The 144,179-nt window shown below is 34.5% G+C and overlaps 1 protein-coding gene across 2 annotated transcripts; it reads right to left on the bottom strand.

Annotated features, from left to right (window-relative positions):
• Positions 1–29,849: 29,849 nt before the first annotated feature.
• On the bottom strand, positions 29,850–138,127 carry BMP5 (bone morphogenetic protein 5; the record flags this gene model as incomplete). 2 transcript variants are annotated; one of them, XM_084256936.1, is made up of 7 exons in its annotated part: positions 137,411–138,127; positions 84,928–85,120; positions 67,628–67,776; positions 46,540–46,734; positions 34,675–34,751; positions 33,272–33,382; positions 29,850–29,999 (listed from the first exon to the last, which is right to left on the bottom strand). In XM_084256936.1, exons 1-7 carry the CDS (start codon positions 137,898–137,900, stop codon positions 29,850–29,852), a joined length of 1,365 nt encoding a protein of 454 aa, XP_084113062.1. In that variant the 5' UTR covers positions 137,901–138,127. The 2 variants fall into 2 exon arrangements, with proteins under 2 accessions (XP_084113062.1, XP_084113063.1); XM_084256937.1 differs by lacking the exon at positions 33,272–33,382.
• Positions 138,128–144,179: the final 6,052 nt, after the last annotated feature.

Here is a 144,179-nt window from a genome sequence, read left to right as displayed (position 1 = left end):
CTATTGTAAATAATACAGTCATGAACATGTGTGTGAATATATATTTTCAAGTTAGTGTTTTCATTTTTGTTAGATAAATATCCAAAGTAGAATTGCTGGAACATATGGTAGATCTATTTTCAATTTTTTGAGGCTCCTCCAACTCTTTTCTATAGGGGCTGCACCAATTTACATTCCCGCCTACCATGCACAAGGATTTCCTTTTCTCCACACCTTCGTTAACATTTGTCATTTTTATCTTTTGCTAATAGTCATTCTATTATCTCAGTGATTTGCATCTAGCTTTGATTTGCATTGCCTGGTGATTAGTGATGTTCGGCACTGTTTCATGTACCTGCTGATCATCTGCATGTCTCCTTTGGAAATAGCTTTTCACCATTGTCTATGGTGTTATCTGTGGGCTTGTCACATATGGCCTTTTTCATGCTGAGGTACATTCCCTCTACACTCACTCTACTGAGAGTCAAGTCTTATTTTGTCAACTTATCAAATTTCTTTTTTTTTTAAAGATTTATTTATTTATACAAGCACTGGGTACAGTCAGAAGCGTGGGAGGGTGAGAGAATTCACCAGAGCCAGAGCGGGGAGCAGAGCAGGCAGAAGGACCGAAGTACACTGCTGAGGGGAGCAGCGGGCGGCAGGGGAGGTCTGCGCACCATGTAGGACCCTCTGGTGGCTGGGGAGCAGCCGGGGATTGAACCAGCACTGAAGAGGCTGCGGACAGCTTTGCAACCCAGCACTCAACTGCTGCGCCACCGGGGAGGCCCTCAACTTATCTAATTTCTAAGTGTGTATTTTGTGTATTATATAGCCCTTATTGTTTGCTCGTCCAGTGGTTTATATCATTTGTACATAAGTAAATATACATATATGTTTATGCTAGAATATGTTAACAATAAGAATACATGATTTTTTTCTAATTTTATTTTTTTTATTTTTTTTATATCATTGTTCATTTTTGAACAATATTTGCTTTCTCCCACCCCCTCAGGTGTAGTCCCATAGAGTTTCCTTCCCCAATGCACTGGTGCACCATCACCTCAGTCCCCTGTGCTCTACCCTCCCTCCCTCTGATCCCTCTCCTGCCTCCTCCCCTGCAGTATGTCTCTGATCATCAGTGTAAAAAAATTATAACAGTACAAAACACAACAAAGCAAAAATGGACAATTATAAATTAAGAGTACATGATATTTAAGTCTGGAGAGCAAAGGCCTAACCTTCTTTCTATTATCACATGAAACATTAAGTTTGCATTTTGTAATTATAAATATGTGAGGATCAATATCAGTCATAAATTTAATTATAAAAGTACTAAAGCTCATACCTTTTGTCATATAAATGTCTTCTTATATCAACTTTCTGAGGTAACTGTTTTGAATTTTTTTTTTTTAACGATTGATTTTTATTTATTTATTTGTTTGTTTGTTTATACGTACAAGCACTGGGTACAGTCAGAAGAGCGAGAGGGTGAGAGAGTTCACCAGAGCCAGAGCGGGGAGCAGAGCAGGCAGAAGGACCGAAGTACACTGCTGAGGGGAGCAGCGGGCGGCAGGAGAGGTCTGCGTGCCATGTGGGACCCTCCTCCGGTGGCCGGGGAGCAGCCGGGGATTGAACCGGTGCCACAGAGTCTGCGGGCAGCTTCGCAACCCAGCACTCAACCACTGCGCCACTGGGGAGGCCCTTGAATTTTTTTAATATGCTATTTTTCTCTAGTTTCTAATCACCTGCATAGTTTGCAAACATTTTCACATTTTTCAATATTTGACATCAGCTATTAAATAATTAAATACACTATGCAGTATTTAAGAATGATTACATTTCTAAACAGAAAGGAAATGAACTTAGAAGGCTGAATACTTTCTAATACGTGAACTATGTAATTATGGTTTTATGCCCTTTGTAGTTTCAAGTATTGGAAGTTTTGTCATTCCAAGTATAATGATTGTAAAATCATTATATATTCATGGACATGAAATGTCTTTTCTCTTTTCTCTGGCAAATGCTTTGAGAGTCAGCAGACATACCAGCTATTATATGAACTTTCCTGTCTTCCTCAGCCAGATTCAGACCTTCTTTCTTCTGGTTTCTCTTACTTGCATAACTTTCATTAGATTTTTTAACTTTATGACAATGTATTTTAAGTACTAATGTGTTAGTCTCAAGCAATGAACTCAATTCCTCGAGAACAGAGATTATTTTATGATCCAATAATTACTTTGAATGAATAATCACATGCTCATTATCTCTCACATTAGTATCATGTGATGACAAAAAAGTATTCAAAAGAATATTATAATCTTGAAAGTCTCTATGATAGAGGAGTTCTGCTGTCAAATACTCATGTACACAGGATCATATTATATTTCCTCCCTAGAAATTCAAAATACACGTTAGGCTGTTAAAAGACTGAGAATTCCAACAGTAAATAAATGTGTTTAAATTTCCTTAACTCTATATCCAAAATAAATATTTCAAGTCTTTTTTTTTTCTGAAACACTAATATCTTGCAGAATTGATTTTCAGTACAGTAATAGCCTAAGAGATGATGTTATAAAACATTTCTGTTCTGCATGCAAAATAGGAAATCAAGACGAGATCTGCAAATATACATTTGTAATTCAGTGTGCTGTTTACCACTGAAGAAAATGAATTGTAAATATATTATTTACTATATAGAAATATGTCATTTGTTTATATTAAAAATACATGTTCTAAATTGAGAAATTCTGTTCCATGTGAAATTTTAGAGGGGAAATTTTTTGTAGTTTTGATTTTATCTAAAAATGACTCAAAATAAAAGCTAAATATATGAAAAGGATACTTTAAATCAAAGAACACAGAAATCCATCAAACATATTGTCCTCTCTAGTGTCAGTCTTGAAATTTTCTATATTTAAAATCATAGTGTTAAAAATCTCTAGGGATAGTTCACCCATGACACAAGAAAATCATTCTCATTTTTTTTAATTTTTGATCTCAAAGAGCATTATGAACTTGATAGCCAATTTTACTATTCAAATTTGGATTTTTCTCAGTCCATTTTTCTAAGGAAATTCCATTCTTAGAGAATATATATTTTTGGAATTGAAGTGACACAAAGGGCTTCATTGGATAATTTGAAAGTTTTTAATTGAAATTAGTCATTTAAAATAGAATTTGATACTAAAGATTAGTCTCATTCTTATATTCATTGTCCTGACAAGGATGAATCTATATGAATTTAGCCAAGCATACATTAATTGTCATTTTCTTAACTCTGAAATATTATTTAAAGAAAATAACTTTCTAATGTAATAACTTACATTATGCCATTTATTCCTTCAAAAGTTAACAAAATGGCTCAGTGAAAGATTAAATTTAGAATATATGTGTGGATAGCAACCTGCTTAATGTTCGACATATTTTTAATACCAGAAAATATTATTGGATGTTTTTCACATGGTAATATAATGAGCTTTTCCATTCAATCTTGATCATGTGGTTTATGGGAACAGAAAGGAGGAAATAAACACGAAATCATAAGTGTGAACCACAGTAGTGCTTTGTAACTCCTTATGCTACTGATATGGACCCAGTCCAAGCACATTAATATCTGCAAACTCTTAACTTTTTACACTCATGGTAACCTTCAATATTACAAGGGAGGAAGTAATTTTCTGTACATATTGTTTTGTTCCTTGGTAAGAAAAGTCAAAGGGAATATCTCCATTGCTATTCAAATAAGCATCAGAAATAGAGAGAACATCTTTAATATTGAGGAAATAATTATATATTTTTCCTTCTAAAAGATGAAATTACATGAAATAATACAGGTGTAGCACATGAATGGCTATGAAATCTCTGAGTTCAGTGACAGTACCAGGAACTCTTTTACCTTTAATTATTTGCAACAGGTGGATTCTTTGTAACAGGAAGAGAAGAAAGAGGGAGAAAAAAAGAAGAGATAATACAAGAAAAAATTATTAACTTGTACAGATTTTATGGACTACAAATTCTTTTTTTTTAAAATAAATGTTTGAGAGACCAGGAAACGACTCTAGATTTATTGATTGATTGATTGATTGATTGATCGATTGATTTATACAAGCACTGGGCACAGTCAGAAGTGCAGGAGGGTGAGAGAATTCACCAGAGCCAGAGCAGGGAGAAGAACAGGCAGGACCAAAATACACTGCTGAGGGGAGCAGCGGATGGCAGGAGAGGTCTGTGCGCCATGTGGGACCCTTGCCAGCGGCCAGGGATCTAACAGGCGCTGCAGAGGCTGCGGGCAGCCTCTCAGCCCAGTGCTCAACTGCTGTGCCACCAGGGGAGGCCCCAAATTCATGTTTTTTTTAAAACGGCTTCCATGGCTTTTTCTCCTGTTATTAATAGTATTTTTGTGAATATAATGAATATTCATTCATAAAGAAATAGTGATTAATTATTCATCCATAATAAGGAATGAAATTTTGCCATTTGCTACAACACGGATGGAACTTGTGGGCATTATGCTAAGCAAAATAAGTCATGAGTCCTGCAAAGAGAAAAATGCTACATGATATCACTTATACGTGGAATCAAAAAAAAAATATTGAGTTGATACAGAGTATAAATTGGGGATTACCAGAAGGCTATGTGGGGGAGGTGGCGAGAGAAATGGATAAAGGGGTGGCAAAAAGTACAACTTACATTTATAAATTACTTAAGTTTTAGGAATGGGCAGAGATCAAAAGATAGGAGCAGAGTTGGAACAATATTCAGAAATATCTTGGAGGGGGTCATGACTAAAATGCCTCCTCCACATTCATTTACCACACATCCCTCAATAAGCTTTGCTCTAGCATCAACTCTACTCCTGCTCCTGAATGCTGCTCTGTATGGCAGAGTAGGGTTCTCTACTGATCTTGTAACTAAGCTCTCACCTCCAATATGAAAACAGAGAAAGTAACATTTATCCAATATTAGTTAACAAACATTGTTGGCTTTTCTTTAGTAGTATACATTCCCATACTTAACTGGGGATGTAATATTCAGGCAGCCACAGGGGTTCCATTAGGCAAAAACCAAAAAAATAAAATTTTAAGCTCCTTTCTGGGAAATTTGGGTGCTTGCAACCTTGACTCTAGCTAATCTGAATTTTTCCTACATCCCAAACATTGAAATTTGCTGTCATGATTACAAATGCATCTTTTTCCTAATTTGGGGAGCAAAATAGAATGTATACCCTAAAGCTAAAGTTCTGTCAATAATCCAGTCATCTGTTTACTTGCTTTTAGAAAGTTCTTTTCCATTCTATTTCACTCAGAATTCCGGCAGAAAACAGATGGCCTAAAATGGCATGATTAAGAAAACTTACCAATGAGGGGAGATTTATGGGTTTCTACATGGGATTGAAGGTTTCTACATGGGATGGTAACCACCAGCCTCCTAAAAAAAGGAATAGCAGGGAACCTTACATCACCATACTTGAAGACAAGGGGAAGGAAGTTACCAGAATTCTGGGATGGCTGTGGCTGCAGCTTTAATTTTAGCTGTGACTGTAGGAAAGGGTCACCAGACAGGTGACCTAGAGAAACAACATCACTGCCAAATCACAGCATGGCAGAGAGAGAGAGACAGGAAGAAAAATCAGTCAATCTATCAGTCAGTCAGTCAGTCCTGGCAGTGCCATAAACAGCATTGTGACATTATTAAATAATCTTATATTGATATTTTAAAGTTGCTTAGAGAGTAGATCTTTAATGTTTTCATCACACATACAAAAAATTTTTCAGGGCCTCCCTGGTGGCACAAGGGGTTAAGACACAACCAATTAAGCTATCCACAGCCACTGAAGCACAAGTTCAATCCCCGGCCAGGGAGCTACACACATGGCACAGCACACCTCTCCTGTCTCACCTGCTGCTCCCCTCAGCAGTGTATTTTAGTCATTCTGCCTGTTCTGCTCCCTACTCTGTCTCTGGTGAATCCTCTCACCCCCCACATCTCTGGCCTGTACCCCAGTTCTTGTATACATAAATAAATCTTAAAAAAAATAAAATTTTCAAACTATGTATGATGGATGAAATCTAGAATTATTGTGGAGATCATTTTGCAATAGTTCCTATATTAAATGGCTATGTTGTATACCAGACATTAACATAAGTTATATGTCAATTACACCTCCATTAAGAAAAAATAAAACATCTTTTGCAAAAACATGAATATATAAAATCTAAAGATATTGATACACGTAAGAAATTTGGCCTCTCGGGTGGTGCAGGGGGTTAAGATGCAACCTATAAGACTGTCCGCAGCCACTGCAGCACGAGTTCAATCCCCAGCTGGCTGGGGAGCTACCCACATGGCGCAGCAGACCTCTCCTGACTTGCCTGCTGCTCCCCTCAGCAGTGTATTTCAGTTGATCTGCCTGTTCTGTTCCCCACTCTGTCTCTGGTGAATCCTCTAACGCTCCCCTCCCCACACACACACCTCTGGCCTGCACCATGTGGATAGCTCCCCAGACCAGCCAGCGATTGAACTCGGGCTGCAGTGGCTGTGGACAGCCTCATAGGTTGCATCTTAACCCCTTGCGCCACCAGGGAGGCCCAATATGTTACTTTTTAGATGTGCAATTCAGGTATGTCTTTACTTTGAAATTAACCACCTATCATTAAATTAAAATGCATTTCAATTTGCAGGGATTGAAGATCTAGTATTCTATCTAGATGGTTAATTGGAAGTTTTCTTTAGATTAGGGATTATCAATTCTATTTTCTTTTTCAGTATTGGTTCTCCAGTGGCATTTTTTAGATCCTTTTCCCTCTCTCAATCATAACATCTGCATACCACAAACATGATGTATGTCTATTTTTGTGGTAAGGCGAAATTAAAAAAAAAAAAAAAAGTCAAAGCTAGGGGACTAGAGGACATATCAGAATGCAGAAGCACAGGACCCAGGAAGGAAATAGTTGATAGAAACTAACCAGAGAGGAGCTGTGAATAGGCCTCTGACATTGCATTATTGTCCAAGGGTGTTTTAAAGAATGTATTGAAGGGTGACCTCCAAAAAGAAAGATTAGCAGGTGAAGGAATTTGGATTTATTCTATGCCATTTGATGTTTTCTATCATATTACAATGTGTAATGTTTCTTCTAGTTTTTGCCCATTTAAAGGAGGACAAAACAAAGCACCCCAGAACTTGGTTCCAGTTTTTGCATTTGTATTCATTTTCTATCATTGCCAAAACAAATTACTACAGATTTAGCAGCTTAAAACAACACAAATTTATTATCTCTAAGTTCTGTATATCAGAAATCTCAGTTGGTTTCTCTGAGTTTCACAGTCTGTAATTACTGTCAGCAGGGCAGGCTCTTACTGGGAAGCTTTGGGGAAGATTCTGCTTCCAAGGGTCATTCAGGTTTCTTGAGTTTGTAGGAATGAGGTTTCCATTTCCATGCTGATTATCAGCTGGAGACGGTTTTCAGCTTCTAGAAGCTGACAATACTCCTTGTTTCTTCTTTAACTTCCTCCATCCTCAAAGGTAATCACATCCACAAATGCCTTTTACCTCCTTTACATTTTATCTCCTTTCTCCAGGCTTTCTCTTCTGCTGCATCTCTTTTGTCTGGCTCTTTTTCATTTTCTGCTTTTAAGTGTCCATTGCTTTTTCTATTGCAAAACTATAAAATTAGGCCAAATAAATTCTAGATTTCTTCCTAGATTTATGTCTATAATTAAAATCTCCTGAATTTGACAAAGTGACAATGCTTGAGATGAAACAAATGGCCATAGTTGTTGATGATTGATTTCATCTCATTTGTTCTATTTTAATGAAATGTAATATAACAATAAAATTTCATGTAAATTACTAGCCTATTATATATCTAAATATAATTCATATATTTCAAAAGATAAATATTGGCAGTTAAAAAAATATACTCCACTTCTCCACTCCCTACTACTACAAGCTCTCCAGAGCATGCAGCCCTGCTGTTTATAGCTTTCAGTGCTCAGCTATAGCATTAAACAACACACTTGCACTTCTCCATTTGATGTATAATATACCTGTTAGTTAGTGACTGTAAAAGATGGGAATTTTACTAAAATTGCCCTCAAAAGTGATGCTTCTTGACTTTCAGGGGTAGGTCATAAAAGACAATGCAGCTTTCTCAAGATTCTCTCAGGATGTTCATTCTTGGAATCCAGCCACCTTGCTCTGAAGAAGTCCAGATCACAAGGAGAGGCCAAATGTAGGTGTTCCAGCCAATGGGGCCCCCTAAGGTCCTAGCTGACAGCCAGGATCAACCACAGACATGTGAGAAAACCTTGGAGATGACTCTAATCTCAGCCACCATATGACTGTTTTAGCCACATGAGAGACCCAGAGTAGCCGAGCCAAGTCAATCCCCAGAACCCTAAGAGATAATAATAACATGATTATTGTTGTTTTAAGCTACCATGTTTTGGAACAGCAATAGGTACCTGGAACAGCTATGTCTATATTTTATATTGTTTTATTGTTTCAGCATTCTGATAAGAAATTCAATTATAATTTTGCTTGATTTGATACATGGTTTATTTTATTATATAAAAGATAAAATACAATTGTGAAGCAAAATTAGGAAAGAAGATTAAACCCCCAGAGGAGAAAAATGCATTCCTATATCACTAAGTTCTTGAAACCCAAAGGAAACTATTAAACATCAAGGCCCAATATATTATCTACTAAGGTTTTCAGCTTTCTTTATTTTCATTGTCATAATTAGCTACCACTTTTCTTTTATCTGCATCTTTAAATTTCTTCACCCTGCCCTCTTTTTTGATAATATAAGGTATAGAATCCTAACTTGAAAATATTTTTAGAAAGAAATTGAAGGCATTGCTCTATTGTTTCCCAGTCTCCAATGGTTTCTTTGATTACACAGTCCATACATAATTTATTTATTATGTTTAATGTTCCCTGTAAAAGATTATGGAAATTTTGTCCTTTCATTGCCATTTTGATTCTTCACCAGAAAGCATTAAATTTTTGGGTTTCCTTTGTTATCCCTTTAGGTAATTATGGGCTTTCAATTTGTAGAACTGTTTTACAGTAGCATGACAAAAAATTTTCTTATTATTTGTGGGATTCATTTCTACCAACTTCTTATCTCTGTCCCTCTGCTTTAAACATGTTTTTAAGTGACCTCTAACTCTGTCTTCCATGTCTCTCAGATTCTCTCATTTTGTTTTCATATTTATCTTTAGCTCTGCATTATAAAATGGTTCTTTTTCATGTTATAGACCAATAATTTTATTTTTATTCTGTAGTTCATTCATTATATCTCTTTCAATTTTGAAAATAATATTTATTTCTTGTTAGTCAGTTAGGATGAAGATGGTGGTGTCTGGAATTGAACAAAGGCCAGCTAACCGACACCACATCCTACCACCGCCCCCCCCCCCCACGTCAGGTACAGAAGCTCTGGGTTGATAAAAACCCATGAAAGGGAAAAAAAAAACCCACCATGCCCCAGGCATGATAGCACTTCAAAGACCACTCCCTTGGCAGACAGAAGCTGATAAAGCCTTCGAGAACAAGAAACACCCAGATGGCAATTCCCCTAAATTGAGCATTATCTGGGTAATAAAGTAATTCTCTAAAAAACACCAAAAGCTCTTCCCCACTCAACAGAAGGGCAGAGCAGGGACACAGCCCAGAATGAGAGTGGAGACTCCAGAAAAGCCAGAAGTTCCTTGCTGACAGTGGCAGACCCACATGGATTCTGCCCACCTAGGTCTCTCCCCTGATATACTCTCATTCTGTCTCTAAATAAATTCTGCTTTTGCTTCTACTAAAATGTTCCTTTGAATTCTTTCTAAGCTACAGTCAAAGACCAACCCACCAAAGACAACATCTATAATTTCTGTCGATTTCTAGTTATTTTTGTAGTAATATTTATTAACAGAATATTCTCTCAACTCTCTCTGAACACTTCCAGTATTTCACAAGTGAACTAGCTCCCCAGTGGATTCTCTGCAACATCTGGAGACATCTTTTCCTGTTACAGGCAGGATCCCTTTGATGATCAAGTTAACTACATTTTACTCTAAGGATGATTTACTGTATTTTACAATCATATGGAAATCACTCCTTCCTTCCTCCTTCCTTCTTTCCTTCTCTTCCTTCTTTCTTTATTCCCTCTTCCTGCTTTTCCTCCTTCAACCCCCTTTATCTCATATTTTCTCAATGTCTTCTATAAAGATCTGGAATAATTTCAAACTCATGCTCACTCTAGAATACCTCCCAAACAGGTGTTAGATCCTAGTCTGGAGGTGAATACTACTGCTGCCAGTTATGTCATCCTCATATATGGTACAGGAAGAGGGACAGGGAATAGATCTCTGTAGGTCCAGCTAATACTGAGCATCCATTTAATTAATTTTATGATGATTCTCAGGACCCTTCCCTAGACTTTGTATTGTCACTGATCTTAGAGTTTCTCCTCAATTCCATTAGGATTGATTGCTCTCACTTCTGGAATCTTGGCTTAGATTCTTCTGCTCTGCTTATCCCATTATTTCCATCCCACCTGGTTTTTAGCTTCCAGGATTTGTTTAAACTTTTTGGTACACTGGTAGTTCTATTTCCTGTTTTGCAACACAATTTTGTTTTGATTCTTTACTTAAAATGTTGGTCACAATCATTCCAAGGTAATCATGGGTAAGAGTAGGCATAAACATGTAAACCAGAAGTTTCCTTACATCAATTGCAGATCTTGACTTTAGTATTTCCTATTTTTTATTATCAAATGCCCTCTAATTGGTCATGTTTCCCAGAAGCATATCCTTAGACAAGATTCCTGTGTAAGTAAATTGACAAAATATGGCTAGGGGAAATTAGAATGGGAATAGAAAGTAGGAAGGGTGTAGATTGCCAACTGTGATAAGCAGAATAATGTTCCTCCCACAAAAAAGTCACATATTAATATCCAGAATCTATAAATAAGTTACCTTACATGGCAAAAGGAACCTTACTGCCATGATTAAAGACCTTAAGACTATGTAGGTGAGGCAGAAGTAAACTCCAGGACCCTTAAAGGTGAAAAGGGGAGGCAGGAATGTTAGTATTTGTTTGAAAATGCCACCTCCTGAACTTGAGAATGAAAAAAGAGCCCACAAGCCAAGAAATAAAGACAACTTGTAGAATCTTGAAAAGACAGGAAGCAATTTTCCCTCAGAGCCCCCAGAAAGGTCATAGTCTTGTCAATACTTTATTAGCCTGAAAAAATTAGTTTTGGATTTCTGAATTTCAGTTTGTATAGTTTTAAGCCATTAAGTTTGTGGGAATTTGTTACAGCTGCAATCAGAAACTAATACATCAAATAAAGGTGAAATCTCAGGCAAAATCCTTCTGAAAACATCCTGGACCCACAGGAGTACCCTAGGCTGTAAAAATTGGATCAGAGTGGTCTCCAACTGAGCAAGGGGTCTTAACTTGGGTACTGCCATCCCTACTGATTCATAGGTATAGTTAAATTTAAAGATATTTCTGGTTCTCCGCCCAAGTTGGACAGAACAAAAACCTATGACGAGGGTTGTTGGATAAGCACTAACTGTTCACTTAATTATCTTCACCTAATTTTCCTTTTAAAATGTTGCCATTGTGTGCTCAAGATTTTCAAGAGGTGATGCTTTCTAAACTGTCTATTTTCTAAGTGTAGATCTTCAGCAATTAATTTATTATCTATGGCCCTTAATTCTAGTTCTCTATATAGAAAAGCTATTTTCTGACGAGGATATAGTCAACTTCTACTTCTAAATGCATAAATTTGAACAACGTAGCACATGGGTGGCAGGAAATAACCTTCAAAGAAACTTAAGGGATTTGGTATCTGTCACCTAATGAAAGAGGGTAGAGGCAGTAAAAGTTTATTCTAAGATGGAAATTAAACAGCCTTTAATAGGAAGTGATAGCACCTGATTAAAGGTACTATCTAAGGTAATCACTATTCCTATTCGAGTGCTTTTTGTAGACAAAGATCTGAGGTACTTAAAATCTGGAGGACAGTATAAATGGCAAAGAAACCAAAAATTGAAAGGTGAGCAGTCAATTCTGGATTTGGGAAGTTTACACTAAAAAAACACAAAAAACAAAACAAAACAAACAAAAAAAACAAGTTTAAATACTAAACAAGTAGCTCAAGGCATAAATTCAAAGACAATATTCTGAGGTCTAAATTTTACACTGTACATAATCAATGAAATCCCATTCATTTTTTCATGTTTTCATTTATATTTCAGTGACATCTTTAATACACTATACTACTCAGATAGCTGATATAAATAAATAAGGGATAACACTACACACATAGACACAATCTTTGCCTTCAGAAAATTATACTCTCTTAGTATAGACAGTTACAGAAACATAAATCTAAACTACATATATAATATTTAATACATTAATGATATTATATAAATAGTTTATCCTCATCTGACAAAATCTGATAAGCATATAATTCTGGCCCCTAGATCATTAAACTGACGCAAGAGACACTGTTTGGTTAAATAATTACCCTGAAAATATGGGAAAGTAAAAATATCATAGTTAGGTAACAAATTCCTCCACATCAACAAAACTTTCCTTATTCTACAAAGAAATTTCCATCAGCTTTTCTTACAAAGGTATATTATATATCATCTTCACAACATGAAAAACTATTTCATCAGATCAATCTGGCACTTAAACACAAAGATTTAATCAGCTTTTTATAATTTTACCCATCTTCACTTCTCTCATATTAAGTATGTATGAACCCAGGTAATTGTCTGATAGGAATTCAAAACTGTCACTGAAATAAAATGATAAATTTTGAAATTTATTTTTCATATTGACACTTTATGCAATCTTAGATTTAGAACTGTTAATTTCAAAATAAGGATTCCTTTCACAAAGTAAAACTACATTATAAACTACACTCATTTATGTTCAAACTAAAAAAAAACTCAATGTCTTATATTTTGTATGATTAATTGAAAGTCATATATTTTTAACTATAAGGATTTCCCTTGAAGATATTAAAGTTGAAACCCTAAATCCAAGCCATATATACTTAATTTTCCTGGAGTTGAAATTGTATCTAGCGATTCTGGGTAAAATTGAGGCTTCAGGGTCTAGTAAAATATTTATGAATCAGCTCTATAGTTCTGCCAAATCAGTTATATATATATTGAAATTTAGGTGAGAGAAACTGTGATTAAGTTGATCTCTTTAGTGAGCCAAAAGTTGTGAAAATTTTACATTATTTGTAAAAGAGTCTCATCTAGGGGCCTCCCTGGTACAGCAGGGGGTTAAGATTCAACCTATGAAGCAATTCGCAGCCACTGCAGCACGAGTTTGAATCCTGGCCAGGGAGGTGACCCACGTGGTGCAGCAGACCTCTCTTGACTCGCCCGCTGCTCTCCTCAGCAGTGTATTTCGTCAGTCTGCCTGTTCTTATCCCCGCTCTGTCTCTGGGGAGTTCTCTCACCCTCCCACACATCTGGCCTGTACTCCGGCTCTTGTATAAATAAAATAACTCTAAAAAAAAATCTTCATCTAAATTAAACCACAAACTGAAATACTTTGCAAAAATACAAAGCTCATGAGTTTATCTTTTTTGTTTGCTGAGTAATATTCCATTGTGTATAGGTACCACATCTTCTTGATCCAGTCATCTATTTTGGGGCATTTGGGTTGTTTCCATCGCTTACCTATTGTAAATAGTGCTACTATAAACATAGGGGTGCAGGTGCCCTTTTGAATTAATGTTTCCATGTCCTTTGGGTAAATACCTAAGAGTGGAATTGCTGGATCATATGGAAGCTCCATCTTTAGCAGATTGAGGAATCGCCACACAGCTCTGCATAGTGGTTATAATAATAATAAAGTAAAAATCAAAATCAACAACAACTATAAACCTGAGACACACCAAGATGAAAATGCATACATTGTGCAAAAATGAAAAATGATGTAAAATACATAAAATTTAAAAATTAAAAGAAAAAAATAGCTCATTTATCAGTATTTCATGGCTCCTTTTCTATTGCTTTTAACATCCTCCTCTTCAGCACATACAGCATTTTCCCCCCTGCTAATATAAAGGTTGCTAATACATTTTTTATTGAGATCCCCTTTCATTGGTTTTATATGGCATATAGATTTTAACCATGTATGAATATTTTATTAATGATGCTTCTATTGGAAGTTGTTTATTATTGCTGTTGCTAATGAATTTTGCTATAGAAATACAGACAAAATGCTATTCCCTGGACTTCCATGAAGAACAAGGTAGTCATGGATTCAATATAATATTATAAAGAATAAGTCCTTGAGAATTGAGCCCTGGGCAAGAAAAGTACAGTAAGTGGCTCCAAATGATCCACTTATACAAAAATATCTTCTTTACTGTATAGCTTCTATGATCAGTTACCAAACTAATCTAGTTACATTGTAACTACTTTTTTTCAGCCTCTATTGATACAATTATGTGATATTTCTATTTCTATTTGTTGAAATGGTGAATTACACTGATTTATTTGCATTTGTTGAACCATCCTTGCATCCCTAGATTATATACCACTTAGTCATGATGTGTGAGTCTCTTAATGTATTGCTGGATTTGACCTAACAGTATTTAGTTGACGATTTCTGCATCATATTAATTAAAGATATCAATTGTAGTTTTGTTGTTGTGTGTTGCACCTGTCTAGTTTTGGAATCAGGACAATGGGTTTAGGAGTGTTCCCTCTTATTTGACGATAACTGTAACTATATCTACAAGGTAAGTAATTTGTTGAAACTGAAATATATTACTTGATCAAAGATGACACAATGAAAAATGACACCACACTATGAATATGTAAATATAATAAGAAAGGACAAAAAAAGTGGCACCCAGCAGTATATGATATTTAGTAGCTGTGGCAGAACATGGAAGAGACAAAAGGAATTTCTGGTATCAAGGTCCCTGCAAGCATGTCTAAACTAGAATTGAGGAATCTTAATCTTCCAGATATGTGGGAGAAAAGCAACCAGAAAATTGGTATTGTATTCTATGAAGGAAACACTCAGGAAGATCTATGGGGACCGGAGAAGAGGAATTTAATCTCTCTACTCTGAAAAAAAATCTTGAAGGATATAATGCAGTAAGTACTTTTCTAATGTATTTTAGTCTCCATGATATGCTCCTTAGAAGGTTCCAATTATAAGGGTTTGTAAAATGAATTTTTAATCATATGATCCCATGATAGAATAATTATCTATTTATGTAAGAAATAACTTTGTTATGAGAATATACAAGAACTATAGGCCAACATCTACACAGATTTTCATAAATTATATCAGCAAATAAGAGATACTCAGTATCAGGATCCTTCATCATGTAATTAAATGAAAATATGGTCCTTTTTTTTTTAAATCATCACTAAGCAATTATTTTCTCAACAGAAAATAAGGGGGGTAATTTTTATTATTCTTGAGAAATAACTTCACCATCAGCTTTCTATAGTAACAAATGGAAACTTTCAACAGAAATGCATGTCATGTTAATTGCCACATGAACTGAAAATAAAATATATGATATAGTACTATAAATTTCCTGTCTTAAAAATTAAAGAAAAAGTACTTGTGAAAATAATTCCAATTGTAAGTAAATGCTGTTTGTTTAAGGAATATGATCACAATCATTCCAACTGAAATAAATGTTATCTGTTTAAAAGATATTATTATAGTAATTAAATGTGATTTGATAACCACAATGAAAATTATTTGGTAGGTATAACAAAATTAACTTGGTTTCTTTCTGTTTCCTCATAATGTAATATGAGATGTGATCCTAAAAATATATCTTCAGTTTAATTACCATGAAAAAAATTAAACATATGAGTGATATTGGGCATTTGTATTCATTCTAGAAATAAGCTATATAAAACAGATCTCTGTAATGGTCCAGAACTAACATCTCTGAGAAATTAGAGCATAAAAATGCTCATACTTGGGGCTTTTGTTTTATCAACCAAATGTCTCTTTGTACTGTAAAAGAGAAGAGAATCCTTGGAACAAAATTCTATCTTATGTTGATAGCTTTGTATCAGTAAACTAAATCCACGGTAACATTGTATAACAACCACAAAATATCAGCATCATACAGGAATAAACATTTCTTTATTCCCAACTCTACAGGTATTCTGTGGGTCAGCTAATGTAAACTGGGCTAGACTTGATAGTCTGCTTGATCTTGACTGGACTTAATGTTTCCCTGCATCCATAGCACCAACAGTTTCTTATTCTTTTCCTGTATCAGAACGTTAGTTTAAACATATCCCTATAGTAATGGCAGACGTGCAACAGAAAAGCCCAGTCATGCAAATCCTATCTTCCCACCTTCTACTCGTCAAAGTTGTGTGTTGAACTTCAAAGGAAAGGAGTGGAGAAATGCAATTTATCTTTTTTGGTGAGAGGAAATTCAAAGTCTAATGGCAAAGGGTATGGAATATGGAAAGGTAAAAAACTGGATCTCTTAATACAGTCAATCCTAAACTCCTCTGCCACAGATGGAGTTTGAGTGCACATTTTTCTTCTCTAACCCCACAGGTTGCAAGAGCCATCACGTTTGTATGACGTTTGATTTTAAAAAATGGAATACCATTTTTCCGTTAAATATCCTATCCACACCAGTCACAAATAGTTTTAATATAAGCAAGTCTCTTGTGCTGTAACATGACTCAGAAAACACCTCTTCTAAACTGCCTAATTGAAACATTATTTAGGAAATGTGGTATCTGGGGGTCTTATTTGTTGAAATGTTAATACCAAAGGCCAACACGTAAACATCTTTTTTTTATTTTTATCATTTTTAAATATCTTATAGGAAAAACACCTCTGTATCTAGGAATGTACAAAGATCTCAATTATTATGCTTTCAAAATGTAACTTGGTAATATTTTAGTTACTATATTCAATGCATTTCCATTAATTTATACTCTAGTTCTTATAATGCTACATATTCATCTCACGTGTATTGATGCTTCCTTTAAAATGCAATTCTCTCAGGTCTCCGTGGTGACACAGGGGTTAAGCACAGCACAATGAAGCTGTCTGCAGCCTCTGCAGAATGAGTTTGATCCTGGGCATGCTAGGGAGCTACCCACATGGTTCAGCAGACCTCTCCTGTTTCGCCTGCTGCTCCCATCAGCAGTGTATTTCAGTCAATCCTTCTTTTCTGTTCCCCACTCTGCGTCTGGTGAATCCTCTCACCCCCAGCACCTCTGGCCTGTACCCCAGTTCTTATATACATAAACAAATCTTTAAAAAATAAAATGCAATTTTCAACACTAAACTAAAACTTTTTAAATTGCAACTTTGTCTGAAACACTCCAACAAATTTATGCCTAATGTTTTCTGATATCGTGATCAGTTGTGATTTTCTGTAAGTTTCTCTTCCTACAGCTCATGGCTTCACTTGTTATCTCTTAGTCTAGAATGATGTAAAAAGCTCAGGAAGAAGATATTTCACTAAGTTCCTTTTTCCTTGAGTTAGAATAAGTTCACGCTTTCTAGTTATTACTTCTTCTAATCTAAGGAATGTTGGTCAGAAACATTTTGTAAGTTTCAAATGTATAGAATTATGGTCTGACATCTACATATAAATCATGATCATGACCAAAAGTCCAGTTTCCATATACCATCATACCACTGATACCTATTCTGTTTCTCCTACCCTGGAGCATGCACTCTTGATGAGCGAGCCTTACAGACACCACTGCATACCAGCATGAATGCAATAATAAGACAACAACATTCTCCTAGCTGGATTTCCTGCTTTCAATCCATTCGTATTCTCCAAATTTCGGCTAGGAAAATCTTTACATATCATTTTTTCTTTCTAAATTGTTCTCTTTATTGCATTGCCCCATTTGTTTTCAAAATCTTTTTTATGGGACACTGTAGAATAAGTGAAAAAGTGTCAAGTTTTTCTGCCCTCCCACCATTAGCATTAATGACGGATCCCTATGGTCCTAAACGCATGCCTGATGGCAGGCACCTGGCGTAGGGTGTGGGCATGCACAGGTGGGCACACCTGGGCTGAGATGGGGCTTATAAGGGTGGCGTAATGGGACACCAGCAGAGAAGGAACCAGAAGAGAGAGAACACCAGAGAGCTCAGAAAGAGTGAAGACTTTCCTGGGGTTGGGAGGCCTGCCTGCCTCCCAACACCCCCCTCCTCCACCCTCCGCACTCCTGTCTGCCTGTAGGGTAAGGTAAAAAGCATCAGGCTTTTCTGCCCTCCCGCCATCGGGACAGATGACAGAACCCTGCGATCCTGAATGCATGCCTGATGGCGGGCACCTGGAGTAGGCAGTGGGCATAGGTAGATGGGATTCACCTGGGCTAAGACTGGCTTTTAAGGGGGGGTGTCACAGAGAAGCCAAGAATGCAGAGAAACAGAACAGAAGCCAATAGAACGCCAGAGAGCCCAGATAGAGTAAAGGTCTGTTGTGCTCGCTTCGGCAGCACATATATTAAAAAAAAGAGTGAGGATTTGCTGGGGGCTGGGAGGACTGCCAGCCTCCTGGCCCCCCTAGCACCCCTGCCTGCCGTGTACCCGGAAAATTCCAATAAAAGCCTGCAAAAGCCACCGAGGGCTCCAGGACTCTGACTCCCCCCTTACCCCATCTGCTGGGTCAGAAAACCTGCACTGTGGCCCATTCCTGCCTCTACCCTGCCAGTGTACCTAGGAAAGGCTCAATAAAGGCCTGAGAAAGCCACCGAGGGCTCCAGGACTTTACCCATCTGCTCGCATCATAGATAAACTTCACTGTGTCTTCCTGCCCCTACAGAAACACACATCTGGTGTGACAGAAGGTAAATAATAAAGATTAAAACCTCAGTAATTTCAGCAGTTATTTTCAGTTTGAACAAATTAAGGTATTCATCTACCATTATCTAAACAGTAAGTTCTCCCATCTGTGAAAACCTGAGGAAGGAGGAGTTCAAAATAATCCAATTCCTTGATACAAATGAAGAAATCACTGCACTTCACTCCCACTCCTTGTGGAGAACTACAAGGCCTGGGAAATACCATCTCCAAGTGAACCACCATGTGTTTAAGAAAAAGGAGAGGGGTTTGGGGGAAAAGCAAAATTCTTCCTTCATTTTCTGTATATCATTCCTTTACATGTTTGGCTTTTTTTTTCCACATTTTTTTTTTATTATTATTAACTTCCCAGGAAATCTTTCACCCATTTTCTTCTGACATACAAGTCCCAGTGCTATCTGATGCCTTCCCACACATAGGGTATTGTTCCCAACTTCTGTTATTTAAATCTAGTTTTAATAACTTAATAAACAAACCATTCTCCAGTTATTCCCTTTCTTGCTTCCAGTTTTTTATTCTGTTGGACTGTAATGTATTCTCACCTCAAAAATCCTAAGCCTGGGCCTCCCCGTTGGTGCAGTGGGTTGAGCACAGCGCTGTGAAGCTGTCTGCAGACTCTGCAGTTCGGGTTCAAGTCCCAGCCAGCCAGGGAGATTCCCACATGGCGGGGCAGACCTCTCCTGTCTCCGCCGATGCTCCCCTCAGCAGCGCCTTCGGTCTGTCTGCCTGTTCTGCTCCCCACTCTGTCTCTGGTGAATCCTTTCACCCTCCCGTGCCTCTGGCCTGTACCCCAGCTATTGTATAAATAAAAAAAAAAATCTTAAAAAAAAATCCTAAGCCTATATATTCAAGTTTCTTGTCAAAAATTTCCTCTGCTTTAGAATCTGAATTGATGAATTCAATCAGAATAACCCTCCATTAACATCCTTGACCCTTTACCTATGTTTCTCTGTAATTGCTAATCACTTATTTAATTAAAAAATTTTACTAAGAAAGCTTTCATACATGCAAAGCAATATATAAAAATGAATTTGGGCAGTGCCGTGCTCTCACAAATCTGTCCCTTGCTTCAACAATATTTGCACCAAACAAACCCCAACGTCAGCCACTCTCCCATCTCTTCATTAGCAACTCATGGGACCGACTTCTCCGCCACTTTCTGCACCAGCCACCACCACTTTTTGAGTTTAGTTCCTTATTGCAGGTCAACCAGCAGATTTCTCAAAATTCCCTGAGCGAGGCCAAGGCTGCGGTCCACTGCCCTCCTGTTAGGCCTGTCTGCACGCTGCCCTCACCTACCTCGCCCAGAGCCTTCGGTCCCCTCCGCGAAGTCGTGCCTCCAGAAGAAGGGGCCACTTCATCCATGAGCAGGCCGAGCTACAAAACCCATCCTGCTCTCTCTGCTCCCTCTTCCAGCACGTAGAGAAGCGCCCCTACGTGAGCAGGGCAAAAGCCTGGACGCCATGCACGCCGCGGGACTGGGGGAGGAGGGTGAACCCCGCCCCTTTGCACCTGCGCACCTTGGGTGGTGTCTGCACAAACTCTTCCCTGACTTTCTAGAAGAGCAGGTGAAACTCATCAGGAAGATTGGCTCCAGCTGCTCAAGCTCCACAGGCGGCTGGACTCCAGACTAGGCTGGAATAGTATCTCTTCAAAAGGCATGATTAGCAGTCACTACATCCAGATAGAGGCCTTGGAGGGGCCTCTGTGAAGTCCCTCTAGTTCAGGCGCATGTGCCGGAGGTTTTCTCTCCCTCCACCCTGGAGCCATAGTCGAAGAACAAATGGAAACAAAACAAAAACATTTTTTGTTGTTGCAGTAACACCCTAAATTTGTTCCTGCCTATTTACATTTGTGCTTCTACATGGACTCTGCCCTCGGTCCTATGACTTGCTTTGACTTATGGGACAATAGCAGTTGTGCTACAAGACCCTATAAAAGGGTTTGCATATCAGGCGGTGCTTTCCAACTTCTAGGAATCTTTTGACCACTGATTGTCCTGCTAGAGACTTGTGACCTAACCAGCCCTATCACTTCTAGTTTATAACTAGAAGTGCAATACCCTGCACGAGTGCCAGACCTGTAAACGAGGAAATGGCCGACAGTAGAGCTACAGCAGATGCACAAACTGATTGCAGTTGCAGAAATGAGGCCAAGCAAGATGAGTAGAAAAATAATATCTGAGTCTGGTCCAATTGCTGATGCACAGAATTGTGAGCTAAAACCATTGTAGTAAGAAGATGTGGAGATATCCTTTTACACAACAGAAGCTGATACACAATGTATATACACAATTTTAAAAAATATTTAAATGTAGCCATTTTACTACCAATTATACTAGGAAAATAGCATTACAAATAGCCCCGGGGACTACTTGGGGCTCAAGGGGTTAAGTCTCAGCACTATGAAGCTGACCCACATGGCAGAGCAGATATCTCTTGTGCCCTACCTCCCATCCCCTCGGCAGTGTATCTCAGTGTCTCTGCCTGTTTTGCCCCCGACTCTGTCTCTGGTGAATCCTCTCACCCCCTGCACCTCTGCCCTACACCGCGGCTCTTGTATAAATAAATAAATAAATAAATAAATAAATAAATAAATAAATAAATAAATCTTTAAAAAATAGCACCATCATCAGTTTTGGGGGAATGGCCATTATCTTGAATTCTGAATTTTTTTTCATTATTTGTTACTCTTTAAAACATATACAAACAAGTATTTGCCTAAAAATGTATTGTTTAATTTTATTTTGCAATGTATAAAAGTTATATCATACTGTGTATAATCTTCCACAATGTACTTGGTTTTTTTCAGCGTTGTAAGACTTGGTAAAATAGCAGCTAATTAATTTTCACAGTTATATAATGTGATAAACTTGTTGATTTTCTGTAGATGAACATTTGTGTCATGTCCAGGATTTGGTTGTAAGATACATGATTATTATTTGTTAACATGAACAATTTTGGGGTTTTTTTTTTTTGTTTTTAATATTTTATTTTATATAATTCTTAAATCATTTTTCATCTTTGTACAATGTATGCATTTTCATTTTGGTTATATTCCCCATACAATTGCACCGCCCCCCTTATTTTGATTCTAGTTCTTCCTCTCCCCGCCCCTCCCTAATTCCCCCCCCCCTCAGTGTATCTCTGGTTTATAGTTGCTTCTTGATTTTGATTATTACTTTGCATTGATTAGTCCTTTTCCTGGTCTCTTATTTAGGTTTTCTAAATTCATGCTATGAGTGAGACCATCCGGTATTTTTCTTTTTCTTTCTGACATGAACAATTTTTGTCATGTACCTTTGTGTATTATTTCTTAGTTCAGCTCTCCTAAAGTGTTCCCAAGAGGTGGACTATTACTTACAGAATTATGTTAAATGGTTATATATAAGTAAATATGTAAATGTTAAGATTGTATACTAAATTATTCTATCAATTTGTACTTTCAACAGTATAATAGTCCATATTCTCTCCAACAATCAATATTAAATTTGGGGGAAACTATTTGCCAATCTGGTGTGAAATATTATCTCATTGTAGTCTTTATTTGCCTTTTCATTATTGTGAAATTAAACATTGTTTTTGTATTATTTGGCCATAACCCTCTCCTTTTTTGGGATAAGCCTATTCAAATTTTACTCATTTTTCTATTGGGCTACTCCTATATCTTGTACTTATGTATAGGTTTGTTTCTATCTCCTTGTAGTTAGCATGTGTCTCACATAAAATTAGTAAATAGTAACTCAGTCTTTGTCAAGGTAAGTTACATTCTTTTTGGATAACAGAGAATAACATGTTAATTTATACAACTTTTTGACAAATATTATGACAATTTTTTCTTCATTTTCTTCTTCACAGACAACTTAGAATAAACTGTTTGGTATACTTATTTTAAAACATTGTGCATTTGTCCTTTTGGTCTAATTGTTTGGTGCTTGCCACATCCTTGTGAAGAGATGCTTGAAAGGAAAAGTGAAAAAACAGACTTTTTTAAAATGTTCGTTTTAGTTATACATGCAACAAACTTGGCTAAGCTCTTCTAAATCAACTCCCACAACCTCATCTAGGATACAGCACTCCCTGAGAGAGCAGTTAAAAACTCTGACTAAAAAAACAGATAAAATGCAGAGCATAGTTAAAAGACTTCTTCAGGCTGTTGAGGCAAACCTTTAAAGAGCAATCAGCATAGATAAATTTAAAATCATCCATCTATCCTGTCTTTAATTAATATTAACACATGATGCATGATTTTGCCTAATGATAAATAAAATATCTTAGCCCGATAATAATATTGTTCACCTTCAGAAGAGTTACACTGTTACAACATCCAGAAAATTTGGGACTAACATCTTTGTTGTTGGCTTGTGATGTAAATTCTTGTAAATATAGTATATGCTGTTTTTTTTTTTTAAGAAAACTCTGTTACTAAATAAAAACTAAAGCAAAGATGTTTCAGTTTTAAAAACAGAAAATAGCTGTCATCTCAGCCCAAAATGCATGTGGGTGAGCCAAGGATATTTTAAGAATACACAAAGGAACTTACTTTTGAAAGATTCGCAGGAGGAAAGTAACTTGTCAATGCTGAGAGATAGTGATGACCAAAAATCGACATTTCTATGAAGATTTTTTTCACAATCTTTTCTTGGACAACCATTTTAATATTCAGCAATATTTCAAATCAGAGTTGCTTTCTTTAGGTCCCTCCTGAGCTTTTTATGCTACCATTAAACTTCTTTTTTCAATCTTATCACAGAAATAGAGTTGGTGGATAATAATGTATTACTTTTTGTTTTTTATTAAGAACTCACATTCATAGAACATTTATGTCAATGACATTTTATACAAATGTCAGATATTTAACTTCATTCACATTTTTTTCCCACTGCTATTTTTACTTTCCCAAAGTTCCTTGGACTATTTTAATTTTACAGCAAGCATTATTATAATAAAATTATATGAAGATGCTTTAATAAGCTAATACCTGAACGGTATTTTCTGCAAATCTTACAGGGAGTCCATTGACCTTATGCAATAAACAGAGATAATCTGATCCGTAAAGTCCTATTTCAGACAGGAGCAAAACTAAGTTGATTGTCTTCATGCAATTCCTTGTTTTCCATAGGCAGACCCGGACATGATTAAGCTGTGGTAATAAAAGCTAGAGAAGGATTCTCGTTTACTGCTTGAACCCTGTATCTGCAGTGGTGATCATATCAATTACACGGCTTTAAATGCCATCATATGTTAATGACTTTCAGATTTACATCCCTGGCCAGGATCTTTCCTGTAATCTTAGGGTTCATATTTCTAACCACTTTCTGAATGTATCACTCAGAATATAGCATGTTCGAAATTAAACTCTCAACTCCTTGTAGTAATCTCTCTGGTCTTAAGCTGAAACTCAATAAATAATTCCTCCTTCTTTCCATTTATTAAGGCCATATTAATGGGAATAATCATTCACATACTTTTTTCAAACATCCCATCAGCACTCTACTTTTGAAATATTTCCAAATTCTAATGACTTTTCAGAATTTCTACAGTCCCCACACTAGTCACCATATTCTCTAACACAAGATTATTGCAATATCCCCTCAATTATCATCTCTGTTTCTGCTTTTGCTCTCCCACCCAGTACCTTCCTCACAATGGCCAATATTTTTTTAAAATAGACAAATCTTAACCTCTTTATTAAAAAATTCTGATGCTTTCCATCTCAGAGTAAAATTTCGCCAAAATTCTTAACTTTTAAGACCCTACAGTATCTCACCCATTATCAGCCTGAACTCATAGTCTTCCACTCTCCCCAGTGCTTACTACCATGGCCACATTGGTTTGACAATGTCTCACAAATGCCAGCCACAACCATATGAATCATTTCTTCTGCCTCTATGTTCAATTCTATATCACCACTACATGAATGAGATAACCCTTTCTAATATGGGGGCCTTTTTCTTCCTCCTGTATACTAGGTGTGCTTTAGATTGTGCCCTTTGCATATCCAGGTTAGAATGTCCTAAATATGAAAGATTCCTTAGAGACATTCATTATAAAATAAAGAATTTATTCCCCTCACTATGTCAATTTTAACAGTATCCCTATTACATCCACTGCTTATCTTCTAATAAAATAATAAAGCTACTTTCTATTCATTTCCAAATAATTTACAGAACTTTGAGAATAGTTCTATATTTTCAAGGAATTAACAAATAATTGAATATGATAGGTCTTCATCATAGAACACACAAGGAGAATAAGATTTTCCAAATAACAATTGTAGCTAGCATAATGTGAAGCCTGTCTCAGAAGCAAGAGAGCTTCAGTAGTTTATTAGAGGATTAAGCACATCTGGCTTGGTGTATTTGGTCTTTCTGAAGGAAGTAGCAAATGAGAAGGGCCTCAGGGAATCAATAGAGTATCAGCAAGAAAAATTTAGAGAGGGCATTCCTGGCAAACGGAAAAACTGGTATCAAGGCCAGCAAGCTGCATTAGTGTATTGGGGATACAGAAAGTTATTTAATGTATTTTCACTTAATAATAGTCGTAGGAGGTAATTGTGAGATGAGATTCATTGCACCCATATAGACTATTTCTTTCCCTAAGTAGCACACCTAGGACAGGGTTACTAACATCAACAAGCATTCTCTAGTACAATTTTGTGGACTCCCATGTTTACCACTTTCTTGCTCATAATTTTTGTATATATTTAGCCTTTTGGAGATAATTTTCTTTCTTTCAGAGGTAAAACCTTTACCAATGGCTCTGCTATTGATGGCAAATTTTCATTTGCCAAAAAATATTTTTATTTTGCATTAAATTTTGAAGTAGTTTTGCTGAATAAAGAATTTCAAATAACTTATTTTTCTTGAGAAATTTTCATATAGTACTTAATTACCTTTTGACTGATTTCCAAGTTGAGAAGTCAACTTTGATGGAGAGGTCAGTTGTTACTCCAAAAAGCTCTCCATTTAAGTGGAATACTAAACAGATGCTAGAAATGCCTTTGATTCCCATGTATTTTAAGTTCTAATAGACTTTTTCAACACTTTATCTGTCTTATCACTGCCGCTGGATAATTTCTTCATATATATCTTCCAGCTCTTTACTTTTCTCTTCAGTGACATCTAAGTCATTACTGAAGACATTTAATAAAGTTTGAATTACAGTTTCCTCCCAGAAATTCTAGTGGTTTAAATATTTGATATTCATGTTTTTATACTTTGTCCTTGAAAACACATAAAATATACTTTTTTATATAAGTATGGGTGTAAATGTGATTTGTTGAAGAGAGTAGAAATATATGAAGAATCTTATTGGCCATGTGACTCGAAGATTAGAATTATTCTTTTTTTTTTCTATAGCTAGAAAATGAAAGCATTCCAGCTTTTTAAGTTGGTTCTAAATTATTTCAATACTTACTAGTAGCCTGGTAAAGAATCACTCCTCATACCCCACTAACCCATCAACTTAAGTCCTTTTCCCAGACTGGCTTAGTCTTAGGCTGCTCATACAGTTTCACCTCTCTGATCCTTCTGTTTTTAAGCCGCAAATTTGAGGCTATAGCTGATCTCCCCATTTTCTCCCCATTTGGGATGTACATGGACTTTTTAGGATTGATTTAAGGCTACCTGCCTCCATGAAGTTGAAACTAATAAGCAAAGATTAAGGTGCATGCTTTAAATTTCTCAAATTTCTTTGAAAATTTTAAAGCCTATACATGATTTAGTTTATATGGTCTTTGAAATTCCTATCTTTCAAACAAGCTTTAACAAACATTACAAGACTTTGAAGTAACTTCTGTAGAAACTTTGCTCTTTTTAAATTTCTAATTTGGATGTAGTGTCATTTTTCTGCCTAAATATGAGTAAATACAGGCATTGATAGCCACTTTTCCTACTTTCTCTGGAGTTAAGATTTTAAACAAATTTGATAAAATACAGATGCATAGGTTCATACTTACTTAGCAATGTATCTGCTTTATCAGCAAAGGCATCTTCACTTCTAACTTTAAAAAGTTCCAGACCAAAAAAAAAAGGAGAGAGAAGAAAAACCTGCAAAAGAGAAAGCAGTAAAGCAAGTAATCTGAGATGGAGACTGGATGATTGATTGAGCACCTGACTGAATGGTTCGGAGACAGTTACTTATGTTTGGGAATGAGGATTTCTTATGTCTTGAATGGAACTGCAGCATAAGCTAATTACTCACTCTAAATGTCTTGGGATATGATATTTGCCAGACTGTATAGTAGCCAGTAGACTCTGGCTCAGATTTGATGATGGTGATACAGGGATTATAAAATGACAGTTCTTTAGTTGAGAAAAATATAATTTTGGATTTTCTTTGTTGTATTTTATTTTTTTTCAAGTCAATGTAGACTATTTACAATTGTTGTAGTTTTATTTTTTTAAATTTATCTTTATTTATTTATTTAGATTTATTTATTTATTTATACAAGCACTGGGTACAGTCAGAAGTGCGGGAGGGTGAGAGAATTCACCAGAGCCAGAGCGGGGAGCAGAACAGGCAGAAGGACCGAAGTACACTGCTGAGGGGAGCAGCAGGCGGCAGGAGAGGTCTGCGCGCCATGTGGGACTTTCCTCTGGTGGCCTGGGAGCAGCCGGGGATCGAACCGGCGCCGCAGAGGCCACGGGCAGCTTCACAACCCAGCGCTCAACCGCTGTGCCACTGGGGAGGCCCAATTGCTGTAGTTTTAAATAACTTTCGTATTTGTATACATGTCTTTCTATTTCAAAAAGGATTAGGACCCATTTATAAAACAAAATACATATAAAGAATAATTAAAAACAAACACAAATCAAAAAATCTAATTCATACTTAGTTAAAATGACCTGAGTAACTGAACCTCATGAAAATAGGCCAAATTTTTCTGATTTCTGGTAATAAAAAGCTAGAGCATTGCTAAAATAATACCAATAATTAACTACAGTGGTAATATTGAGAATATAATAGAACATATAAACATACAGGTACTTATAATTTGAGAAAATGAAAACACTAATATCAATCAACTCTTTTCTTAAAAGAGAACAAGATATTTTCCCATCCTAATCATTTTTTTTTACTTTAAAGATGTCTTTATTACTTGAATAGATTAAGAACTTATTTGTGAAAAAAAAATATTTTTGGATTGCTGCTTTGCCCTTTTAATAGAAACTTATATATCCACAACACAAAAACTAGTTTTGGCAATCAAAAACAACATAAAGAATCACGTAACCCACAAACATTTTACATGTGCTATTCTTTATGACATTCTTATAGCTTGTAACCCTTAAATAAAGGACCAAATCAAGAAGCACAGTAGAAACTAGCATCACAAGTTTAATATATTTTAATATATAGAAATACATTTAAACAGCACATTTAAAGAATAATATAATAGACTTCCATTTCTTACTCTTACAATGGTACACCATTAATTCAAAAATATATTACTTAATGTACCCCCCAATATAATTATCAAATTTTCTTCAAGATAAACTGTATTTTAAAACAACATTGCAATATACCTGAATTACAAACCCATAACATTTTTAAGCTATTTCTGATATGTTAACAAGATGATTAATAAACGATATTTTATGAATATTTTACATAATTGTAAAAAAAAAAAAAGCCTAACTGTGGAGCCACCATAAATAGCAAGTTATTCAACTAAATGTCATTCTTCAAAAAGTCAGTGTGTGTTGAAAAAAAAATAAAGCTAAAGCAAGCCTTAGAAGGCAGAGAGAGAAAATAAATTAATTTCAGAGGAAAGAACTCACATGCACATACACACAACAGGACCTTCCCATTTGGAATTATTTGTGCTTGGAGGAAGGTTTACAAAATCCCCTTACAAAATAAGGTTTTCATTGAGCTCGTTCTCAAAGATATGAAAAATGGATTTCAGCTGTTCTTTCGAAATGGCAATTCTGTCATAGCCATTCTGGGATTTTTGGTAATTTCCTCCAGTTTAGTTTCAGTGCTTTTACCCTAAATAAAATCCCTTGCATCACATCAATCAGCAAACTCAGTTATAAAGTAGAGCGAAAGAAAATGGCTCTGTCGGCATCTTTGCTCCAGTATATTTTATGCATGCAGTGACTCTTGTCTATGGGGAGGGAAGTGGAGCACATGTAAATGTTTCTTTATTTTGGATTGTTTTTAAATCTGAAAAAAAATCTGCAGCAGTAGTGTTCTAGATAATAGGCAGACATAATTTACTTGAGGTAAGAAGGTTGTACTACAATTTTGTAGTGTTAACTTGGAAAGTTATGGACACAGGCTCAAGTCTGTCTCCATAGAATTCCTGAAGCTTTGAGCTCTTTGCAAAATCTACAAGCCACAAGCCAAGAAGGAACATGCTCCTACAGTTACACCAATTCTGTTAAAGCAAACAGTTATAACAATGATGTGCAATCTTTCAGTTTCTATGTTCTGCCTACCGTTTATTTATTCAAATCCAGTTCAACATTTCACTTTATCTAATGAAGCAGAAACTCTACAAGAAAAATTGTGTTTATCCAAGCTTTTTTGTTAGGGTTATTATTTCTTTAAGTTTTATTTCTAAATAAATATCCTATCATAGTTTTCATTGGCACAACATACCCAAATGCATTCCGTTTCGTTCAACAGAATTTAACAGTCACAGGAGTTCTAATTTCAGAAAATTATATAAAAATTATACATGAAAAAAAAATTGAAACACAATTGAATTGGACTTTACATATTCCATTGACAGTTTAACGGGGCTATCTATTTATTGTATGATATAGTGACCTATGAAATAGATTTTATTGACAAGGCATCCACAAAAGAGAATATATACCTTTAAATAAATAAATGTGGCTATATACATGATATTGTACATAAAGAGATGAAAAGAGCCAGACTAATTTAAAAGTTCCCCTTTTGTCTGAAAGTATACTTTTTATTGAAGTCATAAACCTTAATACAGATCTTTTCCTTATTGCCATTATTATTTAATATTAGTGGCAGCCACATGAGCGCACTACCATATTTCTGTATTTTTTCAAAATGACATTGGAGCTGTCATCAAAGTATAGCACAGAGATGGCATTTAATTTGGTTGGAGCACAACAAGGCTTTGGGACATGGTCAGGAAACATCAGATGAACCTGGGAAAGAAAAACATGGTTTGCATTTTTAACAAATAAGTAGACATTTTGTCTGCAGTTTTAAAATAATATGCTTGTTTTATCACTCACAATCAGGTACACCCTTAAGCTACCACTTTCTCTTGTTTGTTAAGTAGGATGGCTAGGGTGGGAGGACCAGGCTGGTGGCGAAGGATGTATTCTTGGGCATTCACATCTAAAATCAGCCCAGCAGTCTAATTATGTGTTGGGGCCTTGAAAAATATTCTACCAAGTAAGGAAAATTCCCTCCATGGAGTATTCAGTGGAAATTTTCCCCGGGGGGGAAAGTACATGGCAACTAACATTGGTTAAAATAACTATTTCTATTTACTTCATGAGAAATACAGAAGTTAAAAATGCAAATCAATGGAGCTGCATGATTGGACCGTAGAATGATTTGGATCTAAGAACTTTTAAAGGATAATTAAATAATAAATGGTAAAAGAAATACAAACTCTTAATTTTCCATGGTAAAGACAGTATAAAAATTATAGCAAAATTAACTCCAGGTATAAAGCAATGATTTCAACTCCTCCCTAAGGAATGCTATTCCTATTGGCAGGAGCTTAATATCCTTTTTCATTCTTTCTCCCCTAGACAAATGCACATAAGCAGGCTAAGCTAAATCAGAAGGAAGGAGCCTACATATTTTGTAAACTGAATATTCATCTCCCCCTAAAACCTGAAAAGGTGGTTATACATGCAAAATGAAATGCTTAAGTCAAGGGCTTATACTCATTTTGATCAGCCTGGCAGTCTGCCTACAATTTGCAATAACTGAGCAAGGAGCCAGAATACAGCTTCCCTTTTCCCACCCACCTATCCTGGCCCTTTCCCCAAAGGAGTTTATGGGAAGTCCCACTGATGAGTCCTGGGGGACCTACAAAAAGCAAATACAGCACTTAGAGTTTTGGCTGCACAACGTCCTGGCTGAAATGATATAGGAGCCCTGCTTGTGGACAGAAACAGCAGGAAAAATGAGGTGATCTGACATGGACTTGAAATTTCCTAAGACCTCACAAAACCAAAAGTTGGATAGTTACTACAAATTTCAGATGCAGCTTGTGTCCCTCATCAGCTTTATCTTCCATAACCCACACACACATGATTGATCACCCTGTTTCAATGACCTTGGCAGCATCACGAAGCAGTTGCTCTGAAAAAAAATGGATTGTTCTTGAATGGTTTCTCAAACATATTAGTCACAAACATGCTTTCCTTTAGCAACAAACATGCCTGTCTTTTTGTTTCATGTCTTTCACGGAACACATGTAGAGAGTGCACAATGCCAGTGGGGAAAAACAATCAGACTTCCCATATGCATTGCAAGTTTTGCAATGACTTAAGTCCAACATCCCAGAACAGTGAGGGAAAGAGGATTCTTGTTCCAAGTCCATGTCAGATTTTTTAAAAAAATGTTTATCTTTCAATATTGTCTTCTAGACTATAGTCTTAAAACTAAAAATATGTAATTACATATTTGAAAGAAAAAAATAGAAATGGGAAAAATGGGACAATGTGACAATTATTTTTTTGCAATAATTAAGCACTGTTTAGCCTGATAGGTTAGATACATATCAAATAAAACAAGAGTCTGCCATCTGGGTTATTGAAATGACAGTAAAATTAGGCAAAGAATTTGCTGAGAAGTTAGTGGTATTCTATACAACCCCAAAATGTCTGTAGCTGGATGTTCCTCTATGACCCTACAAAGAGACTGTGGTCATGCTTGTCCCTTCACGGCATGAAACAGCACATGTCTCTGTATGTAATAAACTTTCAAGTCAAAGTGAATTCTTGAAAACAAGGATAGAAAGCTAAATGTTATAGAAATTCTTTTCGCCAGCAAAGACACCAGCAGAACATCAAATTATTCAAATATTCAATCAATTTATACACCATTCCTTATTTAGTAGGAAACTGGGATATTTCCTTTGACTTTTAAAGTTTTAATTAATTGTCGGGGGCGGGAAGTAACCTTTTTAGAGACAACTTCTCACAAATTTAGTCGTTGCTCTTTTTGTTAGTTATAAACCAACCTCACAAAGATTTTTCCCCCACTAATAACTCCTGTGCTGCTGCCATCCACCAAATAACTCTACTCCCATGATTAAGACTTAATCTGAAATAATGTGGTCTTTTCCTTCTCTCCTAGTTACAGATAGCTAAAATATTCATATTAATCTCAAAAGTAGTTAGGAATTATATCACCCAGTTACTGCACCTCCTAGGAACTTCTCACTTAGTCTTCCAAAGCTTGTGCCTCTGCTACATCAATAAGTCACATAACACAAGGCAGGTATGTCAGACTCTCAAGAGGTTTCATGAGCTCATTAGACTTACAGCACCATTTAAGATCCACAAAATCAACACTTCATTATCTTTTTCATAAAAGCAAGCCTAGTTAGGGGCCTCCCTGGTGGCGCAAGGGGTTAAGCATCATCACTATGAAGCTGTCTGCAGCCTCTAAAGAAGAGTTTGATCCCCAGCCAGGGAGCTAAACCACATGGCGCAACAGACCTCTTCTATCTCGCCCGTTGCTCCCCTCAGCAGTGTATTTTGGTCAGTCTGCCTGTTCTGCTCCCCACTCTGTCTCTGGTGAATCCTCTCATCCCTCACACCTCTGGCCTGCATCCCAGTTCTCGTATGCATAAATAAATAAATCTTTAAAAAAAAAAGGCTAGTTTTTAGAGATTAAATCACTGTTAAATTCTTAAGAGTGAAGGGAAGAAATGATGATTAATTTCCTGAAAGATTATCAAAAGAAAGGTGTCAAGAAATAGAAATGTATCTTCAATTCATTCTACATTGAAGAACATTCATAATACCAATGTTATGGAACATTCTTAAATAATTAGAGTAAAAGTGCCTGGATGAAATTCACTACAGCTATTATTCAATGTTTTTGCAATGATTACTAGTGAATTGTTAGGTTCAAAACAGTTCCTAGAAAACTGTATGGTTAGTCATATTGAACAGTGAAGAAATTAGTATGGAATAACCACTTCTTTGGATAACCACAGTTTTCCTAATCCCATCCTCATTCCGGAATCTGGATTATTCTTTAAACCAGCCTATATTTCCTGACTATATTAAATATTATGTTTTTGGCTCTTAAAGTAATAAAGGAGCTTGAAAAGAGAAGATAATGTGCAGATAATAATAGCTCCAGATTGATGCTTTCCTTTAAAATAATTTTATATGATGCTCATATCATAAACCATTTTCAATCCTACAAAAACAAGGCATACCAAAGTCTGAACTATAGCATGGTTGGTGGCATTCATATGGGCATTGAGTGGAAAAGAACATTCTCCATCACAATAAAATGCAGCATATCCTTCTGGTGCTATGATCCAGTCCTAAAATGCACAAAAAATAAAATAAAATAAAATAAAAAAAGAAGAAGAAAGAAAGAAAGAAAAGAAAAAAGTAATATCACCAAAATCAAAACAAAGGAAAATGTTTTTTAAAAAATACTCAAATATATTTTATCTGAATAGATTTGTCTTTTGATCCAACAATTATTCTAGTAGGACAGTTCAAGTTTACAACAAAATATAAATATTTTCACAAGAAGTTGTCTTCTGCAATTTCTCCCAAGAGGTTGTTATGTGAAATATTCATAGTATGCACTAATCCATGTATTCATGAATAAAACCATAATCACAAAATAGCATTCTAAATATTGTTTAAACAGGAAATGATGAACTCTGGAGAGTTCAAGTTAAGCAGAAAGGAAAAGAAGAATAAACTTAATTAGGATAATTCTCATCATTTCTTAAAAACTTACTCCTGGTTTTAGAAGCCTGATGACTTCCTAAAGCTTTATATTTGCTCCTTGTGCTGTTTTTCTTTCTACTTGTATATTAACTTTATAGTCTCACTAGAAGAAATAAATTGGAGCAAACTTCTGAAAACTGTACATGAAAAATTTTAGGAAGCTAAAAACTTGGCACAATAAATAGCTGCCCTGACTTTTTTCCCCCCAAGAAATAAAATCTGGTCCAAATGTAAAATTATTGAACCATTCATGTTGAAAGTTCACGATAAATTGTGTTTGCCATAAAATATTTACACTTTAATATTACTTTTCAAAAAAAATCGTATGTTCTGAGAATTCACTGTAAGGGGATAATGAAATCTAAAAAACATTACTTTAAACTATTACTACATAGAGGCATTCAAAACTATCTGTGTTAAATCCTCCTCTTTGTGAAGTGCATGTAAAATGATTTTTAAGTGCAAGAAAAAAAATGTATTCTGTAAATCTACCTATGAAAGAGACATAGTCAAGGATTTTATTTCCTGGACTGATAATTTGGCACCATAAGGGACACATGGAATTGCTCAAGTTAACCTGAAAATTTGGTATTTAAATCAAATTAAACAGCACCTTTTTTTCACTTTTAAATATCATAGGGTTGTATTTCTTCTACAGCACAGTGGTTGGGTACTGTAAACCTTAACAATTATGTTCCAAAGGTCAAAGGATAATGGAAAAATACAAATGACTGGATAATTCACTCCCTGCTAAGTCATGTCAAAGATAATTAGTCACTGTACTGGAAAAAACACTGCAAAGATTATGAGTAACTTAGGATTTATAATAAAGCAGAAAAGAAGCACTGAAGTGAAAAACCACTATTCTTACCTGCCATCCCAGATCCCGGAAACTTACATAGAGTTCATGTTTCTTACAGGCTTGTTTTTGTTCACTTGTATTATAATCTGAAGATTGAAAAATCAGATTTTAAAGAAAGGGCAGCTTATTAGTAATACTAATATTTCTTTGTGACATCACTAAAAAGTTCAAGCTACATTTGAGGTTGTAAATTTGAGTTTAAATCTTAAAGTGAGAGCCATTTACTATTGAACTACACGTCACTGATCCTACATTTCTTTTTATGGACAGTGCTGTTTACTTGTGAGGTTCTAATGAGAATGTGCTTCGATCCCCTGCATGTCAGTATACAGTCCCACCTGACATTTATTGAGTCTAGCTGCTCAGTGAATACCCATTCACTAATTCACACACACTACAGCGCTATTTAACATATTGACATGTATTAAGTAGTCACACAATATTATTTTAACATTTTTCATGAGATAAGTAATGGAAAAGCACCAACTGGGATATTAGTGAGTTGATATTACATTAATAAGTATCTTAAATTCAGGATACCCATATTGAACTTTTAATAGTGCCCCCCCAAACCTGTGCCACCTATAGACCTCTCCATTCTTGACTGGTAGTCAAACAAAACAAAACTTACTCCCTGTCCCGCTTTTACACCTGCTTCCAATCTGTCTTAAAAGGTCAAAACCCTCTCACCATTTCCTTGACTTTTCCTGGTACAAGTCACCATTGTCTCTTACCTGAATTTGAGCAATGTCCTCATTGTTATTCTCCCTGCTTCTGCCCTTGCTCCCCACGACGAAGAAATCACATGCATTTTTTAATAAATGATATTATGCCATTCCCCACCAAAAATTCCCATTAAGTTTCCCGATATCTTTATGGCTGAACTATCTTCACAGTGACTTATAAGGTCCTATCTGATGTGGCTCCATTACTACTCCGGCTCATTTCCTACCATTCTTCCTCTGCTTCACTACACTGACTATGGCACCCCCTTGATTTTTGCACATAGGTCAGCCTTTTTTCCAGATTATTGCCTCCACTCTCACTATTTCTTCTCCCTGCAACCTTCTGCCCCTGGTTTTTATATAGCTAATGACTTTTATGCCTTCTTCAAATCTTCATGGCAGCATCACCTTCTCAATTAGAGTTTCCCTACATATCCTATTGTAACCCAACCCCAATCTTCCTGACCTCCATAAACTTGCTCCTGCTTTTTTTTTTCCATTTTATTTGTCATATTTTTTTAAAAAAAAGATTTATTTATTTATGCATACAAGAAATGGGGTACAGGCCAGAGGTGCGGGGATGAGAGGATTTACCAGAGACAGAGTGCAGAACAGAACAGGCTGATTAACTGAAATACACTGCTAGGGGAGCTGTGGGCAAGACAGGAGAGGTCTGCTGTGTCATGTGGGTAGTGCCCTGGCTGGCCTGGGATCGAACTCGTGCTGCAGAGGCTGCAGATAACTTCATAGTGCTGTGCTCACCCTCTTGCAGCACAAGGGAGTCCCTCACTTGTCATGTTTTAATATTCAGTATCATTCAATAATATATCCTGAGTGTCGGGCAGGGGACCTGGCACACCACAGATACTCTACAAAAATTTTGAGGAATTAACAAATAAATACCTCAAAATGTTCTTCCAATGATCTGTAGCAAATGAAATACATTATTTCCATTGCAGATTTTGGAATATAATCTAAAAACCCCATAAACTTCTATAATTGTTTAAAAGAATTAAGGGTAAATGCATAGGCCCAATCTTGCATCTAGATAAAGCACAATACTAAACAAACACAGAACTTAACAGAAAATATATGTTTTCTTCTTGGAGTTTATTCAAACTTTATTCAACTTTATATAAATACCATGCTAAAAACTAACACATTTTGACTATTTTCAATATGAAAAAGGGAAAATTTAGGGTAAGGGAGCAAACAAAATAACTTATTTTTTAAAAAGCAACTAAAAATAAATGAACATTTTTAAAAAAGAGGCAGTAGCTATTTCTATGAATAAATGTTACATTCACTCTGACAATCAGCTCTGGCAAATCAATATAGCAGTTTATGATCCAGAAGCAGGCTCTATTAAGGTGTCACCTTTCAGTTTAATTATCCTCAGCTTCTAATGAAAATGGCACAACAATGATCCAAATGGTCCATATTAGCAAGTCATGTCATTTTACTCAGTTATTTCAACTATTTATATAATGTCTGTCTAGAAAACAAGGTGATTAAATTTTGAACGCATGTTGGAGTTATCCCTACTGTTCATTAGCTCCATTAAACTAAATCAAATATGTAGCTAATGATGGGAAACAGAGAAAAGACAACTTATTCGAAACTTGGCACTTTTATTTTTTGGGTAAATGCTTCCTCAATCAGAATAGCAGATAAATTTTTGAGAAAAAGAATATTTGATTCTGGTGTTAGCTTAATTGCATAAAATTCTTGATATCTAGAATTTTTAAAAAGTCAGCTCTGCATTAGACCATAGACCAGCAGATTTTTTCTTTAAAAATACAGACAGTAAATATTTTAGGCTATGTGGTCTTCTTGCAACCAGTCAACTTTGCTGCTATAGCATCAAAATAGTCATAGACAATATATCCATGAATGGCTATGGCTGTGTTCTAGTAAAAATTTATGTAGGAATACTAAAATTTGAATTTCATATGATTCTACATGAAACAAAATATTACTCTAGTCTTTTTTTCCCCAAGCATTTAAAAATGTAGAAACCATTCTTAGCAATTGGGCTATACAAAGACAGGCAACAGGCTAGGTTGGGGTCTTAGATCTTACTTTGGCAACACGTGCATTAGGCAATAATGGGAATATTTAGTCACTCATCCTTGTTCTAATTAAATACACTGAATATGAATAAAGGCATTGTAGCCAGTGACACAAGTATATGTGAAAAGCCATAAACTACATGTATGTTTATTTGAATTTCATGTTTATTAAAATAAAGGAAGCATAACTTAAAAGTTAATATATATTTGTTCCAGCTATACAGTTTTCAAGCAGGCTAACTGATGTATATAATGTAACATCACATAAAGGTAACGAGCAATGAAATTTATAACAGAACCTGGTTCCAAGAGTCTGATTTCATAGAATGTTAGGACCATATGTTTATCCTGTCAGAAATAAAAATTAATGGACACAGAGTGAAGTAAACGTATCCAAACCAGCAAAATATGTGGTTAGGTTTACTATAAATGGTTAGAGGAATAAACTGTGGGAGAAAGGGCAAAGAAATTAGATTTATATCTTAAAAAATACTGATTTGCAGCTTCTCTTGGGATAATAAAATGAATTAAAATAAAGCTACTGTTGATGAGCTTGCCTACAAATGAAGAATCATGTGAATAAAGTACCTAAATATTCTAGTGCTATAGCCAAAACCAGAAAGTTATTATAACATTCCTCAACAATACTTACAAGTGTTATAAACTGCATTCTCTGTTTTGTCTCTTAATAGTAATAATATTGAGAAAATAACATTGGGAAACAGTGACAAAATACTGAAAGCATTTTTAAATATGCCATTTCTTTATGGTCAATTTCTGGAATCAGTGAAATTTAAGCTATTTTTTTTTTTAGTTTGATTTTTTTTAATCTATTTTGTCTTTGAAAACAATCGTCAAGAATGCATCAAGGTTAAAAGTGGTAAAAATAATTCCTGAGATCTACATATGGTTTCAATGGTCTGCCTAATAGTCTCTGGAAAAACAGCAAACTAAATAAACATGGACTAGCTTAGGTATGAAAGGAAAAAGAGAAATCACGTTTAACAAACTCCAATTAGCAAGGTGGGTTTCTAACTAATATCAGTTTCTTTAAAGGATGAAACTAATATCAGTTTCTTTAAAGGATGAAATATAGACATATCTTTAAAAAAGAGAAAAAAAAATTGCATGTAGAATTTAACATGTAATTGTAACAACAGCTTAAACAAGCCAAATGTGGTGAGACGCTGCAGTTTCAAAGTAAAAGGGGAGATGTTAGCATTCTCACCCTGAGTTCCCAATGGGAAGAGGAGATAAAGGAAGTCAGCAGGTACAGTATCAGGATTTTAATTATTTTACAGATAATGGAAATGACAAAGGAATGAAGATTTAAGAGATAAAGGAGCAGTAATGTTGCTACAGTAGATCATTCAGTCTATTCAGGAGTGTGCTTTTTATTTTATTTATTTATTTATTTATTTATTTATTTATTTATTTTTATTTTTTATGACCCAGCGATTCCACTCCTGGGGATCTACCCAAAGGACACACAAAAACACTGATCCAAAAGAACAACTATACCCCTATGTTTATTGCAGCACTATTTACAATAGGCAAAACTGGGAAACAACCCAAATGCCCAAAAATAGATGACTGGATCAGGAAGACATAGTGTATATACACAATGGAATGTTATTCAGCAATCAAAAAAAGATAAACTTATGCCATTGGCAGCAACATTGGAGCTAGAAGGAATTATGTTCTGTGCAATAAGTCAGAAGGAAAAAGAAAAATATTGGATGGTTTCACTTATAGGAGTGTGCTTTTTAATATGACTTTGGGGTAGAGAAATTTCATGATAAACCTCAAGCAAATAATTCTCCCCAAAATGAGGGATTTCAAATTGCTACTGTTTTTCTAGCTTAATCACCATCTTCCACATCCTCTGAATTCTTCACTTTAATTTATGCACAACCCAGTAGGAAGTACTATTGTTTATTTGTATAGGGATAACTATGTTTGCCTATATACAAATCTGGAATACTAAACAGACACACAAAAATAATTCTCTGGAATGTTTGCTTAACTCTGCTTAGCAAAGTATCCATGTGGATGATCCTTTTAACATTCTCACTTTAGAGCTCATTGATATAAAAACCTGTCTACAAACCTGAGTTTTTTACTCCCTGTCAGACACCTCCAGTTAAAGTGTCTTAGACATCTATGTGATTTCGCGCTCTTTAGATGCTCAGTATTTTAGTTAACATAATCAACAGTTATCAAGTATCCCAAATCAGAAAATTTACTGTTTTATTATTTTCTTTCTTACCCATATCCATTGTGATATTTGTCCCAAAAGCCACATTTTTAGTCTATTTAACCTGTTGGAAACCCTCTGGTTTTGAAACTTCCTCAAAATTCTTTTTTGGTAACTTTATCCTAGGATAACATTGCATCCTTACTATCCTCCTACATCTATAATGATAAGTCTTTTGTCTTTTTTATGGAACTGTTTTATCTCCTTGGTGAGGTACTTAAAATGATAATGTTTCCTAGGAAGCTCCATCATTATGCTTTTCTCTCTGTTTTCTGTCAAAACAAAGATTCCTTAAGTCATGTTTATCTAACAATTCAGGCTCATATCTATATCTCTCTCCACATCTTCTATTTAGTCTTGCCACACCCATCTCCAGAGTTCTATCTAACCTATCCCTTGAGGGTTTCATCCCACATGTTTTGGTATTCACTTCTCTTTCCCATGTATCATCTTCACTGCTCAGTGTTGGACTGAACTACTCAGCATATTTGGATTTTCAGTTCTGTCCCTTCATATCCCATCCTTATTCTGATGTCAAGTCAATATTTCAAAATATACATCAGATTATGAAACTCCTTTTTTTCCAATTGCCCGCAAGGCACCATAGCTTCTTACCATCACATACTGACACTGATCTGGCCCATTATAATTTTCTAGCTAATCTCATACTTTTCTCCTACAAGAATACTTGCACACCCAGACATGTGACACTAGTATATGACTTAGCTGTTGTACACTTCAGTCCAAAATGGCTTCACCCAGTCTTCTGTTTCTGGAAAATGTCTGTGATTTCTCACTGAAGTCCTTCATGTAATCTTTGGCCTATTCCTAGGCATTACTTTGGCCTATTTCTAGGCATTACTTCCCCTTAGAGCTGTCACACTACCTTATAACAGCTCCACTAGAATTATTCTCCGAATAAGCACTAATGTTCATCTTTCCATTGTCTATGGGTATGCTTTTTTTCATTGTTTAGGAATACTTTGATTATTTTATTATTAAATATCTATCATAGAAATATTGACTAGAAAAAAAAATAGGGAAAAAATCATGGGAGAGGCAATGGTTAAAAATATGAATTCTGGTACCAGATTTCAGTTCTACATCTTACTAATTCTGTGTCCTTAGGTAGGTTTTGGAAAATTTTGCCTTAGTTTCCACTTTTGTAAAACTATGATGATAATAGTACCTACCTCATAGAATTAAGAGGACTAAACAAGTTAATACTTCAAAATCACTTAAAACAAAGTCTAGCACATCAGTAAGTGCTGTATGTGCTTGTAAAACTTAAAAAAAATAATAACTGGGTTTATTTCTCCACTGGTCTTGCCTATCATTATACATTTTTTAGATGCTATAGTAGATATATAGCAGATATAGCATATCTTTCCTATTGTCTAGGAGTACTTTTTAAGAAGCAATATCCTCATTTTATTCATCTTTTATCAGCATGTATTTTATGTTGTATATGTCACATAACAGGTGCCAATTTTATACTAAATATTATTTTACAATAAATTGTGCTTAGATATATACTTTTTGTGGATTCTCTCTAGACAAAGACTTGGCAACAGGCACAGTACATTAGTGTCTTTTGACAAGTTTTTTTTTTTTTTATTTTTAGATCATATATAGTTAATGGTTCAAACAGACTGGGCAAGCTAGGTTAAAGACTCTAAAACCCTCTTGCTTCTGAAATCAGAGGCCAAGAAATCCCAGAAAATGACCAGGAGTAAGGGCACTTATTTTAAAGAGAGAAAACTTTTAGAACTCTCTAATGTAGGAGTATAAACTCCTTATGTACCAGTATGAAGTCATATAAAAAATAACAAAAATTATGACTCACACGGAATAAGCATGTTCTCAGTTCTTTACATATATTAAATCATTTAATCCTCACAACTTATGTAATCTTATCCTATGAGTAAAGTACTTTCAATAGTCTTATTTTACAGGTAAAGAAACAGAGGCAGAGAGAAGTGACATTTTTGTCTAAGATTATAACAGTAGTAAGTGATAGGCCCAGGATTAAATGGCAGAATGGTAGCTAGGTGATAGATAAATAGATAGATAGATAGATAGATAGATAGAGCTAGACATATGCACCAAAATAATTACTGTTTTTGGAGGGATTTCAAAAATTTTCATAAGTTCCAAATATCAGTTTTTAGTATTAATTATCATAGAAATCATATGTAAATCTAAATAGTCTTACATCTACATCTTTGCAGGATTTTCACCATATCACTGATTTTGAGAGCCCCAAATTGCAAACAACCAATATATCTTTTAATAGAGACAAAATTAGATATACTCTGATACAAGCACTACTGAATGTATTATTGCCATTAAAGAATAAATTTGCTCTATTTGAAAGATGGCTGAGACAAATTGCTACACTATACATAAAACCAATTATATGATATTCAGGAAAAGGCAAATTTTTTGTTATAAAAATGATCAGTGGGTTGCTAGAGATGAATGAATAGGCAGAGAAGAAAGTAGTTTTATGTCAGTGAAACTTTTCTGTTATTGTAATCATGGGTATATTTCCTTATACATTTGTTTATTTTTTTTTGTTTGTTTGTTTGTTATAGAGGCATGCTTTATTTATTTGTTTGCTGGTTTGTTTTTGTTTATACAAGCACTGAGTACAGTCAGAAGCGCGGGAGGGTGAGAGAATTCACCAGAACCAGAGCGGGGAGCAGAGCAGGCAGAAGGACCGAAGTACACTGCTGAGGGGAGCAGCGGGCGGCAGGAGAGTTCTGCGCGCCATGTGGGACCCTCCTCCCGTGGCCGGGGAGCAGCCGGGGATCGAACCGGCGTCGCAGAGGCCGCGGGCAGCTTCGCAACCCAGCGCTCAACCGCTGCGCCACCGGGGAGGCCCAATATTTCCTTATACATTTGTTTAAACCCATAGAATCTACAACATCAAGAGTGAGTCCTAAGGTAAACTATAGACTGGGCATTTCCAATGTTCAACATCGATTCCTTCTTGGAAACAAATGCACCAGTCTTATAAATAATATTGATAATAGGGGAGGCTATATATGTCTGTGAGCAGGGTGTATGTGGGAAATCTATATTCTCCAAAAGAGATGCATGTATGGAGGAAAAGATTTGGCAGTAAGGGTACCACCATGCTGATATAAATGTATCAGGGTAATCCATTCAGTTTTATTTAATAGTTAATTATCTTTAATGAAAAAAATACACTAATTATATATTACATTCTAAAGAAATAATTCAAATTAATTATTCTCCCTGGTTTTAGTTAGTATCGGTTTGTCTAAGAGGCATGAGTTTGCATTGCATGCGCTAGGCAAGGGATAGTGCCTATGAGAGTTGAGAATAAATGCAGCAATGTTTCAATATTAATGATTGTTTGAAAGACTTGTACTAAGAAATCACCATGGTTTCAGGTAGGTTCAGGTAGGTTCCGGTTTCAGGTAGGTTACCAATAATGTTATTCAACTTCAAAGATCATAGTATCAATTATGCAATCAGGAGTCTTTTCAAGTAGCTTTTCAGTGAATGCAAACATGACTTATATCCTGCTAGTTTTTCCAAATTCTTAACATTCTATTCTTTCTGGCACTAATATAGTCCTCAGAACAGCATCTTGCTCTTGGTAGGTTCTTTTTTTTTTTTTTTTTTTTAAGATCTATCTATCTATCTATCTATCTATCTATCTATCTATCTATCTATCTATCTATCTATTTATTTATACAAGCACTGGGTACAGTCAGAAGCTCGGGAGGGTGAGAGAATTCACCAGAGCCAGAGCGGGGAGCAGAGCAGGCAGAAGGACTGAAGTACACTGCTGAGGGGAGCAGTGGGTGGCAGGAGAGGTCTGCGTGCCATGTGGGACCCTTCTCCAGTGGCCGGGGAGCAGCCGGGGATCGAACCGGCGCTGCAGAGGCTGAGCGTTCAACCGCTGCGCCACCAGGGAGGCCCTCTCAGTAGGTTCTTTAAAATTGTATTAGTCCAGTACCTTTTTATATAAGAGCAGATAAATTTTACCTATTGCCTTCATTTCCTTCTCCCTCCCCCCTTGGTATTCAAATTCCAATAAACACTCATTGTGCTACCTCATCATGAAACAGGTAATATCTTCCCTAACCTTTGTGCCAACCTTTGTGCCTTCCCTAACCTTGGCTAAACCTTTGTGCCAAACTCTTGAAGGAGACCAAAGGAGGATGTTTCTGCAGAAAATCTGGAAGCACTAGTTCTGTGTATATTCATTTAAAAAGAGGAAGTTTGTTTTTCCCATGTAAACACATTTATGTATTCAACAAGCATTGGGGGTTTCTGTTTTGTTGTGGACATTAATCTATATGCTCCTTCCCAAAGAAACATGGGAAAACTTTCCTCTTTGAAAGAGGAAAGAAGTAAAGTCAGCAAGAATGACCTGGGTTTAATTTTCTTGAACTAACTGAGACTTTCAACATTTGATGAGATACTTTGCGGAAAAAAACGCAGTCAAGCAAACATCTAATACAACTCTCCCCTCTCCCCACCATCTTCACTCCTAGTCTTGGAGGCTTCACACATATTTTATTGTAAAAACCTAGTATTTTTTAATATTTATATTTGGATATTTTAAAATTTTCACTGGCATTTCAAGTCTCCTAAGTATCAAATTTTGTGTTTATATTAACTTTCCCTTTGCTTAAATCCCTGTCTTTTAGGTCAAATCCTATGAGACTTCTCTCTGTATGCTTGATTACTACTTATTGAAAGGTTAAGTCTCAGAGACACAATCCAGCTACTTTTTTTCTTATTATTATCAAAATATTAACATGCTCCAAACCATCTACCACATATTTCACAGAAAAGGTTGCCAATGACAAACTTTTAAAGAAAGAAAATATTGGTTTATATTAGAATAATTTTGTACTCTAAATGGTGTTAGGGAACTGGTGAAAAGTTACGTGATTCCTGCTCCATGTGTTTTATTCATCTCTAGTTATAGAAGTACATTTGTTACTTGTGGTCAGGAAGAGAAGATAAATAGAGTTTACCAACAGGGAAAAGAACTTTGATGATTTCAGTCGCTAGAACTCCTCTGCCAGAGTCATTATGATCTCTAATAATAAGTATGTGACTTATACTTTTCTCTTTATAATTTCCTCAAAAATTATTTACTATTCTATTTAAGGTTTAACAAACCTTTTTCTTAATGCAGTCTGTTACATTAAATTAAAAACACTTCAACCAATTTCAGAACCATTCTACATGAAAAGAAAAATACACAACTTTGACAGACTAGTATTTACAAGGAAGAAAAGGTCTTAGAAAGTTATTTTTCTCCATCTTTCATATTAAGCAATTATACTTTTTGCCAAACTAAATACTTTATGGAGATCTTTATAAAATAGCTTTTTAAAAAGGCACTAGTATTATGTTTTACTTTCAAATGAAGAGACAACTGAACTTATTGTTTAGAAAATATTTTAAAGCATTGTTTAACACACAGTATGTAATTAAGTATAATAAATTTCCATATAGAAATCTTCCCTCCTGCTTCTATTATTGCACACACCAAATAGACTTCCTTCTAACATGATCCTCATAGCAACACTTTAGGAAATGTCCAGTGAATTTTCTTTAGTATTTTTGTTAAGACCTAGTTGCAATGAAAAAAAAAAAAAAAAAGTATGGTTTTGGTTTTATTTATAACCATTTTTTGTTTATTTTTTTTTTAATGTAACACACATGTATGAGTAAAAAATAATTTGTAGTATGGCATCAGTTTCAAGTAACTTGGCAAAAAAAACAAAGATTTTAGGAATAATAGCAAACACTATCTATGTTTTTTGAAAGAGTGAGGCATTCTAATTTGCTGAAATACCATATACAGAGATCCATAATGTCTGTCTGTTCACCAGCTCATGAACTGGGACTCATAAGTAATTTTCATATGGTAGCTAGCAACAGAAAAATACATGTTTTAAAAGTGACCAAGCATAATGTACTGAATTTGGGTATTCTAGAATAGCTTTGTCCTTCAAAAATACTTATTTCCTATAAAGTCTTGAAATAAAATAGCTATAATTTTAATCTAAGAATAGCTTATGGAAATGTTTGTAGCCTGAGATGAACACAGTATTTATTGGTATAAATCATGATTAAAACACTTTAGATTTTGGCTATTAGAAGCTTAATGATCATCTTTCATCTCCTTTTCTATCAATTAATAGATTAAATCATAAGCACATTGGGGTCAATTGTGTATTTGAAATATTTTGTTTATAGATTGTACATATGTATTATATGTTTGTATACAGGTATACATAATTACTTAAGGCACATTATCTAGACAATAACCCTCCAATAAATTAATGGAAACATGAAAATACCTTATTTCCCATACAATCTATTCTTCCTCTTTTGTTAGAAATAAATTTAAATTGCATGATTCAGATGAATTGTTTAAACACAAAAGAAACATTTGTACATGGAATTTACCTGGTTACCCATTTATATTGGAGAGGGTCTGAGGAAGTCAATCCAGCAGTTGTATAGTTCAAGTTTGGCTAGTTTTTGTTGATGTAGTCATTTCATAACCTTATTACTGCTAGCTTGTTTTTAATTTGAACTGAATCTTTCAACAGATGAAGGCAAGTCAGACTTATTTTAAAATGAATTACTGAGTGATTCATTGATAAAACATTCTAAGGATGCTAGATACATGGCTGGATGATTTAATAGACCAAATGAAGGTATATCAAGAGGGTGAATTTATTGTGGCTACTTGATTTGCAATATATGACCCCATAACTCTTAGTGCACAACTGCTGCTCTCATTTTATCTTACCTCCAACACTGGACATTCTGGAGGAGTCCTGATGAGAGCTGGATTTATTGCGGTTTTGATTTTTTCTTTTGTTGGCTGCTCGTACAGATCGAAGAAGTACCTCACTTGCCTTAAAAAAGGCCACCATGAATGGTTGTTTTGACTGAGGCCCATGTCTTCCCACAAGACCAGCAGATTTTACATTGATACTGCGCCCTGAAAAACACAAACACTCAGTTTATGAAATTTACTCGGTTTATAAAATTTACCTGATCTGAATGAATTTTGAGGGTACTTTGAAACAGGGAACAGTTTTAAAACATCAGAATGTTTCTTCGCAGGCCAAGGATTCTTATAAACATTGAAAGTTTACTATTACAGACAATTATCCATGCTTGACTTTTCATTTTGCATCATTCTTCTCCCACAGAACACCCTCTGGCTGATTTCACTGATTTCACTTCTCAGACTAGGAATTCAACAATATTATAAATGGAAGGGCTTGACTGCCATCAGCCTGGAAGCCTCCACATTAAATAAATAACAACTTCAAAATTTTTAGTTGCAGGCTCTTCTATATTAAATGCCCTATAATTTTCCTCTAAGTGATAAAAACTGAATGGCTAAAAGGGTGTTTCTACTTCACCTTATTTCCCCTCTTTCAAGTGTTAATTAGCCCTGATAGCCTTCCCCACCTCACCTCTGGCCTGTGCCTAACAAACTTTACAAAGCTGTGCTCTACTGAAAGCTCCTCACTAGTCATTCTAGAAACCCCTGCTGGGGGTGGGGGTTTGCTTTAAGCTTCAGTTCTTTCTCATTGTGAAGCATTTTGAAGTAAACAGGAAAATTTCAGAATCCCTTACCCTTGGAGTTTTTGACAGACCTGCATATTTACGGAAAGGATTTCAGAAGATCCAAACCAAATCTGGAGGTTCTCAGAAAAGAGAAAAATTCCAAGAAATCTTGGAGAATCACCTTTGTTTCTAAACCAGCATATATCCGAGATCTTTCTGAGCTCATTGGTTTTATCTTAGAGAAGAAGGAATGCAACCAGGGCCTGAACAGGAACGAGTTATACACCAAGCTGTCTAAAGACTAGCAGAGTAGTAGATGTTGATAAATGACCTCTCCCATTGGGGTAGTAAGATTAATTATAATTATGACAAATAATTTAAAGTGCTTGTTATGTATCTACTAGGCTTTTTTAGAAAAAGTATTTTCCATGCATTATTTAATTTGCTTCCACAAATCCTCTAGGAAGTTAGTATACCTCTTTTTCTCCTTATGCAATTCACTGTTGCTGTGCTCTTCTACTTTAAATTATCACTGAAAATAATATAGAGGATATATACAAATAAAACAGTTGGCTCATATCTAGTTTCAAGAAAATCACCTAAATTGGATGAACCATTCAACATTAAGTTGTAGTTGTAAATATGCAGTTGAGAGTTACTCAAAAGTCATGCAAAATTTCTAGTTTAGCATCAGCAGTTAGCAGTCTTTGAAGAGAAATACATAATGTGGTTTGAAATATGTGCATGATTTGACTCTGCCATGTCCCCTGAGAGATGTGCATGTTTTCTTCAAATATTTATTCAGAAAAGACTGTGAAGCAACCTCAGTCCATTATAGGACCTGACCCACCTTATAAGAAAGAAAAGGAAAACAAGTCCCTTAAACAGCATCAATAGCATGTTAGCAAATAAACAAAGTTTACTTTGGCAGCATAAACACTTTTGTGTGTACTTGTGCAGAGTCCTTCTACCATCAGAAAAGGAGACCTGTCATGTGAGGCTGTGCAGCTGTGGGGAGGGGCACAGAGTATCTTTAAAGGTGGAGGTATTGGTTAGAAAACAAGAACTGTACACCAATCCCAGCAGCATCCTTGTCTTCAACAATTCTTCCACAACATATTGGGAAAACCTTGTTCAACTTCTACATGTATGAAAATGGCCATCTGCCTCACAAATGACACTACACTCCCTCCTACCAAAGAAAGAACTTACAAATAATCAAAACAGTAAACCTTAAACAAATAAGCATATAGGTCTCTCTTTTAAATGCAAACTTACAGTGGCTCTATGCCAGAGTCTATATTCCTTAGAAAAACTCTATCACTGGCATAAATGAAAGAGGCAGTTTGATTTGTGGTCAGAGCAGTTTCCATTCTACTTCCACTGTAACAAATGTATTAATTCAGCTCAGACTTCCTCCTTCTGGCAGCCCTTTTGCTGTAAAAAGAGAAATTAGAAGTTCTAGCCAAATACCATACCTTGAACTGACCCACTTCAATACATAAACACTTTTACAACATGTTTATTCAGGTGTAGCACTTGAAATTGGTTTAAGATGTTTCCAGTGACAGAGAACTCAGCAAAAGAAAAAAAAAAAAGAACTGAGAAACTTAACTGCTATAGAATAGAATAACTGGCAATCTGTTCTCTGAATTTTTGATTTTCTTTCTGTCTTGGAGTACACCATAAAAGGCATTTGTTGAACTTTTATTTTGATTTTTTAATGAAGTGTTAATTTAACAGGAACTAAATTTTTACTTGTATATATTGATGACTGCAGAAATAATTTCTAATATATGGTCTCTCTAATGCTGAAATAGGTTGCTGCAAGATGTTCACAAATGGAATACAGTAAAATCGGTTTTCCATTCATTACAACACACACTGACCCTTTTATAGTTAAGTAAGCACTTAACACAAAGTTCCAAGTTTTCTTTGGTTTGTGAGACAGTTTCTTTTATTATTATTCTAAAGACTCTCAATATTTTAATTTTTATCTGTGGAGAAATAATACTGCTCTAAAGATTTATGTTCTGAAAACTGTAAAGATGTGTGTATTTTAAAAATATGGGCTTCTTGGGCTTTACAAAGGTGGATATTGTATGTGAAGCAAAGTACCCTTCAAACCAATGTGAACTCCCTTTAAAATAACTTTTAATATTATTAGGTTTCCTCTTGGTTTCCTTTTTACTTCAGCAATGAGGTGACTATTAAGATTCCATAAGTTAATGCTTGCTCAGTTACTCTTGGTCTAGAACTACATTATAGAAGCATTAACTATTTGACCTACTCCTTCAGACACAATATCCCTACATTGATTATGTTGATGAAACCTTTTGAATGGCTGAACAGTTGTTTTTGTTAGAAATGCTACGGGAACCAAGACTATATTGTATGTATTGAAGACAGTGAATCTACTATAAAAATTACTTGACTATGTTGAATTTTATTATTCAATGAATGGGTGTTGTAGATATGGCAAACAGATGAATCTTACCTAAAATATTTTGATTTAGGAAAAATATACATAGGCGTGTGTCAACATGGATTTACTATTCAAAGCTGATCTTCACTTCTTTCTAGGTTTAAGCATACAGAGAGATCACAGATAGATGATAGCTATTTAGAGAACATGTAATGATGAAGCACTGAATATATAGTGCAAATGAAAATGGAGTGGGGTAATGAAAAGAATATTTAAATAAAAGGATAAGACACCAACTTGAAGCCATGCTCAGTTACCCTGGCATTTAAACATGTTTTGTTTTAGCTTGAACACTGGTAGGTTTAATCCACAAAGTAAATATTTGAAAGAAGATTGAGTAAACTCAGGGCTAAGAACTTATCCTAAGGAAAAGGTGAAATCCTAAAAACTAAATATAGAATGACGTCCCATTGTGTACAGCAGCAGAGATTTTGACTGTAACTTATTCCTTCTGACAGAGTTCCAATGATCTCGACTAACTCCTAGAGAACAAAGGTGATTCTATGAAAATCCAATGGAACCATTTTTCCCAAAGTCCTTGTGAAATAGAAAATGTAGGTTAGCACTAGTCAGGATCTTGTCTAGCAATATGACATGAGTTATGGGAAAAAAATTCAGTCAGGATCTTGTCTAGCAATATGACATGAGTTATGGGAAAAAAATTCTCCCTATATCAGAACAGTGCCTTCAGAGCAGCTGCACAGGGGACAGCAAAGTAGCATTAGCTCCAAGATCTTCTCATCATTACCAGAACCGACTTCAGAGAGTGGTAGCAGTTTGAGGAGAGCAGAGGAGTAATATGATGCCATAGGGCATTTTAAGATGCACCAACAACAGTACCTAAGTAAGAGGCAGTAATGGTGATGGAATGAAGTGTCTCTAGAGGAAGAGGACACTTGTTCTGCATATTATTGATGTCTTAATGTTATACACTGGGAACAGAGAAGGATACTAGCTGTGTGGGGTGACGAAAAGAGAGGGGAAGTCAATTAATGGGAGTTGTTCAAGTTTCATTTGCTATGAGGTCTTCCACACAAAAGGGTGAGAAGAAGAAATAGAAAAAGTTTTTTGAAGGATATAACAGCATTCCAATGATTTCACCAAAGACCCAAAGAAATCTTATTTATGCCCAATTATTTCAGGCTTGTATATATAGAATTCCTAGATTATAAATAAGATGGGTAATGAGAACAACTAAGAGAGTTCAGAATTTGGTAGGCAGAGATACTGTCTTTTTGTATTTACAAAAGGAATACCTATTACATTCTAGCATATGACATTTCTTAAGAATTGTTCCCACCTTGGCTACCTTGTTTTTATCTTAGCATTGTTGCATAGGTACCAAGAGAAAAATAATTTGAGCAGCAAATATGCAGGGATGTTATTTCTCATTTATAGTAATTACAGAGTGAATCAAATAGGGTTAGGATGCTATCTTCTAAAGAAATGATTATTCTTTTCCCACAGAAATCAAGAGGGAAGGTTGCAGTTCGGACCTACCAAATTTTGCCATCTTGGAAGCTGAAGATTCAAGACTTCTAGACCTGCTACTCTGACCCTTAGGGTTTTGTGTAGCTCTGGGTCAGGACATTACGTTCACATCATACATCCATTTCCAACTTAGAGTCACAGAGAAGGTAGGCTGGCAAACCAAAGAGCCATCCCTAACTCACTGCTTTTATATTACAGACCATTCTTTTTAGAAAATGTTTATTTCTTTAAAAACATGGTTATTAAAGGAGACTCTGACCTAAAACAGCTCTTTAGAGACATGTTGATGTTATAAGGATAAGTGGTTCCAAATATGAGCATTTAGTTTCCCTCCAAAATACACAGTTTGAAAAACATTCATTTGAGGATTTATCAGTCTAAACGTTGCTATCGCTCTAAGATGTTAGCATAAATTCCAGTTTGTGTTTTTCCTCCTATAAACCCACAGTAATTGACTGCTTAAGCCAAAACACCTGTGAATGAATGTGTACCAATTACCTTTCCTTCAGTTGGTAAAATATTCTTGCATTATCCTCCATGGACTATTTCATAGAAAGCCAATCATTCTCATTCACATAGCAGCCTGATCTTCACGTATTTCCAATCTGTGATTAAATTCAATTCTTGTGCTCTTAAGTCGTAGTTTCTGTGACTCTAAATTATTCTAGGATTTTTCTTTCTAGAAACAGATGGTTTAAAATGTGCAGAATTCTCTACCTAGCATATAGACTAAATCATTTTTATATCAGATTTTGAGAAATGTGGGAAAGATAGAATGTTGCCTGCTCAAATTCCATATACAGTTTAACTCAGTGTAACCTTAAATTAAGCATATTATTACCTAGCTGTGAATTTCAACTCCATTATAACTGGATGAAAATTTTGCATAGTTTCTCATTTTCTGGTGAAAGAATACAACCATTATCACATACAAGCACAAGGACTTGAAATATAGCAAACAGAATTTTACATTTGAGGTCAGGACTTGCTTGTTTTAAAGAGGTTTTATATAGTCTTATAAACTTGAAAAAACAAGGAAAATTTGGGATTTTAAACTATTTCAGAGATACTAGATAGACACTCAGAGTAAAAACGCATTTGAATCTTTTTTTTTAATTTAATAAGATTTTTGATGGTCCGGTTTAATAAACAGGGCCTCTATGCAATTCCTTTATTAGAGTCTTCCATTTTCTTCTTTGTATTAACATTTAAAAGATAAAATGTGGTTAAAAATAACCACTTTGTTTGATATTAAATATCATACATCTCTAGTTAATTATGTGTCCAAAACAAAAGAAGGAACAACAAAACATGCGAGAATTTTTGACAGCTTTCACAGCTAGGCAAAAAATGACTGATCTGTTGCTGTATATGAATAAAGAAGAAAAAATTCCATGGAGGTATGAAAGGCATGGTGGTCGAAGGAGAATCGTACCCTTCTATGACTGACATGAACTGTGAGTTCAGACTTAATCTGCAGCTAGAAATGTGGGAAGAGAGCCTAGTAATGTAGCTATGGAAGAAATTCATTTTCTGCTATGATTGGGGTGTGTGAAGGGTAGAGGATTTTAAAAGTGGGAGAGATTTTAAAGAGCTGAAATTCTAATTTTTTTTTTTCAGAAGTGACTGTAAGGCATTACAGTTGGAGAAAATCATGGGGATTAAACAAGAATATTGAATATTTTGTCAGAAACATTGCCGTGATGACTAAGGCGTGACTGGGACAAACACAGAGTTGCAAACTAAAGCTCATGAGACTCTGGGAGGGAGTGCCTGGGGGGAAAAAGGCAGAAAAACATAAAGGAATAGGCCAGAGTTTGTGCCTAGTAGTGGAAGCTGTCCAGAATGCTCAAATATTTCATTGCACTGAGGGTGGGACTGAAGTGATGGAAAATGAATAATCTCCTTTCATAGGACATCAGTCTGAAATGAGTAGACTTACTGCCACAGGCATGACAAACTCAACAAATGCTTTTCACTCAAGTCCTATTTCTAGCTAGTAGAAACATGAATCTCATAATAAGCATTGTAGTTTACCTTCTCATAAGCACTTATTTTTTAATAGCACTTCTTTTTATATATACCACCATTCCCCCGAGGCCCTATGAGCTTTGCAGACATCATCTGTCACATGACCCCAAAATAAGGGTTAGTAGTTGGTCTTAAAGCTCTCATTTATTTTAAGAAAGCAGAAACATTCTTTTAACAAAACTATGGGAAGAGTGAATTATTTTTAGTCTTTTTTCCACTTATTATGTGACTTTCAAAAATAAAAAAGTACACACACACACTCCTTTAAAATCATATGAGATCAAAATAAAATTATAATGAAGCAAAGTTTCAGCGGCATCAACCAAAAAATCTTAAAATTATCACTATGTGTTAAGATAGCAATGAAGAAAAGATCTTAGACTTCAAATTCATTGTAGTTTGCTTCATAGCACTCAGCATTTTATCTGTAGTAAGTGAAAGTGGTCTTTGAAATGAACTTACAGCAGTTACTTGGGAAATTTACGATTGTTTCAAGGAAACATTCTTCTTTATCAACTTTTATGATATATGTTATGAATATATTATTTTGTCACACAGAAAAGCATGGTTCATTAAATGTTTGACCTTCCTTTTCATTTTGACACATGAATCTGTGAAATAATGAGAAGCTATTTCCAGAATATTTAGGAGAGTCCAGTAACAACAAAATGGAAGAGAAAATTAGTAATTTACACCCAATGAAGAGAAAGAACAAAAAGAAAAAGAATTATTTTCCAAAATATGTAGTGAAGAACAGACACTGAGACACCTAATGCTTATAAGCATGATAACCATGATAAACATCTATGTTTTGCCAAACAAAAGAACAGAATTAAGATATTTGAGAAGATTATTTCCCTCACATAATAAAGGCTGAATCATAAAACAGTATTTTGTGTAAAAACAAGCAGAACTTTTCTTCGCCAGTTTCTCATGGGTCTGGCTATGGCAAATCCATAGACTGCTCTGTTCACATAAGGGACCAGTGACAGGATGAGATTTGACAGGTCCATGATCCCCTGGTGGTCTCCAAAAATAAAAGCATCTTTATGACCTATCCTCACTGAAACTAGCAGCTGGATTTAAGAGTGTTTATCTCTTGGTCAACATAGGGCAGCAGCAGCTGGTCTCAGTGAATACGTAGAACTTTCATATTTCTATCAACTGCATTACATCAGTGATAAATCACGTGAATACCTCCACCTATAAGTCTAACTGGTACCCAACAGTAATGATAAGCATAGTTTCAAAAGGATAATGGGAATTAGGAATTCAAAGATTCATCAGTTTGAAAATTCTTAATACAGAAGAATTGCTGCCATCTGCTGAAGTTGGCTATTGACCACTTGATTGATGCACATCATTTCATTTACTCCTCACTAGAAGAAAATGGTTACATTCCAAAAGAGAATAAAATAAGCTCAGAAAAAGGGGAGATTTTTAATTCAGCCCTCTCAGTCCTAAAGTATTATGCTATTCTCTTCAAGTACACAGTGCTTCCCTTTGTTGGAGAATGGCTAGGGCAGAAGATTGTACCCCAGGTCACTGTTTTCACCTTGAGAAGACTTGAGGAAAACCATCTATCTCATAGGTCTGTCAGTGACACACACTGTGTTTGTCAAGAACAGCATTACAGCTGCTTCTTTTATTAAGACAGGACTTTCTTGGTTAAGTGGGAACATAAGGACTCAACTATCCTTAACAGGCAGGAAGGTTCTCCAGTTTCCATTTGATTCAAAGAGAAATTACTGTTCATTTCTAAGGAGCCAGAATGTACAATTTCCCATCAAAAAAGGTCCTTCTAATTTCAATTTTTAGTTAAAATGTATTATATTTGATACATGCACAATAAGTAACATCTATATAAGTTTGAGTGCCTATGAAAAAGTGAATTCATGCACTAACACAGAATTAATGGACATTACCAGTATTTTTGATGATGCCATGGGTTGAATTGTCACTTTAATACATAATATTGACTTTGTTAGATTCTGTTGTTTCTATGTTGGTTTCCTATCCCTTGAACTTGCCCCAGGTGTGCCAAATTTAACTCTCAGCAGCAAAGAACCACAGTGACTTTTGTGGAACCAACTTTGAATCAAATAGATTCCATCTCATCTCTAACTGTCATGTTGAGACTTTTGGGTGAGTTGCTATGTACAATTACTGTTTTCTTCTTATTGGCAACTACAAAAGACACAGATTGTTACAGAGACCTCATATTGCAACCTTCCGTGTGACAACACTTGTCAACCAATCATAAAAAGACAAATGTACTGAAGGGCCAATCCAAAAGTTTCAAAACAAATGACCCAAGCTCAGCCCATTTTTCTGCTTGAGTCTTTAAATTTTCCCTGTCCCCTGACCCTAGAGGAACACACCTTGGGACTGCCCCTTGGTCATGGCCCTGGATCATCATCCCTAGTCTCTAATTAATAAATTCTTGATTACTACAGTCTGATTATTTCTTGTTCAACACTTCTCATGCTTTATGCTGCTGCAAAGTTCTTTCCCCTTCCCATTGTGCTCTCTGCTTATGTGGTAAAACCAGTGCTGCTGTTATTTTTGCAATATGTATTTGAGAAATATTTACCAGCAATAAGCTAAACATATAGCATAATGGGAATGTCAGAGTTAACTCTAGTGTATGATGAGAATAAGGAGAATCTCATATTCTTCATGGCCCTAAATTGATATTAGCATGAAAGTATTTACCCCTCAGATCATTAGTCAAACTAGAGTTAAGAGTCCAGAATAGGAAATATAACAAGCAACAAAAACTGGAATATGTTTCTGACATTGGCATTTGTTTGGCAAGATTGGTGCCCCATGGTCACTGTTCTGAATTAGAGAAAATCAAAAACAGAAATACAGATGTAGCCAAACACTTCCATATCCCTTTTCATTAAAGGAAATCTTAAAAAATGGTAAAATGTATATCATTTACCAGATAATGAAGCAAGACTAACTCCTGCTTGTCTCTGCTTACTTTGTCATTGATCTAAAAACTCTTTTCCATGTATGTTTTTGTGTTGTGATGCTAAAATTTGGATAAGCAAATTATGTTTACCATGTGGTTTTCATTCAAATATAAACACACGATAAATTTAAATGAAGGAAATTGCCTTTAAAACTTAGTTTTAAAGCATTGCATATATAATGACATGGTAAAACAGAAAATTCAAGTTGTTGAATTATTGAATATATTTCAGAGTACTGATTGGAGAAAATATAGATATCAAAAATAGATATCAATGCAGAGAAAGAAATCAGAATCATGATTTTTCCTATACAATAGAACAAAGGAATCTGCAAATTATATGCAAAGCATTTTGTTTAAAATATGAATTTTTAGAAAATCAGTATGGTCCACCCATTGAAACTTTACTTACTGGGGAGTGATGGGGAGCCACGTACACTGTCAAATTAAAAATGTGTTTCATTATCAGAGGATTTTACTTTCAATTTTTTTTGGGAAAAAATACCCCAGTGTATTGTTCACTCCCAACACAATTCAGATTGTCCAACACATTTTTACGACTGGAGCAACCACAACTCACTATCAGCTTTGACAGTAGATGGTAAGGTGTGATGAGAGAAAAGACTGAATTTGTACTGACATTTTGCAAAAGAATAAATTAAGAAGTTCAGGAAACTGAAAGTTTGATTAGTTCCAGAGTGTTTTCTGCACCTTGGCTTAAACTACAAACTTGAACAACAATTGATACTTAGAAAGGGTTGTGAGAGGTAAATTTCATGGTGGGGAATAAGGACTACTGAGGAGTAAAGTAGAGATGGAGATAAAACAGAGGAGAACCTATCAAAATACATTAGTGAGCAACACAGGGCACAAAGGAAGGGGAAAGTTTGTTATCAAATTCAAAATAAAGAAATTAAATTTGCCTAAATTTAATTATATGTTGAAGTGAATCACTGGCAGAAGCAAAGCTACTTTTTTCAGTTTATTAATTTATCAAATTAACTATAATTGTATAAGAGGCTAAAAGAAATATTGAAGTTAGAAAACAGAAAAATATGGTTAAAATGCTGCTACCTTTTGTGGGCCAAATCACGAATTCCAGAGAGAAAAATATAAGAAACCAAAGGTAAATTCCAACAGCACCAATTTAAAATTCAATTTTGTCCCATAGCAATCATTATTAATAACATTATTTTGTTTGAAAATTATAAAAATACATGTATTTCATTTGTTTGGAATTTGTTCAAAATTCATAATTCATGAGAGTCATAGTATATAATTGGCTCTGAAAACAAGCCCTTTTCAGTTTCATGAGCAAGATTCTTAAACTTTCTAAAACCAAATTTCCTCATATATAAAGAGTGAAGATAATTCAAGAGCTTATTAGCAAAATGCCATGCATTTAGATAGTTCTCAGTAAATGATGTTTCCATTGCTATTAATATTATTTTGATTGGTCATCACAGCAAATAGTTTGTCTACTTTTGTCTACTTATTTAAAAAGGAGCTAAAAATGTACCTAAGAAATAAAACCTGGATATAGCATGAAGAATCAAAATTATGAAATAGTAACATGGAAGAAAAATTGATATTGGCAGAAAGTACCGCTAAAATGCTATTGTCTTTTGTGGGCCAAATTTGAAATTTCATGGAACTACAATAGAAACAGAATCTTCTTTAAAATGTTTTGGGAAAATTTAGATTTTATATGTGTATTTTTTTATCTTAATACTGAAAAACTACTTGAGACACTTGAAATAAATATAACCCTACCAAATGCTGTAATAAGAGCTCTCTAGAAATCTTATTATTTATAGATTTTCAACAATGAACTTACATCTCATCCTTCACAAGGTTACTTGGCAATGTGTTCATGCCTGGATATTCCCTCTCTACATGGTCACATGCACATTCACCTGAAGTGCAAGTTCATGGGGCATTTAATAGCTCTTTCTTCCTTTCACCATTTCTCCATCTCTAGTTTTATATAATAGCTTGAATTTTGATTTAAATGTCACTATATTATACTGGGCTCCTTTAAGATGATATGTTTCAATTCACTGTACCTTTTCTGCATATAGTATTTATATATATGTATAATTCTTAAAGTGTAACTATATGCTTATAAACTATACTTAACTGAGAAATCATCTCATGTAAATTAAGAATTCCTAGACAAAAGGTCAAATAAATAGTAAATTCTAACAGTCTCTTATAGTTCAATGATTTACAGTACAAATATTTCCATAGTCATTTCCATTTCTTGGGAACTTTTCTTATGTTAGCCTTAATTCTGGCCCTTTTGCACATATATTTCATTTCTAGACTATGGGGGAGAAGGGTCAATTCTACTTATTCCTTTATTTAAATATTTGAACATAATACTCTTCAACTCTCCTCCTAATTTATTCTTAAATATTCATCCAAAAGTCAAGCAAGAATGCCATAATTATCTTGAACATTAAACAGTACATAAAGAACTGCTTCATTTATACTAATATTTACCTAGAAGAAATCACAGAAATATATGTTCCTTTTTCCTTTAAGAATATTTAACAATGTATGCAATTCTTACAGCTTCTTGGACTTAGAGACATTCCCTTTTATTTATTTGGAACCAAATGTCATCACCATAAATGCAAGGAAAGGGATCCATATGGTTTTATGAACAAAAATGACTTAATTGCTTTATAAGATAAAGTTCAGATAAGGGAAAGGAAGATTATCAAATCTTAAAATGTATAAAAAATTCTATGATAAGTGTACATAATTTAACTTCTTGAACTCAGATAAATAATAATGAGAAACTGTAGTCAAAACAGCAGGACACAAAGAAAAATATCACCCTTGATCTTTGAATTTCTCCTACTACTTATTAGCACTATGTCAGCTGATATTCAGATTAACTAGCCACATACATCACAGGACACTTGACACAGATAAATAGTCATCTGACAACACAGAGCTTAAATTGGAGATTTTTCACCCTCAAATAAAAGTAACTAGCTTAGGGATCCTAAGGATAACAACAGCAAACTTATTTACCCAGACATTTCCATTTAAGAATAACAGTTTCCAAGACAATAAATTTAAGCAGATATTACAGGAAGAACTACTCTCTCACACATTTAATAAAGCTAAACAGTGTAAAGTTAGTAACCTGGATTTTTGTTTAATATTTATTGATAGGAGGACTTTATATGCTGGAATATAATTTTCTAATTAGGAATAAGATATATTCTGTATTTCAAAATATACAGAATTTTTGAAAAATATGATTTTGATATAAAATATTTAAAATATATAATAGGATATTGCAATTTTGAAGAAAAATTTTATCAAAATGTTAAACTACTCTGGACATGATCAGGAATAATAATAACAACAACAACAACAATATCTCAAGGTTGTAAAAAAAATTACCAATCCCATTCTTTTTTATTACTGTAAATGCAACAGTTGCCAATTGCCAGGAATGAATAAAAAAAAAAATCCTAAGTTTAGAGACCATAATAAAACCCTACTTAATAAAAGTTTTAAAATATACACTTTTAATTTTATTGTACTGATAACTGAAGTTAATTTGTTTTCAAGTTTGCACGATAATTGTGAAAACAACAACAAAAAATGAGTTAAGGGCCTCCCTGGTGGCCTAGGGGTTAAGTTTCAGTGCTATCACCACTATGGCCTGAATTAGATGCCTAGCCAGGGAGCTAACACACATGGCACAGCAGATCTCTCCCGTCTCACCTGCTACTCCCCTCAGCAATATATTTCAGTAGATCTGCCAGTTCTGCATCCCCACTCTGTCTCTGTTGAACCCTCTCATCCCCTGTATCTCTGGCCTACACCCCAGTACTTCTATGCATAAATAAATAAATTAAAAAAAAAGTTGTTGGTAAAACTCTGGTATCTACAAAATTTCTAAAAATGGAAAGGTCTTATGTACCAACAATCAGGATAAAGCCCTAACTTCACTCCTTTACATATCTGAGAAATATAGCTGCTCACCAGTAGGGGTTATAATCTAAGAGGAGGCAACAATTATAGTGATTTCCTTTCTTGATGTTCAAGAGAAGTCTGATATTCTTCCAATCAATTCATACGGTATCTTCAATTTTGATTCTTTTCTGGGGAATGTCATTTATATAATAGGATTTTACGGGACTTGTCATAAATACTGGCACCACCACTATCAATATTTCTTTAACCATGTGCTCTATGAGCATTAGAATACTGTTTCTAATTATACAGTTTTTGTAAGGACCCATGCTGATGTATAAACATATAGATTTACTAAGTATAAACCTGTTAACTTATAGAGGCAGTTCTGGCTTGAAAAATTTCTCTGATGGTAGTACAGTCTACCCTTGAATTATTTTCCTTTGTCTATAACCCAATCAAGTGATAGGAAGCTTTCCTTACATTTATTGATACAATTAGACATCCCCCAAATAATGTTTTCTAAGAATGAAATGGTTAGGACTTAAGAAAATCATCATACTCAGTACTAATAATTTGATATTCTCTGATGCATATGACTATCTAGTCAATATAACCTATTAATTGATCATAACACATAACTCTGAATTTTCATTTCTATTGGCTTCATACTCCAGATAAGAATATATTTAGGGCCTCCCTGGTGGCACAGGCAGTTGAGTGCAGTGCTGTGAAGCTGTCTGCTGCCTCTGCAGTGCTGGATCGATTCCTGCCAGCTGTGGAGACGCCCACATGGCGTGGCAGACCTCTCCTGTCTCGCCCACTGCTCCCCTCAGCAGTGTATTCTGCTGTTCTGCCTGTTCTGTTTCCCCCTCTGTCTCTGGTAAATCCTCTCACTCTCCCGCACATCTGGCCTGTACCCTGGTTCTTATGTAAATAAATAATTCTTTTTTTTTTTTAAAAAAAAAAGAATGTATTTAAAAGTTTCCTACCGGTGATAATTTCATTTACCAAAGTTATTAGACATGAGCCAATAACATAACTATCTATCTATCGATGTCTCTCTCTCTCTCTCTCTCTCTCTCTCTCTCTATATATATATATATATATATATATATATATCAGTATTCTAAACTTTTGTTTGTGGATTAATGTAAAACCTCCTTAAAGCATCTGTAAAACCTCAATAAAAGAATGGATGCTCACTTAAAGGAGTGTACCTTGGAGTAAATGAAAAGTCTCTATGATGTTTAGTCCACTTCAGCATAAAAAGAATTAATTCTGCCCCACCACTTTCCATGTTCCATTATCTAATACACTCAAGCACAGCCCTCCTAAGAGAACTACACTCATTTTAACGATGTTAGGGCTAAAACATGAACTATTTTGTCAGAGCCAAGATGTGAATCAGTTTTCTTCTTAGTATTTGTATTTCTAAAATGGGGCTATCTATTTCATTTATTGTCCTTATTTAAATTAGCTATCAAAACTTTAAATTCTAAATTATCTGCAGCAATAACTATAATTTCCTGATATTAAGCATCAATTATAAAGGAATTTAATTATATCAATAAATTAAACCTCTGACATCTGTTTTTCTTAATTTGGCTATAATCTCAATTTTAATTTAAATCTCAATTTTTACCTTGATACTTTTGAAAATCATGCCACAGCTTTGGAAAAAATAGATTCTAGAGTCTTATTGAAAAAAATAACCTTATCATGTTTCTTGGACATTAAACAATACTCTGACAAAACAACATTTTGATGACATGAATACAAATGAATCAGAAACATACGGATTGAATTTTCCCTGACGTAAAGTGGGTTTGAGTAGAAAGGAAAAAAGTCATTGGCAAAATTTATTGTGAAGATTGCCAAACCTAAAATATCTGAAAACATAGGGTTTATTTAAAGGACAGTCTAATGAACCTAAAATATATATCTTTGTTTTTCCATCTGTAAATTATTCTATAAATCCTATTCAATTCTTTGGGGGAAAAAGAATTAATTTACTTGAAAAGGTGAAATCACATAAAGCATCCAACAATGGAAAATTAGAGTATTGGGGAGCCTTTTAATCCCCAAGCCTTAAAAGTAGACTAAATTACTATAATTATAATAAACTCTGTGTGCTTACATTGTAAGGATAATTACCACAGATTAATAATTTTAATAAAGACCTTATAATAAAGACCAACTTCAAGAAATACCTTATATGTATCTTTCTAATTTAGGGAATGGAAAATCTTACAATAAATTATTAGACATACCTAAACTTATTCACTTGTTATTAAAAATGTACATATATTCTATCATAAATGTTTATTAATTATGATAAAAGAGTGTTCAAGAACTCTGAAATGGATTTTGTACAACTGAATACAGCCACTTGCCTGAAATCTATTTATTGAAAAGCAGCAATGTTTCTTTTTTTGTTTGCTTACTCTTATGTTTGTTTTACTGTGCTGAAACAAACATATGGAGCTAAGATAATTATCTCTTCTCCCTGAAAAAAAATTAACATAATATTTTTAAACTCTCTAGCCAAATCCATGGCAGTTCATTTGTCAAATTTCTAAAAAGACATATTTCCACAGGTCCTCTGAGAAATCATAATGCTACTTTTGATTTCAACAGGTTTTTGATTTCCAAAACACATTTAGTCCTCTTAGATATTTTCTTTGCAGGAGCAGATAAAATTTGAAAATAGCATCGTTGACTTTTTCTTCACCTTGTTATTGAAATATTTTGACTATCTGTGATTTGTAATACAAAAATAATTCTGCTCTTGGTTTGGTTAATAATCACCAAAAATTTACAGATTAGAATGCCTTCTTAAGGCTAACATGTTCAGGGCCTCCCTGGTGGCGCAGGCATTTGAGCACAGCCCTATGAATCTGTCAGCAGCCTCTGCAGTGACGGTTTGATCCCCGCTGGCCTTGGAGCAACCCACATGGCGAGCAGACCTCTCCAGTCTTGCCTGCTGCTCCCCTCAGCAGTGTACTTCAGTGGATCTGCCTGTTCTGTTCCCTACTCTGTCTCTGGTGAATCCTCTCACCCTCCTGCTCATCAGGCCTATACCCCTGTTCTTGTATAAATAAAAAATAAATCTTAAAAAAAAAAAAAACTAAAAAAAAAAAAAAAAGACCAACATGTTCAGTGGCAGGGGGTCTATCAGCGTCTTTTAATCAAAACCTCATTCAAAGAGCATTCAAGATTTATTTTTTCGTTTTTTGAGGTTTCAACATTTTAGTCAAGCATTAAGTAATGCTAGTTACATTAAAGTCATTCCCTACAAAATGGAAGACTCTAAAATATACCCATTAAACTGCAAAAAAGTATACTGAATGGCAAGAACTCAATTCCAAATGCTATCACCATGTGATTATAGACACAGAGATTCTTCCCACCTTGAAGCTGGAGTGTTCAGAAATGTTTTTAACGTCAGAACCTGCACTGTCTCAAGAACTGATGGTACAACTCTGAAGGAGATAAACCCATGATCTCATGAATTTGATATTCATTGAAACCTGTAATCATAATGATGCTGTTGTGATTAACTAAACAAGTCTGGTTTCTTTTATGATGTGATCAAGTTATAAGAATAAATTAAACATACGTTAAAATTCATGTTACTTTCACAATTTGTTTCAAAATCAATTTCCTAACACTATCAGCTATCACATTTTATACATGAAAATTGTTCTAGCCACGTCTGGAATACTAATGTACAGAATATACCATGCCATCTTGCCATTTTGTACATTTACTCATTTGTCACCTCATCTAGCAATAAATTTTTCCTCCCGTTGTTACCACCACTCCATGGCCCCCTAAACTCCCTCTCTCCTCATCTCTATTTCTTTACATTTCACCTAAATGATGTAGTTTAAAAACCACCTGGGCCATGGTCTTTTGTTCCCGACCCATTTGAACTTAACTGTCTCTTCTATTTTCCCAAAGTATCATAGCACTTGTTCATTCTAAAATTAGCTACATATGTCTTCCAGATTATATTCTCTTTTAACGTGTTACCTTGCATATAAAGGCACTGAATAACTTAATCCCTACAAATTAATAAATGTGTAATTGTTAACAGATTTAGTTCAAAGCAGAGTTTGTGATTTTCAATTCATTTGCTGAGAAGTAAACATATCTGGAATTCATTGTTGCAGATACAAAATGGTTTATCTGCTCTGTTTGAAGCAATATCACAATATCACACTGAGAACACCAGTGTTGGTAATAAATGAAACAAGAATAAGCTGACTCATCTGGTTATCCATATTTATAGAGAATGCCATGAGGTTGTAAGCTCCATGAGGTTGTAAGCTCCATGAGGTTGCAGTTAATAAACAAAGGTGCCAGCAGGGTCACTTGCTTTCCCAAGGCCATATATGTTCTAACTGTGGTTAAAAATCCATTTTAAGTATTGCTTAAATGCAAAAAGGTAATATGTCTGCCACATTCATCTATTTTAATATATTCATCAGACAATATTAAAGAAACAAAGAAAAGCAACAAAAGACTGCAATCTCAAAGCTAACTTTTAGAGAATTTAGAAACCTTTGAAAAAAAGTGCAACAGTGTATTTTATATTTAAAAAAATGTGTGATTTGGGGCCTCCCCGGCGGCGCAGCGGCTGAGCACTGTGCTGCAAAGCTGCCCACAGTCTCTGCAGTACCGGTTCGATCCCCAGCCACTGGTGAGGGTCCCACATGGCGCCAGACCTCTCCTGCCGCCCCAGCTGTTCCCCTCAGCAATGTACTTTGTCATTCTGCCTGTTCTGCTCCCGCTCTGGCTCTGGTGAATCCTCTCACCCTCCCGCTCTTCTGACTGTACCCAGTACTTGTATAATAAATAAATAAATCTTTAAAAAAATTAAAAAAATTGTGATATGTAAATATAAGATATGTAAACCAAGGAGAAAGGGAAAATTCAAAATATGAAGTAGTTTTAGAAAGGAAAAGATAAACTGAAAGCAAATTAGAAGTTAAATTATGTTGATAGTAAAGGAACAAGAACCAGTAAGAGGAATAGAAAATCAAGAGAGAAATTTCAGAATTTTCATGTGGAGGCGGGGGCAGGAAATAAGCTGATCATATTTCACAGACCTCTTGAGTTGTTTAGTTAGACATTTCAAGCATATCCCTAAGGAGAAGATTGGGAGAAGCACATACCACTAATTTAATTTTTCTTGTTTGGGCCACATACCAGGAAAGAAACAACTGGCTCAATCCCACACTGCCAATTTCTCAGTCACATTTCTGACCATAAATGCACAGTAGTTTAAATTGGAGGAATTCTTGGAAGATCATTTAAATATGTGCTTTTCTCAGCCTATATTTAATGCTTCTACTCTGAAAATCCTTAATGATAATCTCACAGCCTTAATGGGGAAAAAAAGCCCTACAATTCAAAATATTTGAATTATTTATAAAAATATTTTCAAGAATACAGCCTTGTAACTGAAATCTATAGAAAAGTCTGGATTTGGGGGAGAAATTGCTGAAATTTGTCTGTAACACTTTAGGTAAGAAGTTTCTTTTTCTAAATCAAGACCTGAGGCACAGAATTTTTTTCTAGATTAACTCTGGAATAGACTTAATTTGTATCTACTAATATGATAACCCATGGTATCATTTATAGGCTGTGAATTTGGTATGGGTAAAAGAATACCATGGTAAAGTTCTATTTCTTAGTGTAATGAAACCCCTTTGAAAGAGAATCAAGACAGACCCAAATTGACTTAAATCCGTAGCTCACTAGGCAAAAGGCATTAGTATAATACAGCAAGGAGGAATGAGTGAGAAAATTTTGGGATAATGTTTCCCTTGCCTGATACTGCAGAAAATTAAAGACTGTAAAACTTAAATAAGGCACAATCTACAATTAATTATCCCTTTAAAAACTACCCTTCCTGGGCTGGGAGAGTAACATTTGTAGTGTGTGTGGGCAAAAGCACAAAGTAGGCCCACTTGATATACTTCTAAATTCTTAAAATGTATTAATCAAGCTAACAATTCACTAAATAAATAATGTTCTATCAACCTATCACAGCAAATACCATTAGAGATGACCTGGAAGTCTGGATTTGAATTTAGCTATTGTGGACTCTCTGAGTGATCAAAGGTTGACAAAGGCTTTGAATAAATTGGCCTTGGCTCCCTGGCTTCCGGACTGACTGACCAAGATACCGCTCACCACAGTCTATAAATTCTGTTCCATTTGTCTGAAATGTCTGGCTCCAACTTCTTTCCCTAATCACATCTTCCTGATCTTTAATATCGTGGCTCAATCCATTCACTGTTCTAGACTCACAAGTTTGTTAGATTTTTCTCAGTCTGTAGTGGGTCACATTAAATAATATTATGTGATTACTCCCTTTTGCTTCACTCAACTACAAGCCTTACAAAGTCATTTCTGAGTTTATCTATAGAATCTATCCAAACAGAGAGCACATAATTGTTCAATGAATACTGGTGAGCATAAGAATAACTTCCATAGCTTCCTAAAAATGAAGATTCCTACACCTCCTTATCACAAGTGATCTGGAGCTGTTATCTTTGACTAAATATTTACAATATGTTTAAGTTTTAGCTTATATTATTTCCTGTGGGTTTTCATAAATTTTGTTTCATCCCTATTCCTCCCACCCTCTTAGTATTGGCAGCTCCTTTGTTCCCCTAATGCCTTTTATTTTTAATGTCAATTTCTTTGCCTTCTTTTAAATTAGGTTTTGGGAAAAAAGTACATATACTAACAGTCATTCTTCTTCGATACACAGTTATATCACTTTTTACAAATGGTATCATCACAGTATATGAAGCTTTCGTTTATATTGCAACATTGTTACTTGCTTGTATCAAGTCTTCAATATTTGATTAAAAATTCCTTAAGAGCAGGAACAACAGCTACTTCTTTTCCCCTCCATCCCCACTGCAGAGCCTAGCAATAAATGTGTTCATAAATTGGTGAACTGATTTATAGATTGCCCTGTTATAATGGAATATGCTACCTTGCCTACCATTAGTATAAAACACATTGCCTAAGTCACACAAAAAAATAACTCTCAATATGTTAAAATTACACCATAAAAAATTGGGCCTCCCTGGTGGCGCAGGGGTTAAGCAGCGCACTATGAAGCCATATGCAGCCTCTGCAGCACAAGTTCGATTCCTGGCCAGCAAGGGAGAAACCCACATGGCGCAGCAGACCTCTCCTGTCTTACCCGCTGCTCCCCTCAGTCGGTCTGCCTGTCCTGTTCCCCACTCTGTCTCTGGTGGGTCCTCTCACCAGTCACCCCCGCATCTCTGGCCTGTACCCTAGCTCTTGTATGCATAAATAAATCTTGAAAAAAAATACATGAAAGTCAGTGCTTACCATCTCCTGTTTCTGCACAGAGCTGTAAGCCCAAATTGTTCTGTGGATTAATCACCCAATGATTGCTGGTCACAGTGATATCAAAGACAAGCCAACCCACATCTAAAGCCTGGGCCTTTCTCGTGTCTAATAAGAACAAATCTGCATCCCTAAGGAGAAAAAGAACAAAAAAAAAGTTAAAGTTTTGAACAAAGATCATCATTCCCTATACTTAAGTGAAAACACTCCAAAAGCACTTTTTAAAATACCAAGTATCAATTAAAGAATAAGAGGAACAGTGACTCAAGTGTTGAGTAATAAGATCAAGAACGTCTTATTGCTAGGCTTCCAACTCAATCCTGGTGCAGATTAGTAATATCTGAAAGTAATTTCAATTTTTTTGCTCCTCACTCGCCTTTGATTGATTTAGTTGTCTTGAATTGGTGCTAATAATCAGTGTTCCCTGAAAGTACCACCTACAAGTAGCTCCCACCTGCAAGCTCACAGGCAATGATTCAACTCAGGATATGATACAGTAATAGTTTTCCACCTTCCCCCATTTTTACTATATGCATACATATGTATATACATATGCAACATACACACATATATATATAAAATATAAGGACCCATTGGGTATATGAGGGTATATAATTAGGATGCATATAATTAATTATTTTATGGATACTAAAGACCAAAAGAAGGTCACAGAATATATCACTGGATTAAAGTATAAATCCATTTAATTGGACAGCCCATATTCCTAACTTGCTTTGACATCTTTGATATGCATAGTTCCTTTAGGGACAACAAGAGCTGTAAATAAGAACTTGTATGCTTTAAGATAATTTTGACAGTATTATCATTAAGATTTATTGATCTCAATTTTAGTATTACATTTAAAAATGTGTAAATATTTGCTGAGTTTTATTTTTTTATTATTTCCTTACCATAGGTCGTCTCTGAGCTAAATGTTATTTCTGACATGTAATCTTTACAAACTTCTTTTATACTGATAAAATGAGGCTCAGACAGAATTATGGTAAAACACCAGAACTCCTTCAAAGTGGAATATAAATACACTACTATGCACCGTATGCCCTTTTTCACTTTGCTAATTCTTTGCAAAGGGAAAATCAGAGCTATGTCATTACAAGCTATATTAAATACTGTTCTGCATTTATCATCTATATGCAACAGAGAAGTCACTGCAAAGGTGGGTTATAAAATATAAAAAAAAAATGGAACAAAGCCAAATTGTGAACATGTATTTTTTTTTGAAATGCTGTATGATAGTGGAAAATTAAACTGTGGGGTTTTTTTGGGGTGTTTTTTTTGTTTGTTTGCTTGTTTTTTTGTGGGACCCTCGCCAGTGGCCGGGGAACAAACCAGTGCTGCAGAGGCTGCGGGCAGCCTCGCAGCCCAAGGCTCAACAGCTGCGCCACCAGGGGAGGCCCAAAAATTAAACTGTTTTTAACAGAGATGAAGAATGTCAGTTGATATTTTAGAAGCTACATCTTCATTTCTTTATTTCTCCTTGATTTATGACATTCTTCTATTAACTTAGAGAAGTTAAAAATGTATTATGTTGTATGGATAATAGATGATTAAGTCATCAAGTTTCCCTACTCCAAACTATGCAACTTTCATTCCCTTCAGTTTTCATCACAGAACTCACTAATGGAGGGTGGCAGACAGTTTTTCATATGTGATATAGGTCTCATAATGATATACGACAGATATATGACAGACATATATTACAGCACAGTGAAAAGATTCCCACTTAAATTTTAAGGACCCATTATATTTACAGTGTGATGGAACATCAGTCAAATTATTCCTCTCCTCCTCACCTGGAAAAACCCACCCAAAATCAACAAACTCCAAGAAAATATGGGTTAGCCTTAAAATTTTGAGATCCTTGGTTAAACATCCTTGAGCCTGAACTCTTAGGCATAACTTAATCACACTATTATTCCTTAAAAAGGAGTTAACCTGTAGTATGGGGAATACTCAAGAGCTACTATGTTTTCAAGCCTATCTTCATTTGAAACATGCAAAAATGTTCTAATAAATTCTGCAAAGCTTAAAATGCTGATGTCAATAAACACTTGAGAAATAAAAATAATGCAGAGGTAAATATTCAGAGAATTTGAACAGGTTAACAAATACCTTTAGATAATTATTTTGGTGATATTTCCTATTTTCTTTAAATTGTATGATTTTTCTAGGGAAAAAATATCCTCAAACTATCTACATTCAAGTCCCAAATTTTCAAGCAGTCTATGAGGCATTTATAGTTTTCATGACTATATTTCAAAAAAGCACCAAAAAATTCATATTAACCCTAAATATCTGAATTTAAGTGACAAAAAGCTATATTATTTTTGACTGATAACATCTATTCCTTAATTTCCCCTTTATCCTTTCAATATAAGAAAATCAGCTGCATTATCTACAGACAACAGAAAATGCTTTGGGGGGAAGTCAACTATTAATAAACAGAATGGTAAAAATTCTGTTATTTTTATTCATGCAGCAACTTTCATAACAGCATCTTAAAATTCCCCATCATTCTACAGAACATTAGATGTGATTTCTTTTAAAGTATAAATTTACTCTACTAAAAAAAGTCACTTATATTACTGAAAATAGTAGACTATAGTAAATATAAAGTAATTCAAGTCTTGCTGTACCAATTTTACTGGATTCACTTAGAAATTCTTACAATATCTAATAAAAGAATATTTTAAATATTGTTGCATAAAAACAAATGCAGGGAAAAAAATGTATGTAGAATAATAGATTCATTTGTAGCAGAAATAAACCCATAACATAATTACTTTGTATTTTGTACAATTATAATGATTAAAATTAACGTTTGCAATCTAAAAAAGATAATACCTCCATTTACATGGATGTATGAAGGCAAATATTTCAAAATGAAATTGTGCTATTTTCCTTAGTCTACTGTAATGAAGTACCAAGGACTGAGTGGCTCAAACAACAGAAATTAACTGTTTCACACTCCTAAAGACTGTTAAGTTTCCAAAGTCAAAGCATCAGCAGGGTTGATTGCTATGAGGTCTATAAGGGAAGGACATATTCCAGGCCTCTCTCCTTGGCATGTAGGTGGCTGTCTTGTGTCTTCATACTATATTCCCTCCATGTGTGTCTCTGTACAAATTGTGCCTTTTTTATAAGAACACCTCTTGGGCTTCCCTGGTGGTGCAGGGGTTAATGTCTCAGCACTATCAAGCTATCCGCAGCCACTGAGGCATGAGTTCCATCCCAGGCCAGGGAGGTAACCCCCATGGCACAGCAGATATCTCCTGCCTTGCCCGCTGCTCCCCTCAGCAGTGTATTTCAGTAGATTCACCTGTTCTGCTCCCCACTCTGTCTCTGGTGAATTCTTTTAACCTCTGCACCTCTGGCCTACATCCCAGTTCTTGTATGCATAAATAAATAAAAAATAAATCTTAAAAAAAAAAAGGTATCCCAGTCACAGTGGGCTAGGATTCACCCTTATGACCTCATTTTAACTTAATTATTTCTTTAAAGAGCCTATCTCCATATAAGTCCACGTTCTGAACCACTGAAGGCTAGAACTGCAATATATGGTTGGGAGACAGGTGGGAAATTCAATTCAAATCTAAAACACCATTAAAATATTTTATTTAAAGGTAGGAATAATTCTGATGTGACTGTCCCATGTTTATTGGTATTATAGCACTATGACTACTGAATGATTTTCAAAGACAAGTGAAAGTTAACTTAATGAAAGTAATTCATAATTATTAAAATTTTATTGTCCTTTTCAGGTAAATTTTGAATATATGTCTTGACTATATTCATTATGGCTTCACTATGGCTTCATTAAGCCATCCTGCAGTTGTAAAAGCAGAGTAATATTTAACAAAGAATTTGAAGCATACATATAGACTGATTGGATATGAAATATGTAGAAACGCTAAATACATTTACCCAGAGGTGAAAAAAATATGCATATATGCTGGTAAATACAGCTCCGTATAACACATCTGAGTGGCTCTTAACTTTAATCATGACCAGAGGTTTAAATATGTCTAGTCACTGGGACTTTTAGATATTGATTTGCAAGTGTACTTATTGAAAATAAAAAACTGTGGCATCCCTGGTGGCACAAGGTATTAAGTACCGGATTATGAAGCAATCGGCAGCCTCTGCAGCATGAGTTCGATCCCCGGCTGGCCAGGGAGATACCCACATGGCACAGCAGACCTCTCCTGACTTGCCTGCTGCTCCCCTCAGCAGTGTATTTCAGTCCATCTGCCTGTTCTGTTCCCCACTCTGTCTCTGGAGAATCCTCTCACCCCCCACATCTCTGGCCTGTACCCCAGCTCTTGTATGCATAAATAAATAAATCTTTAAAAAAAAAAGAAAATTAAAAGGTTTCAATACATGTTTTGGTAGTCTTAAAAAAACCAGAAAGGTAGGTACTTCACTAAGGAATGAATAGCAGGAGTCAAAGTTTAGAAAAATTTGAGTTATCATTTTTATAACTCATCTGCAAATACAAATTGTTGGAATGGAAAAACTGAGGGTACATAACAGAGACTATGTAATGGAAGGGCTGAAACAATATTTATCATCTTGAGATAAATATTAGTTTATTAAAAATAAACAAGGATTTTGGGGATCAGACAGAATTTTAACAATTAAGGAATTTCTCAGCTTCATTTTCGTCATGTATATAAAAAGTATTGTTAACTCCTGCCTTAAAAGATTTTGTGAAGACTAAAAATAATACAATCTGAATATCTATCTGGATGAAAACAAACTGCAGTTGAATTTTTTACATGGACTGTTATAATACAGATGACTCTGAAGTGTTCAATTGTCCTGTGAAATTTGGGAAAGTATTATTTGGGTAGGGAGATTATTTCAAATAACCTCAATGTTATTTTTTTAGATGCTGATAGATATTAGTTGGTAGAATTGTTTACAAAAAAAAAAAAGAGAGAAAGCAGAAAGTGGATAAAGGGAAGAGCAGAATGTAAGGGGGAATTGAAAATAGGAAGAGTCAAAGAAAAAGCAGACATAGGAAATAGGAAATTATTCCTAGGCATGTTGCCGGAAAAATCCAATTTCTGACTCTTTTTGTACATCACTCTCTTAGTAAAAAATCACTTATAAACACAGTCAGAGGTTGTGGATTATAATACTTACCTATCTAAAAATCTCTAAAAACAAACAGTAAATATATGTGGGTACTTATGCTTTGAATAACAGTATTTCCAATGACATACACAGCATCATACAGATTTAAAAAATGCCATATTTTAAACAATATATATGGACCTTAAGATGATGTACTTTGTAATACTGTAATAGAAATATTTAAGATGTATCATGATATGAATAAAATGTGACTAAAGTAATAGAGATAATGTCAAAGATGCTGGCAAAATTCTTGAAGAAAGATTTTATGTATGGATTTAAATAAGAAATATGACATATTCATGAATATATAACATCTGATTTAAGTTGTTTACTTCATTATATTAACTTTTTTATTATGTAACAGCATTCATTACATATTAATGTCTATAAACAAATACACATATAAAAATACTCATTTTCTTCCTCTAATTCTTTTGATTTTTGATGGGAAAAACAAATATGCCATGTGTTCTTATAATCAGGTATTTACAATAAGCAAACATGCCTGGTAGCACAGTATGCTTGTAGTTTTGGAAGTTTCAAATGTTTACATTCTCTGCAATCTACAAAGCTGAATAAATTGAGTATTTTCATCGTAAAATTAAAAATTTTATGTCTGATGCGAATTATGTCTGTTGTAAAATCATCTAGGTCTAGGATTTTATCTGTTAAAGTAACCAAAATAAATTACAGAATACTAGAACTAAGCGAGATATGAATTACTAATCCACATTATTATATTGTTGAATAGAAAAAATAAAGTGATTAATTAATTCCCATGCTCACTCAGACAAGTGGAAACCCAGGTTTCCAACTCATTTTCAGAAGTTTCTTTTTTATCATGGTAATTTTTCTTCAGTCCCAAATGGTATTTTAATCTGCTCTCATTATACTTAAAAAATCATTGGTTTTTGTGTTGGAGTACTAAAAGGTTGAACTGAGTCACCATCATAACATGAGAAAAAATAGAGCAAAAGTGTGAACTGGCACATTTCACAAATCCATCCAACCATCCATCAATTCATTTATTCACTTTCAATTAAATATCCCCTTTGATGATAAATTGATATATGATTAATTTAAAACCTTATGATTTTGGATTATGGTTGGCCACAATAGAATTTTGGGTAAGATTTGGAAAGTAGAAGTGAAACAGTAGCCATAATTATGCTTGGAAGATTTCTATATGATCCACTGTTATTAGCTTAGGTATACTGGGGAGATCTGCTGATTCACCTTATTGGTGTGGGGCAGCAGCTGGGTCTACAGTTCCTTCAGATTCCACTGAATCTCCTTATTCAGTTCTTCTGAATCCAGGGCCAGGCATGTGGACACATCTATGAGGAAGGATTTAGTAGTTAGGAAATCACCTGTGCCATTGAAGTTGGAGGATTGAAGATAGGTTCCAGTTGATTCTCATGGGTCCAGATTATTCTCATAGGTTCTACTTTATCCTTTTCCCCATCTACATTCCATCTTTCCTTCTGAACTGTTTGTCTGGAGAACCTTAGACCCAGCATCTGTCTATGTGAGCAACAGCCTTACAAAGATTGTTTAGTTAATTTCCAAAATTGTGTGCAGTCAAATGCCTACAATAAATTCTTTTAGTATCATTCCACAGAGGGATTAGTTGAGAACACTTATACCATAGAAGGGTGATACTTTGTTCTCAAAGAAAGAGGCACTCCAGATATGAATTTTCCCTCTCTGTCCATGAGTTTGCTTCCATGAATTTTCAGAATTCCTTATTCACTGCCATGGAATTCTACACAGCTTTGCTTCTGAGCAAGAAACCCACTTAATAGCAAATGAAGTGTGGAATGGGCTTACACTCATGGAATTCACAGGTCTTACCATGTTTCCCATCATCTTGCAGCAACTGCAGGATATAACAATAGAAGCTTACTCGATTCCATCTGGGTATGTTATCTTCTGTGAAAGAACTAATATCCTTCAGGAAGCTTTATATGATCTAAGTCAGCAATAAACAGGGCCAGTCCTCACAGTCAAATCTCTCTTTGGTTGAAAAACCAAGGGAAACAGAAGTGCCTCCTCTCACTCACTCTACTTGCTCCAACTAGCAAAATATTTCCTTCTGGGGCTTGGGCCAGATGTTGGGCTCTAGTAGCCCAGAGCGCTCAGATCCTAAAAGCAGAGTGTTTCCCTCTAGTAGTCATAGCAATGGTTCCAGGAAATTAGAAGTTAAAATATTTACATGGGCTATCTTATGAGATATCTAAAAGGAGTCACTTTGGGCTCCTCACATTAGTAAATGACCAAACCAGTGAGGTCAAATATACTGTGTGGGATGATTGATCCCAATTATCAATGGAAAACTAGGTTTCAACAATCACAATATGGAAAAGGAAGAGCATGTCTGAAATACAAGAGATCAACTGGAACATTTCATATTATGTTTCATGTGATATAAGTCAATGGAAAACTATGGCCCAATGCAGGTATTACTGCTAATGGCCCAGACACTCAAGAAAGAATATTTGGTTTACCTCATGAGGTAAGGATGAGTTATAGTGCATGCTCAACACAAAGAGGATATGGTTCACATAGTAGAAGAAGGAAGTTATAAATAGCAGGTACAACTATGTGACTACTTGCAGAAAGGAGATTGTAATAGTTATGAGTTTAGCTTCCTTAATTTGATATAAATGTATTTGTATACATATCTAGCATTTTTTTCTTCCTTTCCCCATCTGCCTACTATCTAGTTTATGTAGTTTTGATAGCCCCTAATCTCATATATCAGTGTTGAACTTTATATATATATATCTCAATCAAAGAGAGAATGTGTCTTGGTTAGAAAAGGAATGACCAACATCCAAAGATAGGTAAAATAATTATTTTACTTTTTTTTTGGAATGGATGAATTGTTTAAGATGCCAATTTGATAAGGTTAAACTGTTGTGGATTTGTACTTTGTTAAATTGGAACTAAAAATGCCAAAATTCTTTTCCCTCTTTGGTTCTGTGCTAAGGCTGGCCATAGAGAAATTTGTGCAGGCGCAGAAGTAAAGCAGCAGCCAAGTTTATGCTTGGGAGATTGGTAAAGTGCCAGGCTTCCCTGCTGCTTATATACATTGTCACTAATCTGCTGATTCATTTTGTTGTGGGAGAACAGCTGGACCTGATCTTTTCCAGCTTCCACTAGATCTTAGATCCATCAGTCTCTTCAAATCCTGACCCACAATTCACTCTACCAGATCACCTCCTTCAATTTCTCTACATCCTGAGCAAGGAATATGTCAAGCTTCTAGTGAAGTCTACCATCTTCCCCTGCAGATCACGCATATCATTGAAGTTGGAGGCTCAGAGATGAAATGGATTCCAACTTGTCCTTAGAGTTCTAGCTCATGTTCACGGGTTCTAGTTCTTCTTGTGCTCTCCCATTCCATAACCATTTTTCTTCTTAACTACACATGTGACAAATTTGAGACCCATCATCCCATGTAGAAGTGACAATCTTACATGAACTGTTATAACTGCAGCAAGTCAATCACTGTAGTAAATCCCTTATTTCTTTTCACTAATAGCTGTTTCTCTTACTAATTGATATATTTCTGACATGTGTTAAATTATTTCCTTCTAAGCACTATGTTGAAGTCTTAATCCTTGGCACCTGTGATCTTTTTGGAAATAGGATTCTTAAAGTTGTTATCAAGTTAAATGAGGCCATTACAGAGGGCCCTAATCCAATCTGACTGCCTTCCTCATAAGAAGAAACAGGGTGATAGTCACAGAAGGAAGACAGCAATATGAGGACAGAAACAGGTAGAAATTATGTTGACACAAGCCAAGAGACACCTAGAGTTACCAGAATCTTGAAGAGATAAGGAAGGATCCTAGCCTAAAAATTCTGGAGAGTATGGCCCTAACAACACCTTGATTTTGGACTTCAAATCTCTAGAAGAAGAAAAATATATTTGTTGTATTAAGCCATTCATTTTCTTGGTAATCTGTTATAGCAGTTTTAGGAAACTAATACACTCTCCCACTTGGACTATTTTACTTGTTAAACTGGAAGTGGTCAGAAATATAAAATACTGAGAAGAACTGGAAGAACAAAAAGGTGTCCAAAAGAGTCAGGGGAGAGGAGGCTGCTGAGTGAATTAGAAAATCAAATTACAGTATGCTGAGGGGCAAATGCAATAAAAGAAAGTAAAGGGATTGAAAGCAAATTTTTGTCTAAAATATGGGTAAAAGATGTACATTTAAACAGTAGGAACAATAAATTAAGTAGAGAGATTTCTTTTAAGGCAAGAAACATAAGAATATCTATGGGACACATTATAATTCATAGTTAGAAGATAAAATATATACTATTTCAACATAAAAATAAATGTACACAGATAACAATGAATATTTTCCAAAGTAAGCATGATCTCTATAACACTATGCTTGGAATTTACATGTAAAACTTCTTTATCAATGAAATCATTTCTTTACAAGAAAAACTGGATAAATTAATATGCATTGGATGAGTACTTACATGGGACTCCCATTCAACTCTTGCTGAAGTCTATTTTATCAAGGACAAATAAATCCTTCTGAAATAAATACTCTTGCTCATTTCAAGATGTGACAACTATTTCTCATTGATATCTTATTACTTGTTAAACAGTGTAGAACTCATGGATCCTATGAAGAGCTTCACCGTAAGTCTACCTTTATACAGCCAAGAATTGTAGCTATAGGTAGAACTAGTATCTGCTTAAATTTAACAATGAAGTGCAAGACTATGGCTTTGCTTAATGTTACCAAAAAAATCTTCCCTTTTACTTTCCTGAGATTGTTTCTTTTAAAATGAAAATTAAAATATTTACCACATAAATCTATTTCAGGGATAAAAGGAAAACACAAATAAGATGCTACACAAAGTATTATATTTTCTTAACAGAAAACACTGATGGGGGGTAAGTGTATACATAGCAAGTTTAACATGCTATGCCGATGGCATAATTAGGATGAAAAGGAATTTGTGCAATTAATACTTTAAATGCTCATTAATAACATGAACTTATTTCTGGTTTATAGTTGCTTGCTGATTTTGATATTTTCTTTATTATAATTAGTCTTTTTTCTGGTCCCTAATTAGGTTTTCTACATTCCTTCTATGAGTGAGACTATCCGGTATTTTTCTTTTTCTTTCTGGCTTATTTCGCTGAGCATGATCCCTTCTAGCTTCATCGTGTTGCCGCAAAATGCATGAGAGACACACTACAAGGGTGGGGGGAAGGAGAGGAGGGATTAGGGTCAAAATAAGGGGGGTGGGAATTGTATAGGGAATATAACCAAAATGAAAATGCATCCACTGTGCAAAAAGGAAAAATGATGTAAGAATTATATAAAATATAAAAATATATAAAAAAGAAATAAAACATCAGTACACATAAAAATAAAAAAATAAAAACTGTAACAATAAAAAAACATGCACTTATAAATTTTGGATATAGTAATTCATTATTTTCTTTAATATTGACCAAGTTACTTAATACAAACAATCTATAATATATCTTTGTCTCCAAATTCAAGTAGAGGAAACAATGAGGTCTAAAACTTATCAAAAGGAAGTAAATTTATTTACATTAGAAACAATAAGATAATCATGGGCCTCCCTGGTGGTGCAGCGGTTGAGCACTGGGCTGCAAAGCTGCCCACAGTCTCTGCAGCACCGGTTCAAGCCCCGGCCGCCGGTGAGGGTCCCACATGGCGCACAGACCTCTCCTGCCGTGCCTGCTGCTTCCCTCAGCAGTGTACTTCGTCAGTCTGCCTGTTCTGTTCCCCGCTCTAGCTCTGGTGGATTCTCTCACCCTCCCGCGCTTCTGACTGTACCCAGTGCTTGTATAAATAAATAAATAAATTAATTTAAAAAAAAAAAAGCAATAAGATATAATCAAAGAGAACTATTGTTTAGGTTACTATGGTTTCAATTCCATGTATATAAGCATGTAGATGCATATACATGTATATATACACAGGCATGTGTGTGTGTGTGTGTGTATGCCTGTATAGATAGAGTGAGAGACAACAAAGAAAATTCAATAGTATAAATATTCTGGTATATAGTCACACAACATTAAAATTAAATCTGGTCAAGAATAACTTTGGGAAATTACTTAGACGAAAAGTTGTAATACTATTTCATCTCCGTAAGACATGATGAACCTTACTATCTATAGTGATATCTCATTTTCCCCAAAAATACAGTATTACAACTATTTTATCTCAATCCACCTCTTTCCATCTCCTTATGCTTTGAATAACATATCAGGTCTAGTAAGAATGCAGTGAAGAGCAGCTCTAACATGAATCACAAATTAATCATATTAACTGTATTTCACTATGTCACATACTTCTCTCAAGAGCAGCATTTAGTAAAATGTTAGATTTGGATTTGGTTTGCTGATTGATATTTTCAAATGGTGATTATTTTTTTCTCCTCAAACAATACATTTATAAGATAATAAATAATAAAATAATAAATTTCAGTAAAACCCAACAAACATCAATTTTTATAATATGTGATTCAAAGCTATATCCACATTTTAAATGTACAAATGCAGATTGGTAAAAAAAAAAAGGCAATATTAGATTAAATTGAATGACAAGGATGGCAAAAATGCAAAAACAAATTGAATTTCCACTACAAAATTTCAATCACTTTCCTCTCTGTGATAATTCCAAATAAGCAGACTCCCTGACATTACACGGTGCTATAATTTCTCCTGCTGAGAAACCTATACATGTACTACTGAAAGGGTATTTATAAAGGAAAACCCATCATTTAGCAAGAAACAATAAACAAAGAAATCAGGATATTACACACTTAATCCAAACTTTCAATGCCCTTTAATAAATGAACAAAGGTATCCAGGGCAAGTTCCTAAAAGTTCTTCCATACTGTGACTCTTTTGACCTAAGATATGTCATAGTCAAAGAGAAATTCAGGGCCTCCCTCGTGGTGCAAGGAGTTAAGACTCAGCCTGTGAAGCTATCAGCAGCCACGGCAGCCTGAGTTTTATCCCCAGCCAGGGAGCTACTCACATGGGGCAGCAGACCTCTCTTGACTCACCATCTGCTCCCCTCAGCAGTGTATTTCAGTCAATCTGCCTGTTCTGTTCCCCCCTCTGTCTCTGGTGTGTCCTCTCCCTCTTCCACACACACACCTCTGGCCTGTACCCCAGTTCTTACATGCATAAATAAATAAATCTTTAAAAAGAGAGAGAGAAATTCACTCTGGCAGAAATCATTCCCTTTTTTAGGTTTATAACTTATATCTTCAAATATGATTGGATTTCTCAAACACAACAATATGAATATTTTGGCTCAGGTCATTCTTTTTTAATTGGAAGAGCTGTTCTGCCCATTGCAGAAGTTGAGAGCACTCCTAATAAAATCCCTAATTCAACATTTCTACCTCTAGATGCCAGCAGCATCTCAACCTTTAACCTCACCTATGTGAAAACCAAATAAGTCTCCAGACATTGCTAAATGTCTCCTGGAGCCAAATTGCCCCATTTGAAAACATTGACATACAGCCTGATTGCAGCACAGTGAAGAAATGCAAGCTATGCTGTGTATTGTAACCTTAGAGAAAATATCATCAACCATCTGACTGTCCTGTCCTCTACACTGCTCTCAAGAGCCCATGAAATCTTCCTATGTGGAAATTGTCAATGTACATTCTAAAGTATGTCCACAGAAGAATCACAAATCTTAAGAAAGCAGGAGGGTATAGATGATGTAAATATGAACCTGACTGTGAATTGGAATGATGACAGCTTAACTAAATAAATCCAAGTGGTGAAGGTGGCTAATGACATCGAGCAGGATAGCTTAAAATGTTTTTACAATGCAGTTCAGATATTTATATTCAAAGCAGAAAATTAGGAAAAAGTTGAATGATACTTAGCACATTTTCTGTGGGGAATATATACACATATATATGTATGTACATATGTGCAAATCTATGTATGCATATATGTGAGAAACAATTCAAGTAAAGCATTAGGACAGTACCAGACACATGGTGAATGCTCAGTAAATGGATATGCTATGGCTTCTTAGTACTAATAATGCTGGCTTTGATAATTTTATATGTATTTTTAGCTATTTATACACTTAAACATTTTAAAGCTTAGGAATATTTCTTTAAGATACACCTCTCTCTCCTATTTCCTCTCCCTTCCATCTGGCTATAGAAATTCCCCTTCATCTTGAAAGGCCCAACTCAGTGGTAAATTCTTCTCAGTGGCTTCCCCCAAGCTCTCTCACCCTCCCACATGAAGAATTAATTTTCCCTTCATTTGGATTTCCACAACACTTAGTGCATACTTACTTCATAGTGCTTATCACGTTGTAGTAGAGTTATGAAAGTCTGTGTGAGGCAGGCCTACCACAGCCCCAGCCCTTAGGCTATGAGCTTTTGAGATCTTATTTACTGGGTTTTAGTGCCCTGTGCAGGCCCATGGTAGGTGCTCAGCAAAAGCCTGATGAACTTAGCTGAATTAGCTAGAAAATTCAATCATGTGCAAACCTCATTTCCAATGTCAAATAGATGAGGTGTGACTGAGGAGCAATGCTTTCGATACAATATTTAGGGCTGTCAGTTCTATATGCAGAGATTAAATAAGTGAAATGCAGTGTGTATTGCCTCTTTTTTTATGAAGAAAAATAAAGATCTGGATAAATATCAGAGCACTTCTTTAAATGGCACACATTTAAATAGGAGTAGGGATATATGTTGGAGGTGAAAGTAGGAATAAAATAAATCACTTGAAAATATATCACTTGAAGAGCTTTAAGTCTCACTAACATAAATACATATGAATAAGATGACTTAATGGGCTCTTCTTCATATTTGATTACACCAAGCCATTCATAGACTAGGTGGTAAATAAACCAATGTCTTCAATGTAAAACATATCTATAAAGCCGCAGTCTGCATTACAGCAAGAATCCCCACCCTATCGCTCTTAATAATACTTTAGGGAAAGTGGGCTTTATACATATGAAAGACATACACACTCACTGTCAGATGCACCACATTCAAGAGTATGGTCTGTACCAACTTTTCAATTGTTTCTGAGTTTAATTCAAGACACTAAGTAAAGAAAATCCACGAGTTTAAAGGTAGGCATTTTAACAGGTGACCATGGCTTTGAAAATTGCCCAAGGTACCAGTTTCTTTTCTTAGCCCCATTAGTTATTGGTTTTAAAAAAATAAATGAAACCACAGATAAGCAACACTAAAACATAATAATTGGATTTAAACATTACTTTTTCAAACAGATTTTTTTTTCTGTGTATACTATAACCACATGATATATAAATGAAATATTTATGATCTATCCCTCCTCACTTTCAGAGAAAGTTAAGGTTCAAATTTTCAGGGAATTTTTCCATAGAATAAAGGAAAGAAAAAAATATTTTGGGGTCCTCCCTGGTGGCCTAGTCTCACCTCTATCATCATTATGGCCTGAGTTCGATCCCCGGTCAGACAGCTAACCCAAATGGTGCAGCAGACCTCTCCTGTCTCACCCACTGCTCCCCTCAGCAGTGCATTTCAGTAGATCCACCTGTTAGGCTCCACACTCTGTCTCTGGTAAATCCTCTCACCCCCTGCACCTCTGACCTACATCCCACTTCTTGTATGCATAAAATGAATAAAAATAAATCTTTAAAAAGATTTATTTCTTTCATTTTCTGTGGGGAAAATGCTTTCCATGCTTAAAAAATAAAAGAGCCACTTATTTTTGAATCCTGGAATATTGTTTAATTTTGTTTTGATTTTGGCTCCTCTCTACCTGAAAAAGTAGTGAATATGATTTTGTAAATAAATATATAATGAAGATGTTTCATTCTGTATTTTAGAATAGATTTAACCATATATTAAAATAAGTAAAGATTTAGTCAAATTATTCCCAAGAAGTAATACCAAAACAGCATACAGTTGTAATTACAGACATTATAGAATTATAGAAACATTGAGAATAATGTATTTTAAATTAGGTACAATTAGAGAAGTAGCTAACATTCAGGTAAATATCTCACTTTTTAAGAAAAATTAAATTTCCTAAATTTAGGAAATCTGATAAGCTAAACATAATACCTATAAATACTACAAAATTATTATTAATAAAATCTTGAGTTCATTCAAAAATAAATCTATAAATTATCAATAGACTCCTCTACCAGTTCTTTATTTTCATCATTTTTATCATAAACTAAATTAAACCATTCAGATACTTAGAAAACAGTGATGAGAAAAGTTCAAAGAAGTACCTAGTGCAATGGATGACATTCAAATATCCTGAGCAGAGAGAACAATGGGCCTAAGTAAAAGTTAGAGATCAATGTAAAAGTTTGTATTTAGATTCAAATAATCAATAAATATATGCCAAAGGATAGAGACCTGGTATAAAATGTTTTCTATAAAAAATACTTAAGATATTAAATTATAGTTCAACTGCATTAAAACAGCATAAATTGCCAAAAATAAAGATAATTCAAACATTTAGGACATGTTAATGAAAGTAGTATACTAAACATGGTTAAGAGTGATTTTACAAATAAACTTACAGACAAATACCTAGTGCTAGAGCTGAGAAAGGAAAGCAGGTCTTTCTACCTTGAAATTACTGCTCCTAAAATAATAGCATATATAGGTCAGTATCTATTAAAATATATCCCGCTGAATCGGTATTTCACAGGATAATAAGTATGAAACAAGGAAAATGAAACAATAACCAAATAATCTGAGGAATACAAGGTAAGATAAAATTGACAGGTCTCTTTAGTATAATGCTTTTCTAAGCCCTTAATATTCTTTGCATTTTGACTCTCCTAGAGGATGATCTAATGGATAGATTTTTTCCAATGCATTTTACTTTAGAAGGCATTTATTTTCTCTATTAAATATTGTGAAAAGGCTACTATTCCATGGAACACCCATCAAGAAACTCTGGCACACTGGAAGCCCAAGAAAACCAAAAAGGCCAAGAACTAGAAATATTCACCAAAGAAAGAAGGGGTCACGAGAGGGGATTTGTTAGCTGTTCTTAAATTTGATCTTGTCAAAGAGGGACATAGGAAAGATCTAGTGAATAAAAACTGCCAGGAGATGGATTGCACCTCAATATAATATCAACAAAGATTTTTTTTAACAAAAAGTAAGAACTCTTCAACAAAAGTAGATAATCACCTGCAAAATTGTTACCAAGCAATTTCTGCACTGAGGTGAAGTCAGAGAATACTATTATGATCCTATTTATGTTCTTTGATGACTCATTTATAGTAATTGTCAACTAAAGTTTTCTTAGATTTAATATTTCATATTATCTGTCCAATTTGGTACCATTTTGAATTAAATATTTGATAGCCACAGGCTAACTCTCAAATCTGTTACAAATACAATGTCTTAAGAACAAAATCCATGTAACACACATGGCATTTACTCATACAGTCTCTCCTCTGTAACTTAAAAAAAAAATACCAAGTGGGGCCTTCCCTGGTGGTGCAGCAGTTGAGCGCTGGGCTGCGAAGCTGCCCACAGCCTCTGCAGCACCGGTTCAATCCCTGGCCGCTGGCGAGGGTCCCACATGGGGGGTCAGACCTCTCCTGCCACACCTACTGCTCCCCTCAGCAGTGTATTTCATCACTCTGCCTGTTCTGTTCCCTGCTCTGGCTCTGGTGAATTCTCTCACCCTCCCGTGCATCTGACTGTACCCAGTGCTTGTATAAATAAATAAATAAATCCTTAAAAAAAATACCAAGTGAATTAAATCATCTTAATTATAAATAATATGTATGCAGAATAAAATAGAAATTGTCTCATTTACAAAATGAGACAATAGATTGCAAAGCAAACATGGGGAAAGATAAGGTCTTTTGGTATATAGATTGGTGTCAGAAATAAGGAAAAACTGTGAAATGCATAAAGTATGTATAGATAATTACTGTAACTTTTAAGTATGTCTATACTAGGCCTTGAATGTCATTACACTGTGAAAATATGATTTAAAGGATCACACGGGTTATCACTGAATATTAAGCACAATTTAAAATTTGTTTGCTAGGATAAAAAGTTAGTTGTAAAGTTTATACCTATTTGTGTATTCCTTGATGATCTGATATATACTAATCTTAATTGTTTCATTTTCAAATCGATTGTTGCTACGGTCCTTATATATCCGAAATTCAGCTGCTGTCACGGCTTCCCCATGAGGAATTTGTGTAAGATCAAACCGGAATTCTTTATAATGCCTTCGCTGGTGAGAAAAGTCCTTGTCTCTTTCAACTAGAAAGAAAAAAAAGGAAAACAAATTAGTCATTTATAAAATATGCAAATTAATGGCAAATTCTCAGATTTGAAAATGAAAACAAACAAGCCGGCTATTATAAAACTAGAAAAACACTAAAACCACAGAATCATACATGTTTCCAGTTGAAGGAAATTCCAAAAACCAATAGCCTTTACTTCAAAGCAAAATAACCTCTGTGGTTTTATACAAATTCCTGCATCCTAAATGGAAAGGCTATCCAAATATGTTTGTAAAAATGAGGTGGTAAAGTGATTACAAGTATTTATCAGGTGCTGGAATACTGAAGGGTTCAGATAGGAATCAGGACTATGTTATAGAAAGTTCCAGAGTTCCGTGTGAAGTCACTGGTGACATTTAACACAGCCAAGGGAGCTAAAAAGGAACAAGGACTAAGGATTGCTGGCACATAGGCCTATTTATAGCATTTTATAGGACAAGTAAATAAAACTTATCCACTTTCATAAGAATGGTTATTTCTAGAATGTCTTCCTCAGAAGAATTTTCCCTTCTTTTGCTAATAAAATGTTCCTTTAAAAATAAGTTCTTATGAGATTGTTTTAGCACAACTTCTTTATTATAGAGCAACGTAAAGCACCCCCAAAGACCTCAAAGACCTCTGTCTGTTTTTACTCAAAATTGAAAAGGACACATATTTTCCTTCTTTAGCAACCTTCTTACCAAATAAAGTCAGAGAATTTTCCTCCTGGGTATATTAAGAAATGTTGAAGAATTTAGGATAGTAATTGTCAGGCATATTACCTGATTTTATAAAATAATGTACTACCTGATACAGTTTATATATTCTGGGTACCAAAAATATTCTTTAAATATTACATGTTCAGGGGCCTCCAGGGTGGTGCAGGGGTTAAGATGCAGCACTATGAAGCTATCCACAACCACTGAAGCATGAGTTCTATCCCCTGCCAGGTAGGTGACCCACATGGCGCAGCAGACCTCTCCCTATTCACCCGCTGCTCCCCTCAGCAGTGTATTTCGATCTGTCTGCCTGTCCTGTTTCCCGCTCTGTTTCTGGTGGATCCGCTCACCCACCACACCTCTGGCCTGTACCTCAGTTCTTGTATGCATAAATAAATAAATCTTTTTAAAAAAACACAAAACTATATAAAATTTTAGCAATGTAAATTTATCTTATGGAATTACCTTTTTCAATATTGGTAGCTTTCACCCAAATCTGTTATCCAGAATAATATAGGACAAGATTATCCTAAAAAAATCCACAACATAGTGAGCAAAATGTTATAAAATTGTAACCAATAATGTCTTTTAATGTTTCCAGTCACATGCTTTATTTATTTTTTTAAGATTTATTTATTTATGCACACAAGAACTGGGTGTAAGCCAGAGGTGGGGGTGGGCGGAGTGTGTGTGAGAGGATTCACCAGAGACAGAGTGGGGAATAGAACAGGAAGCTCTGAAATAAAAATAAAAATAAATTTCCGTCATTATTCTAAATTTCCAGTTTTTTAATCTAAGCTATTTAACCTAACCCCATAAGGAGGTAAATTTTCAGAGTTTAATAAAATTTTATATTAAACATACCACATAGAATACAATTGTAGTGAAAATTTGTTCAGTGGTTCAAATTTTCATATGCTACTACTCTGAACCATAATGTCCGTGAGACATTTATGAGTGAGTAATGGAATAAAATTTGTATTTACATAGCCTTGCATTCCTAACGATGCTCACAAATAGTCACAAGGTAATCTCAAAGAGTAATACAGGGAAGATGTCAAACATTAATATCTCTGACTTAAGAATAAGAAATTGGGCGGTGACAGCTAGGTGTTTCCCAATATCTAACTCTTTGTTCATGTCCATACCATCTTAGTGTTCTGCACTTAGAGACTAGTTGTTAGTATACATAAACAATGTTTCTCAGCAGCAGCAGCACACACACACACATGCACACACACACACACACACACAAGAACAGACTATAATATCAAGGGTTGGATCACCAGTGTGTCATTAGCATCCAACACAATATAATGACCTACTCCAGAGCAATCTAAGTATTGGTTGAATAAAAGATTGTATGAATGGATCAAAATCTGACTTCGTATCATCCTGCTAATGACTGAAGGCTTAAAGTTTATTTAGCTCCCACTTGTTTGAAATATATTTCAATTGTCACAACTGTGTTTAGAGGCAATGACATGTAACTAAGAGAGAACAGATTTCACACCAGGTTCAAGATTTCAATTCCCAAGCCCTCAACAACACAACTCTGATTATTTGGCTTTTTTATTTTCCTGAGATACTTTTGTGTAGTCTAGTTATCACTTTAAAAATTTGCACTTCTTGGACCTCCTTGGTGGCGCAGCAGGTTGAGCGCAGCACTGTGAAGCTGTTCGTAGCCTCTGCAGTGCGGGTTCAATTCCCTGCCAGCAAGAAACCCACATGGCGGGGTTTCTTACCCCAGCTCTTGTATGAAAATAAATCTTTTTTAAAAAAAAATTGCACTTCTTTCTGTGCTTTCATTTTGTTCTGTGGTACTTTTACTCTCCAGAGGAAGCTCTATTTCTGGTCTATGTTCATACTTCTAGAACTTATTCCCTACAATCTTTGTTATACCAAGTGCTTTATATTCACTTTTTAATATTGGTGACACTTATTATCTAAAGAAAATTTTACGAATAAATATGACTGTATTCATAACTTGATTTAATATTGTGTAAGACTACATTAGTATACAAAATCATCCTTTTACTATACCATATTTTAAACATTTCTTTTTTATTTTTTTAAGATTTTTTTTAAAAGATTTATTTATTTATTTATACAAGCACTGGGTACAGTCAGAAGTGGGGGAGGGTGAGCGAATTCACCAGAGATAGAGCGGAGAGCAGAACAGGCAGACTGAACAAGTACACTGCTGAGAGGAACAGTGGGAAGCAGGAAAGGTCTGCACACCATATGGGACCCTCACCCGGTGGCCAGGGATCGAACCATCGAACAGGCACTGCAGAGGCTGTGGGCTGCTTCGCAACCCAGCACTCAACCACTGTGCCACCGGGGAGGCCCCATAGTTTAAACATTTCTAACTTACCAAGTGAATCCCTCTATATCCCAAACTTTTCTCCACCAGACACATCATAAGCAGCGCTATTAAAACAGAGGAAAAAGAACACGCCCACCCATTTTATATTCCTTAGATAAAAGCTTTTAATAAGAGATGTTCTTGCCTTGTTCATATTGTGATGATTGGATAAGTATTAAGCTTTCTGTTTCAGTGGGTTATTACTATAACTCACTGCAATTGCAAATGACTTGGGGAGCTTTAACAAGAAGAAAACATCAGAAAAACATGTATAATATTTGGGGGTTTTGTTCACATTATAGGAAATATTTAGTCCTTTAAATTAACTAACTTATTGATCAACTAAACACCGTGAATTTCCCAAATCATATATTTTATCGTTTCTAATAAAATCTGCATTATCAGCTTGAAGTACATAACACTTCATAAAAACCCTAATTGTATTCTTGTTTAGCGATAGCAAAGAGTATGTTACCGGACAAAAGAAAGAAAACCACATAAAACAGAACAAAACAAGAGTCAGAGGGATAGTTCATTCAACCCAGACCCAGATTTGTCAAAGGAGATAAAATTACATAAGTGTTAAGACAGACTGAGACCAGGAGGTTAACATTTTTCTCTAGTGGAGACCATTTATTTACCCCATACCATGGATACCAATTCTCTCATGTGAAGAGGAAAATTGAGATTAGTAATAAATATAACTAGATTTAAAACATATCCTGTATCCATCAATTCACACAGGAAAACTATGTTTTTATATATTTTAGTGAGGTAACATTGGTTTATAGCACTGCATGCAATTCAGAGGTATAGGTCACACCTCTTTGGAAATATGTTACCATACTTTATCCACTACCAAGGAACCCATAGACACCTACCATAGTTCATTTGGCACTCTGCCTTCTTTGCTCTCCACCTTTCCCCTCTTACAGGTAGCCTAATTGTACATTCAGATTTCTAGGATATATTTTTGGATTAGTTTTGTCTGATCCGTTGTTTTGTTTCTCTATAGCTCAACTGTAAGTGAAGCCATATGGTATTAGTCTTTCTCCTTCTGATGTATTTCCCTTAGCACAACCCCCTCTACTTTCATCTATGGTGATGCAAATGTAAAAGTTCATCTTTGTTTATAGCTGAGTAGTATTCCATTGTGTATATATCCACATCTTCTTCATGCCCTTCTCTGTTCTTGGGCACTGAGGCTATTTCCACAATTTGGCTATTTTAAATAGTGCTGCAATGAACACTGGAGTAAACATATCCATTCTAAATAGTTTTTATGCATTCTTGTAAATACATAATATTTGAGAAACCTCCTACTGCTTTCCACAGGGGCTGGACCAGTCTATATTTCCCCAACAGTGTATAAGTGCTCCTCACTGATATTTGTTGTTTCTAGTCTTCTTAATATGGGCCATTCTCACAAGTATGAGATGGTATCTCATTGTGCTTCTGATTTGTATTTCCCTGATGAAAAGTAATAACAGACATTTTTTTTTCATATACTTGTTGGCTATCTGTGTGCCTTCCTTGGAGAAGTGTCTATTTAATGAAAAGTACATTTAAAGAGAGAATACAATGACTTGTCTAAACTGTTATTTTCACATCTTCAACAGGTTACATTTTGTCAAATAACCATATATCCACTACACTAATGCTACATTCTCTTTTCACGTTTTTATTTATGACGCTTGATTTGAAGCCAGGTGTAAACCAAAAAATATAACCATTTAAATTAAAAAATTTCATCAACATACGATTGCTAATTTATTTGAACTGAATGAGGCCAAAAATGCTCTCTACAAAAAGTTAAAATAACTGCTTTACTCCAAAGATACACACACAGACTCATAGAAAATCACCAAGTATTCAGCAAAATTTATACAATTTACAGCTCAAAGCAATTAAAATGATGGTAGTAAATATACCTACTTCTGCTTCTAAGAACCTGTTTTTTGTGAATTATAAACATTTCTATCTATGTGAACTACAACTACCTAGAGGAACTGAAAGCTTACCTACACTGACAGAAACAGAGAATGAATTTATTATTATAGTTTGGTTTTAAAAAGTAGTAACATCAAAGCATATCAGTGGTAAAATATGAATCAAAAGATTCATATTCTATGATTAATGAACTGATAGTAAAGAGAAACAGGATTGACTGTATATAAGCCCCAAACTACATTCTAAATGCTCTAGCCAAAGTTCTGCAAAGATTAAACTTCTTGTGTTTAAAGACATACACCGAAATATTTTATTGTTGAGATATAACTGAAGTTAATCATTGATAGCAATCTCCTCTTTTTCCACAAGCAGATATCTCTCTAATGACTTTATCATTAATAGACTTTTGATAAAAATATCCTGGCTGAATATTTTTGTGCCTACAATGTCTGAAGAATTAATTAACAGAGAATTACAGTTTTATCTATTTAGTGATTTATCTGCAGTTTTAAGGAGATGCATTCATGGGCAATCAGTCTTAATCTCCCACACAAGGGCTGTAACTTGGAAGACAAAATCAGTAGCTGCAAGGCAAAGATAGCATTCTCCCAGGAGCCCAGCCAGCTGTTGAAAGAATACAGATCACTGTTTGCTGCTGAGTGCAAAAAATCATTAAGAGATTACTCATAGAATTATTACTTATCACTGCTGCATTTTAAGTAAAAAAAAAAAAAGCAAAGATATATTGTGACCACCAAGATATATCACTTCACAAGACATCCTTCACTTACTGGTCCTTTGAGAAGCATAAAGTTGGTCCTATAAAGGCCTATTCATTGGTCAGTGAATGCACATGTACATGTTTCCTTGAGTGGATAACCACTCCAGAGAGTATGGTAAACTCCACATTCCAAAAACCCTAAGAGCCTCTTCACGCCAAAACAACATGTGATCAGCAAGACAGCAAATGGTCCCCTGAATGTTTTGTTTCAAAGAACAATTTCAGCTGACTTTCAAATGTTCTATAGTTAAAACACTCTTGCACTCATTAATACTTATGAGTACAGCGTTTTGTTTTTTTTTTAAAGATTTATTTATTTATACAAGCACTGGGTACAGTCAGAAGCATGGGAAGGTGAAAAGAATTCACCAGAGCCAGAGCAAGGAACAGAACAGGCAGACTGATGAAATATACTGCTGAGGGGAGCAGCGGGCATGGCAGGAGAGGTCTGAGCACCATGTGGGACCCTCCCCGGCGGCCGGGGATCGAACCGGTGCTGCAGAGGCTGCGGGCAGCCTTGCAGCCCAGCGTTCAACCACTGTGCCACCAGGGGAGGCCCTGAGGACAGCTTTTTAAAGAGAAATCTTAAAAGGATGAGATGGCTAAATAATTTAAATATCATAATGGATTCACTAAACAAATTGGTTTTCTGAATTGATTTAATATTTGTATATGATTTTGAAATTTGCAAAATTTAATTATCCAATATTTATACATTGTTATACTTTAAAAATTAATAAGCAATTCAGGGACAAAAGAATGAAGTCTTACATAAAAACTCTGGAATTGTGCTAACAATAATGTCGTGATCCAAATGCCCTCTTTAGAATTGATGGGCCCAGTACTCAGACTTCAGTGGTTATTTAGAACATCATCATATAAAAGCTACACATATCAAGCATTGATATGAAATTTAATACATTTAATAATCAAGGTAATAGTAAATAAGAAATAACAATTAATGATTGCTTTCATGAAATTAATATATTTAAATTTTTTGTTCCATCCTTATTTGCACCAGTAAGGTGAAGCTTCCATTACCTCCACAGGTAAGGAATTAGTTGACTACAAATGCACTCTGCCTTACTTAACTCTCAGCAAGTTGATTTTTCGTTGTATTCAATCTCTTTCTCTCCACCCTATGTCAATGTCCCAGACAATAGACACTGAGAGCATCCCATATATAAACAAAGTTGGGTCTATTGAAACAAATTCATCATGAAATGGATTCACAGGAAGCCTCAATAAAAAAGTGTTGAAAAAGACTCATTGGAATTGTTAGGAGATCTGGGTGAAAATTCAAACAGGCTGGGTTTTGGTCTGGAACTGGATTATCTGCAGGAAGCAGAATCAATTTTGTTATTGGTATTTTAGTAGTTTTCTTCTAGAAAGAGGAAGAGAAGATAAAGCCATAATTGGTAAAGAAACAACAGTTACTAATATTACCCACAAAAGGGAATGTTGAGTAATTTTTGTGTATTAACAATGTTCTTGGTTTTTTTTTTTTTCACTTGTGCTCAGACATGACTGTGAAGTGATCCTATTTTTGTCTTTCTCCCTATGGTGACAGAGTGCTCTAGACCAATATTAGTGTTCTGGGAAATTGCTCATGTTCCACAAGAGAACTGTGAACATCAGGTCAGCTGATAGCAACTCAACAGCCTAGCTGACAGGTCCAGTCCATCTCTGTGATGTCAAGGGCTGCTTTTCTCTTTCTCGCCTCCATATATACTCATCTGAACTATACTGAAAAAAAGCTGCTCTGCTGTTTCTATATTTGTTCAATCTCAAGATATTTATTGGATAACTCTGGGCCAAACCCTAGCAGGAAGATATAAGAAGCAAAGAGACAGGATCTCAGGATAAGAAGGCAGACATGGAAAGGGATAATTATGATTCAATTGTGGTGAGCTGATGCTGGATATATGTACTATATGGCAGAATAATAATAAAGAAAGGAACAACACATTCTGCAGGAGATTTCAAGTCTAGGGGGTCAGCAGTGGAAATGAGGAACAGCATGAGTTTACTTAGAACCTATCACTGTTTTCAGTATTCCTACTCCTTCAATGCATTCTATATTTTATATTTAAAGACAAGATGATTTCACTTATAGGAGGAATATAGGGGAACCATATAAGGGATCAAGGAAAAAATAATAACAATAAAAACAAAACAAAAATAAACAAACAACTATACATCAGAGTATTCTGCAGGAGAGAGGGAGGGAGAGGGATCAAGATGAGGGTGGGATGAGCACAATGGACTATGGTGATGGTGCATGGGTGAATTGGTGGTGGGAATTCTATGGGGACTACACCTGAGAAAAGAAAGCAAACATTGTAAAAATTAAAAAAAAATAACAATGATGTAAAATATGTAAAAGGAAAGAAAAGGGAGAGATTTGAAAATTGAAAATTAAAAAAGCATAATAAAAAAAAAGACAAGAACTTACTTTATTCTTTAATCAGTATCACCTAACATAGGCAGGTTTACAGTCAACACTCAAATAGCTTTAAGAGTTGAATGAATTAATGATTTCTCAGTCATCTCCCTTTTCTAAATTGATGGTTTGATTACCCTTTACACTTTCCTCTAACTAAATGCTTTTCCGGGCCTCCCCTGCTGGCACAGCGGTTGAGCGCTGGGTTGCGAAGCTGCCTGCAGCCTCTGAAGTGCCGGTTCGATCCCTGGGCGCCGGGTGAGGGTCCCACATGGCGTGCAGACCTCTCCTGCAGCCCGCTGCTCCCCTCAGCAGTGTATTTCGGTTCTTCTGCCTGTTCTATTCCCTGCTCTGGCTCTGGTGAATTCTCTCACCCTCCTGCGCTTCTGACTGTACCCAGTGCTTGTATAAATAAATAAATAAAAATTTAAAAAAAAAAACCAACTAAAATGTTTTTCCTATTTTCAGCAGTCTAAATTTTACCGCTACTTAAAATGCAAAGTTCAAGTGTCACAAAGATGACTGAGCATTTTTATCCAAATTAATTTCTTCTGCTGGTAACCCCTAGTACTTTTTCTATGAACTTTATTTTGATAATGGAGATGACATAATACTATGGTTAAGTACTGGATTTGTAGTGATTAGAAAAATGAATTCAACTTTTGTTTCCAACTTATTAAAAGGATATAATGTTAAGATATGCCCTATGTGCCCATCATTAATATAAAAGTAGGTTATAAAAGGCCTACTTCACAGTATGTTATAAAGGTTGAATGATATTTGAAAGAAAGAATCTATTTCCTAGAACATAGCAAGTTCTCAAAAAGTAGTACCTCTCATATTAAGCACTTTCCATTTGCATTTTTATTAATTAAGCCATCTTATATTTCCCCCATGAGTTAGAGATTTCAGAAAAAATATCCACATTTTCTTTGCATTTGTTTCTTTTCTTTGTATTGTTACACATGTTCCAAACAGAACTTTTTAATATAGTGAATGGTCAATAAAAGTTTAATTATATAATTGCTTCCTGACCTAAAACATGGCCATTTTTGTTTTCAAATGTTAATTTCTTTACCTGGAATATAGGTTTATTAAGAAAGTGGATTAATGTTATTTTTTAAAATTGTTATAGTAGAGTTAAGAAATGTTCAAGCTATGGGGCCTGTCTGGTGGCACAAGCAGTAAAAGTCTCAGCGCTATCAAGCTATCACCAGCCACTGCCACGTGAGCTCCATCCCAGGCTAGGGAGCAACCCACATGGCACAGCAAACCTCTCCTGTCTTGCCCACTGTTCCCCTCAGCAGTGTATATCAGTAGATCTGCCTGTTACCCAGCTCATGTAAGCATAAACACCCCAGCTCTTGCAAGCATAAATAAAAACTAAATCTTAAAAAAAGGAAAACTTCAAGTTAGATTTTACATTTCTTAGAAAATAATTATTTGATAATTTATTGAAATAGTTTACATTTATAATGTGGAGAACAGAAGAGCACATACTTTGACATTCACATATTTTCATCCATCCAAATTTACTGGTTCTGACACAATCCCTCTTTAAAGAGATCTGAAAGTTTTATCCCTGAAGATGACAATGCATCCTGAAGTGTTGAAAATATTTTGTATTGTTTTAATTGTAGGCATTTTATAAAAGGAAATAAAAATTTGGATTTTTAAATATTTATCTTTTGTGGGTTAAAAATAATATTAAACTTCAGAAATTATTTTGGAATACTTACATATCTGATTAAATAATTTTATACAATAAAAATGATTACTTAATGATGAGTGAATATATTTAGTATATAAATATGAATATCAATCATATTGTGCACAAATAAGAAATGTTTTTGTTGTCCTGTAAGAAGCCACTGTAAAGCACAAATGTCTGATAATCACCCTTTAGTAAATATTTAGTTTGCATGTTTTCTTTAGTGGAAAAATCTGTGGGTTTTATAGATTGCTTTGTAACTAGAGGTCAGTCATTCTAATCTCACCAGATTTCACTGAATGACCTCATGAATTCTGCTCCTTCAGAAAAATAAAACAGTCCATTTTTAACCATCTAAAGGTGACTAAGGTTACAGCAAGTGGATATACACCAAAGAACCTTCTTTTATATCTTGAATACAATGATATGATAATTTATCTACAGTGAATACTTGTGGTTATCTGACAAAAACAGGTCAAAGGTTTTGTGAGGTTTGTTTTTTTTTTTTTTTTCCTAAAATTGCTTACTGACTTCTCTAATGACTGATAATTGAAAACAGAGACTGGAACTATCAAATGTGGTGGGTGACAGATAAGCAGTAGATTAATACCAATACTTGGTTAGGAGACACTATAAGGGCAGGAGTCACAGGAATTAGCTATTGTGCTACTGTGAAAAGACAGACATAAAAAAGCCTATTATCCCCTTAATAGCTCTTCCTCAAGCTTGAAATCCATTTTCATTTCCTTTGGTTATAATTTAGAAATAATCTTAATGTCATTTTACCCATGGTGTCAAAGGAAAGTCACTTAACCTATGTCTATCAAAAATTAGTGTCTGCATATTTTTGTTTACATTATTAAAATATTCACATTACATTTTTAGTATATTCAATGTTAATTTTGGAGAATTTGAAAACATTTCAGGAAAAAGGTATACTTAATCAAAAAATGAAAAACTCAAACCCTTGACAATTAAATTTGTTCCAAATTTCTCTATGGAGGAAAAATGAAGTAGGTTTAAGACAAAGTTTGCATAGTACAAAGAATATGAGAATTTTTTTAACTGGACAAATATATTTTTCAAATTAGCAGTTTTAAATTGGTCTGATAGCTCTTATAGAGTTCATTCAAGTTCACTCTGGTTCAATCTGTCTTTTTGAAACAAAAGCACACTATAATTTTTTTCTGCCAAATAGCTTGCATCAGTAAAGTTTGGTATGTGGAAGGAGGTAACAGAAAAATATGATTATAAATAATGATGTAGAAAGTTATTAAGGACACTATTATTAGGCTTTATAAGGTTTTAAAGTAGTGGGGAAAAGTGATATAGAGGAATACATGATATTTGTATCCCATAACAAATACAAGGGTAGCTGATTTATCTGTTTTGCTTAGGCAAGAACCACAAGCAGCCACTGGTGACCCAGCTTTGTTTCCTAAGAAGTGCTTATTTGCTGTCTCTCTCCCCAATTGGACTTTAAGCTTGGCCACAGCAACGTTTTTGCTTGGTTCATTACTGTACATCTGGCTCCTACCTTAATCACTGGCACACAGTTTTTCCAAATGTATGTGAAATAAATTAATATAGGAATAAATGTCTGGTTCTTAATTTTTTTTGGTTGTTTCAAATACAAGAATGAATACAAAAATATAGACCCTGTTAATCCAACTTAGCCAAAACAGAAGCTCTCAACCATTTATTCTTATGTGAGCCCGCCAATGTTACAACATAGAATTAGTTTTAATGGTATGTTTCATTTTTCCTTTCTTTTTGAAAAGAATCCAAATAAATAAGGAAAACAGTATTTCTAATGCTGCATATTTACTGCATTGTATTTATTGTCTGTCTTATAGTAGCTATTTGATATTTAAAAACATGCTAGAACAATAGACGCTCTGATTCTTAAATAAATATATCACTCTTAGAGGACAAAAAGGTAATAGAAAAATCCCATTGCTCTTATTTTATAGTTATTCATAGAATTGTATTTAAAATAATTTATAGAATTAATGTTGTAAAAGATATCTGCAGTTTTTAAATACAATAATTCATATTTGTAATTTTCTCTAGTTGCATAAACAGACAGTAAACTCATTCCTCCATAATATATATATGTTATACAATCAAATTTTTGATAACATTTATAACTTTTTAATCTCCTAAAGTACTGAAAATAGTTGGTGACTTCAAAAAATTTTCTTTTTATAATGAAAAAATTATAACTGCTTTTGTTTGGTATCTTTGTCCAACATCATCCTTGAAAGTGAAACTTCACCAATGTGTATGTTTACAGATATTACACTCTTTGCTTTAACATTTCTCTAGAGCACATTAAAATTGTGAGCTAGATGAATCAATATAGTGCATTAAAAATGTTTTTTATAATTGGAGAGCAATATCAGAACATGTGCTAGATTTAATAAAGAGGTAACTGGTGCCAAAATCAATAAAGAAATCACACAATCTTCCCACATTTATTGAATGAGACCATGCTGTAATTAGAGACAAGGGATCCTCAGCAGTCTCAGGTCACAGGTATTCATATGAGCAGTCTCATATTTTGGTTCATCTGGTTTCACACTCTTGGGCTTTTCCTTTGTATTGGGATTTCAGGTCAACCACAATACTAAAGCAAAATTCAGCTAAGAATCATTGAGCAGTATCTGGTTTTGAGTTCAAACTATACAAATCCTCCAAGTTTCTTAAGATGCACACCTGGAAAGAACAATAAGTCTTCTGAGATTGGAGTCAACCGATCTCATATTAGATTCAGATTTAATAACTTCCTGAGTTTCCAATCCAATTTTATATTACTTATCAGATGGCCTATTTTCTGATGCTTTTTGTTGCTCTAAGTTTAACTTGTTCTTCATGTTATTTAATAATCCATCCAACTAACTCACATACACTGTTACATAAAGAGCCAAATGCAGCAACAGAAAAATTTGAGTACCAAGTTTGCTAAACCTCATATTCAACAAAAGGGTTAGGAACTGGTGATACCTAGCATCTCTGGAACTGAGTATGACGAGTAGGTATGAGTATGGGGTTAAAATAAATGTTTAAAATACAGGTGCATTTCCTGATTGCCTTCCACATCTGTGCTGCTGAGTTACTGCACTTCCCTATATAAGTTTTTACATTGTCTGGAGAGGGGAACACTGTGTTATCACCAGCACAGTTGAGACTATAGCAGTAGAGAGGAATTAGACAAACTTATGTCTACTAATGTTGAGTTCCCAGACCTCTTTTCTCATTTGTTTGCCAGAATGTTGAGAGCAAGGCTTATACCTTCCAGACAAGAGAATGAAACGATACTGTCAGTCTAGTCTAACAATACTGAGAGGAAATTCTCCATGAAATGGCAAGGAAAATCTTCAAGACAAAATGATATGGACAAGTTCCCTTATATGCTAAAGTTTCTAATCAGTATTTTAATGTATCATTATTATACAAGCACAAGCAAAGATCACTAAATCTATTAGAAGATTTCTATATCAAATATAGAGATAAAAACCAATTTTTAAACAAGAAACCTATAGGAGCTGCAAAAATAAACTACCAAAACATATTAAGATAATAATAGCTTTGAAGAGATAAGAGAAGCTATTCCATGTGTGGAACTATGAAAAAAAAAAACAGATCATCAATGTTAAAACATTTCTTCATATATATAAAAATGAAAAGCAATCTCAGTCCAAAATAGTATATTGAAGAGATTTTTAAGAAGGAGGACATTTGGCCAAAGGAGTGGAAAACAGGATAGAAAGATCTTTAAAAAAAAAAAATGAAAGAAAGGATTAATCCAGAATTAACCATAATAATAGTTGTTCACATAAAAAGGAATAAAAAAATAGGAAAATGGAAATCATCAAATAAATAATTCAGTTCACTGATCAAAAATGCAAAAGTTTCAACATTAGAAATTTTTATTGTGTGGACAAACAGAAGATTATACAACCTTCCAGATACAAAATACAAATCAATACACAGGGATCAGGAATAAAAATGGATTTAAATTTCTTAAAAACAACACTGCAATCTAAGCATCAAGGAGACAATGATTTCAGAATCTCAATCAAAAATTAATTTCACCCTAGAATTGCATATACAACTAAATTATCCATAACATAAAGCCACAAAAATGATTCTTTCTGACATAAAGGAAATTAATAATTTGATCCATGCTCCTCCCCCCCAAAACACACACACACACAGAAAACAAAAATTCTTTCTTGGAATGTCCTGAAAATTTTGCTCCTGCAAAACAAGGTAGTCAGAAAGAAAATCAAGGTATGAGCTTGAGGAAGAGAAGTTTTAAGGAACAAAAACAAAGATAATTACCAGAATGGTTATGAAGGAAAGAGAACAACTATGTTCCAGAAACAGAAGGCAAAGTCTATGGAAGAGCCTAGTGACTCAACAGGAAGGTACATTAAGGCTAACACCACAAAGGTCTCATTCCCATTCATGCCTTCCTTTGAACCTGGCCAAGTCTAGGTGAGGCTGAGCCATACTTGTGCCAAGAAGCAGATTTCCTGACATGTATTTATGAGGTTCCTGTTCTATTCTCAAAGTCCTGCTGCCTGGGTCATCTGAGTATATGCACTTCCCATAGAGATAGTTTCCCCCTTTTTTTTTGCTGTCCTCAAAGTTGGCTCTTGAACATGGTGAGTCTAGAAGTTGAGAATATAGAAAAGTCCATACCCTATTACAGTGTTTCAGTTTGCTGACCCATAACTGGCCTCACCACAATGCAGCCCCTGAATTCCCTAGACTCTTTCTGCCCTGAAAAAGAGCCTTTTAAAAACTGTCAAGCAAACTAACCCTGAATTGTTTCAGAGGCTATGTTTAGCTCAACTTCTGGAAGCATTCACCTGAACACTGAAATATCTAGTTTTGTAATCCCTACTAGTTTTAATAGCAATTGGTTTTATATTTACTTATATGTGAAATATATCTGGCGAGATATGTAATTGAGGCAGAAAAAATAATATATTCAAGTTTATATGTAGTAATTCATGGAGAATGAATTCATATCTGGGTTTGGCAGCATCAGTCACGCTTACAAAAAATTCCAAGAAACTACAAAACTTCTTTTTGAAATTTTATCTTTACTCACTGCTTTAGTGTTAAAGTAATTTTAAAATATTACTGTTCTCACTTATTTATAAAGGACATAATTCTTATAAATAAGTTAAAGAGTGACTTGGGCTGACTAAACCACTGAGCATTTCAGTCAACCTCATGATACTGATCACACTACAGGAAGTTCAGACTCTGCAAACTGCAAGTGTTATTCCTACAGTCACAACCAAGTCCTACAAAAATTGCTCTTGCATAGAAACAGAAAATACACTTAAAGTTCTGTTTTACTTTCTCACTCCATGAGCATCACAAAGCAGTCTACTCTACATTGCTCTGCATTAACACATAGTGAAAACAAAAGTTATCTCAAACCAAAATTTTCACATATTCCCAGTTGTAACTAGCTTTCTTTTGGAAAAAAATCAGATAATGCTGAAAATAGCATTGTAAATAATAATTAAATAGAAGATAGTGGACAATGGTGATGGAAAGAGCTAAGGGAATTCACTGAAAGAGAAACAGCATACATCTGAGAGAGCAAGGGGTTAATAAAGCTCATTAATATTCACTACCTAATAAATTCTGCAAAGGATGTCATAGACCATGTAGACAGGAAAACGACCTCATATGAATAAAACAAAATCTATGTCATTAACCACTGTGTTAATGATCGTGAAGAAATCGTGTCTCCTCTCTCTTATATTCATACAGGATAGTCTGTATTTAACTATCAAATCCAAATGAATTTATGAATTTAGATATATAATTAGAAGCCTTATAATTAGTCAATGACAATAATTATTAAAATTATAATACTTAGCATTTATATTATGCTAAATGCACATAATTTTAACATAATTTGTATTTAGTGAGAAAGAAATTCAGCTAACATTCAATGAATATTTGTTATTCAGTCACTATTTTAGGCACAGAAGATTAAAAAACAAAAGAATGGAGAAAGGTTGGAAACATAAAGTATGTAATTATCTTGTTACACTATGAGGTATTTTAATTCTAGAAGAAATAGAGACCATGGAAAGTGATATAAAATTAATATGCATTAGAACACTTTCCATTAGTGATTAATGCCTTACTGGTTGAAATATGAAATTGCTCTCTTAAAGCTTTCTTAGGTTAGATTTCATAAGCAGGTACTTCCTTTATCCTTGAATCTTGTTTTTTATTTACTCCTAGGTATATTCTGAGAAAGCTATTCATTAAAAATAGATATTAGTAACATTATCTGCATTGGATTGATAGGTAAAACTGCATCCTCGTGTGTTTAACATTACTTGTCTCCTGACTAACATAGTCATTTTAATTTTTTTGGATTCTGAATGGTCTCAAAGGAAAACTTACACTTGGCTAGTTCATGTATCTATTTTTGAGGTCTATATACTTTCATTTAGATTATGACTACAAAATTGAATCAACTATAATTTTATTGGACCTTTCCCTGGGGCAGACATGCACAGGTGTCATAAGGAATACATTCCTCAAAAAATGTGAAATTCATAGTTTATATACCCTCACTGATTCCTTTTTTCTAAATAAATTAAAAAAATACATTTAAGTTGACAACACCAATAAGATTTCAGAAACAGATTTTGTAAATCCTCAAAATTTACTAAACAAATGATACAACTATCTGGGTGTGGCTAGTTTGTGAAGACTTCCTTACTTCCTTAAGAATAGCACTATTTAATCTTTTGATAAAACCCCTGTGCAGCAAAACCATCACCTTATTCTTAACCATCTGAAATACAATTGTATGAGAACAAAGACCCTGTCACAAAGCCCTGCCCCCACCCTACAAAGGGAACATAAGAGAATACAAGATTTCATTAAAATCTTACAAAAGCAAGTACATAACATATACAGGGAAAATGGTCCTAACAGAACAGGGATCATCTCTTGGATTTAAGATTAATAAAATAAAATACACAAATACAAAAATATTTTCACTTGGTTGAGCAATATAGCTTTACCTTTTGCAGTACATACTATCTTACAAATAAACTCAAACCATAAATCTAGTTTCATTCATATTTATTGAACATTTATTTTGTTCATGATGCTCAGCATGAAGTTGTGAGTGTGGAAGCAAGGACAATACATATTATGCACTACTTTTGTGCTAAGACTAAACTGCATTGTTTAGGGCTCAGGGGTATATAGTTCTCTTTTTCCAACTTTCTCTCTCTCAGATTTGAATTCTGTCCACTTTTCAATAACCCACTTTGCCTTTCTCAAATGCCAAATATAGCCTACATTGTATTCAAAATGATAGGTAAAAGTACGGCAGATTTGTAGGACTTGAAAAAAACATTATAGTGACCGGAGACTGAGAAAGGAATTTTCTGTCAGAAACAGGGAAAGTGTTACTAACAGTACTCAATTTAAACTTAAAACTAAAGTATGAGATTAATTTAAACAACCCTAGTTTAAAACAAAGCATTAAGCATATAACTTATACCACTCTTGGTATGTTTTTAATACATTTTGATTCAACAAAAATGAAGAACTGCATTTGTTTTTTCTTTCTGAAATATCACAAGACCATCTCAATATTTATTTAAGTATAAACTCATGTCTCAATTTTATCGAGAGGCAAAACAGAACTAATTATTATACTTGTAAACATGAATAAGATATCTAAAAAGACTCAAAGGATCAGAGACTGATACTTACAATTAAGGTAGTGTTTATTGAACATTTGAACTACACCATGCAAAAATTTAAGGGCTTTAGATGCATTTTTTATTAAATACTGTATAAAAATACATAACTGCTGGGCCTCCCTGGTGACACAAGGGGTTAAGCACCGCACTATGAAGCAATCCACAACCTCTGCAGCATGAGTTCTATCCCAGGTGGCCAGGGAGAACTGACATGGCAAAGCAGACCTCTCCTGTCTCGCCTGCTGCACCCCTCAGCAGTGTATTTTGGTCAGTCTGCCTGTTCTGTCCCCCTACATAACTTCAATTCAAAGTAATCTTAAAAAGGGATTGATATTGAAATTTTACAATAAAATTGTTAGCATTAATATTGATCAAATTCTAGAACTTGTGTACCCATAGAGCTATTTTTACAATTACAGAGAATAGAGAATCTATTTCAAAAGCAAAAACAAGCGAACCAACAAATCCTTCTCTAATTGCTATAAAAAGATTTAGGTCTGTAACTAATCATTCCATTATCCAAAGTGAAAATATAACTTGATAAGTTTTAGCAAACTAAATTACGTAATGAATCAGTCATAAGAACATGAATTTTGTCTAATGAATTTGTGGACTCCAGTTGAAAAAAATTAAGATACAGAGATATTAATCTTACCCACAAATCTAAGTGTCACTGGGAGATAACACACAGATTATCCAAATTGCCTTCCTGACTTTATACTGCTGCCAACTCACATATCCCAAGGAGAGCTGTCAATGCTAACTACATCACTTTAATTTTGTAATTTCTTGCTCAATGTGAAATGTCAGTGTTAGGAAGTTCATAGATCTAACTCAAATAATATATCATATTACAATTTTAAAAATTTACAATTTTTACAATGAACTTGAAGAATATAAAAATCCCAAGATGCTCATCATCACTTATTGTCAGCAAAATTTACAAACCAAAGCCAAAACAAGAGTATTGCCCGTATCTGTGAAAATGTCCCATTGAAAAAAAAAAAAAAAGAAAAAAAGAAAAAACAGAAACAAGTGTTAGCAAGTATGTGAAAAAAAGAAACCCTCACACACTTTGGTGAGAGTGTAAACTGATCCAGCACTTATGGAAAACAGAATGGAGATTTCTCAAAATATTTTAAATGGCTCTGCCATATGACCCAGCAATTCAACTCCTAGCTCACCCCCAATATGCAAAACCACTAACTCAAAGGGATATATGCACACACCTATGCTTATTGTAACATTATTTACAATAGCCAAACTGTGGAAACAACCTAAGGGTACAAAGACAGATGCGTGGATAAGGTTGAATTAGCATATATACATAATGGAATACTTCTCAGCTATTAAAAAAAAAACAACGATGAAATCTTGCCATTTGCAAAAACATGGATTTGGAGATCATGCAAATTAAAATAAGTCAGAAGTAGAAAGACAAATACCAGAGGTATCACTTCTCTGTGGAAAACAGAATAACAAAATAGAGGTTTACATAAAGTCAAATCAATAACAAATCTTAGAACTCTGACTATAGATTTGAGATGACCAGAGGAGGAGGGAGGAAGGGGGAGAATAAAGTGAGCAGGTAACACTATGGTGGACTATGGTGTAGGACTATGGGTGTGTTGGTGTTGGATGTGGTGTGGTAACAACACCTGAAGGGACTGATCCTGTACCTCTAAACCATAAACAGTGTTGTAAACCAATCCATTGTTATCTCAATTAAATTATCAGAACAGCAATATCGCAACAATTTTATTTATTTTAAAGATTTATTTATGTATGCATATAAGAACTGGAGTACAGGCCAGAGGTGTGGGGGGTGAGAGAATTCACCAGAGACAGAGTGGGGAACAGAACAGGCAGATTGACTAAAATACACTGCTGAGGGGAGCAGTGGGCAAGTCAGGGGAGGTCTGCTGCGCCACATGGGTAACTCCCTAGCTGGGGATAAAACTCATGCTGCAGTCGCTGTGGACAGCTTCATAGGTTGCATCTTAACCCCTTGCGCCACCAGGGAGCCCCAATATGGCAATACTTTTAAAAAGAATCTTTTGCAGAAAAAGAAAAATACCGGATGGCCTCACTCATAGCAGGAATCTAGAAAACTTAAATAAGGGACCAGGAAAATGAATAACTATAAGAAAGTGAAAATCAAAATCAACAAAAAACTATGAACCAGAGACACTTTTAGGGGGGCGGGGGCGGGAGGGGAGGGATTGGGGTCAGAATGGGGGGCTGCAATTGTATGGGGAATATAACAATAAAATTTATAAAAAATAAAAAAATAAAAAAATAAAGAGGAAAAAAAAAAAGAGGAAAAAAAAAAGAATCTTTTGCTAGTAGATATTAATAGTTTGATATTTATGTCAATAACACTAATTTCCCATTGTAATCTGCATGCTGAAAATATTTTAATAATTGTTTCATTTGATTTTTCTGAATCTATTTTCTAAATGAGAGTATTTTAAATATTTCCAAGGTGAAAAATATTAAATCATGGTGAGAACGATACTTTGCTTTCATGCTGATATGTGTTATATATTCAATGTTCTGTCCATTCTAATACCTAGATGATGAAAGAATTTTGTATACATGCATGTTGTCTATTAAAGATTTTATTTTTTAAATCTCTATATGTTTTATTCCTCCTGAAATTTTACTTGGTAGCAACCTCTAAACAGTGCTGAATAGATATAGTGAGCTTTGATATTATATTCATTACCATACTGGGAAGTCATTCAATACTTAAAATATAATGCCAACTTCAGATTTTGTGTACATATCCTTTATGACACTGGTATCATTTTCCTTCCTTGAGGATTTCTTTGTAGTATTTCTTAGAATGCAGGTTACATTACTTTGAAACATCTCCACTATTTCATATAAAATACATTCTATTAGCCATCATTGTGCATGATATAGTGATCCATGTTTTTATTCTTCAATAATGATCAAGTTTTGTTTTGATTGACAAATTTATGATGAATCCTTATTATCCTGTCACACTTAATTTTATGATTGTTCAGAGTAGATCTGTTCTACTTGGTCTTTGGCTGTAGAGTATGACTCCTACTTTAGGTTTCCTTCTAGGTATGAGCTTTCTGAGATTCTAACTGAATATCCAAGGAGAAAGAGCAATTTGGAGATGGTTCATTGACTATTTATCAATTTTTGTAACTGTGTTCTTGACGTCATGCCTCATTAATTTAATTTCAATTAGAATAATTGCATAAAAATGTTTTTTTTTTCTTTTACATCAGTTTAAAGACAGGAAGTTTTTAAAAAATATATTTATTAAAAAACCTTACCAGTTTGGGGGGTGGGTGTATATTATCATGAAGTTACAATTTATAGCTAGATTATATATTCTTGTGAATTCATTTTGAATGGGTTATATATTTAAACTACAAATAGTTTCCTTTTATAATGAATATTTTCCTTGAGGCCAATTTTGTGAATTCCATATATTAGCAGATTATATTGTTTTACCAAATTCAGACTCCAAAATATCTCCCAGCAGTTTTTTAAAATTCAGAGGGTATTCAATAAACAGACTATCAATACTTCTTATTGACAATTTTATATACTACATAATCTATTGAGGCTTTGTCTTCTTGTACTTTAAAATATGGTAAATGTACAGTTTAATTACTGTTCTAAGTAATTTTGAAATTCTACAAGAAAATACCTGTGACCTCATACTAAAAGAAATATTCAAGATATAAATGTTATCTTTGAAAAAGGAATGTTTAACACCTACCTAGATATTTCCTAAAAGATTCAGATGTTTATTAAAAAATGTACACTTTGAAATGATGATTTTGAAACATTGAGTTCATTTTAAATTCATTTCAAAAGCAAAATAATGACACCTTGTATATATCATATAGCTTCCATTTAATTCACTATGTACATGACTGTCAGTTGTATTTATTATTTCCTATATACATGAAAAACCATAAGTAAATGCTATTCTGCAAATTATTTGAAACATACCAAAATCTGAAATCCCCCAGAGGACATTCACCAAATTTTATGGCTAATATCTTTACACTGCAATGCACATAATAAGAAACAGAGCTGTCATATTTACTTCATAGACATTTATAATGAGATTTATATTTTTGCCAAGAAATTTGAGTTTCACAACAAATTAGATATGCTGAGACAATAAAAAATAAACATGGAACTTTATAAGTTATTCCAAGATATGATTTTACCATACAAATTACTTAATATCTGCAAAAAACTAAGTCACTCTAGCAAATTCACCTGAAATCTAAAATGGGGCTGTAGAGCAACTCTCTCATGGTCTGGATGTTTTTGTTTGTTTTTTGTATTTTTTATTTTTATATTCCCCATGCAATTGCAACCCCTTTATTTTAACCCCAATCCCTCCCCTCATCGCTCCCCAACCCCCATAGAGTGTCTCTGGTTCATAGCTGTTTGTTGATTTTGATTTTTACTTTCTTATAGTTATTCTTTTCCCTGGTCCCTTATTTAAGTTTTCTAGATTCCAGCTATGAGTGAGACCATCCAGTATTTTTCTTTTTCTTTCTGGCTTATTTCACTGAGCATGATCCCTTCCAGTGCCATCCAGGTGGTCTGGATGTTTTGAGGTAGTGATATGCCCAGAAGGTGGGAGGATTTCCATAAAAATGTGTGAATATGCAACACTTCATTTACTGTAAAGATGAATGTCTCCTACTAGCCTTAAGTGACATTTTTTTATTTACTGTGCAGAGCTATATGTGACAGCCTATAGATCTTAGCATATTACTTAGTATATTACTTGGATTAAAATATGAGATTGAACTATTATAAAGGAATATAGAGGAATATAGGGAAACCAGTCTGTTTTCCTCTCACACAAAAGAGAGACTCTAATATTTCTGTCCCTCCTTGGAGAGCTGATTATCAAGTTCTCTCACACCAGTTTTCTTAGGGGGAAATATATGTACGTGATATATATAATACCATGCCTGATGTTATGCATGCATGCATATATACATACATATGTATGCATACATACATATGCATACATATATACCTATATACACATATATAAACCATTAGTCATTTTAACTCTTCATTCCCAAACTTTTATAGAACAAAGTATTTGGGAAGAAGGACATTGAATCCATTTCTCTCACCTCCACTACCCCCCAATTTCAATATTTTCAGGCATAAAAAATATCAGAGAAAACAATGATGTTCTAGAGAGAATTATGGAGAGTTACAAAGTCCTGGCATTTGGAAATAGGAACAACACAGGAGTCCCTCACAGAGAAAAAAGACTCAAGTCCCACCACCGCCTTTGACTTATCACCAAACTAAACCTCCAAAAATATGAACTGATCATTCTTTAGCACATAGTACTGACCAATTTTTATAAGGATTTACATGAAATGCCAGTAAACACAGTGAAAGTTTAATATGGAGAGGGAAACTTCACTGACATTGTTTTGAAATTATGAATTATTTACTTGTTAGTATATACTCTAGCCAATGTATAATTTAAATGCTGTGTGGCGATAGTAAATAAAATAGAAATGCAAGCACTGACTAATTTTAATATTTTATGTTTAAATATTTAATAATTTTAACATTTAATGCCATTATTAAAGATGCATACTAATTGTTTCAGATGGGTCTCATTAGCTCATTAGAGGGAAATGCTCTCCAAAATAGATTTTTTTTTTAAAGATTTATTTATTTATTTATTTATACAAGCACTGGGTACAGTCAGAAGCGCGGGAGGGTGAGAGTATTCACCAGAGCCAGAGCGGGGAGCAGAACATGCAGACTGATGAAATACACTGCTGAGGGGAGCAGCAGGCGCAGCAGGAGAGGTCTGTGTGCTATGATGGACCATCACCGGCGGCCAGGGATCGAACTGGTGCTGCAGAGGCTGTGGGCAGCTTCACAGCCCAGTGCTCAACTGCTGCACCACCAAGGGGAGGCCCTCTCCAAAATAATTTAAATAAGATGACAAAATGAAGGACTCATGCTAGCATTATTTACAATCTCACTTGAGAAACTGTAATAGTCCCTTATTCTCTCTATTTCAATAGTCAATCCTAGAAAAAGGATTGCCTTCAGTTAACTTGCACTCTTATCTATGCACTCTTATCTATGCACTATCTGCCTTCAGTTAACTTGCACTCTTATCTATGCACTATTACCATCTTTTCTCTTATTGTGTGCACATGACCCAGTTACTTACTATATATCTGAACACTAATTTAGTCGCATTTCCCTTAACAGATACCTGCTCTTTCCTGTAAATGTCTTTGGAATGGAATGACTTCTGACATATCCCTTAAATTCAAATATTTACATGCTTAGCAGGGTCAAGCAACTGATTATTTTATTTAATCATCTACTAATATAAGCTCCAACTCTTCATATATGTAAATATATAATAAAGAATAAATTACTTTCATTTTATTCTTCCTTAATATTACATTTAACCATCAGCTTATATTTTGTAATTATGTATAGGCACATTATATTTTTCAATAATCTTAACTTCAAGAAAGTAAATATGCATAGTGAAGAGATAATTTCAAAATGAAATCCCTTTTCTAAGGGAGGAAGAGGAAAGTAACCACCAAAGGTTAACTATGGACAGGGCCTATCCCAAGCTTTATAGACCCTTAAATCCACTCTTGCTGAGAGTGGGAACTATAGTTCCTACCTTACAGATATGGAATCTGAAGCTTCAAGAAATTTTTTTTTAAAGATTTATTTATTTATACAAGCACTGGCTACAGTCAGAAGTGCAGGAGGGTGAGAGAATTCACCAGTGCCAGAGCGGGGAACAGAACAGGCAGATGGACAAAATAGACTGCTGAGGTGAGCTGCGGGCAGCAGAAGAGGTCTGTGCGCCATGTGGGACCCTCGCTGGTGGCCGGGGATCGAACAGGCACTGCAGAGGCTGCAGACAGCTTCACAGCCCAGCACTCAAACCGCTGCACCACCGGGGAGGCCCAGAAGCTCCAAGAGTTTACTGATTCATATTGTGCCACTCGAAAATACTGAAACTGAAGATTTAAAGTGAGTGTGTTCAAAAATGTACCTAGGCCACTGCAGTCATCTTTACCAAACTCGAGATTAACATGCATGAGTTCATGTCTCATCTGTCATTCTCAGTCCAGGCAGATGCAACACTTCATTTCCTGATAAATATTTTTCAATATGTCCTTTCATAATGTGACAGATTTGAAAAAAAGTGTTCATTTTCTCTAAATAAAACTCATAATATATTCTACCTACCTTCCTAGTTTCAAAAAAACCCAACACAGTCAATTACATATGTAATTCATATGTACAGTAAAAAAATCAAAAGCTAACATCATTAGGAGGAATGCAACAACTTCTAATGTACAGGGATACAATCATACTACTTTGAGCCATATTACTTACTAAAATGGGAAAAGATGCTTCTTCAAATCCCAGAAATAAACCAAAAAGGTACAAATATCCTTCGACTTATAAGATTAAGAGAGAAATGTTTGTATAAAAATGTTTTGCATTTTTATGTTAAAGGATTTAGAATCTAGGTTTTGATTTTTCACCTTACAGAAATGACTAGTAGATTAGAATTTGTGTAAAAAGCAGAAAATTCTTCATTGTGTGGAGTGACTATTATTATCGCATGCCTAGCACCTTGCTTACAAAATATCAGTGATAGATCTCAATATATTGAAAATACAAACTGTGCTACAAAATTTAAAAAAAAACTCCTAAACTGGATCACATTATTCTTACAATTGTTTTTTGAGAGATTACTAATATTCTCAATGATAAGTGATTTAATTCTATTCCAGTTAACTTTCCTTATATGGATAAATGATTCCAATTTAGACAATATGACTCTTAAGTCATTATGTACAACCCAAGCTACTTGTAGACTTCCCTCTGTGAAGTCAGTTTCTACTTTCTGACCAAAATATTTCTTTGTGTATATTTTTGTAACATTGCTTGTAAAATGTTCTGTTTGTTGTTTTGTTTCCTGGAAGACTACCCTAATGTATGAAAAAATAGTTTGCAAAAATTAGTCTAAGTCCTGGTTTCTGGTTGACCAATTGCTGTCACTTTGGAATATCAAAGTCCAAAAGAATGCATTTTCATAAACAGAGAAAACGTGGTATCCTACTTCATTTTATTCTCTTTTATCATTTAGTAATGCTACACAAAGTTTAGTTGATATGTATACCATTCATAATTCAATATATTCATGTACATTATGTGAATTAATGTACATTACATCAATTACATTTACATACATAAATGTAAGTCTAGTCACAGATTATGGAGGGCATCACAATGAGAAAAGAGTCTTTATCTTGTTTCCTGGTATAATCCTGGGAGTGAGAACAGTGCCTGGCATTTATTTGGAGCATAATAAATATTTGAGGATGACTGAAGACCTGGGACTTTATGCTATGGTCTGTGGATGGTCATAGTGGGCTTTTTTTGCAGAGAGGTAGTAGTTTGAGTAGTTTGAGATTGATAGTTTTCAATCTCATTTTCTGCAAGGTCTCTAATATCTGTATGCTTTAAAATACTGTGATTCTAGACATGCATCAGGTTCGAGTGGGATAAAAGACACTGAAGGAATGTTTTCTTCTTTCCAGTCAATAAAGACTGTAGGATTAAAGCAACTCTTTAGGTTCATCTAGTTGCACCATGCTCCTCTCTAAATCTTAACTGGAAATTAGGTAGATACTGCTTGAACATTTTCGGTTATGAAAACTAACACTATAACAGCCCACTTCATCTTTGGACAGTTGAGAGTGTTATAAAATTCTTCATCTTGAGCGCAAATGTGATTTACCGGTAATTTATATCTATTCTAGATAATGACTAATGACATTTCTATGCAAACGAAGTCAAATATTTGAGAATGAGGATTAATCTCATCTCATCTCATTTTCCCTTTTCTAGACTAAATGGTCAGTCATTTATTCCTTCAATAAATATTTGTTCTGGCCTACAGTGTGCCAGACATCATTCTGAGAATTGGGGATAGAGCAATGAACAAAATGGACAAAGTCACTGTTCTTATGGAGCTCATATCCTCCTGGTGAACACTGTAGCAGCAATGGCTAAGAGGTGAGAGATAAATAATATCAGCTTGGTGATGAGTGTCATCTTATGTATGTATATGTGGACACATACATACATGCATCGATTCATATCCGGATAAGTGACAGAAACTATTATGGGTGCTAATTAGGAAATGCTAATTTAGAAAAGTGAGAGTAAGTTACATACATGTATCAGAGAAGAAAAACACTCACGAAGTGCAAATGGCAGAGACAAAGGCCCTGATGGAAGACAGTGTTTGATTTGTTGAAGGAAGAGCAAGATGATCATGCTAGAGCCAAGTAAGCTGCAGGAATAATCAGTAAAAAAAAAAACTGAATTACTTAAGGTCTTGTTGAACAGAGTAATGAGTCAGGGTTTTACCTGGTTGAAGGAAAGTTCAGAATTTTATCCTGTTTGATGGAAAAATTTTACAAGATTTCCTTCAAGTATTACTGAACTAATTATTCATAATGCCATCAAAACTTATATTCACCTCCTATGAACTTAATGGATTTTCCCTGTAAGTCTTGGAAATTATGGGACCAGAAGCTGATTAAAATAATACTAGAATTGTCTGACAAACAAGAAGAATAGGACCATTTCCAACCCACTCTTTTTTTTTTTTAAGATTTTTTTTTTTTTTATACAAGCACTGGGTACAGTCAGAAGTGCAGGAGGGTGAGAGAATTCACCAGAGCCAGAGTGGGGAGCAGAGCAGGCAGACTGAAGTACACTGCTGAGGGGAGCAGCAGGCGGCAGGAGAGGTCTGCGTGCCATGTGGGACCCTCCTCAGATGGCCGGGGAGAAGCCGGAGATGGAACCGGCGTTGCAGAGGCTGCGGGCAGCTTCGCAACCCAGAGCTCAACCGCTGCACCACCGGGGAGGCCCTCCAACTCACTCTTGATAAACTACTACTGTATTAATAAAGTCTAAACTTGCAGTACATTTTCAGGGGCTTATCAACTTGTTTCCTCCTGAAATTACAACCAAAGAATATGTTGAGGTCTTCTGTAGCACATAAGGTTCCATCAGTGCTATACTTTTTTTTTTTTTAACCTAGAGAAGAAGTTTATCTCTAGTATATCACTTTTCCTTGTGTAAACTGGATTCAAATCCCAGGTCCCATTTACTAGATATACAACTTTGACCAATTATTTGATTTTTCTATCTGTAAAATGGTGATTCACAATATTTGTAAGTTTATTGTTGAGGATCAAATAATAGATATAAATTTCTTAGAACATGCCTGATGAAAGGAGTTATTTGACATGAAGCCTATATATACATATATATGTCAAATTTATAGTTTATATATATACACATGCATATGCATACATGCAAACATTATACATATTATATATTTGTAGTCAATATCCTTCTTCATGAATCTCTAACTAAGGGTACTGGGTCCCCATTATGTAAGCATACAAAGCATTTATCCTTATACCCAGTATGCTTATATATTTCTCTATCCCACAGAGTCCTACTGTCCCAAATTCCATCCAGTATAAACCTTGTCTGGCACAAGTCTTATTCTGTACATGTTTTCCATTCCCTACCTGGTCAAGTTATCCAACTCTTTTCTAAAGAAAACATCACAAAATGTTTGATAACAGCACTGCCATAAATTATTGGGCTGTCAGAAAAGTCATGATGTATTTTTTTTTTTTGCCTGTTGATTTTGATTTTTAATTTTAGTTTCTTTTTCCTGATTCCTTATTTGGGTCCAATACATTCCTCCTATAAGTGAAACCACCCAATATTTTTCTTTTTCTTTCTGGCTTTTTTCCCTGACTATAATCCCTTCCAACTCCATCCATGTTGCTGTGAATGGCAAGAGTTTAACCTTTTTGATTTCTGAGTAATATCCCATTGTGTATATATACCACATCTTCTTGATCCAGTCATCTATTTTGGGGCATTTAGGTTGTTTCTATAGCTTATCTATTGTAAATAGTGCTGCAATAAACATAAGAGTGCTGGTGTCCATTTGAATTAATGTTTCTTTGTCCTTTGGGTAGATACCTAGGAGTGGAATTGCTGGATCATATGGTAGTTTTTAGTAGTTTGAGGAAAGTTGTGTCTTTTACTGTTTTGATAGAATAAGAAAAAGGAAAACTATTTATAATTCTCTTAACTTTTCTTTCCCCAGTCTAGAAAGTTAGAGAAATTTTTGTACTGACTTTTGTTTCAGAGGATGATTTGAGGTTTAAAACAGAAAACAAAGGTTGCCGGTAGGTAATCTCCCTTTCTGACATTTTTGAGGCCTATAACTTAATGTCACTCAAGGAATTATTTTAGGTTTGTCAGGGATGAAGAGAGGAAAGCTAATGCTTTTGAGGGGAAGAGAGGAGAGAATAGCAAGACAAAACAGGTAAGCTCCACAAGACTACGGAGGGGTCCAGAGTTAGTTCCTTCTAGGAGGTAGGGGGTGTTAAGACCCTGTAAAGGGGTTTGAAAGGAGATTTGCAACCCAAGAAACTATTCTGGAATGTTTCTGAAAAGAGGATGAGCAGCAGAGTATTGGACTTCAAAGGAAACTATTGGCTTGGAAAATAGAGAGTACTTCGTTCTTTCTTAACAAGACTTCCTATCACTATTTAAAATATATGCATGTATAATTTTGAAATATAAAATGAAAGACTCAGCCTAAAAGGATTAAGTATTACAAAAAAGTACTTGTTAAAGCACTACTCATGGTTATAGCGATTACTCTGGTCAGATGTCATAAAATGCCTCTGATAAGAAGAAATCTACCTATTTCCTCCAGTAAATCACAGGAACTATGGCTTAAAAAGTAAGAAAATCCTCTTTTGTTTAAGATTGGGCTGTATTAGATTTCAATAAGTGTATTTCATTCCAAAGATATCTTGAGTGTATGAGTCTACAAGAGCTAATGATTCTAATAATTTTCCAGTAAATTTAGAATAAAAGGTACTGAAAAACCTATTTTAATGTTGCAAGCATTTCCTAGTTAAAAATATTTAGAAAGTGTTTCTATTTATAGATCTATGTTTCTATCATTATTATACTGAAATTGATCCAATTCAGGAAGTATATAAAATCTTACTTTGGAAATAATACTAAAAAAATAAAATTAAAAAAATTAAAAAGCAGGTATGAAAAAAAACCTCTGAAATTTATAAAATACAGAAAGTCAAGAAACTTTGGCATAGTTTAATAAGGTTTATTAATTTATGATTATAAATATTATAATAACAAAATATAAGGAAAACTAGAAAATTACTCTAATTCTCAGCAAATAAGTGATATAGGGGGGTTAGTTCATTTCTTTTTAGACTTTTTTTTTTCTTTTTAGACATTTTGTGCTACATTTTCAAAACATTTGCATAACTAGTTGTATATTCCTTAACAGATATTTGCCCCATTTCTTTATTGTGTTTCCTATTCTTTTATCTAATAAAGTGTTAGTACTTCCGTCAACTTCTTTTATATGTATTCCAAATATATTTTCTGATTGGCTATTGATCTTTTAATTGTTCCCCTTTTCTTAGATGGAGAAATTTGCAATATAGTTAAATCTAGCTATCCTTTTCCATTTCTATTATTAGTAAACTTTTTCCCCCAACGCAGGCTTCAAAATAACCACTGCTATGTTTATTTCTCAAAAATAAACATTAACAAATGAATTAGTTAACTAATTTTAACTAATTAAACTTTCAATTATTCCCTTTTGATTTATAAGTATGCATTTACTGTATATTAAATTACTATATATGCTAGAATTTCTCTCTTAAGCTATCCCTGTTACATACGAATATTATACTACCTCTACAGTTAGCATTGTATTTGTTATAACATTTGGTAGGACTTTACATTGTATATTAACATTTGTTAGAAAAATTCCTAAACTTCCTATTAATTTATTCCAAGATTAATTTTAGTGTATTTTGTAAAGATTTAATAAAGATCCAATTAAAAGTTCATTTGGAATGATGGAAATCCTATACCAATCTACAAATGATGTTTGACAGCTCTTCTAATTCAGGAAATTATTTGCCTCTGAATTGTATACCTTTTTCATTTATGTAAAGTTTTAGCTACAAAGGTCATAAATATTCTTGTTAAAGTTTTTACATCCTTACGTTGGTGCTGGCTTTTTCATTATAGTTTCTGCGTGTTGTTTTTGATATTCAAAAATCTGTGTGTTTTTAATTTCAGTTTTATGTCTGCTCATTTAGCCAAACCAATTTATTTTAGTACCTTTTCATTAGATTCCCCAAGTAAGCAATAATGTTAACTGGGGAGAGTTAGACTTTCAGAACTTTCAGACGTATCTTAATTATTGTTGGTGCTAAGTAGCACACTTTTTGATCTTGCTACTGTGGTTTTGTTGTTTGTCCTTTTTTTTTTTTTTTTTTTTTTTAATAGACAGGTCTCCAGAGTTAAAATATTTGTTGGGTTTTTTTTGTGATGGACTTACCACATGATTAAAATTCTTTCTTTTTCTAGTTCTAGACCTCTCTCCCCCCACACACAATTAGAAATTGAATTTTATTGTATGCCATTAATATTCTATTAAGATTACTGCTGTAGTAAAAGTAAGCAGTTAGAGCAGTACACTCTGGGTTCAAGAAAAAAAGGAGTCATTAAAGACAATGATAAAACTAACTATAGATCACTCTTCTTAATTATCATTAGGCCTCAGGATTTCTAAGGAGTGTCAGTGATAAAATACTATTCTCAGGAAAAATTTTGCATTGATTGATAATGAAAACATTTCTGTTGTTCATGTTGTATTTTTATATAACATATGTAAACTTCAAATTAACACACTTATTATTTATCATTCTAATAAACATTGTATTCTATGGAAGTTAATGTGGAATACTGCTGGCTATTCAGTTGACTCCAGTACACATGGGAATTAAGATCAAAGTTCAATTCCACTTTTCTCTTTACTATCATTTAAGGTATCATTGTTTATAACAACTCTACTGCTTAAATGCAAGGATATATACAGTACTGCATGACCGAGAGAGGCACAAATAGCACCAGTTTGAAAAATTCCAAATCACTGTGAATTTCAGGTTTTACCAAATACAACAAACGTCTATTCTAAATTTTGTGATTAGGATATCTTAGCAGAAAATTTCCAAATATGAAAACTTTTCAAAGCGGTTAGATACACTTACAGAAATAAAGGTGGATGGTAATACAATATCAGCAGTGGTAAAACAGGATTTTTATGAATCGCTAACAAATTTATTCTTATATACAATAATTACTTTTATGTATATATGTGTATGTGTATATGAAATATATATGTATATGTATATATGTGTGTATATATGTACAATATATGTGCATGTGTATGTAAAACATGTATATATGGTATACAATATATGGGTGTACTTGTTGCTACATGTGAAAGAAACTTCTAAAAATTAAAATTGGTAAAAATAATTCTTTGTTCAATTAGAAGTGAAGAAAGATTGACAAATCTGGCCACACTGAAAAAAAAAATCTTGTTATACTGCTACTGACCATAAATATGAAATGATAGCTTTTAATGTAACCATTGACAAATTTGTAGAATGCTTGGAAATAGAAACCCCAATGTCATTTCTTTATATTTGACCAATATGATGGTATTGGTCAATATTTTTTATTTTCCTTTAAATAAAGGAAATTAATATAATATAAAAGTATCACTCCAGTGCCTCTTATCCTTTTAATTTTTATTTTGTTGACATACATATTTGCATATGTGGATGGATGAATGAATAAACAGATCACTCAATTAAAAAATATTATATTTCCTTTCTGGTTTTATTTTACATGATTCACCTCATGATTCTTATTGAAAATAATTTGTCATATAGAGGAGGTACGTGTTAAAATGATCTGAGTGTCTAATGTCCTAGGCATTGCATCAATTAAGATCATGTAATTTATTGAATTGACAGAAATCATCCTTTCATTTCCAGAATCAAACTCAATTGGTAAATGAATGACTTTAAAAATTACTCTTAATTTCAATTTGTAAGTATTTTAAAATGTTGCCTTTGGATTCTTGATTTTAATTTGCAAGCAAATTTAATTAAAGTTTCTGCCATGCAAAATAAAGACCTCTCTCTTTTTCCTACGCAAGTTATGCAATTTATAAAAAATTACTATGTAAACATTTCTTTAGCATTCTGGAACAGTTTAATGCTTTTCTGTTATTTTTTTTTCACTCCCTTCCCCCTTCCCCATGATGAATCACCAAAACTTGAAAAAAAAAGTTTTTTTTAATAATTATAATGCTGTTTACCTATTCATATTTCTCATTCCTGAGTCACCTCATTAAGATGTTCACCTTATTAGCATAGTTAATATAGTAATCTACAAAGGCATTAAATCTATCTTTATATGTCATGCCTTTTAATTTATTTGTGTTCTTCCTGTTTTGAGTACATTTAACAGAAGCTTGTTTATTACTTGCTCTTCCAAATTAACAGTTCATAGATGACTTAAGTCTGTTTTTTTTTTTTCCCTAATTCAGAAAATTGTTTTTACTGTGTTATTCTTTCAGCATTTAAAGGGGGGGGGGTTGTATTGAAATTAATATTTAACTTTCTACTTTACATTCTTTTATTTCTTTTATGCAAAAGTTCTGAAAGCTTGAATTTATCAAAAAGTACAATTTTGTCAAATACTCATATTTTAATCATTTTTCATATATGGTATTTTTTATTCCTTAAAGACATTCCTCTCAGTTTAGTCAAGAGATTTATTTTGAAAACAGAGCTAGCCAATATTTTATAAACATTTTCATTTCAAATATGGGATATAAAGTGTCTGCTTCTTTGTAATTCATTTTTACAAATAAAATATGCTATTGGTCCTGTGAATTTTGACGAAAACAGAATCCTATGACCACCACCCACATCAGGACACAGAATAGTTCAATCACTGTTCTGCAACCCCTAGGTATGCAATCACTTGCCTATGCTTAACCCCCATAGCAGACACTCATGTGTTCCCCAACTCTATAGTTGCTTCACCTAAAATTCATATAAATGAAATCATACAATATGTAGTACTTGGCATCTGGTATTTTACATTTAAAAATGTATTTTAGGTTAATATGTGTTTTTGCATGTATCAATAGAATTCCATGGAGTGAATATAACACTTCAACCATACAATCATGGAAGGATATTTAAGTTCTTTCAATTTCTGGAAAATTATGAACTGAACTTTTATAAACATTCATGTTCAGGTTTTTGTGTGAACTTTAGGTTTCATCTCTCTAGGGTAAATACCTAGACATTTCTGGGACACAAATGGCAAGTGTATGCTTATTATATTACAAACAGATAAAATATTTTCAAAGTGGTTGTAGTATTTTGCATCAATACCAGCAATCTGTGAGATCTTCAAATCTTTGCAAGCACTTTGTATAATGAGTCTTGTTTTTTCTTCCTTTTCCATTTTAGTAATTTTTATGATATTTAATAGTATCTTATTGTGATTTTAATCATAATTTCCCTAATGACTGATGATGATGGACTTGGCTTCTTGTGTTTATATGTACATAGTTATCCATAACTTCATATTATTTTTAATGCTTATACTATGTTTAAACATATACATATAATGCTTAAATTGTATATATCATCTAGTGATTTATTGAACATTCTAGAGTCTTCCCAAAAAATATATTCTCATATTCTCTAAATAATTTGATACAAGTTTTAAAGCACAATCCTTAAAATAAGTCAATTTAACTATTAACTGTATTACTCAAGCACATCATTGCTTATATTGGTGCATGTGCAAGCACAGGTACCTGCACACCATATTGTGCAGCTCTTTGTATGGTAAGTTTCATACTACAGCTTTTTTTCTATTAATTTTTACTTATAATATCTTTTTGTTTTATGACTTTTACTTTATTACTTTCCACATAAAGAGTTGGCAATGCTGGAACTTTGCTAAGTTTTATTTGGTTCATGATCACAGTGACTTGTTCTGTTCCATATCATTCATTTTTCCCTTGAATCCTAAATTTGCTAATAAAAAAAATCTAACCCCTGATTTTTTTCAGCTTTCCCGGTCCTGCTCTACCTTATTCTTTGATTCTGAATTTATCCAATTACTAGATTTTTCACTTCAGCTACTTTTGCAGTTAGCACATTATTAAACTTAAATTTGGATTTTTGTTACTTAAATGTCTTTTATAACAATACACTATAATAAAGTATCGAAACTTAAGACACTATGATTGAAAATTTGTAAAAGCTAAGAGAAGTTTATAAGATAATAAACATGTATAAAACAAAATATATTTTAGAGATGATATTTAGCCAAAAAATATGCATATATATGAGCATGCCTTGGTATTCTTCCATAACCTCAGATACAGCTATCAACCTAGAAGGCACTGATGAAAGTGGGTTGTAAATATCCCACATAAATGTCATCATTTACATATTTGCTGATGGTAAAAAGTGATTTCAAAACATATTAGGATTCTGTTATAAAAGCTTAGACTAAAAAAATCAAACAAGATTTGTGGGTAAATATCAGTAATTACTAGTCAATTAAAAATAATATGTACATTTACTTAGTATACTCTCCTGCCAATCCGAAAATGCCACCTTAGTTAGTACAATAAGGTACTTACTACACATCTGCTACACCCATTTTTCATAGGTGATGTGCATTTGCATGTTTTAGAAATAAATAATAAAAGATCATTTGGCTACAAGGTCACTTAGACGAAGCACATTTGTTCAGCTGATTTCAACTCAGACTGTAGCTCCTTGAAGACTATAAAGTCCATTATTCTTAATTTTTATTCCAGCAATTCATTTATAATTTTCTTTTGCGTAATTATTTCCAAAATGGACTCTAGGTGGAATTTTTACAAACCCATAAATATCTGGAATTTTTTTCAAACAACTATTATATACAAACGGCATTAGATATAAAGTTAGGTGTCAAAGTATAAAATTTTTTAAAGGTGAATATCAATAGTTATTAACTACCCATTCACAGAAGGAATTTCTAAGAATAAAGTGACCATGAAATATGGCAAATAGAAAAATGAGCAACATTGTCAATCTAGAACTTCCCAAAGAGAAAATATGAAAGTTCAATAAACATATGAAAGATCAATATTAGAAACACTAATTTAAGAATAATTTTTCATTACCAAGAAATATATCATATTTAATTCAGTTTTCAGTCTGATAAAATAAAAGTAGTATTTACGATTGGTGTAAGGGCCTTCCTGGTGCCCTAGGGGTTAAGTCTCAGCACTATCACCACAATGGCCTGAGATCCATCCCTGGCCAGGGAGCTAACCCACATAAGGCGTAGCAGACCACTCCTGTTTCACCTGCTGCTCCTCTTAGCAGTGTATTTCAGTCAGTCTGCCTGTTATGATCCCCACTCTGTCTCTGGTGAATCCTCTTACCCCCTGCACCTCTGGCCTACACTCCAGATCTTCTATCAAAAATAAAATGTAAAAAAAAGTATACAATTGGGGTAAACGGAAATTGAAAAAAAATTACTGAAATGTAGTTTAGTAATATTTTTCGGAAGACTAAAATGTATCATACCATTTGCTCTGATAATTCATTTTCAAAATGATCAGAAATTATCCAAAATGTTTATAGTATACAGAAAAATATCCATTGTGACAGAATATACATAGTAAAAGTGGAAAAATTATATACCAACTAAAAAAGTTAATGTAAGTATAATTAGTTTACTGAAATATTGTTATTAAATTATGCTCATAAGAGCAAATGAATTAACAAGGAATATGATATACAAAAAACTAAAAGTAAATACACAACTTTGCATAATATTGCTCAAGTCTATGGATAAGTACATTGAAAAAGGTATGGAAGGAAATATATAAAAGTATCTACAATGGTTGGGTTAGATAATAGAATTATAACTTTTTTCTGCCTCATATTAAATTTGCATATGAACTGACTATAGCATCAACAAATTAAATTATGCTCTGTTTGCCATATCTCCCAAATAGCTTTTATATAATAGTATTTCTCCCTGTTTCTCATATTGAATACCCTGTAATACGAGGGGCCATTATACTGTTAGGAGCATTCCAGAGTCCAAGGTGCAAAAGAAACAATGTCATCCATATACATTCACAATGCTCATTAGCATAATAAAGTTACTGAAAATTCTCATCTTGGAACTATAATAACCTGCTTAATTACTGTTTCTCTGCATAGTTTGAATTTACTTGACTACAAAATTTCAGATAACACCTCTTACAAAGATGTACAGGTGCTTTCAATGAAATACACTTTAGGAAATACTGACAATTTTGATTAAAAAAACATAAATGATAAAAACACCCAAGAGATTTAAATAACTATAATTAAGCATATATTATAATTTGTATATTAATGAAGCTAGTCAAATTAAAATTAAATATTTTTTTCCTAATCGTCAGTAATGACTTTATTATCTGACTTCCTAAGTACACTTCACTCTGAATAGTAAGAAACCAGATATTGAGATCCTTTTCACTTCTCCTTATGTTACAATCAGTCTAGATAGACTAAGAGGATAAATTACGTAAAGGGGGAAAGAGAAAGATAAAGAAAACAAAGTTTTTAAAAACAGCAGATAATATCCTAAAAACTCAGTTTTACTCTGCAGCTACCTCTTGGCCTGCTTTTCAAATCAGAGATTAGACCTCAGGCATTTAACTAAAATCTGACATATTAACAGTGATACCTACTTTTTTAAATTCCTTTTATGATTTCCCATGCATTGAGAGCTAAGGGGAGTTAAAACTGTCCTCGGGCCTCTCTGGTGGTGCAAGGGGTTAAACACAGCACTGTAAAGCTATTCACAGCCTCTATAGCATGAGTTCAATCCTGGGTGGGCTAGGGTGCTACCCCCATGGCGCAGCAAACCTCTCCTGCCTCACTCACTGCTCCATTCAGCATTATATTTGTCAGTCTCCCTGTTCTGTTTCCCACTCTGTCTCTGCACCCCTGCATCTCTGGTCTGTACCCCAGCCTTTGTATGCATAAATAAATAAATCTTTAAAAAAAAACTGAGTTATCCTCCAGTGCTTTATTATTTTCTTTTGAGAAATGTTGTTGTCCCAGAAGTTTTTTTAATTAATTATTTCTGTTCTACAGATATCTTATGAATTAAAGGCTAAGGCCTTGGGATAAATATTTTTCTAAAAGAAAATACTCCTTTCCTGTGTGTTAGTGGCACAGAGCATTTCTTTAAAAAATTAATTATCCCAAGGTCTTAACTTTTAATTTATAAGATACCTATAGAGCAGAAATAATATACTTAATTTTTGTGTGGTGAAAGGGTAATGAGTAAGCTATGTGAAAAGAAACAAACTTTACACCTGCAAGAGATGAGGGCTGCAGCTGCTACAAATGAAGAGTCCTTTAAATGTGGAGTGTTCAGTGTTATATGGAACACACAGATTTCAACCACTAACAAACGGGATGAAGCAGAGGCTATCTGCCAGAGTTTCTATTTGCAGCAACAGGATTTTTTAGCTTGTAGGCTATAGATGGTCCTGCTGCCCACACTTCCACTTTAGTATATTTCTCATGAGACTCCCTGGCCAATCCAAGACTGGGTCAGAAAATCATGAGCAAGGCACTCATATTTAGCTGCAGGCCAGCCCTGCTTGTGTGGCCCTCTATATTGGCCAGCAGATTGGCAGTTATCCAGCATCCCAATGAACTCCCTATTAATTTATTCCAATCTCCAACCACTGCATTTGAGGCCTATTACTGCTTGCAACTTTGATACTCTGCCTGTCTCCTATTTTGCCCAATGTTACTCCTGTTCATGCCAAGTCTCTTTCAAAGGTAGAATCAGCATAGAGCACCTTTCATCCCTTGTTACATCCCTTGTTACCGGTAAGGTCGCATGGCACAAGAGACAGTACCCTTGATGTCTGTAAAGTGCTTCTTTCCCTCTGTCTTATGATTTTGCATTTGCTTCCTTCCAATGGCCACAGAACCTCAGTCCTTCCCAAAGTCTTATGTAGGAGCTCAGCTCCACGGATAAGACTCTTGGTAAATTTGTCATTAGAGATATTTCCCAAAACTCAAAGCATTACTAATGAAGTAAAAATATTACAAATCCACCCCACAACATGTTGGCAAAATACACAGGCTTTATAAAGAGTTCAAACAATGCCCCATCAACAGTCTCTCAATGGCATTTATAGGGATAACATAGCATAGCAGTGAACAACTTGAACTCTAAATACAGTTCCTCTTCTTACAAAATGGAGGAATTTGGACAAACAACTTACTCTTTCAGGGTTTTACTTTCCTCATCTGTAAAATAGGCTCTTTTTGTGAGAATTAAATGAGTTAGCACTTGAAATGCTATAAGCACCCTGTCTTTTACTCATAAGCACAGAATACATGCTAGCTATAATAGTAAATTTCCAATAGAGCAGAAAACATTTTTTAATTCTACTTTAATTATTTAACTTTGATGATCTGATGTTTCATTGAAATGAAATGATTTTTAAACACCGATAACTGCGATGGTATATCACAGATCCATATTTTGCTGCAACACTCATTTCACAATCACAGCAAATTGTTAGTAAGAATAAATCAGTTCTACAACATAACACTTTTTCAACAATCAACTTGAAGCAATAATTGCCTGATGGCCTAATGTCCAGATGTGAGGCAATATATCAAAGAGGACTTTATACTAATTCTTACAATTCTGCTATTTTCCACATTATAAAATATGTCTCCATTGACTCTTATTATAACCTAATCCACATCACTTTCAATGTGTACAGTAACAAAGTAAACACTGAACACAACCTTATTAGCACACAAGTGAAGAAGTTAAGTTAGGGTCAGAGGTCAAGATCTGGACAGATCCAACAACTTAATTTTGAAAAACTGTAGGACCTTTTACCCTTATTTCCTGAGTCCAACACAAATAAATAATGAGTGGGTAAGCTACACTTATGCTTTGGAATGTGCAATAAGCATCCTGTGCAAAATGTTAAACTTTTTTTTTTTTTTAGCCACTTCCTTTAAAAATCACTGAAGCCTTCAAATCAGTAGAGTCCTGCAGGTATAAGAGGAAGTTTCTGACAGAGTCACCAAGCTATGTTAAATCTTGGCTCTATCTTTCTCCATGGCTTTTGAACTAAAAGTCGTCCTTTGGTTCTGTTTGCTGGTGACGGGAGTCTTGTATGCTTTGAATTTCTTTAAAGGGATTGAGGTTTAAAAAATATTTTCCCTATATGCAGGAGTTAATTCTGCCTGGTTATTTAAATAGCAAAAAAAAACATATTAGGGCCTCCATGGTGGCTCAAGGGGTTAAGACACAACCTATGAAGCTGTCTGCAGCCACAGCAGCACGAGTTCAATCCCCAAGCAGAGAAAAACCCACATGGCGCAGCCGACCTCTCCTGACTAGCCCGCTGCCCTCCTCAGCAGTGTATTTCAGTCGATCTGCCTGTTCTGTTCCCCGCTCTGTCTCTAGTGAATCCTCTCATCCCCACACTTCTGGCCTGTACTGCAGTTCTTGTATGCATAAATAAATAAATTTTTTGAAAATATTAGTTTAGTATGATTTCTTTAAAATAGTGTGATTTCTTTAAAATATGTGACATTAAGCAAAAAATTCTGGCACAAGAATCTTGCCCTGAGATCTTGGCTGGAAGTAGGCACAGGATTCAGCACTATGCCTCTCACAACAGTAGATAATTACTTTATATTTGTCAAATGACTGAATGAACCATCTACTTCAGTCTCTATAGACAGGCAATTGGGATATCGACTCCTTTAACTACTAGATGCCACAGTAATGTCGATGAAACCACACAGTACCCATAAAGTATAAAACATTGTTATCGTTCTTAAAAGATGCACTGATGTTTATATTTTTCGATTGGGTTACCAAGCTGAAAAGTAGTGACAAAGTACAGAAAATTTGTAGCCAAAGAATTCATGGTTCCAGTACTGACACTGTTACTTCTTAGGCATTGATAACTTTCGTAAGGTATTACCTTTGTTAAGCCTCAATTTTCATATCACTAAAATAGGAATAGAAAAATACTTATCTAACCGTAGTTGAGATAAAGATTAACTGTAACAATGTATACAAATTACTTAGTCCAGTGCCTGCCACAAGAATTATATTGTTGTTTTTGTTACTTTCATTACTACTGCTATAAATATACTATAATTAAAATCATATATACCTGAGACTGTGAAATACTTTATTTTTTTAAAGATTTATTTATTTATGCATAGAAGAACTGGGGAACAGGCCAGAGGTGCAGGGGGTGAGAGGATTCACCAGAGACAGAGTGGGGAACAGAACAGGCAGACTGATTGAAATACACTGCTGAGGGGAGCAGCAGGCTAGACAGGAGAGGTCTACTGGCCATATGAGTTAGCTCTGGGGATCAAACTAGTGCTGCAGAGGCTGCTGATAGCTTCAAGTGCTGTGCTTAACCCCTTGCACCACCAGGGAGGCCACATGTACTTCAAATGTATTACTTAAAGGCACAAAAAATTATAAAGTTATTTAATAACAAATTTATCACTTTGAGAAATTCTTTCTCAAAGTGAATAAGTATACACTAATAACCACTTTTGACATGGCAGTATAGAAGATAAAAATTTGAAATGTTGATTTGACTATGTCAATATGCATATTGGAATCCATATCATTTCAGAACTTTTACTCATTACAGTTGAAAATTAAGATCATTTACTGACTTCTCTTTCAGCATGAATAATGAAAAACAAGAAATTCCTATTTTACCACTCAAAATATTATATATCAAAATTCAATGCAGAGATTTTTATAATATGATTGGTAAAAATAAAAGATGCCTACAGTTAATGTGTAATTTTTATGTGCTTTTTTTTAGATCAAATGCATAAATTCTTATCTGGTTTCAAATTATAACAGAAAGGGCCCCCCCCGAGTGGCACAGGCAGTTGAGCACAGTGCTGTGAAACTGTCCACAGCCTCTGCAGCACAGGTTCAATGGTGGCCGGCCGGTGAGATACCCACATGTTACAGCAGACCTCTCCTGTCTCACCCACTGCTCCCCTCAGCAGTTTATTTCAGTCAGTCTGTCTGTTCTCTTCCCCTTCTCTGTCTCTGGTGAATCCTCTCACCCCCTGCACCTCTGGCCTGTACCCCAGTTCTTATATGCATGAATAAATCTTTAAAAAAATTTTTAAATATATAACAGAAAATAAAGTTAATAAAAATTTCTGTTATCTTAAACATAAAAAAGCCCAAAGAGTCTAGAAAATACTTAAGGCTGAATGGTGTCAAAGAGAAATAATATGATTCTAATGATACAAGTAGTAATGAGAATAGCTAAAAATTAGAAAATCATAAATTTAAACATAATTTGAGTTACAGACAGCTCCAGGAGTGAGAATTTGAAGAGAGCAACTTTCCTATTTAGAGTTCAGGAGTTTATTTACCAAGATTTTCATCATGAATCCACTTTTTTCAAAATTAAAACTAAAAGAAAACAAGTTGGCTTATGAACATAAGCATTAAAACTTGAAGACTATTTCCCCTTCTTTCAAAGGGTCTTTTAGAGTGTGCCTGTCTCTCTTCACAACCAAATATTTTCTAATTGTATTTTATTACTTTGGCCTGCAATCAGTTTCCCCTTCTCCATAATAAGCAAGGAAATGGAACAGGTAATACCTGGAACTAAAGTAAAACCATGGGGTTCATTCTAGGTATCTGACCAACGGGAATATGAAAAGCACTTTTCAGCAGTACATCCCCCAAAATGTTGGCTTTGGGTGCTCAAAGGGAAGCCCCACAGTCACCTGAAGACTGTGTTGGGACTGACCTTTTCCAGGACACACTGATGTTCGGGAACACACTCCATCAACAGTCCAACTTGCAGGCAGAGCCAGTGAAATTCAAGGGTTCATTTTCTTTTGGATTGAGAAAATGTCATGCTCATAGTGTTTCACAATCTCAGCAAGGCTTTTCTATGACAAAATCTAATGAACTGGCTGCAGAGCTTCTCTAACATTTGGACTCCATAGATTTAACTCTAGAAGTGTTTACATGTCTAGGACTATAAATGAGTACTTTTCTCATGTAGGCATAAAGGCCTACAATCTTACCTTATTAAGTCCTAACTAGAATGTTGCATCACAATGTCCACTTTCTAGATAAAGAAACTGTTCCAGTGAAGTGGAATAGTTTGCTGGAAGTTATGCAGCTGGATGCAAAGCTGGTGTTCAAGTCAAACTGACTGCAGGGCTTTTCTACTCAAACGCTACTGAGAGTTAAGAACCAAATAGCTGTGAAGCTGCCCCCGCAGCCTCTGCAGCATGAGTTCACTCCCCAGCCAGGGAGCTACCCACATGGTGCTGCAGACCTCTCCTGACTCGCCCGCTGCTCCCCTCAGCAGTGTATATTAGTCTATCTGCCTGTTCTGTTCCCCACTCTGTCTCTGGTGAGTCCACTCACCTCTGGCCTGTACCCCAGTTCTTGTATGCATAAATAAATAAATCTTCAAAAAAAAAAAAACCAAACAAATAATCTCTCCTCACTCTAAGCAAAGAAAATGGCCACAAAACATTAAGCATAAGCCTATTTAATTGATAACCACTAAATATTCAATGTCTGTATCAAGGTTACTTGGATAGGAACTGACACAATTTTCAAGTCGAACTCTCTCTTTCTCTGCTTTTGATAAAAAGAGCAATAAAAATCTGTTTAAAACTGCCATCCTTAGCATCTTGGAAAGTGAATATAGAAAATACTTGAGAGAGCTGTTCAACTCAGTGCTTGTCTGTGATTAAAAGGCAGGGGGATGAATATGGCCTCAATGCTCAGTGGTTGGTTATTTATGAGAACTGAGTAACAGACATACCTGCTCTTCCACTAAATTCTGCCTCTGGGAGTCACAGAAATTCTGCCACAGATGAGTAAAGGTAGTAAAAAGAAAGACAATAGTCCCAATTTACCTCATCCTATTTTTTGTGCCAGCAACATTAACTGTAGAGAATAGCGTATGATTCCACTCAGAGTTCAAAAAGTTTTCACATATAGGCATGCATCATTTTAAGAAGAATGACAAAGGAGTTCAGACTAAATAGAAGAAAAAATACATTGCTACTCATATTTGCTCAACATATTTGCAAATACTCTGTTGCTTTCTATTTTGAATGTTTAGACTGATAATTGCAGGCTACTATTTGTACTGAGAGTGTGATTTCTGCACTTTATGTGTTTAATTTCAATTTGCTAGAAACCAGATTTAATATATCAAATGAAATGAATGATCCATATACAATTTAAGCATATTTTTCAGCACACCAGGCTTGGAGTTTTCACTTTCTTTCACTAAATTGTTAACTAATAAACTTTCTTACCAAATTATGATTATCTTTTGAATTTTACCATAAATTATGACAAAGGTTAACAAATACATGAATAACTTGCACAGAAATTGAAGTGATTCTAGAATTCTTGTTGACTAACCACCCAATATTTATCCCTCTGTGCCAAATATCTTCATTTTGTACCTCAATATTCACTCTTCACATTTCTCTACTTTCTGCATCGAGTCTGACTTGCGTGATTTATCCCAACAAACTGTGATCCTCTGGCTTTCAGTGAGGATCAGATAATGGAAATGTGATAGAAATACATGGTCTGGGTACTTAATCCTTGGTCTCCCTTCCTACTGACAGGGGTTGGCTTTCTGGCATTTCTCTCCCAAGGCCACCATTGCTGTCAGCGTACCTTCCCCAGAGAGCTCTCCTCTGAGTTTTCTGATAACTGTTTCCTGACCAGGAGTAGTAAAGACTCCCTCACTGATCCAGATGCCGCAATATCCCCTGCTTTGCAAAATAGCCCTGCATATCTTATAAGGGCATTAATTAAACTCTCCTCAAATGATTCAATTTGAGGGGCCTCCCCGGTGGTGCAGCAGGTTGAGCACTGCGCTGTCGAGCTGTCCTCAGCCTCTGCAACATGGGTTCAATTCCCAGCTGGCCAGGGAGATTCCCACATGGCGTGGCAGACCTCTCCTGTCTCGCCCGCTGCTCCCCTCAGCAGTGGTTTCTGTCTGTCTGCCTGTTCTGGCTCCCCGCTCTGTCTCTGGTGAATCCTCTCACCCTCCTGTGCCTCTGACCTGTACCCTAGTTCTTGTATAAAAATAAATAGATCTTTTAAAAAAAAAGATTCAGTTTGAGCATGTTGATGATTATACATCTCTGAGTTCATAAAAGGATGAATAGGATGTGCTTCCTGCCATCATAACATGTCATCAGACATACAGGGGCAGCTTCGTGGTCATGTGACCCATGCAGTGACACAGGGCCTGTACTCACAAGAGCCCCACACTTGGTCTAATACTCTGCTGCCATCACCTTGGAATATTTAATAAATTTTGAGCAAGAGACTCCACATTTTCATTTTGCATCGGGTTCCACAAATTATTAAGCAGCTCCTGCAAATACAACTCATCTGTTGGATACACATGTAAGTCTAATAACAGTAATAGACATCTGTTGAGTTCTCATAATATTCCAAATACTGTTCTTAAAAGTGTGTGCCATGAACTCATTTAATCTTTTCAACACCACTGAGGAATATGCTATTATCATCTACACATTCATAAAAGGAACCAGAGTCAGAGAGAATTTACGTAACTTGCCCTAACTCATACTACTAGAACGCATAGAATAAGGGATTCCAAAGCAGGCATTTGGTCTTTGTGTTACTCTCTTCTGTCATGGAGGCGCAAAAAGGAAAGCAATTAGGCTTGATGTGTAATTATACCTTAAAACCACATTAGTGGTGATATCGCATGAACTTATGAGTATGGAAATGACTGTGTCTTCTATTAAGGGAAGCTGATCACAAAGTTGTAATGGGACAAAAAGACGGTGCACAAGAAATAATATTCAATTTCTCATATGACAGCATAGAATAAGGGACTTTGTAAATATTAATAATTTATTTTGATGTGTCTCATAGTCTTGAATAAAATCTAAATGACCTTTTCAACTATTTTCTTTATTCCTAACAATCCCAGGAAACATGTTAAACAAGAACAATAAAAGTTATTTAATTCCACAAAGAAATTACTATGATAAATAATTTAACTATATTCAGTCACTTCTAAATTAGAGTTGCTTCTTTTAATAAAGGGACTGACACTACATTGCTTTGAAAAGAGAAAGGACACAACTTTATGAAGACAGGGATCCTCAACACCTTAGAAATTACAAAATAGCACTTAACCCTAGTTAATTTCTATAGCATTGAAACTATTTACCATTATGCAAAGTTTTGGTTTCTAAACGTATGTAAAGTTTATGTAATTCCTGCCTTGTAAGTAGGTAGAAGGTATACACTCTTTGGTGATAGAGGTTTGTTCTTGTTTTCTTTTAATTAAATATTCCTCTTTCTTGATGTACTAATGATATTTTTATCATTTTAAACTTTCTACATTTTAATAGTTTTTGTTCCTACTTTTCTAGATTATAATTTTTACCACAACCATTTAGACAAAGCTCATTTATATGAGGGTTTATTACTTGGTTATGTGGACTCTTGCAAATATCTGAAAAAGGTAGGTGAACACTCACGATTATTTTCATCTTAGTGTCATAATGTTAAGATCCATGACTAGAGCTTGCACACCCCAATCTGACATCAAAATCACAACAGATTCTTTTTCCCTCCCAATAAATGAGCCAGTTGTAGGGCTCACTGGTATGTTTTAAAGACTATCTTAGCCAAGGGTACTATTTTAAGAGATGAGCAAATGGGGAAACCCCACCGCCCAGCCAATAAAATATGAACTTAAGGTGCAAAGAAGCACTCATAAATATTACTTAGAACAAGGACTTCATTGTTTCACTCCAACCCTTTCAGTGGCTCCTCTGATCTCAACCCCTCTCTGTGCGTCAGGGAAGCCTCTTCCTTTAACCTGTGGTTTTTTCAAGCTGAGCTACTACATTATTTATGACTGTAAATGTGAGTAGCCCGTCTGTATGCTCCTTGTACACACACACTGAGAGTCCACTCCCTTTTCCCCACTTCGGTATTTTAGTGTGTAAGGATGAAAGGCTTTCCCCCCTGGAGCTGATGTGGTTGGGGATGTTGAATTAGCTGCTGTGTCAGTGTGAGGTAGACTGAGGATTTCCCAACACATCTTCCACCTGCACAACCTCAAAACTAGTCTCTGATGTCCCATTTAATTCATTTTCCTTCTACCAAGGGCTTTGCAGAAAATATTTTCTTTCTGTCTCTTCCTCATTGTTCTCTGCCTCCAACTGTTACTCTTCATCTCTTTATCCTCTCTCATCATCTCTTTTCCACTTAAAAAGGAAAACACTTTCTTCGCAGAGGTGACATGAGTATTAAAAACAATATAAGTGAAAGCTTTTTATAAACTAAAAGAGAATTGCATTTTTGATTAGCCCTGTTTTTGCTCAATTTTGCATTTTTTCTTTCCCTTAAACTTCCCTTTTAAATTTTAATTATGTTATAAAAAAGTAAAGGCAAAAGACAATTAAACTCTGTCAATAGGATCCTCTGGGAGAGGTGAAGAAGCAAAGAAGAAAGGGATGGTGAGGAAAGAATTACAGGGGATGGCAACAGCCAGAGCAGCTCTGATGCCCTGGGGAGCTTTTCTCCTGATGGGTGGAGACTGCAATTGGCACATCATAACCTTTTCCTTCTCTACTAGAGGGAAAACAGGAGACTGTACCTAAATGATCAAGCTGTAACTAATTGATTTTCAGCTAATCTAAGCCTCTGGCTATGAAGAAATGCTCACCAAAGGCAGACCCCAGGAAGGGTGGGGGCAGTAAGGAGAAGGGTGCCAAGAGAGCCTGGGGCTAGAAAGACCATGGAACTAAAGAGGAAAGGCCAAAAAATGTGGGGTGGGGGGAGAGGCAAAGAGAGAGGGAGGCTGTATTTTAAATAAATGCAATGAAAGGGAAAGAGCTGGAGATGGTGAGTGAGGCAGTCCCAAGCGTGTATTATCATACCTTCTTATTTCCAACTGTCACTTCTTACTAAACTTTTAAAACTGTCTAGTTGTGAGGGATCTTTGAGATGTGCCAAAATCTTTTAATTAAACCATGACAATAACTACCTTTGTGGCCATGGCCATCATTTGATAATAAAATAGCCTGAAAGGAAAACAAGAATCCCTTTGGTCAATTTATGAAAGACAAAGGCTGTTGAAGACGAGAGATAAAATTCTCCACTCTCAGAACTCTTCTCTTCAAAGGTTAAACGTTTCAAGCAATGTTGTTTTACCCAATATTAGCATTTGTGTTTCCAGACATAATCCATGAATATTATCATGGCTTTTAATCATCTTTCCTCCCATTCCATCCCCTCTACTCTCCCAAAAAGAAAAAGAAGAAAATTGTGGATGTGTTTATGGGTGTGTTTATGTTACAGAAGTGTTAATAACCTTGTTGGAGAGACTACATAGATAGGCATCTTTAGGCAGGTCTGTATATAAATTCCTCTCCACTGGGCACTTTGAGTCCGCCAAAAATAATAACAAATATCATTGATGTCTTTCAAATCTTTCAACTGAGGACACAAGCATTTTTTTTATTCCCAGCACCAGGAGAGTTTAATAACTTGGCCAAGTAAGAGGAGAAAAGTTTAAAGTTTTGAGAGCGTTTTTTACCTATTTCATATTTAAAATGCTAAATATGATTTTATAAAATATGAAAAAGCATCACATGTATATGCTTTTATGCTTGAGAAATACATATTCTTAAAATATATCTAAGTATTTGACTCCAAACCATCCAATGAGCAAGTCAAAAACCATTAATAGACCCAAAGTTCATTTTTATCAGAGAAATACATGCAGAAAAAGAATAGTCTAAAAGTTCTAGTGTTGACTGGTTTTTGTAATTTCCTCTAAAATAGCTCCAATGTTACATCATTTTAATTATATCACCAAGTAATCAAATAAAAGTGGACTTCAAACTAAAAGATTTCAGGAATGCACTGTATGTTTGTCTTTATATAAATAGGAAATATACTTACATATTGCAAGCAAATTATTTAACTATTTCTTTCATTTTTAAAGGCATTTGATACATAAACTAACCCTTAACACTTTTGAAAAAGTAATGGTTATGAAGAAAAAAATTACCAGAACAGCGCTGTTACTAACAAAAAAATGTGGTATTATCTCACAAAAATTCTATGATAGACAACAAAATTAAGGACAAAACAGAGAAATCAACCTGGGAAAGCTAGATACTATGAGGATGACAAAAGCTGGCCCCAGAATAATGAATACAACCAAGTAGAAAGTTACTCTTCACACAATTATTTGTTTCTTCAAAGAGAAAAAAAATCAATAAAATAATTAGAGATCAAGACTGATGTGTCTGCTTTCATAGTGATTTACAGTGACCTTAAGGCAATTAATTTGTATTTTATATTCTCTTTCAATAAATTCCAATTATCACTGATGAAGGTAAAATTCATTTCGATCAAATCTTAATACCTCTCATAGCATTGCACCAACATTCTGACATCATCAAGCAAGGAGGATTAAATTTTAAAAGTTAAGGGTTTTTTTATTATTAAAGAACTACACTACCAAAAAAAGATCATTTCATTTGAAAATTTATACACACACACACACACACACACCCATATATATATGATTCAGTTTCAATTGTTTCCTCTTGATGATCAAAACTTCTCTGGAAAAATGACTTCCTGAATGAAATTGTAGAAAATCCACTATCTCATTCGAAAATGACAAATGCAAACTTTAATAAAAAGGATGCTAGTAGATCCTTTTTATGTAATTCATCTTATAGAAAATGTCAGCAGATTCTTTTCACATATTTAAATATCCAGGTGATTTCCACAATACAAATCCCTTGCCTATTGCTAATTTGATCATTTGCCCTTGGTCCTTACGAAATACATCTTTTAAGACACTAAAAAAAAAAAAAAAAGAAAAATACAATCCGATGAGTCTTAACAGAACTTGAAACAAGTTGCAAATATTTGTTAAGGATGACAATTAAGGTACATGGATATTCTTAGTGCAGTTAATAATGGCATTATACTTCTACCTTTTTAAAAGTATTCTTTCACCTATTTCATTATGGAAGAAGTACAGAAGTTAAAGCCTCTTACTAGGTAGTGATTGGTTGCAAGATTTTCATATGTTAAGGAACATGAGCTAAGAATAATAAAATAAAATTGTGGTTCAATTTTCCTCAGAGACTGGCAGGAAAAACTCAGTATCAGAGTCAATTTGTCAGTAATTTCTTGTGAGACATATAGCTTAGAACAATTTTAAAAAGAAAAGAGATTATAATTTATTATTGAGAATAAATCACTACAGCAGTGCAGCATAATAAAAAGAAATAAATATTTTCTTAATTTCCAATATCCAATATTGTTTCTCTAGAGTAAAATGAATAATTGTATTTCATGGTATAGTTATAAAACTGCTTTGCTATTATAATCTAAACAATATAACCAAAATGTCATTGATTTAATTGAAATAGATGTATTTTTTAAAGATAAAAACAGTTCTAGAAATCACTACATAGAAGTTCACTATTGTTTTTATTATTTTATGTAGATTTATAAAATTTAATTATGTACAGTTTCAAAAGCATACTTCATTCTTTTTTAAAAAACAAATACTCTTGTGTACTATCAAAACATTCAATTATAATAAAAGCTATTACTAGGACAGATGCCAGTCTAAGTTATTATTTTTTAAAACATACATCATAACATTTTTCTCTGGAAGATCACAGAAAACTTGGACTGATTTTTTTCAGTGATTTTTTTATGAATATGTGAATCTTTTTTTAATTAAAATACGGACACTGATATAAATTACTGAATAATACTTTAGAAACTACTACAGGGTAAAATGTACCATACGTCACATTTGCAAGACACTTACGTTAGAGAAAAGTACAAAGTAATTTAGAATTAAGCTATATTCTAATGGCTTAAAAGTTCCAAGTGAAACCTGTAATTTATATATAGAATAAAAGGCCTCCAAGACACCTGATTAGGGCAACCAGGGATGACTTACAAAACTTAATAATGAGAACTTTGTCTCTAGCAACATGAAACATATGATTTATTAATCACCTTATCCTTCATGCTAGGATTGCAAATGAGCAGACAATATTAAGCACTATATATTATAGTAACATCCATGTTTTATTAGAACTTGTTGCTAGACTTTTCAAAGAATATTTTCTTTGAGATATTATATAAGGAAGTTTTTAACTAAGTGTATAATAATTTATGTCAATTTTTAAAGACAAAGCAGACTATTTTTAAAACAAAAATTTGAAAGTTCTTACAGTAAAATGTTCTCAATTCTTTTAAGTTTACATTTGTTGATAAAATTAGCAGTCTTCAAAAATAAATTATGTTTTCCCTTTAATGTCTCAAGATAGTAAATTTTCACCTTCAGTCCTACTAAAATATTTAAAGAAAATTACAGCCCTCATAAAATCATTTTAAATTGGTAAACTTATTACAATGAGATGAAATACTGGACACTAATTTAACACTTGATATTGTCAATATTTAAAGACTACATGAAAGTTGCAGGATTGACTAAAGCATAATTTTAAAATTCATTTTCTATTGATGTTGCCAATTAAAGAATTTGTCAATTAATTTTTTAATCTCAACTAAAAAGGAAAATTTTGTATCTATAAAGACCATCAAATCTTATTTTACAGTTCTCTTGCATGTGAAAAAGTATAAATAGGTATGAATTATATTATTACAGTTAAATACTCAATTGAAATCTTTTCTAAAATAATTTTACAAAATTTCAATCTCTCTCCATGAAATTCTGATAGAAGTCTTTTGCAACATTACTTAATCTTAACTTGTCATTAATATTTTCATAGCAGTGAACTCCTCTGAGTTTTTAAGTAGTATATATACTTATATGTTTTTAGGTTACTGACAAAAAAATAGTTCAGAATGTCACTTTTACTTTCCCATCTAAAAATACCTGCTTCTCTTTTATTATTAATATTTTTGCCTATAGTATAGTTATTCTCACGAGTTTTACTTTTTAAAATTACTGCCTTTTTATTCACATATTTAAGCAAGGTTGAAATTTTAACAAGATCTGAGAAAACCCACTTTACCCAAACCATAAGTGTTTAATTTTAGTTTTTTGTATGCATATATATGTTATATATATATACACACACACACACACACACACACACACACATATAGTCTAAGGCAAAATCTTACATCAGTGAAAGAAAGAAAACAGAAGCTGGAGAGTAGAGTTATAGAAAACGACTTTAAATAAACACGACCACCTACCAGGCAGCTACTTTACCATTAGGAAAGCCTCCACTTTGGAGTCACGTAGATTAACAAATAAATGAACAACATACCTAAATTGACAAAGCTCATGACCATGTCAGCATCATTCAGAAAGTTGGTATCATGTAGGCTGGCAAGAGGAGGACTCTGGGTGGTCAGGGGAGCCGTTCGAGATAACTGTATGCGACGAGGATAGCCATTGGGAGAGGCTGGGTATCCCTTTCTTGCCCCTCTTGTTTCTCCTGCCAGTGATGCCCTCACCGAATACTCCGACTCTTCGGGATTTTCTTCATTGGCCATGGCGTTGTACAGGTCCAGCATAAAGAGGGGTGCTGAGGATGCTTGTTTTCCAGGTGAAAATGGTCTGGGTCTGTGAGGTAAACCCAAGATAGAGAGAATTTCCCTCTGTATTTCCCGTCTTTCATGGTTCCGTAGTCTTCTATAAATAAAACTGGAGTGAACATGATTGTCTCCCAAACCTCCTTTTGCATAACCCACTAGAACCCAGCAGCTCCAGAGGAAACCCACAATACCCCTAAGTAAAAATACAGTCAGAGGCATTTTTGTCCAAAAGCAAAAGTTGATATTTTTAGTCCTTCTTGTTCTCTTAAAAAAAAAAAATCTAAGTTGCAAGGAGGTACAATTTCCCAGTAGCTGAAAAAATAAATTCACCTATTCTTCATGACAGTGACAGTTCTGAACACAACATCCTTACTGTTTTTCCTGCCCTATTTTAAATATTTTGGAATGTGTCAAGAGTAGTTATTTCTAAGAAAGCCGAAACTCGGATTTCCACTTATCCACAGTTGTTAAGAGTTTTTGCTGCATTGATGTAGCAGAAGACGTCTAATATTATTTGATCAGATGACCTATGCATTCCTATATGAATTTATGACAATCAGGCCTTTGGTATCTGAATGAACAAAAGTTGATCTTCTGAGAAACTGTAGATCCCAAAGTTATCTTCACTTGCTCTTGAGTTCTTCTCAACCCTTGAGCTCCTTCCAAGACAAATCCTGATTTCTGAATCACAGATCTATGCTGATCTGTACCTTGGTGTTGGAATATATATTTGTCCGGCAGCTTGGTGATAACTTTAACATCTTTTGTGTCGTCTTAGTGTAAAATAAGATTCAAGGTTGTACTATTCAAGTAAATGTGTTTCCCTGAATTTACTTGAAAACCTTCCTATAAATCCATTCAATCCCCTTCTCCTTCTCACTGTTAATTCCACCTCCAGCAGGCACAAATATACCAGCCCTCTTCAAGGGAGATCTAAAGAGTAATGTAAGCACAACCCTGCTGGGAAAGAAGAGGCTTCTCATTGTAATTTGAAACTGGTAAAGCAAAAAGAACTTAACCCTTTGGCTACCAGAAAAGCCTCCATTTTCACAATATTATAGACACACATCTAACATAGTACAGTGATGCACAGGGCATATAAGTTCTAAGGGGGGAAAAAAACCAAATTTCAAGCAGCAGACTGAAAATTTTGACACCAATTTTATATAGTACTCTTTCAGATCTTTCACTTAGTATACTTCTATATTAAGTCTCAGGTTGTGGTCAAATTATCATGCTATGTCTCAGTTCTATATTTACTTCTAGTTTTTATAAGTTATTAAAGTTTACTTCTTAAAAAATAAAATGAGTTGTGAATTGAGGTTAATTTGTCCTTCCCTACTGACAGTCAAATCTTTTCAGAAGAAAATAAAGTATCATCAATAAATATATTCTAACCCTCAAAGAAGTAGATATGATAATTCAATAATGGTGATTAGATAACCCAGTTTGAAGAGTCTTTAAATATCAAAATTGTAAGCAAAAGTGCACATTCCTATTTCTTATTAAATCAGTGCAGTTGAAATACAAATACCCTCAGATACAGTGTCACAATTCTTAAGTCATTTCAGTTGAAATGTAAACAGACATACAAATCAGGTATTTCCCATAAGTTGTAGTCAGTGCTTTGATTTCTTTTAACCCATGTAAATAAACACTAGTCAAATATTCCTCATGACTACATGCAGATTGAAATTTGAGTTCCTAAAATTTGATGGATATAATGGGGAAAGTGCACACCTTTCTAAAACACCGTGCTTAATCCGAGGAAATGAGCAAAGTACGTGTTTATCCTTAATGTTTAATGCCTTTAAAATTTGGAAGCCTACAATGTTTTTGTGCAGCTATGATTTTCCTTACAAGCTCTCACTTAACCTTAGGGCTCACAGTACTTTCATTGTCTGGAATAGCATTCTGATACCAGTGTAGATTTATCAAGCAAATGTTAGAACTATTATGAAATTGTGATTTTTTTTTTAAACTATCTGGAGGTATGTGGTTTCTTATTTCTTTTTAACTGTTTTTTTTTGAGTCTGTAAAGCAAAGTGATATTTCCACAATCTTCTGTTTATTGGAGAAGGCGAAACACTGAAAAGGTTTGCATCATTTTTCTTCTACAAATTCACTACACTAAAATGTGATGAATGCTATTTCATATTTCCCTACTGAATATTCTTTAATAGCCAAGTCAGATACCACAGTAGCAGACCCAATACTGACATACAGTGAACATGTCCATAAAATAGGTATTACGTGAAGAGCAGTAGTGTAGGTCAGAAATAAATGAAGAATAAGCATTTTGATAAGAAATAGTTTAATCCACTAAAGTTCTTGAAATTGTTTATTTCAAACTAAGAGCTGTTGGTCATTGGTAAGGATTCAAATCAATTACTTGGAGACAAAATACGTCTCTACATTTAGAAAACATATGTCAGATAAAGCATATTACAGTTTTCCTCTGCATTTTAAAATAAATTATCAAGGTTATGAATTTTCTTCAAGTCTCTAGGGAACAGCATAGAGTTACAAGTAAAAATTGGCCACACTAGAGGAAGAAACAACTCTTATTATCTTCCATATGTGCTGATTTTTTCTTCCTAAGATCCAAGTGAAAAATAAAAATGAGTCTAGGTGTCACGAGCCTCAAAAATTCATTTTCCCAAAGCATGATTTATAATATCAATCAGCATAATTGTGGTTTAATTGCTTAAACAGGCATATAGCATACCTTTATATTGGGAATCAGCTGCTAGTATTCTTGGTCAGAATTTTTAGCATCCACCCTCCCCCACTTTTCCTTCCAACTCAGACTGGATTTGGCAAACATTCATTTTTCAAAAGGATCAACATGTGCAATGAGAGAAAGAAAATAAAGAAGAAAAAAATCTACCAGGAATAAAGGGGAAATGCTAACCACCAAAAAGCAAAGTCACATTCATTTTCAATTACATGTAAATGTATTTTATCACATAGTTTGGATTCCCAGGTAGAATTGTAGCAAAGTATGTGAGAACAATTTAAAAGATAAAGTATTTTGCAACTGCAAGGCAAAACAGCCCAAATTCAGAGCATGTACTTAAAAGTTGTGTTTAAGTCATTGAACACAGTGAAAAAGTATAGACTGAAAAAGTTGGGACAGGGGAATACATAGGGCATAACAAAAATTATTCCTCAAGAGCAGTATATTCTAAGAGGAACCTGGATCAAAAACCCACCTCTCACAATCTAGTATTTTTCTGGGGTTATACATTCATATAAATGACCTTTTGGTGGGGAATACAAACAATAGAATTCATACAAGAAGTAGCTCTCCACTGTCATTCTTTCTGTTCATTTTTTTCTTTCCTTCTTTAAAATTTGACACATTTAGATGACGAGTATGAAAAAAATGACTATGGAAAATAAACAGATTCATTTTTTTCCTCTCCTTTCAAAGGAAATTTGCACAAAAGAAAGTTGAAACATTCATAAATCTGCTTTGGTTTGGAAGGATATTTTTATTTTATTTATGGTTTTGTTGCTGTTATATTGTTTTCTCTTAATTGAAAATTATGTCTGTAGTATAAGACAGATCCCCAATCTAAATATCAGTGTTCCTAAATTACCCCTCACTTTTAAAGAACAATCCAAAATTATTTTCATATGAACATGAAATTCTTTTTTTTTAATGATTTATTTATGCATTCAAGAACTGAGGTGCAAGCCAGAGGTGCTGGGGGTGAGAGGATTCACCAGAGGGTAGAGAGCAGAACAGGCATGATCATGAAATTCTTAAAGAGAAGGTATCTTAGAATGTGTTGGAGGGAGTAAGAAAAAAAGGGGAAAAGAGAGCCCTTAGGGAGTTGAAGAAGCTTGCAGCAGTGGCAGAATTCAAGGAAGACCTCCCCTTCAGAAATTTCTGGGTGAATACAGGACAAGTGCAGAACAGAGCAGCATCTTGATATTGAATTGCCATCAGTTTACACGTTTATTGAGCTAAAAACATAGTATATACATAAATAGGAAATATGGTCTGAGTAAGAATGGTCCAAAAGCAGGCAGAGCGGTGCTACAACACCACCATCTGACTTAGATTTGCCTGCAGTTAACCTGAAAGGGATTGTAATCAATTGTAATCATAGAGAGCCTACACTTTTTGTCTGTGATTGATATTTAAGGAAATGTTGGAAGCATATAATAAATTACAGTCACCAAAAACTTTGGAAAAGTTTGGTGATATCTATTAAATATTTTTAAATGAACAGAGGATTTCTTCCAATATGCTTTGTATTATTACATGTTCCTAACATTGTTTTACACTATTTCAAGAGAGAAGGTATTCAAACAGTTAAAAAGAAAGAATAAACCAACAATTACAAATTAAAAATTGAACTCTTAATGAAGTGTCAGTCTAAAGATATGACATAAAGATTCTAATTAGCTGATACCTGAGTATTTAGTCACTCAAATTATTAGATCCATCATACAAATTAATAGACTATTTAAAACCGATAGGTTGACCATTAAGCAGTTAAATAGGGAACTATGGAATATCTTCATTTGTAGAACACTTTATAATTTTCAGACATTCACAATAATCCAGCATTTGAAATTATTCAATCATTTAACAAATGTTTATTGGAAGGCTATGATGTGACTACTATGTGCTAGCTATATAGCTTTGGATACAAGAAATTTCAAACAAGGTTTTTGTAGTAACAGTTTACAGTCAATATGATATCATATCTATTGATTTGATGTCATAAAATTATTATTTAAATGTGGTTATTGCTCAAGGGAGATTTTTACTATTTTCCTTGTGAAGTTAGGTAGAATGAGAACTACATGAAAGTAGGGGATGAGTTAATTTTGTTCACCAATGCCAAACAGCATATATTAGCAACTCAATTAATATTTGCTGAACAACTTTTTTAAAAACAAAGATGAATAATGCAGGAATATTCTTAAAGCTGCTGCATGGTTACAAGGATTCAATAGCTCACTAGTTTACAAATGTGTTTATCTCTTTATAGGTAGTTTCCCCTGGCCTACTAAAGGTTCCTTTCAAAAGAAAACAGGCTTATTAAGTATCTTATCCCACAGTTATGGATCAAAGTACAAACTTCCATCAATACTAGATAGTCATAATAAGCCAGAAGGAAAAGCATCATGTAATGAATCACATTACAAAACACCTCAGTCTATCCTTACAAGGAAAGCTGATTAGGTGGCTACCTGTTGAATTAAAGGGGCCCCTAACCTAAAGGAGCAACTTCAATTCCTAAGAGTGAATACCTCAATCTCTTGTGCTATAAATACTTTTTTGGTTTGTTTTGTTGGTGCTGTTTTTAAGGGTCTACGTTACAATGCAAGAATCTGTGAACGTAAACACTTTTTTTTAATGGGTTTTTTTTTTTTTTTTAGATTTATTTATTATACAAGCACTGGGTACAGTCAGAAGCACTGGAGGGTGAGAGAGTTCACCAGAGCCAGAGCAGAGAGCAGAACAGGCAGACCAACAAAACACACTGCTGAGGGGAGCAGCGGGTGGCAGGAGAGGTCTTCGTGCCATGTAAGACCCTCGCCAGAGGCCAGGGGTCAAACCCGCACTGCAAAGACTGCGGGCAGCTTTGCAGCCCAGCGCTCAACCGCTGCACCACGCCACCACCGGGGAGGCCCAGTAAACACTATTTATAAAACATTAGCAACAAACACCACACCTGCTAAGTCTCATACAATTATATACAGTAGACACACAAATGCAGAAGAGGGAAGGTCTGAAAATGTCTGGAGGATGAGAAAAGGTACTTGGCAAGGAAAATTAAAGAGGATGAAATTAGTATTTTTTAAGCTCATACTTTTTATACTCTACACTTTTTTTCAGATTCTGACTCAACAAGTATCTTACCAACATATTGACCAAGTCAAAATCTGTATGAATATTACAGTTTGATGACAGGCAGAATTGCCAAATTATCCCAGTAATTCACATGAAAAGCAAGTTAATCCTCAGTGGAAAATGAGGATGTAAGTGTCCCTAACCATATGTTCCAAAGGAGACAATCTGAAGGAAATTTAAAAATTACATTACTTCATACAAAACTGCCTGAATAGCACACTTATCAATACCTATAATGCTTTAATTAGGTGATTCTATGTGTCCATAGCATTTTTCCCTGGGAAAAAGACAACATGTTACTGAACCCTCATCCAAATGTTAGGATAAATTTAGAACTTAACAAATCAGCCCAACTATATCACAGAAATTGTCCATCAGTAACAATAACAACAAAAACGTGTGTATATGCTACCCTGACCCATGATATTTTACAACATGAGAGGATATGATATAATAAGATATAATACAGTGAAAAGAAGTAACTAATAATGGGAGTAATGGATATAATGATTAATATTAAAACAGTAAGCATATATAATCTATCTTACACAAAGATTCTCAAGAAATACTACTGGCTGGCCCACCCAAAGATCAATTAAATTCAAATAATTGAGGAGCCC

Source organism: Talpa europaea (genome assembly GCF_964194135.1).
Source record: "Talpa europaea genome assembly, chromosome: 2".
In the NCBI taxonomy this organism is placed as follows: domain Eukaryota; kingdom Metazoa; phylum Chordata; class Mammalia; order Eulipotyphla; family Talpidae; genus Talpa; species Talpa europaea.
Note: the sequence above shows the minus strand (reverse complement) of the source record. Positions and strands in the feature narration are given on the sequence as shown.